Source organism: Phlebotomus papatasi, chromosome 2, assembly GCF_024763615.1.
Source record: "Phlebotomus papatasi isolate M1 chromosome 2, Ppap_2.1, whole genome shotgun sequence".
Taxonomy (NCBI): domain Eukaryota; kingdom Metazoa; phylum Arthropoda; class Insecta; order Diptera; family Psychodidae; genus Phlebotomus; species Phlebotomus papatasi.
The window spans coordinates 56,452,719-56,596,897 of NC_077223.1; the positions used below are offsets into that span (position 1 = coordinate 56,452,719).

The following is a 144,179-nucleotide window of genomic DNA, read 5'->3' on the forward strand; positions in this document are numbered from 1 at the left end:
GAAATAGCAGAATTGATAATCTATTAAATAACTGCATAAGAAAAGCTTCTCTTTTGCTTATAAAAAATTACTAGTTCTTTTTTTTTAATTTCTTGTTCAAGAACTAGTTTAACCCATTCAGTCAATGTACTAGAAATACTTGAGATAGAATTTTTATATTTTGGAACTAGTTTCTTACAGATTAATAAATTTATTTTTCAAATGAAAAAAAATTATCTACATATTATGGGGGCGCGGGGAGCCGCTGTCAAATACACATTTTAACGGTCACTGAATTTAAATTCTTTAGATTACAGTAGAGTCTCGCTATAGTCCATATTTGGTTCCAGATTTGACACTTGGGTCGCACTATAGTCCATGTCATTTTTAAAATTATCAACGACTTTTAGTATTGAAATTGCTCGACGGCTTCCACTATCTTTGCGATTGTGGTACTTGTCCTCGCTCTCTTCATTATGGATCACAATTATCACAACTACTCAATAAAGTTTGCCAAAAATATTAAAATAGTTAAGACAACATTGCATGTCGCGTACTAAAAAAACATAACCCAACTTAAAATCAGTCTTTTGAAATCAACGATCGATAAATTGTGGACTATAGAGCGATGGCCTATAGCGGGACTCTACTGTAATTTATTACAAACTCTTTTGATTTAGGTAGAGTAACTATCCAAGAAAACACATTGGCAATCAGAATTCAATTCAGGAAAGAGAATGAAGGCGAATATTAACGAATTCAACGGGATGTCGAATTTTGTATCTGCCATTTTGAGCAAAGATTTTGCATGACTTTCCGCGAAGCGAGAAAAAATCAACTAGATGCATTTCCAATTCTGTCGGGCTATTTTTCCTAAGTAATTGAAGGACTAATGTAACTAAAAATTTATTCCCAACAGAAATTCGAAAATCAGTTGCCCAGGAATAAATTATCTAATGTAGCAAGTCAAGCAAAGCATGTGGTAGAGCACTCGTCTAGTTAACGAAAGGTCTCCAGTTCGATTCTGCGTGAAGCGCACGAATTTTTCCTACCTCCACTGAGAAAAAACAGCATGATTTGAGTGTCACTTGGTCTGATTGACGATCCTTTGTACATAAATACAATTAACATTGAACAAAAAGTTTGTAAAATTCTTACAATAAATTATCTAAAATCGCTCAATTTGCGTATGATGTATAATCGTGCAGGAAATTGCCGTTCAGCTTCAGTGGAAATTTTCGGAGGAGCTCTGTCCGAACGCGACAACACAAGCTGTGTGCGCAGACTTCAACCCAAAAAAAAAAACTCGCTCTTCTCCAGGGCTTTCGAGACGCTAACGTAATTTTCTTACATTAAAATTACAAGGTGGACAAAGATTTTATAATTTTACAAATTTCCACACAAAGATCTCGGAGACACAGCACCAGACACTCTTCAATCATCAGGAGACAACTGAGGACCGGACTTTGTCTTTAATGTTTGTTAACCGATTTCAATGAACTTTTTTCTCTGGTTAGCTTTCCGTACCAAGACTATTTAAAATATAAAATGGCTAGTGATAAGCCCAGAAAGTTTATGGTAGCTGAGATTCTTTACAGGTGACCTAGAAATGCATCCAACACGAGATGTTTGCGATTCGGAATGCGTGAAAATTCGATTGTGAGTTGAATTTTGACACAATTTTACTCGCAGTCGAATTTTCAAGCATTCCGAGTTGCAAGTACCCCTAGTTACACGCATTTCAAGATCACAAGTAAAGAATCTCAACTACCATAAGCTTACAATGGACAATCGGCTTCTAGAGGGTTAATTGTTATGGAATTCTCGAATGGAATTTCATCATGTACTTTACCTAAAATTTTTGACGGCTATAAGACTCTATAAATCAGAGGTGTGCAAGAACCGTTTGAAACCGCACAAACGTCCAATGAAACTTGTCCGTCAATGGTCAAAACGCTACGCGAACAAACTTATTTTGACGTTTTTTCGGTTTCAACGGTTTTTTCACACCTCTGCTATAGATAGTATAGTTTGCAACCGAGTAGGGTCTCATGTTCAAGTTCGTTGGAAAATCCTGAAATTCCTAATTAATCTGAACGGTTTAAACTGGTTCCAACCTATTATGTCTCAATATTTAATTTTAATCTGTATTTAATTGTATTATTAATCTGAATGGTTTAAACTGGATCCAACCTATTATGTCTCAATATTTAATTTTTATCTGGTCAATTGTTTTTAGCCTATTTCGGTTAAATCTATGAATCAGTTTAAATCGGTTGTAAAAACAAATAGGGGAAACTGGGGCACCATCAAACACGGGGTACCACCAAACACGGGGTACCACCAACCACTGCGAATTTTTAATCGGATATTGGATATTAGAGGACAAGACCGATAGGAATTTATAGGCACTATAGAGATGCTTGTCCTCTGAAGGAATGGTCGAGATAGTCTAAGTAGTTTAGAAATGAAAATTACTGCACTCTTAGAAAAAATTAGTTCGTACAAGCTCATATGCAGTTATTAGAACTATAAAATATAGTAAATATAGACCCAACTATATATTTAGTTTGGGTAACTAAATGAAAGAGTTGACCACAGTTAGTTAAAGTATCCTTTTCATTTAGTTATCACAACTAAATCAAAATAGTAATGGGTACTATAACATATCAGTTCCAATTACTAAATAAATGGGGTTGATACCCATCTTATTGGCTATAATAACTATATCATATTAGTTGTGGTTACTATATAGCATTCATTGTGATGCATATTTCTTATTAGTTGCTTAAAATTCGAAAGAGCTTCAACGCATTACTAAAATAAAAATCACTCTTTACTATTGGAAAAGTAGTCATAACTTTATGAAAATATAGGCCCATGTATTTACATTGGTTGTGAGAACTAAAAGGAATTAGTGACCAATATTAGTTGGGATAATGATTTCATTTAATTAACACAAGGAAATATACTTGTATGAAAGCATTATGAAATAATTGCCGCAACTTATCCACGTAAATATTGTCTTATATTCTCACTACTAATAAATTTATTATGAGTATAATGTTTTAAAAATATAAGAACCATTTTAAATAGATTTGATAATAATCTCCCGAACAACTAATTTTCATTAGTAATTACGTCTAAACTTTTCTAAGAGTGTGTTTGGTGGTACCCCGTGTTTGGTGGTGCCCCAGTTTCCCTTATAACGTAAATTGATTAGACTTTTATTTAAAGCAAACATACACAGCCCATTTCTTAGCAGCTCCCTAAATATTCTAACACCACAATTTCAAGTACGGCCCTGCGGTTTATCCCTGTGGGTGCGCCAGACACCCACGCATTATCATGACGTAAGCGGTGAACAAGCAGCCGACATCTATTGACTCTATGGTAAAATTTATATTCCATCCAGCCAGCAGCAGCCAGTCAGTCGCATTGAGCAAAGGGGTGGTATTTTTGTCAATTGAAAATCCACAACTGATATTTTGGCGTTATATTTGTCATTATTACCATTTCCACATTTTATATATACACATTACACCCATGCTCTGAAACGTCCACAAATTTTCATTGATGTGCGTTTTCCTACAAATTTATTACACATATCCTTCTTAATGCTACATATATCTGTTTCACTTTTTGGCTATTTCACCAGTGAACATTTCCATGGATGATGGGCAAAAGCTCTCCGGATCTTCTCTTACTGGTGGAAGATGACTCATGATGTGGATGAATTATGACAAGAAGAGGTAGGGGAAAGGCTGTCTTGTGTGAATTTTGATATTTGGCCCAGTATGATGAAGCCTTGGGCTAGTCTGAGGTGAAGGACAAGCCGTATTTAATATATGCAATATCATTACTTGGCGTTGTTTCTAGATTTCGTGAGCAGAACACGTGGGAGAATCTTCTGGAACCCACTCCTAGGGATTTATTGGAGAGATAGACTTTAGGAGATAGCGGAAGTCCAAAATATTTCCCCCTTCTACTCAATATTGTCATAATATTTAATACAATGCAATGGTAAAAGCCTGATACATGCATTATGTAGTTATTTTAGGTATATTTTAATCCCTTCCGAGGATGTTTCAACCTTCATCCAATTTACCCATAGTGGTGTGAGCACGAAGTATACAGACAATGACGCGAGCTAGAAGAAGTCAAAAGAATGACAAAAAGAATCACCAAAAAGCTCTTTTTAAGTCTAGAGAAAGAGACGAATACAAAGAGTATAAAAAACGTGAGTGAACAACAAGCACTGGAATATTTACAATAAATATTTCATGAGGCAGGAAGTGAGATGAATATGTTTACATTTGGGAATTCTACCTGTTCCACCCATACTTCTCACACCGTATACATCCTATTAAGGTAAAAGTTGAAAATCTCCCTTTCAAAAAAAAAAAAAAAAAAACAACAACAATTTTCTCTCATTTCGCTATCGTATTTTTCTCTCTGCATTTTTTAATTTATTTATTTATTTTATTTGGATACACAAAATTATCGCACGATATTGATTTTCCCTGGTGAATTCCTTCATATAAGAAAAGGTTTGAACATGACGAAAGAAATTTCGAGCTTTCAATACTACAGTGGTGGTAATAAGTATAATTCCACCCCATTCTCAACAAAAAAAGAAGCCTCAAAAAAATCAAACGCAGATCATAACGTCCTTTCATACACTGAGAGAAATCCGAAAAAGCTAAAACAACATTCCGGAAATCTTAATTTTACCCTGCAGTATTGATCCGAAATCGGTGTAAATATTACCCTTTTTAGGTTATTGGGGGTTAAATTTACTCTTTTTCATGTTAATTTTACCCTTGAAAAGGTGTGAAATTAACATTAAAAAGTGTTGATATATTTTTACACGTAAAAAGTGTTAAAGTTATGAGGAAAAAAAGTTAATCGCACCCTCTTTTTTTTCTCAGTAGTGTACCAACATAAAAATTGACATTCTGATTTTTTATTCTAAACATTTTTAGAATTATAATAGAATTTTATTTTTTCCACTCAATAAATTTAGCGATAGCATACTTATTTTTGATGAATTTAAGGTTAATAAGTTGTAATAAATTTATTTTTAACTATAATTAATAAAATAACATCCATTTTATAAAATTCTATTATTTTTTGCTGAAATATCGTGGGAAAAATGTTGGACGAACAAAAATAAAGGAAAAATCAAAGTCTTGATGGCGATGGGTTTTAAGAACTAAAAAAAATGATTAGGTCCTATCAGGTAATTGTCAAATTTGTCAATATCTCCGCCATACATGTCTCCTAAGGTACTCCAAAAGGGTCGAAAGTCTTCTGTTGTTAGAGGCCAAAAGAACTTTTTGCCTCTAACAGTGTTGCTTTTCAGTGCACCGAGAAAAATGTGGATGGTAAAATTTACCATCCTCCATACAAAATTCTAATGGCCGGATAGTAAAAAAGTCACCCAGCAAACGCGATATTAAATTGGACTGTCAAAAATTGTAAAATCTATTGCATGGATAGTAAATTCTAATAGCCGGATGGTAAATTCTAATATCCCCGGATATTAGATTTTACTATCCGGATGGTAAATTTTACTGGCAGGATAGTAAATTTTACTAGCCGGATATTAGAATGAAAAATGTCGGAAAAATTTATTTTTCCTTATTTTCATTGATTTTTGGCCATTTTTTTAAGGGCTTGGGGCCCTTCCTGGATGACATTCTCTGTATTTCAAGCCATTTTGGTGCGTGAAAATCTTTTTCCAACATTGATGACTATGCCGAGATTTGAACACGCGACCTTTGTGATGACAGTCCAGCATCTTCCAGCTGCGCCACGAACTCCTATAATGTATTCAAAGCATATCGGGAACCGTTGCATCGGCACCCACGATATTCCAAAATGACATTCTAACAGCAGGATGGCAAATTTTATTGGCTTGGATAGTAATTTCAATCCAAATTACTATCCTCCGTTAAAATTTACTGTCTTCCAGTTAAATTTTAACATCAAATATGCGGCCAGTAAAATTTACTTCCCGGATATTAGAATCTAAGAGAGGTCAATGTAAAATCTAAAGGAGGATAGTAGATTTTACCATCCGGCTGTTAGAATTTACTATCCATAGGATAGTAAATTTTAAAATGTCAAGATGGTAGATTCTAAAGGAAAGTATTTATGGAGGATGGTATTTTCTACTATCTTTTGAGGCAGTAGAATTTAAAGACACGATTTGTAGAAAATACCATCCAAATTTTTCTCGGTGTGGAAAAAACTACTTTTGCGCCGAAATTTGATTGTAAAACTACGCTTGCTGTTTTAGTCTGGTTATGTCCTGATGATTTTGTCTCAAAATCGTATTCGTAAATGATAGTGGGTCATCGTCGCATGAAAACTAAAAATCACCTCAAAAAATGTTTATAACATCGAGATTGTAGCCCTGTCGCCATCTTGCGGTGTAAAAAGATGCTGGTAATTTAATATCGTGAACGATAAGCCCTTGCCCTCAAACAGCTTCTCCAGAGCTTCATCATCCGCGGTTGTTGTACCGTAGCCCCAGAAAATATTCTGACAGTTAAAGTCTCCGAGCGGACAGAAGATGTCGCGAAGTTACTCGGCTCCAAGAACTGAAAGTCCTCTCCCAAGGGCTTTTAAACGGATGTTACCGAGAAGGAATCAGTGAGTGCAACCGATTTGACGTCAATGTCCGATTTTATAAAAATGGCGCTACCATACTTCTCATGGACCGTCTCAATCACCAATCCTTGGTCGTTGTTGCATGGGGCCCCTTATGGGTCTCCTGAACACAAAGGACATCACATTTATATTTTACACAAACATCACAAAGAAGATCTTCTTTGCTCGTCGACACGCCCTCAATGTTCATTGAAATTATACTAAAAGTGCCGGATCTGAAAAGAACCTTTTTGTGTTGAGTGTAGTCATTACCTCAAAAAAATCCGCAAGTTTTTACTTGCTTTGTGGTTGAGGTATTCGCGTGTTCTTTCGACACCCAATTTAACCCTCGTGATGAAAGGATCAGTCAATCCCCGGGGACTATCCAGGAGCACCGATTTAGTTCTTATGAAAGCCCTAAATACTCGTCAAAGTTCCTTCCTTGCTCCCACAAATTTGATAATTATCTGATACAACTATTTTTTCTTAGTTCTTAAGATCCATCGCCATCAAGACTTTAATTTTTCCTTTACTTTTGTTTGTCAAATATTTTTCCCACGATATTTCATCAAAATAAAATTATTGAAAGATAAATTCGTCAATAATAAATATTCTATCACTAAATTTATTGAGTGGAATTATACTTATTTCCAGCCTAAAAAACAAAATGCTATTATAATTCTAAAAATGCTTAGAAAAAAAATCAAAATGTCGATTTTTTGTGCTGATGAAAGGATGTTATGGTCTATGTTTGAATTTTTTTTCGAGATTTCTTTTTTTGTTGAGTTTCTTTAAAGATAATGCGGTGGAATTATACTTATTTCCACTTTTGTATAATAGCTCATAGAATTATATGTATTTATTCAGTTTTTCTTATCGCTCCTTGGAAATTACAAGGGGCCAACTCAATCTGAGCCATTTTTCAGGAGACAGCATGAAAGATTCAACTTTGTATAAATAATTATCTCAATTAAGTATGTTAATAAAAACAATTTCATTCTTTTCTATTTGTATTAACATCGAAACATACATATTTTTACCTTTCAAAATATGTATTTTAATGAGTTAGCTCTTTGTCATTCTAAATGATGCGCAAATTTTCAGGAAATTAGAATGACACGGGATCAACTTGCTTGAGTTAGTCCCTTGTTTCACAAAAAATTGAACGATAAATCTATTTTGTGCCCCTTGACTTCAAACAAAACCGCGCAAGCAATCATAAAGAGTAAAATTTTGAAAAACTTTTCTAATAACGAATTTTATTGACTCATATCATCTGAAATTTTATTAAATTCTCTGTCTGAGTGCATTAAAACCTCAAAATCGCCAAAAAGTGAGTTGGCCCCTTGTAATTTCCAAGGAGTGTTATGTTATTTTTTTCTTTATGACTGCACTATAATTCCTATATTTCTTAATTACTATTGAATTTTTTAATATTAATTGATTAATTTTAAATTTTTGGAAGCAAAGCAGTAAGGGTTAAGTACCGATTTTTGAATAATTTTACATCCCATATTATTAAAATTCCCGAAAAACAAAGTTTTTCCAATTTTGCAAAAAATTGGCCCAAGCTTTTTCAATGGTTTTCGGACATGTTTTAGAGCTAGTCCAGGTGAACATTTTGCCCAAACATACCTATGACCGGAAAATTCGCCATTTTGAATTATTGAAGGTCAAAGTTCAATCACTTTGGAGGATCCGTTTTTCAACCGATTTGCTTAAATTTGGATTTTTTGGAAAGATATTGAAATTTTGAATCCGACTGCATCGGTCATAATCGGTAATGAACCGGTTAAGTACCGATTTTTGAATAATTTTACATCCCATATTATTAACATTCCCGAAAAACAAAGTTTTTTCCAATTTTGCAAAAAATTGGCCCAAGCTTTTTCAATGATTTTCGGATATGTTTTAGAGCTAGTTCAGGTGAACATTTCGCCCAAACATACCTATGACCGGAAAATACGCCATTTTGAATTATTGAAGGTCAAAGGTCAACTTCTTTGGAAGTCTCATTTTTCAACCGAATTGGTTAAATTTGGATTTTTTGGAAAGGTATTGAAATTCTGAATCCGACTGCATCGGTCATAATCGGTGATGGACTGGGAAAGTAACGGTAATAGCTCTGTTTTAAAAATTAATGATAAAAATTGTTTTTCGCACTTTTTTTAAAAAAGAAAGAATTTTTATCTATTATGGGGGTGCGGGGAGCCACTGTCAAAGACACGTCTTAACGGTCACTGAATTTAAATTCTTTACATTAATTCTTTGCAACCCAGCGAGCACCAAATGCTAAGCTTTTTCAAATCAGCTGAAAACATATATTTTTTCAGCTGAGCTCTACTGACCTCGAAGTTACACTAGCGATCGCAGCGGTGATTAGTCGCAGTTATTCTTTTTCCCCAATAATCGAGTGAGAGACTTTAATGCACTTGGTTTTTGTCTTTGCTGAATTTTGCCGGAATTGAGTAGAAGCTAAGGTTAACCCTTTCCATTATTACAATTTTATGATTCTTACAATAACCACATTTGACATTAAAAATAAAGCAAAAAATTTAAAATTCACAAAAATTTTAAAAAATCATATTTATAATATATTTTGAATAATATGTATTCTTAAACCTTTTCCGACCAATAAATTTAATTTTTTTGTCTAATTTTATCAAAAAATATTGTGAATTCATTTATAAAAAAATATAATACACCTAAATTAAAATTGCATTGCCAAGACTTCTTGTCCGCTGTGATTTTAGAAAATTAATAACCCAAGAAATTCTTGGAAATTCTCAAGATATTTTGATATTTAATGAATTCTAAATTCGAGAAATATTGAATAAACTTCGGAACCTCATGGACATACTAAGAAGATCAAGAACATATAGAATTTAGAGCCTCTATCATTTTTATTTAATGGTATACACAGTCTACTCAAAATTATTTGAAATTATTTCCAACAAATTAGCATATTTTCCTGACTTTAAAGTTATTTAAAAACTCTCTTCTAAAAAATATAAATGCATATCATTTTAATTTAAAAAATGAATCATCAAATTGAATAAATTTTTCATTTAAAAAAGAATACGTACAGTATTAAAAAACGATAATTGTTGGTTTGTTATTTTACCACGATAATAAAAGTGGTTTTTTGCGCAAAAATGCTCTTCAGAAAATTTATAATCGAAAATTTAGAAATAGAAAAATGCAGCATATACATTATGCATATGCATCGTGCACGGATCATACATTTATTTCACTTGTAAAATATAAAACATTTTGTAACATAAAAAATATATATTTTCCGCATTTGCTGCAGCAAACAAAAATGCTTTTATGTAAATTTTTCAACTTAAATTGTGATAAAACAATTATATTTTATTTTGTAGTATGCATAGAAATTTTTTTTGTAGTATTTTTAAAGACATCATTGAACTCATTAACTCTTTCGCCTCTTTTGGGAGTCTGAGTACCCAAAGCAGCATATGAATGTTCTATGAAAAACAATGTTTTTTAATTATTCAGAATTGATAAAAATCTGATTCTTGTGAATGATTACAAAATATAAGGATGTCCAAATGTAAGATATTTTTTGTAGGATCTCAATTAATTCCTGAGTTTAGATATTTTTGATTAAAAAATTGTGATATTGGTTTGCAGCATATGCTACGGTCCGGAAAGAGTTAACTCTTTCCGGACCGCAGCATATGCTGCAAGCCAATTTCACTTTTTTTTTAAGTCAAAAATATCTTGGCTCAGAAATTAATTGAGGTCCTACAAAAAATATTTTACATTTAGACATCCTTATAGTTTGTAATCATTCACAAGAATCGGATTTTTATCAGTTCTGAATAATTAAAAAAAAAAAAAAAACATTGTTTTCCACAGAGTATTCATATGCTGCTTTGAGTACTCAGAGTCCCAAAAGAGGCGAAAGAGTTAAGTGGGGGAGTCACAACTTTCAAAAAGATTTTTTAAATGCATCTGCAACTTTATTTACCATAAAAAAGTTAAAAAAGTAGAAAAATCCTGTTTCAAGATCAATTACAATAGTTGTGACCGACTGTGAGCATAATACATCAATGGCTGTTCCAGAAAGATGCCAATATTTAATTGCGAAAATTGAAGAAAATATGCTTTTTGCAAAAGAAAAAACATATAACCCCCGACTGAATATTTCCTCAGAAAAAAATATTTTTTTTCTCGGGAAAATAATGACGCAATTCACTAAAAAATGCAACATTTTTGGTCGGGAGTATGTTTAATACACCTATTAGACCATTCTCTATAGACAGCATACCGCAGCATAATTCCTATAATATTATAAGTAATCAAAATCGTGATTATAATATCCCCCAAGTTGATAAATAATTTCAGGGGAAATTCCAAGTCCATTTTGACATTTTGAGAGAAAAAGAAAAAAAATGAAAGAGAAAATTTTCTGCTAAATGCTTCCCGGCGCCATCTACCGGCAGTGTTTAGTTCTGCCATCATCCACTGCGAGCGCTAAACAGTGCCATTTTCATGTATTTGCTTAGCACTTTCTGTTCGAGAGCTGCTGATTAGCCAGCAGACCGATTCAGCAAAAAAATGCTGAAAATCCTATTTTATTCTGCTAACTGTGCTCGCTGGGAAACTCCATTGATTTAGATAGAGTAACTATCCAAGAACACAAATTGGCAACCGGAATTCAAATTAGGAAAGAGACTGAAGGCCAATTTGAACAAATTCGACGGGATGCCAAATTTTTCATCCGCCATTTTGTGCAAAAATTTTGCATGACTTTCCACAAAGCGAGAAAAGAACAACAAAATGTATTTCCAATTAATTGAAGGACTAAAGTAACTAAAAATTCATTCCCTACAGCTATTCAGATAACAATTACCCAAGAATAAATCATCTAAAATCACTCAGTTTGCGAATGATGTATAATACCATGGTAAGGAATGGGTTAAATAATTTCTTAATGGCTTTCTCATTGTCTATAAACACGATTAAATCTTCAGTAACCCTATGTGCGTACAAAAAATATGCTAACGAAGAGGACTTTCTCGTGAGTTCGAGCATTTCGCAAAGCTGGGACGCTTTGCCATCTTTTCAGACTACGTTACATTTAGTTAAGATTTTTAATTCGGGCAGCAAAGTGAAAAGGTTTATTAAAATTTTTAAATTCGATTATAAATTGAGCAAATACACTCATATTAATTATAGCTTAATTGTGTTGAAATTTTTCCGAGGAAATACTCAGTTTCAGAAATTTCAAATTTCAAAAATTGATATATTTTTTTCTCTAATTTATCGTAAATGTATAAGGATGATTATATAAATTCGTGGGACTTTTTCGCGAATGTCGTTAAGGGGTATCCCATAGGTTACTTTCACTATTTTTCTTTGTTTATCTTGGTTTTTGGCCCATTCGGGAATTTGACTTTCGGGATTTTGGCTTTCGGGATTTTGACCGGGACCCCTTTTTACATATACTGGAAAGATTTTTGTGTCTTACATCGCTAGAATAGTGTCTTAGATCATGCCAAAAGTATTATTCAAAAAAGTCGATTTGTGCTTTTAAGGACTTTTACCAAATGAAGAATGAAGAGATGCGTTTGTAATATTTTATATTAGACTAACTTTGGAAAGGTCTAATAATATTACGCTATTTAGAAAAATTTGGATGTGTTTAAATGCTCGTTACGTGGGTGCCACATTCTTTAACTTCAAGGAATAAGGGGAACTTTATAAATGTGGCCATTTTTTCTCCTAATAAGGTACCAGCGAACGTCAGTGTTCCTCGAATCGAGAGGCTATCCCACGTATTGGAATCCCGAAATAAAATGCATTTTTTGGAAAATTATGCGCTGCATTTTAGCAATGATTTTTAACTAAATGCATAATGTTGGTTCATATTTGTGGAGCTCAGAATGAAAAATGAACATATGCTTTGGTATTATTATTAGTCGTATCGAGATATTTATTATAAAGTAATCATTTTTACAATGTCATATCCCGTGTTGGAAGAATCTGCTAAGTCCATTGTTGTCCGCTCAGCCAGGAGCGCCTTCCTGTAGTGTGGTGAATGCTACTTCCATGTTCCCTGCCGGAGTTGTTGGGCGCTATGCTATCCTATGCTATGGTTAAAGCATAGGATATGTTCATTTTTCATTCTGAGCTCCACATTTAATCTACAGAACCAATTTTTTCTTTCAGTTTCTAAGAAAATTGTCATTATTTGCCTCATTTATTAAACCACTTTATCAGAGTCCTTTAGCCAGAAATACGCCAATCATCACTTTCTTAAAATTTCACATGAGAATTTGTGAGAATATGAGAAATTATGTTTGATTAAAATGATTTACAAAACTGTGTTAATATAAAAAATTAATACTCAGTGATTCTAATAACACTATCAGTGCATGCACCTTTTTTTATTTATGTCGACAATAACAATGGAAAATAAATTATTACTTGTTCGCAAAATTATTTTAAAAAAAAATATTTTTTGCGAACAAGTATGTTTTATTCCATTTGATCTTTGTATCGGTACACATATTTTCGTGGAAAATTGCGCTCAGCTGTCATCTTCACGGCCATTATTGGATATTTTTGTTGTGATAGAACTATTTACCTGTGAGAATTTCATATGGTTAAACAATTTTAGAAGTTTTCTCGTATGAATACACAGTACACAGTGTAAAAGTGACGTTGCTCACCCCGTTCCGATCTGTAGAACACACTGAATCCTTGCATTTAAATTTTAACGGATATATTAGGAATTTCCGTAAATGACAAAAGTGTAAATACACGGAAATAGTTAAATGGATCACCGATGTATCAACTGGCATACGAAAAACTACCAAATAGTATTTTGGGTCTCATATTTTCAGCTAAATATTGAGCATGTCTTTTAACATTCCAATCCGTGGTACACCTCCCTTATGTTACGATGAAGAACCTTTTCTGGATCGATTGTCGACAGGTGATGAGAAATTGATCTAATACAACAATAGAGAAAAAGATCCAGAAAAGATAGCTAAGCTTGTTACAAAAATTGATTAGTAAATCATCAAAAACTCTTCCTTTTAATTTTAGAGGATTTTTTTGAAATCAGAGAGAGAATCAAACTTAATAAAAAGTGAAGATATACACCTGAAGTGCTAAATATGTTGTTGCACTCGTACTTTTAGACTCTTCCAGACTTTTCAGCACAGTTTCAATACAGACACAGATTCTATTTTCCAAAAGTAACTTCATTAGTCTCTTGGGAAAATTCAAAATATGTTGATATCTCTTCATAGACCCCTTCATCTGGAGCTAGAAAATCAAAATATAAGAAAACTTAAAAACAAAAATGTGTAAAAATTAATTTCTTGAGATTTTTAAAAGATTTCCTAATTAGATTGTTCATCAGATTAAAGGGACAGATAATCCTAACCGGCTTATGTAGGTGAGATTCTTAACGTGAGCTAACTCGGAGTGCATGCAAATTCGATTTGGTGCTGAAGTAGGGAGACGCCATTCAGTTATCTTGAATCAAATTCGTGAAATTATACAAGTTTTGTATTTGAACCAAAATGTCAAGGATTTGGATGAACTGACAGAAAAGTGATATATGGGTGAAATGTAGACCAGAATGTTCTCTATAATTTTGCCGTAGAACTTGAACTCATCGATTACTCAGAAGCCAAGATAAGCGAGGTTTTTTGTTTCTTAACTCGTTTTTTCATCCAGAGTGCCCCAAGTGTTCATTTGTTGAACTTCAACTAAATCAAAGAATTGTTGTATTTTGCGGGACTTTCCATTTAAAACCCTATTTTAAGTGTCTTGGTGGAGTAGAGGCGGCAGTCAAATTGGCATCTGAGTGATTTCAAAGCGTTATTATGGGAAAAATCAATTTTTTCACACTTAAACGGCAAAATCGGAGTGATAGCGTAGTCTGAGTGGAAAATGATGTATGGACGAAATGTAGAGATAAATGTCCTCTACAATTATGTTGAAGTAATCATCAAAATCGGTTCAGCGACAGTCGAGATAATTGAGGTTATGTGATATTGAAATTGGTTTTTCGACTGTGGCGCCCCTGGTGTTGGTCCCACGAAGTTCAAATATTCTACAAAGTTGTAGCATTTGGTGAGATCTTTCGTTTAAGCCCTCATTCATCAAAATCGGTCAAATAGAACCGGAGATATGATTTTTTGAATTTTGTGAACTTTGACCCCTCATATCTCCGGTTCTGTTTTAACCACAGCGCGCATTTGCACCATTTTGGAAACGTCCTAGACTGGACTACAACATACTAAAATTTCATTAACTTGCACAATGCCGTTTTTGAGAAAAGTGACTTTGAATTTCGATGAATTTTGACGCTATCACAGCGCCACCTGTGGTGACTTTTTGAACTTCCATCTGAAAGTGCTCATCGAGACGAAACCAAAAAGGTAAAATTTATACTGCTATGTTAGTTAGAACCGGAGATAGAGGCCGGTCAATGTTCGAACTTTGACCCCTTATAGCTCGGGTCAGGGGTTATGGATCGACTTAAGGTTTTTTTTGTTTGATAGGTATAATCAACGGCTACAACATACTAAAATTTCAGCCCGATGCACAATGGAATTTTTGAGTTATTTAACTTATAAGATTTAAAAATTTTCTTTTTAATAATAGCGCCCCTAGCGGTGGTTTTATGAACTTGCGATGTTAGAAGGAGAAGTGGCATTTCACGAGAGCTTTCCAAAAAGCCCTCACTTTTTAAGTTCTGACAATTATAACCGGAGTTATGGCCATTTTAAGAAATTTTTTTGGACCCTTATAGCTCGGGTCAGGGGGGTCGGGGGACCTTAAGTTTGGTATTGATGGAAAGCCCTAAGGCCCAGCTATAACATACTAAAATTTGAGCCCGCTCGATGCCATAGGGGCTGAGCTATTGAGAAAACAAAAAAAGGGGGGTCTTCAAAATGGCGGAAGGAGGGGTGGGGAGTGGGGGGTCTATGCACCAAGTTGCAATTTTCACCCGATATATAACCTTTGCCGAAAACCGCAAGTCGATATCTTTTTTAGTTTAGGAGCTATTAAGCTCCAAAGAGCGGCCGGCCGGCCGGCCAGCCGGCCGGCCGGGAACGTAAAATAGCCACATATATATTCGTGATCAGGAAGTGGCGAAACACATTTTGGCCAAGTTTGAGGTCGATCGGACGACATGAAATTTTGTTAGGATTATAGTAGGTGAGATTGTTAAGAATCTCACCTAATAAATTACTGATTTCTAAGTATGAGAAGTGCATGAAGTGCAGGGAGTGCTGGAAGTATTGCCACATTTTTGAGAGTGTTGCGTAGTTTTGGAAGTGCGAAGGCCTCTTCCATACAAAACGTGGAAGTGCCTGGAAGTGGTGTACACATTTTTACCAAATTTTCTCCCCCTTGCTCTCCTAATGCCCTAGACACACTTAAGACTTAAGCCAAGAGACGACTTAGTGGAAAATAACGGAAATGTAGTTTGACATTTATTTCTAATATAATTATGCTAAGCCGTCTCTCGGCTAATCCTCAGATCTGTCAAGGCCCTAAGATTCAAACCCAATTTGTCATATGGCATTTCCAGAGCGTTACAGAATTCCCCTCTTGGACAGTCCCCGGGGACTAACTAATACTTACACCACGAGGCAAAAATTTAAAAGAACACACAAATAGGGGAATCCTCATAATTTTGGACAGTTTATAAATTTAGACACTATTAGGATAAAATTGAACACTAAAAATAAATTGATTAAAAGTATGGATTTTTATTCGAACATTATTTGATGAATAATGAATTATATGTAAATATTTGTTCTTTTTGGAAGATTTTAACACTAAATACGTTAAATTTTGAATATGATTTGAGTTAAAATTACTTTGTTGAAAATTCAGTGTGAGCAATTGCTTAGGGGGAAGTGGGGCACCTTTGAAAGTGGGGCACTTTTGAAATTGGAATTTTTATCCTATTTTTAAATTGAATATAGACATATCATAACGTAATTTACCTTCTCAATCTGTTTGAATAGCTAAATTATATCACGATAAGGCTCAATTTTATTTGAAAATAGGTGAAAATTCCCAATTTCAAAGGTACCCCACTTTCAACGGTGCCCCACTTCCCCCTACGAGAAATATGACAGAACTTCGTGTTTGCTTCAGTCTTATTTAGCTGTGGTGAACTACTAACAATCTTTTCTCGCTGTTTTTCAGTGATATTATTAAATATTAATCGAATATTGTGTTGATTCACATTAATGGTGATTTGTAAATTTGGCCTGAAGTGAGATTTGCCTATTTGCCTTGTGAATTAGGGTTTTCGTGTGAAAAATGGGCAATTTTCTAATATATTCACCAGTGAGGTGATAGTTCTTATTTTGGATAGATGTTTTTTCTTCGAAATTTCGTGAAATTTTAGCTTTTGTGATGACTAGATTGTATAAATGCCTAGAGAAACAAAGAAGTATCATCTTTATGAACGAGATGTAGTGAGAAAAGCATTAAAAGGCTCCCAGAATGGCCATGTATTATTGAGCGCATCCGCGAGTACTTTGGATTACCGAAGTCAACTCACTTAAGTAAAAGTAAATCCTCTATTTTCCGTTAGCCAATGCTTGTATGAATGTTTCATTACTTTTACAATTATAAATGTAAAACTGCTCAAAATTTTTTTTTTTCATTTTTCGTGTATTTACACTGTCCCATAATAAAAGAAATAAGTGTTTATGTCTCGTACACTTACATTGTCGCATTTTTTAACAGTGAAAAATTTTCAAAATCATTTTGTGAATAGTACTATTTAAAGGAATTCAAAAAACAATTAAATTGTTCACTCGTAATTACTGAGGGGCATTTTTCAATATTATTTTTGGAAAAAAAGATTACAGAAAACATTAAAATATAATCTTGGTAAGAACTGTGCGAATTATTTCAGCAATTGCTTACAGTGTAAAGTTACATAGAGAACCCTAGAAATTAGTATAACTTATCCAATAAAAGCTTAGATTTTCATTAAATAAAGTATGTTATAGCTTACTATAATTATCATAGATACTGATTTATTTTTTAATTATGTATTGTTGTAAACCTTTATTTATGCGATTTTTATGGATATTCACGAAGATACAAATAAAACATTTTCCTGTCCTAATAAAATTTTCTACTAGAATATTTGATTCTCTATGAAATTACAAAGCATAACGTCTGTGGGAGGCTCTAACGACCCCCATTGAACTTGACGCCTATGCTCACTGCCCGGAAGCATCGGCTAGAAATTATTTGCAGATATGTAGGAGGAAGTGGAATAAATCTGCGGCATCCACCTCCTCATATTTTTAGCAATTTTGTATGAAAACTAGAGATTTATAACAAGTTTAAAATCAAGTTTTGAATTATCAAGCCTTAATGAGCTAATGGTAGGTGTGATACTTTCAGTCCTATATTTCAACCGTATGTCGATACGATTAATAATATCTGGTTTTTATCTGAGATTCTTTACAATGTCAGCTTCTGTGGTCTTAGGTGAAATCTGACCTCGTTAGATCTGGCTCAAATTTTGGATTTACACTTTTTGTCACTCATAGATTATGAATATCATATGCGCTAAAAATCGGTTTTCGTAGACGTCCCGTCCATCATGTCCGGAGTAAAAACGCTTCCGCAGAAAGAACGGAAATCGACAAGATATTTTCAACAAAAGGTTAAATGTCGATAGTTGGCTAAAATTTGGGGATGTCAGACCCTTCCTTCCGCCATTTTGGAATAATATTTTTTGGCTAAAAATCGATTTTTCATGGATGGACGTCCCCTGCGTCCGTCGCGTCGTATAACCACTTCTGGAGAGAGAATGGGAAGAGATATCGACAAGGGGTTTTCGGCAAAAGTTAAATGACAATCGGTAGTTAGAAGTGAGTGATACTAGAAACCCCCTTCCACGTCCCCTCTACCATTTTCAAACACTCTCAAATCAATCTCAAATAACATATCGATCTCAAATTTTAGTATGTTAGGGTTGGCCCCAGAGCTTTCGATTAAAAAAAGTTAAGCCCCCTAACCCCCTGACCCGAGCTATAAGGGGTCAAAAATTAAATATTCAAATGGCCATATCTCCGGTTCTAATTATTAAAATTTCAGAAATTTTGGTGTTTTGGAAATCACTCGTGGAATACTATAACCCGTATTAACACCCCAACTTCATTTGATTTAATCAAAGGTCCAGTTAATCGAAAAATCGAATTTCAAAAAATTCAATTTCGAATATTTCGAAAACTAGACCATGCTTTTTCTTTAAATCCAGTTGAACCAGACTGTAGTATCTCGCAGTGCCAATCAGAGGTCTGGCATGAGAAGGAAGGGAGTTGAAAAGAATCACCCCATCAACAAATATTGTCCGCGAAAGCTGATTCGAGCGAGCCCTCGGCACCAAAAATCCCCTTACCCTGGCCGAGGCCCCTAGTAAAATGGTAAAATATAGTAAAATATCTTGAAAATTTCCAAAATCTCATGAAATTTTCATAAATTTTTTCTTGACATTTGAAGTGGATTTGTTGTTTGTTAGTTTTCGGATAAGATAAGTGGAACAGGAAAATCCAAAATTTCATAAATTTTTTTAAAATACATATTGAATATGTTTTTTGGCCTTTTCGAATTATTTGAGCAATTTGGTAAAATGTCATAAAAATTGTATGAAATTTTTCTTGGTATTTAAAATTGATTTTAATTTTCAGTATTCATTTATTCTAGGCTTTATGAGTTCCCAGGGTTCCCTTAAAGAATACATAACTTTCCGCGTGAGTTTCCTGAATATTCTATGAGTTCCTCGGGTTCTCTGAGAGTTCCCGAGTTCTCAGAAAAATGTATGAATTTCCTAAAAAAAAATGTTTAGGTTTCCCGAGTTCCCAGAAAAATGTATGAGTTACCTAAAAAAAAATGTAAGTTTAACCGGAGAACCCATACATTTTTTTAGGGAACTCATACATTTTTCTGGGAACTCTTCAGAAAACCCGGGGAACCAGTAAAATTTTCAGGGAACTCTCAGCTGAGAGTTCTCTGAAAAATATATGGGTTCCCAGAGTTTCCCATGTGTTCCCTGGAGTTTCTCATGAGTTCCCTGGGTTCCCCGTGAGTTCTCCGGGTTCCCCGTGAGTTCCATGGGTTCCTCGAGGGTTCCTTGCTCAGACGAAATGAGTTACCCCTTGTGGGAGATATTATGCAGCAATTTTAAATTAACGGACAATGGGCAAAAATGCTTGGGAATTAGTCTGTGTGGCGTCCACAGATGGAACTATAGGCAGGTGCATTTTATAAGTAATGATATAGGATGAAAATCTCGGAACCAAAATGTATTTGTAATGTTCAATCTAACGAAAAATATTATATTATATATGAATATATTATACATTCTATTCACAAGAGTTTTGCTGAAAAAAATGGAAATGATATTAAAAAAAAATAACGAAATTCAATTATCAATGCGATATTTTAAAAATTCCTCACTTTTGAACTTAAATATTTTTAGAACTAATAGGGCCAATCCATCTCAAGACGACCATAGGGGTACCCTTCATGGTCTTAGATGTTTCTGAATTTTACATATATTAAAGTACACGATAAAATAGTATACCCCTATTTTTTTTTTCGTCCGAAAAAAAATCCTGGCCGGAGATACATGGCGTCAAAGATGGCGCCTCGCGCTTCATTCCTCAATTGCGATTTTTAGCAAATATTTTAAAATGCTCTATTTCGGGAACGGGTTGAGATTTCTTCTTACTCTTTTTTTTATTTGAAAGATAATTTTATACTCTTTAAAACGATATACTTGATTTTGCATTATCTGCTTAAGTTTTTTTGTAACGGTATTTTAAAAAAAAATTTGAAAAAATTTAAAAATTAATTTTTCTCAAAAACCCCATTCTCAAAAATTTTGATTTTTTTACTGTTGATCAGTAACATTGAGTACTATATTCCCTGAAAAGGCGAGCTTCCACTTTTGCACTTACTTTTTTTTAAAAATATTTGAAAAATCACCATATTTTCAAAATTAAAAATAACCAGTTAAACTCAAAATTTTGAGTTCAACTTTTCAGGGAATATAGTACTCCACAATACTTATAAACAGCCAAAAAATCAAAATTTTTCGAAATCAAGTTTTTGAAAAAAAAATTTTTTTTTGAGTTTTAAATAAAACTGTCTTTTATTGACAAAAATAAGCCTTTAAATCATATTAAACACATGTACTAATTATGTTTTTTTGCTTTCTTTAAGTTTTTCAAAAAAAAAATTTGGAAATTTTTTTGGATTATTTTTGAAAAAATTAAAAAAAAATTTTTTTTGAAATTCCGTTTAAAAAAAATCTACATATTGACACATGTGTCAAATGTATCTTAAAGTTTGATTTTTGTCAATAAAAGACATTTTTATTTAAAACTCAAAAAAAAAATTTTTTTTCAAAAACTTGATTTCGAAAAATTTTGATTTTTTGGCTGTTTACAAGTATTGTGGAGTACTATATTCCCTGAAAAGTTGAACTCAAAATTTTGAGTTTAACTGGTTATTTTTAATTTTGAAAATATGGTAATTTTTCAAATATTTTTAAAAAAAAGTAAGTGCAAAAGTGGAAGCTCGCCTTTTCAGGGAATATAGTACTCAATGTTACTGATCAACAGTAAAAAAATCAAAATTTTTGAGAATGGGGTTTTTGAGAAAAATTAATTTTTAAATTTTTTCAAATTTTTTTTAAAATACCGTTACAAAAAAACTTAAGCAGATAATGCAAAATCAAGTATATCGTTTTAAAGAGTATAAAATTATCTTTCAAATAAAAAAAAGAGTAAGAAGAAATCTCAACCCGTTCCCGAAATAGAGCATTTTAAAATATTTGCTAAAAATCGCAATTGAGGAATGAAGCGCGAGGCGCCATCTTTGACGCCATGTATCTCCGGCCAGGAATTTTTTTCAGACGAAAAAAAAATAGGGGTATATTATTTTATCGTGTACTTTAACATATGTAAAATTCAAAAACATCTAAGACCATGACCCCTCGATTTGCGATTTTTTCGGTCGTTTTGAGATGGATTGGCCCAATAGCAAAGAGTTGGAGATTTGCAAAAAAATATTCTAGATTTCTGGAGCCTTTCATTTTACGATTACATACAAATATTAGACAGAAATAACTTTAGGTAGTCAGAAAAAAAATTATTTTCTATATGAGTCTTATTGTCCTTATGCCCTGGACGCACTTACGACTAAAGTCCAGAGACGACTAAGCTCATTTATAGCCAAGTCAGTTCCTGACACATTACAAAGGAGACTTAGCATTCACTGATATCCACAAAACATAGCTTTTGTGGATTTTTATGCAGATATTTGTACTGAAAGGTACTAATACTCATTTGAAAATGAAACTACTTGTAAATTTATTTCAGAATTCACTTATAACAACAAGAATTATTCACTTGAATCGCCGAAATTGAACTGAGATATAAATTTACAAATAGTTTCATTTTAAATAGAGTACATGTACATTGCAATAAAAATATCTGCATAAAAACGCACAAAAGCTATGTTTTGTGGGGGTCCCGGTCAAAATCCCGAAAGCCAAAATCCCGAAAGCCAAAATCCCGAAAGCCAAAATCCCGAAAGCCAAAATCCCGAATAGGCCAAAATCCCGAAAGCCAAAATCCCGAATTTTTAAAAGTGTCATAGCTACTCCCACGATTATACCCGCGCATGCTGGAGGCAAAGGGAAATCTTCTGTGTCTTGGAAATTTATTCTAAACATTTTCCTCCATATAATTTCATCCCTTTCAGGATTTTAAAAATTCGGGATTTTGGCTTTCGGGATTTTGGCTTTCGGGATTTTGGCCTTTTCGGGATTTTGGCGTTCGGGATTTTGGCTTTCGGGATTTTGGCTTTCGAGATTTTGGCTGCCACCGGTTTTGTGGATACCATTGAATGCTAAGTCTCCTTTGTAGTGTGTCACGAACTGACTTGGCTATGAACATGCTTAGTCGTCTCTGGACTTTAGCCGTAAATGTGTCCAGGGCATTAGCCCTCTAAGAACGAGAGGGTAAAAAATTACGGGTCAGAAAAAATCATTTTTCTGCCTTTAGGTGACTGTAGGAAAATATCATTTTTGGGGTCACCGGTGACCCAATCGTTCTTAAAGGGTTAATATGTTAATGTAGTTCTACTCTTTCTTACATCCGTTCCTCTCTTTCACATTCTTTCCACAAATTTTTCCACATTTCAAATACATATATCGTCGGTTCCGAAGAAGACTATTGTAAGTCCAAAATGTAAACTTTACAGGAAAGAGGTTTCAAGTTTGACAGCTAAAATTTATTTTCATTAATTTCACTGCAATTAGTATACTTTCAGCTTTTGAAACTATTTTATCATACTTACGCATTGAATATATTCTAGTTAACACTACTTTTAAATTAATTATAGCAAAATTGTGGGCAAAAAACTCAATAATTGGGCACGCTGATTTTAAGTTTTTTTCTTGTAACTTTTGCAGGAATATCTTAATCAACATAAAATTTTGTCGGGATATAGATCTAAGGTTTCTGCATCCTATGATTCCATCTTTTTATACTACTGTAAATAGACTTACAATAGTCTTCTTCGGAACCGACGATATGGAATAAGATCCTTTATATACCCTTGTTATATAGTACATAAATATACGACAAATTGGTAGAGAGCTTTCTGCACGAACAAGATTAGTAATCACCGGGTTTGGGTTAGAAGGGTTAGAACCAGTAGAGATATTGTTGAAGATTCTACAAAAAATCAAATTCTAAATCTCACCATTTTGCCAACCATTCATTTTCCTTCACTTCAGCATATACTTCAGCTCATTGAAGATATTCTACGGCGATACTGCCATACTCGAGACTGTGCGTTGTTCCTCCAAATGGTGAAAATGCGCACCACGATGAAAAGTTGGCCAAATCTATTTTTAGCCTCACCTTCAACCACTATTTCAACGACGTCGTCGTCGACACCAACACTTTCTTCGTCTCATACCATCCGCCCGGGCGACCACCCCACAGAGCATCTATATCTATATGTATGCGTATCCAGTCATCATATACGAAAGCCATTGCGTATACACCCTCGCACTGACATGGCTTGGCCACCCGGGAGTGTGAGAGAGATGATGTGGAAAGAAAGCTAAAATTGTGCGTGCGTGTGTAGAGGAAAAGCTTCGTTCATTCATAAGCACTCTGTATCCGTAACCTCCCTCATAATGACAGGGTTATATTCTTCCGAGTTCTCTGCTGTAGAAATGGGTATGTGGAAAATGTGCTTACACATTGATAAAACCTTCCTTTAACCATCTCTCTCCACGATATATGCATAAATAAATAAATATAAAATATTTATCCACCTGTTGGGATATTCGATGACTTATTTAATATTTAAAATACAGGCAACCACATTTGCGTGATAAGTGGCGCAAAGTGCTAAATCACGGGACCCTTAACTGAATGAATCACAAACATTGATACAAGTTCCACACTCTACGTAAATTGATACGCAAAAATTGCGTCAATTGGAGTTAAAGTAAGGTTGAACATTACCAAAAATTGTCAACAAAAACATATACCCAAAACCACAAAACCCTATTAGATCGATATGTAAAGATACAAAATTTAGATGTGATTCTTACATAAGCACACCTATTGTAATGAGCAATTTGGTCGGCTTCTTCTGATCGGTCTCAAATTCCCAAGGGAGTTCTTTGGAGCATATCCTATAATAAAAATAATAAAGCATATAAGTACAGTGGCGACAAGATAAATACCACACCTTCAACGATTTTCCTATTTTGATGTTTTATGATAGAATATCAATTTTTATATCTGTTCATGCTTTATTTTTTAGAAAATATAATACCCATCGACAGTTCCATTCCATACTATGCTATCTCAGAATGACAACATTTCAGGAAAGCCATTTGAAGTTGGCAATTTCCTATGCTGCCCGTGTAATTCTTTTTCGAAAGTCTCAATTATCTTGTTACCCGAACATCGGATGACCACCAAATTTTCACCAGTTGTAGATCTCGGTCTCAGGAACAACATATCTCCCGGAGTAATATAAAGCTAAGTCGACTTAGCATAGTATGGAATGGAGCCGTCACCATTATAAATAAAAATGACAATTATTTAATATTCGTATGTGTTAAAACCATGTGTTTTTGTCATTTTATGAGTTTAGGTATAATTCGTACAGACAATATAAGTAGCACACTTTCATTTTCTTTGAAAATATTGCCTGAAATTTATTTTTTTTTTTTAAATTCATTATATTTCTGTATTTTTTGATCATTTATAGGCATTAATACCACAAATTTTCATAAAATAAGTTTATCATAACTGAAAAATCAATGTAAATTAGTGTTAGAGACCACACGGTCTGCCACTCCTATGATTGCAGGGAACCTGGTGGGGGAACTTGTGGGTCTTCTTGCATGAAAATTCAGAGGGTCAAAGAGTTTAAGTATCTTGGGGTCTGGCTGGACTTCAGACTGAGCTGGAAAAGTCACATCAGTCACCTTTCTCATGATTTAAGGAATCTTCTAAGATACTGTTACATGATTCGCAAATTGGGAACTGATGGGATTATGTTGTCGTACTACTATGCCATGATCGAATCCAGATTGAGATACGGCGCTCCTTTTTGGGGATGTTGTTGTTCAAACGTTTTAAACCCAATTGTAGTACTACAGAAGAAAATAATGCGCATTATCTCCAGAGTGGGTAGGTACAACCATACTGCGCCACTGTTCCGTAGATGGGGTATTCTGACTCTTTATGCCTTGATTGTCATTTCCTTATTCAGGGTTTTTGTGAAAGGAAACTTCCCTGTACGCGATTGCCCTAGGGATCTTCATGCTGTCCTAGTCCCGTGGCCTAGGTATGAGTGGTTCAAAAGGTCAATTAATTATAAATGTCCTACGGTGGTTAATAATTTAATCCAGGAGCGTGTTCCGTTATCTGGAGCGGCGGTTATGGGTTATCTCCTTGCTCGTTCTAGTGTGGATCAGATTAAACTTCTATATTCCCGTTATGATGCTCGTAGACCATAACCTCTTGCACTGCAATGCTTATTTTTTTTATTCTTGGCCTATTCTAAATATTCTATTCTATTCTATTCTAAAGATCCTTTCCCCTTTTAGCAGTTTCCGAGTTTTTTTTTCAGCTCTTCCGATTTTTTATTTTTTTCTTTTCTTTCTTTTTTATATGTATATATATATATCATTCCTGCCTTAAACTTCAAATCCGCTATTAAAATTAATGCAATTTCACATTTTTTTCTATCCTGCCTTAAACTTGCAATGAGCTCTGCTTCCTCTGGGACAGATTGTTTCTCGTCTCTGGTGTGGGGGTGCCCTTTTCTGGCTGCGGCCTGGCGTCGCTCTTGATTGTCCCTTGTTCATCTTTAGGGGCCACCTTATGTACGATCATCCAAGTCCCAGGCAAATTCGTTCTCACCTTTTGCGGGTCTGCTCTTTGGGGTTCTCTCTCCTGGCTTCACTGGGCTCTCTTCCCCGATTTTGTGAAATTTATGTACAGGGCGGACCTGCAATTTTTGGGGGGAGGAGCTTGAGGTGGTCGGGGTGTTTTTCCCTATAGGTGCTGGGTGTCGTTGGGCCTGGGGCGCCATTCCGCGGCCTGTTCTGACGGTTACCTCGTTCCGCCCCTGATTCGTGGAGCACTTTTCCGGACTCCATGAGCTCTCAGATTAATTTAAACTTAATTTAAACTTATACTATATCCTTAATTTTAAGTTTCATTGCACTACTTTAATTTGCATTCCTATATACTATAAGCTAATTTTAATTTTTCTTTGTTTTTTGGGGTGTTGCACCCCCAAGAGGACGCAAACAGCCATTGGCTACGCGCTCCCTCTTTAAATTTCATTTCGTATCCCTGTGCCTTTACGTCAGTCTGAAATCAATCACTTTGTTAAAATGAGATTGTATGTAGTAATATGTAACGAATGCTTATACAGCCAGTGAAGAAGCATTTCCGCCGTTTGGCTTCGGAGGCTGGTCACCAACGCTGAGACGGCGGCGGACGCATGGTACGGGGGGTTATACGAAGTTGAATAAATTATTATTATTATTATTATAAATAAAGTCTTTGGTGCAGATATGTACAGTCTTTACGTAAAAAAGTTTAGGATCACTTAGAATTTTTTTTATAAATTGTATTGTTCTAGGAAGAGAAGCAATAGTTCAATAATTTTTTTATGATCGAACTTAAAAATCACGGAAACTACTTGAAAATTTCGTGAGAGAATAACTATTTCTAGAGAATATTCTGCCATTGTTCGTGTAGTAAGATTGAATTGTTTTGCTGCCGCACCGAAAATAAAGGAACAAATTGAATAAAATTTGAAAAAGTAACTCCATGTGAGCATTATTGAATGTCAATTATGTAAAAATACCCGGTTTATAAGTGTTGCCAGATGTACAGAGTTAGTAAATATTTCGAAAGAATTTGTTTAAAACTGTCCGTGAAAAACAAAAACGTTATTGTTTTGAAAGACTTATTTCAGAAAAGTTACGTTATATTCTTAATGGAAAAATTATGTTAGGAAAACAAACTTTACATTGGTCAATTACATGATTCTTCTTCTTCTTCAATTTTCCTTCAGCAACTGAAATTGCATATCTAGGGGAAAAAGAGTGGAAAATAATATTAAGCAATAAATCCAAGCTATCTTTTACTATTTCGCTTCTTACTTACATGTATGTGTAATAAATAAAAATAATCAAATCTATTAAATTTGAATTATAGTTTTTCAGAATTAGTAAAAATTTTAGCATCTTCACATACTGGTCAATCACCTTTGATTACCTAATTATGCTCCCCTTTAAGTCTCAATCATATTCCAATTATAGTTCTTCAATAACATACAGTGATCGTTTATAAAGTATATAAAGTGTTTATTAAGATGAAGCTTTAATTTTATTTCTATAATTTCATCATATAGTCAATGTACTTCAATAATCTATTCTACTACACAAAACATATTTCCATTACCCATCTGAACCAATAATTGAATGCTTTCTTCTGCGTCCGGCCCCGGTGAAAGCTTTTGGCTTTGTGACGTATCCACATTGAATGACGCTTTTAGGTAGGAAAATTTGATACACCTTAGGATTTTGATTACTTCTTGGGACTGAAGGGCGGGTTTTACGTCTGGAATTGGCCTTGGAGCTTTTACAATGATTTGGTAAGACAGAAAATACTCTTTATAATACTTATTCGGATACTTCCAAGTACATTTTTTCTAAAAGTATAATATGTGCCGATAAAGTAATATGAAGTACAATAAAATAAATTTGAAACATTGAATTCAAAAAGACCAATCAGAGAAATGTGTATTAAATCGGTATATTCAATGGATTATATAATATTATTATTAATATTGTGGGTTCAAAACTAGTCAAAGAATGGCTAGTAATTTCTGAAATACTATTTTGAATGAAAAGCAAGTGATAAGCCTAGATCTTATTGTAGGTGAGATTCTTGACGTGAGAAATCAAATCGAATGCAAATTCGATTTGGAGCTGAAATTGAGTGATTTTATACAGTAATTTTAAATGAAATCTCCAAAATAAATGAAAATTTTGTATTTAAAACCAAAATATCTAGGATTTGGATTAAGTAAAAGTAAAATGATATAGGGTGAATTGTGGAAAGGGAGACACTTAAGAAAAAGTTCAATTTCAAATGCATTTTTATTTTTTCATTTAATTTATATCATGAGATTCCTTGTGAAATATTCTAACAGAATCTTAACAATTTTAATTAGAATCTTCAACCAATTAATTAGAATATTCAATGACATTAGAAAACAACACATTTTGAAAAGATTGATAAAATTTTGGAAAGTGGGACAAAAACTTTTGGAAAGATGAACATAGTGATATTAATGACAAAATATTATACGAAATATGTAGAAAATCAATTGTTGAGGGTTTTCTGCGTATACTTGAAACAAAGCTTATGGAAGACTCTTTAACTAGCATACCACCCCCCAACACCCACCTATCTGATAGTTCCAATATAGAAAGAATTCCTTCGCACAAATTGTTATTAATCCACTGAATTGCAAATTTATACAACTTCTGTAGACAATAAATTGAGAAGCATATTCAAAAACTTGATTACAATATCAAAAAAATCACAACTAATGCCAATTAGATTATACAGTGAGGATATGTTTCTTTTTTCACGTACCAAAAGATCTTAATGAGGCGAAAAATGAAATATAAAAAATCACAAAAATGATTGTTAACATTATTACTTATTCAATTTTTTCATTCAATCAAGCTCGATCAAAAAATTCTTCGTGGGGATTGTTGAAAATACCTTTTCTCAGAAAGGAGTTATAAAGTAAATTGCTTTCATTTTGTATGGGGGCTATCAGAATGGAGGATGGGGGAAGGGTGTGGTATACATAGATAATAAGTTTAAGTCATACACTGACTCTATACCGAATTTCATCAAGATCGCTTTAGTCGTTCTTGCGTAATTTGTTGTCAAAATAGGGATTTATCGGAAGGATAGAGGCTTTTTACAAGGACTCTCAGCGTTTATCGTCCTGAGTTCCGGAAATTTTTTTAATCTTATACCAGTATCTGCAAACCAGTATCTTATACCAGTATGCGCCTACTCTCGTCTCTAGATAAAGATGAACCGGTGTCCATATATTACTTTTGACCATTCTTCCCTCTAAAAAATAGTTTTTATGCTCTAGAACTTTTCCTCCATGGTTTAGAACATTGGTTCCAGAACAAAAGTTCTTACTTATACCAATGTCTATCCATTGCCATAGGTCCCGTTCGTGGCGATTCCGGGACCGGATTTGACCATTCTCCTTTAGGTCAAAATGTTAATTAGAATCGAACATAGAAGCAAGTCAATCAATCAATCAAACAAAAAAACCTTATAGCTCGGGTCAGAGGTTATCCATCGACTTAAGTGTTTTTTGTTTGATAGGTATAATATGCGGCTACAACGTACTTGAATTTGAGCCCGATGCGCAAAGAAGTTTTTAAGTTATTTAATTTAATTTTATGAACTTGCGATGTTACAAGGAGAAGTGGAATTTCACGAGAGCTTTACAAAATGTCCTCATTTTTCAAATTCTGTCAATTAGAACAGGAATTATGACCATTTAAGAAATTATTTTGTACCTATATAGATCGAGTCAGGCAGGAGTTCATGGGACCTTATGTTTGGTACTGATCGAAAGCTCTAAGGGCCAGCTATAACATATTAAAATTTAAGCCCGATCAATGTCGTATGGGCGGAGCTATTGAGAAAACAAAAAAAGGGGGGTATTCAAAATGGCGGAAGGAGGGAGGGGGGTAGGGGGGTCAATGCATCAAGTTGCAATTTTCATACGATAAACCGCAAATCATATCTTTGCCGATAAACTTCGCCGAAAACCGCATATCGATATCTCTCTTAGTTTAGGATATTTTAAGCTGTTTGGAGAAATATTATTTGGAGCGGCCTGACGGACGGGAACGGTTTTTAGCCATCCATATATTCGTGATTAGAGAGTGGCCAAGCACATTTTTTCAAAGTTTGGGGCCAATCGGAGGACATAAGATTTTGTTAGGATTATAGGGTAAAGTGATATAATTTGGAATTAGTGTTATAAGTTGGACAATTCACCGGTACAAATTAGACATGGCTTTTTTCTTGATAAATACAGTACAAAACTTGTTTTTAAGCACAAGAAACCAAATTATAAAAATAAAGCATTAAAAATATACAAATAAAAATGAAGTACTAAATTTATCAAGACAAAAAGCCCTGTCCAAATTGTACCATTGTCCAACTTGTACCACTGTTTAACTTTACCCTAGTAGGTGAGATTGTTAAGAATCTCATCTAATATGTATTTTGAATGATAACTTTGCAAATATAAAGTCGCGCAGGGATAATGGAAATATTTCTCTCATGTCATATTATTCGTATTATAAAAATATAAATCTTCTATGTAATTCTGATATTTGGGTCATGATTTTGACACCCACGCGTAATTTTCTTAAACATCGAACAACATGCAAACATCTGTAAGAAGAGAAGAAAGAATACATGATTTTTGGAATGATAAAAAACGAGGAAGACGAGAAACGCCATATTATACTCTCTAGTTCTATTACACAGAAACTTTGTCCTTCTCTCTATTCAGTTAGAATATTTATACAAAAACTGTTACTGGAAAATATTTGCTCAATATCAGAGATTTTTCATATTTGAAGGCAAGAGGTTGACCTTAGTAAATCAGTATCCCTCTGTCACTGAAGTCAAATCGCACGATTGCGGATTGTATGAGAAAACAATTTGCACTATTCCTAATTTATGGAAATTAGAAAAGTCATACGATGATTTTTAGACGGTAATATATGAGGTTTTGTTACCTCATTTTAGCTGAGATTCTATACAATCTCAAGTTTTGTGGTCACAGGTGAAATCCAAACTCGTGAGATCTGACCCAAACTCAGGGTTTGCACGCTTTGACACTTCTAAATCACGAGTAACATAAGCCCTAAAAACAGATTTTTCGTGACCGTCTCGTCCGTTTGTCTTGTAAGCACTTCTGGAGAGAGAACGGAGAGAGATATCGACAAGCGATTTTCGGCAAAGGTTAAATATCAATGGGCGGCTAGAAGTAGGTGATGTCAGATGCAACTCTCCATCCCCTCCTTCCGCCATTTTGAAACATTCCTAAATTTTGTTTTCTCAATAACTCAGCCCCTATGGCATCAATCGATCTCTATATTATAGCTGGGCCTAAGAGCTTTCGATTGAAAAAAAATTTAAGACCCCCCTGACCCGAGCTAGAAGGGGTCAAAAATTCAATTTTCAAATGGCCATATCTCCGGTTCTATTTATCGGAATTTGAAAGATTTTGATGTTTTGGAAAGCCTTCGTAGAGTACTACAACCTCTATGACATCATGTGATTTCGATGAAATTTTAATATATATATTGTATATGAGATCGAGATCGTTCTAATGATGGGTCCCATCCCATCCGTCTCTACACCAATCCACTGTACCCCGATCCTTACTATATCCATATGGACCGGACTCTATCACTTATATTTATTAGCCGATTTCAATGAATTTTTTTGTTGGTATTCACCACTAAGACTGTTTAAAATAGAAAATGACCAGTGATAAGCTCTTAGAATCCAATCAAATTTCTATTTTAACAGAGAAAAATGTCCAATTGGATATTGGTAAACATAAATTAATGAAAGTTCCACAGATTCAGCAACACAAAATTATTTAGTGGGAAACCCATTTTTCCTAATCCAAATGGTTTTGTTTGGAGCATAAAGGGTTAAAATGATTTTTGTGTCGATTTTTAACGTTTGAAGGATGAATCGTATATTAAAATATATATTAAACAATTGTGGATTAAAGAATCCTATTTTTTGCTATTGTCGTCCATTATTTTCTGTAGTTAGGTACGGAGAATCTTTCTCAAAGTAAATCTTTTTAGTACTATTAGATATAATTCAATAAAAAAAATGGCTCACTCTTGTTTGAAGCATTCGTGGGCGATGGACATACTCAATGAAATCCAAAGTGAGTTTATCACCAAATTCGATACCTACATTTTTATGACTTCATTGGACTATTCGATGTTTTAAATGGTCCCACTTTCTTTCTGTGTTGCCCCAATCATATAAATAACAATCAATTTTTTATTATCTCAATAAAATCTACCTCTTCAGTCATAAAACATGTGAATTGGGATAAAAAAAATCTAATTTGGTCAATATATATATTCGTTATTTATAAATATCTCTCTGCAATTTTAGCTTTATGCACCCAGTGAGTTTTGTTGTCTTCCGGTTCCATTGGCTTGCAATACATTAAAATCATAAAATTATGTAGAAATATAAATGCTCACAAAATTTAACACAAGAAATACTTTAATTCAAAAAAATCCCCAATTTCTATTGTACAAGATTACAATTATCGCAACTGAAAAAAAATTATCTCATCGAGAAATTAGATTGTAAATTGTAGGGGAAAGTGCCCATGCTTCATAGTGTAAAATGATCATCAAAGTTTTGTGATTTCTTTCTGATTAACTCTTTCGCGTCCCACTTTTATTCAGCAGATGAATTCATGTAAAATTGAGTTTTTCCTAATGCTTTATGATCAAATATAATAGTTCAGAGAGGAAAAAAATTTTCCATTGCGTGAAAACTCGGAAAAACCCCGGGTCATATATGACCCTGTTGTCCTCAAGGGAAGTGTACATACCATTTTCAAAATCTATATTACGGGCTTTCTGAGAGTTTTTTTGCTTGAAGTTGTTAATTTGGCCAAAACCATGGCAAACTGGATTGCTTTGATGAACACTGTACTCCTGGTGTTCAAGGAATCTTCCTGGAAATCCCTTGAACAGTCACTGTCACAATATTTTGAGTGGTATTTGGCAAAAATAAACTTATCTACATATTTATTCACTCACAATACAATTGCACAATATGAGACGCTTGCAGAATACTCAAAAATATTGCAAAATATGTTATAATTCATCAGATATAAGATGAAATGTCCAGGAGCAAGATGTCCCACCTGCATTTCACAAAGAAAAACAATGTCCCAACTACATTTCGCTATAGCTTTGGGACGAAAACACTGTTACCCTTGGCGACCACAGGGTCATATATGACCCGGAAAATTCTACACGCTTTTCTGGAAAATTGAGAGTAGTTTATTATATCAAAATATGCAATATACAATCTTTGGATATTCTATTTTGTGTTTCTAAAGAACTTTTTGCTGAAAAAACTAAATAAATATAAAAAATTTTGAAAAAGAAAAGTCATTTCACAAAGTTCGAAATTAGTGATTTTTGATCTCAAATATTTTCTTTTCCTGAAAATCTGGAGTCTTGAGAAAATTAGCCAAGAATCTTACATCCTTCTATTATGATGTCGTGCACAAACCGATAGATTTCAATTAATGTAAATAGTCAAAAGAAATCGTTTTTTCCCCGGGTCATATATGACCCTAATGACGCGAAAGAGTTAACTCATTCAGTCAATGGTCATTGCACTAGAAAGGGACAGATAATCCTAACCGGCTTATGTAGGTGAGATTCTTAACGTGAGCTAACTCGGAGTGCATGCAAATTCGATTTAGAGCTGAAATTGTGAGTCGCCATTCAGTTATCTTGAATCAAATTCGTGAAATCATACAAATTTTGTATTTAAACCAAAATATCAAGGATTTGGATGGACTGACAGAAAAGTGATATATGGGTGAAATGTAGACCAGAATGTTCTCTATAATTTTGCTGAAGAACTTGATGACATTGATTAATTAGAAGCCGAGATAATCGAGGTAGTTAAGGCAAATGCATGGATTTTTGACCTGGTTCAGATTTATTCGATTATATTCGCATAGGACGTTTCTGGGACGATTGGACCCTTATGATTGGACCCTTATAGCTTGGATCAGGAGGGTCAGGTCAGGAGAATTTAAGTTTGGTACTGATTGAAAACCCTTAGGCCCAGCTATAACATACGAAAATTTGAGATCTATCCATCCCATAGGGGCTCAGTTATTGAGAAAACAAAACAGGTGGGTATTCAAAATGGTGGAAGGAGGAGTGGGGGTCAATGCACCAAGTTGCAATTTTTACACGATAATAACCTTTGCCGAATACCGCAAGTTCTCAGTTTGGGAGCTATTAAGCTCCAAAGAGCAGCCGGACGGACGGACGGGAACGGTTTTTAGCTATCCATATGTTCGTGATCAGGAATTGGCCAAACACATTCTGGCAAAGTTTGGGGCCGATCGGAGGACATGAGATTGTTAAGAATCTCACTTAATATATTAACCCTTCAACGACGTGACACTTTTTGCGGACTGAAAATCAACAACAAAAAATAAACTGAGAAACATAATCAATGATAAGTTTTACATCTAACCTTGAAAAGTCCAACGCAGTCTGATTCGGTGTATTTTGTGTTTCCATGAACGATAGGGACAAAAATAGCTCAAAAATTTAAGTAATTTTTCTGACAATACCAATGAATAATATTTTTCACTTTAATGAAAAATATTACGTATGAGTATTGTAGATTTTATTGCCAAAAGGCTTTTGCTTAAAAAAATTGAAAGTGTAAAAAAATAAAATCAATTATGAATTTGAGAATTTAAAAATTCGCCATTTTTGAGCTTAAATATTTACTACATAGCAAATAGCTAGAGACTTGCAAAAAATATTCTAGATTCCTTCAACCTTCTACTTTACAATTATGTACAGACATAAGAAAAAAATAACTTTAGGTAGTCAGGAAAAATTATTTTCTTTATGGAACACTGGTACCGGTGTTCCAATCGTCCTTAAAGGGTTAAAGAGTAAATTTATCATACATGCAATTTTTCATTGTATCGTTTTTCAACATTTCCAATCCTTATTGGTTTTATAGGTGTACAAAATGAATTGAAACATTTCCTCTTTAAAAGTTATGAAAATTCTTATACAACACTGGGTGATGGAAGCGTCAATGTATTAATAGATTTACGTAGCCAGTGACTTTAATTTTAGCTAAAATCTCACCAACATTTTCTCGCTTCATCCACCGAATGAGATTCCTCACAATCTTAGTCACCCAAGCTGTTCCGAAACAAAACTATGGCATTGGTGCGATTGGTGCACATGGTGCCTTATAATTAATTTCTGTGCTGGAAAAGTATTCTTACTTGGTTTTCACACTTTCGTGTTACAACATTATGCTTCTTTCCTGAAGGATTAAAAGTGATTCCGTGAAACCTCCTGTGTTTATAGTGATTATACTTTTCCATTTGAATCTGTGACAGTGGAAGACCAAAACAGAGCGCCTGGATTGATTTTCGTCTAAATATAAATCGTAATATCAATCATATCTGTGGATAATCTTTAAGATTACTGCTTCAAATAGAATTTCAGCAAGGATATGCCGATTTCCGGACCAATTACGGTACGAACCACACCAGTTATATAATGTGACTTAAATGCGTGTCATCATTTTCATGCATTTTGTAGCTGATTATTAAAAGATACTCTACCTCCTTTTTGAACTCATGCCAAATATACCATGATTTTATTCTAGAAACAAGGCTCCATTAAGAGGCAGGGTTCTGCCAAACGTCGTGGATCATGTATTGGGGGTTCTCAACAACAAACCCCCAAGGAGGTACCTTGGGATCTCTTTGATCGTCTTCTGATACCCTTAATCAGTTGCCACGGGGCTGCAATTATTCTCTCCACAATCCTAAATGTTCTCCATATTTCACAAGTCTCAACATTCGCACTGTTCATTTGGTTCTCCCTCTCCACAACTGGAGCCGTTATGTTTTACCACTTGCTAAAGGTGAGTATGAAAATATCAAAAGGTGTCTAATAAGAATAATAATTATATATTTGAATTATGATCAATAAATTAGTCATATGAGTATAACTTGGGGAGATCAGGGAAATTTAAGACGCTTTTTCGTGTTTTGACTTTTAGGCATTATTCCAAAGAGCCAAAAAACTTGTTTTAGAATTGTTATAGCCAATAGGTAATTGACTTTAATAAAAAGATTCTATTGAGCTTATAATATGCATGGGCTTTCATGGAGAATACAAATGTTTAATATATCGTTCTGTCCCCAACATCCGGGGAACCGTGAACCAAAAAGGGATAGTTGGGGATGTGGTCTTCCCTGAGATAATTCGATGTTTTTAAACTAATAGGAGCTACACTTCTGCTTTATGTAACATCTCAGGAACAAATCTCATGCGTGGAATACACTCTAAATCCCTATGCAGCTGTTTTCCCAGAGACGTTTAGGTGAGATTCCTAACAATATCTCCTACTCCTAACAAAATCTCAGGTCCTGCGATCGCTCCCAAACTTTGACAAAATGTGTTTGGCCACTTCCTGATCACGAATATATGGATGGCAAAAAAACGTTTCCGTCCGTCCAGCCGCTCATTGGAGCTGAATAGGGTGGATTGTGGAAAGGGAGACACTTAAGAAAAAGTTCAATTTCAAATGCATTTTTAAGCCGATTAAATATTTTTTTTTTTCATTTTCTTTGCATCATGAGACTGCTTGTGAAATATTCCAACAGAATTTTAACAGTTTTTATTAGAATTTTCAATCAATTAATTAAAATATTCAATGAAATTAGTAAACAACACATTTTGAAAAGATGGATAAAATTTTGGAAAGTTGGACAAAAACTTTTGGAAAGTTGGACATAGTGATATTAATGACAAAATCTCATACGAAATATGTAGAAAAACAAATGTTGAGGGTTTTCTCTGTATACTTGCACATTTGATGGTTATTCTAATCACTCCTTTATGTCCGGGTAATAGTTGAGGAACGCTAATTACCAAGAACTTCCTGGATGTCCAACCAAAAAGAGATTCTGTAAATTTCACAGACGCCTCGCGCTGTCCAGCAGTTATAGCTTTAAAACGGATGCAATTTTTAGCACATTTCAATTCCCCATCCGCTCAAGTCCTTTTTTACTTGCTTTGGGAGTTCTGTAGAGGCTCCTATTTGTTTTTCTCCAGGTGTTTTTGCGATATTTACCTCTGTCAGAAAAAGTAGTCTTCGGAATCTGGAAATCCTTGCAGCTTTTTCCAGGAGATTTTCTTCTTATCAGCTGCTAACTGCTGTTGCAACTATTTCTCCGGATACTTAAGGATCTTTGTCGTTCTTGTTAACATGATTTCACTGCACAAAACCACCAAATTCATTCACAAAATCAACTTGTCCAAGATTTCAAAAAACTTGTTTTTAAAGCAACACGAAATTAAATCACTTTTCTCTCCATTTTAAATGCAATATTTCACAAATATTTTGTATTCACCTTTTAAATGGATGTGATGGATGTGTGATGGATGAGAGAAAATGACAACTACCGTGTCAAGGTTATGAATATCACGCATAAAATACATTTTTTAAATTCTTCTTACAAGTCACCCTTTGATTATTTTATCACAATTTTTGCATTTTTAACTTCTAAAATAATCATAAAATTAGGTTTGATAATCTTTTTATCGAAAATTGAAATATTTAATTGAATTATTATCAAGTTTTTAAGGAGGTGTCTCACATTCCACACTGCTTTGTCCAACTTTCCAAACTGTCTCGCTTTATGCAAATCACCCTATTTCCTAAACTAAGAGAGATATCGACTTGCGATTTTCGGAAAAGATTATATATCGGGTGATAATTGTAACTTGGTGCATTAACCCCCCACCCCCTCATCCCTTCTTCCGCCATTTTGAATACTTTTTTTGTTTTTTTAATAGCTTCGCCCCTATGGTATCGATCAGCCTATAGTTTTAGTATATTATAGCTGGTCTTTAGAGCTTTCTGACTTATTAAAATCAACTGCTTTTGGACAAAGGGTCTTGAAACAGACCTTAAATATATACGTATTATCATAAAGTCAGAAAGCGTTAAATTGTGCCCACCGGCGTCTTAGCGTGTTTTCTTTTTAAAGCATAAATAGACCAAAGGAGGAGTCAATAGTATGGAGAGAAAGTGTGGGCAGGAGGCGAAGTGGTTCATCTCTTCCACTGATTGTCCCATCTCTACCGGAATGACTCTATCTTAATGCTCGGTGGCAGCCAAAATCCCGAAAGCCAAAATCCCGAATGTTCAAAATCCTCAAAGGGATGTAATTATGTGGAGGAAAATGTTTAGAATAATTTTCCAAGACACAGAAGATTTTCCTTTGCCTCCAGCAAGCGCGGGTGCAATCGTGGGAGTAGCTATGACACTTTTAAGAATTCGGGATTTTGGCCCATTCGGGATTTTGGCTTTCGGGATTTTGGCGTTCGGGATTTTGGTTTTCGGCATTCTTAATGCTGCCTACGAATGTACTGCTTTAATTCGATTTATTGTGATAATTAATAAAAAAAAACCAACTTGTCCCACACTGCTCGTGTTCCAAAACTCACCGCTTTCCCTTATTTAATTCAACTCACAGATTTATGCTTTTGTTGAGAACACGAATCATATTTCACATTAACTCGTCTAAACATAATTTTAAAAAAAAAAACCAAAAACTCTTTTGTTTTTTCAAAGAAAAAACATATAAATTGTTACCTGGGTTTTACGTATACAGCTGAAGCCAAATATAATATAAGGTTAATCCTGCAATTACAGTATCATTTTCAGACATGAAAATAAATAAACAAAATGTAATCTCTGTAAGATGTGCATTTGCGGTGAACCAACTCCTTCGAAAACATTAATAAGTGTCTCATAGCACTAGAAGGAGAATTTACGGTGTAAGATTTCCGCCCCGTTTCATCTTGCGCTTGAGCACTGTTAATGATACCACGATTTCAGGGGAAAAGTAATGTAATCAAATCTTACCTAAAGATATAGCATTTTATTATATAGCAGAATTTCTAACGATATCATTAATAAGACTGTCTTACAATTTCTCAACAAATTAGTCTACTAAATAGATTTTTTACTTACCTAATTAATTATAATTCTGAGTTAGTCACAGCAATATTATTGGGTGTATAAAAAAGTTCTCGCTGTGCACCGATAGTTGATGCTGTCAAAGTCTGTACGTACTGGCGGTATTTGTAACCAACGTCATAATGATTCTTAATCAATAGTTTATAATTGGTAGTACATTAGAGTCTCTCAAATCGGAATCTCTCAAATTCAAAATGTCAATAAAATAAAATGAAAAGTGCACAATGCAATTGGTTAAAGGTCGTGTACCAAGTCAAGCAGAGCATGTGGCCTCTAAAATAGCTCAGTTGGTAGAGTACTCGTCTAGTTAACGAGAGGTCTCCAGATCGATTCTGGGTGGAGGCAAGAATTTTTCCTACCTCCACTGAGAAAAAATTGGATGATTTGAGTGTCACTTGCTCTGACTGACGATTTCTCTGTACATAAATACAATTAACATTGAACTAAAGTTCGTAAAAATTCTCACAAAATGAAAAAAAATGTTCGTTACAACAAAGATTTGTAAGAAAGTACGGGCAGTTGATTAAAAGTTTAATTTTTAGTTTAATTAATTAAGTTTAATTAAGTTTAAAAGGTGTACAAAAAATGGCCGAAAATTAGTTGGTCCCTTGTAATTTCCAAGGAGCGATATATAATATGGACAATATATCGAATTTTCTCATTTTCTTTAAAACAAACAAATTTAATTATCACAAAAAACATCGAGAGCTTTTTTTGTACACCTAATATGATTTAATTTTAATAAAAAATGTAACAATTGACAAAGTAAGAAAAACAATAAACACTGAACAGTTAACCCTCTAACGGTCTTTTCTTTAATATGCGAAAAAAAAGTTCTAAAACAATGTTTTCTGGGTTAATTATTATCCAATAAAGTCGAAAAAACCATCCATTCTTCATTATCTTTTTTAGTTTAGGCGCTAGGTGAGAAAATATAAAATTTTTTTGAAACTCTTTTTGCTTCTAAAATTCACATTTTCAGTTTTTTCAAATTTTTTAAATAAAATGTAGAATGACATATCTTTCAGTAAAAAATAAATTTATTTTAGTCAGATAACTTTAAATCGGTATTTTTATGGAAATTGGAAATGAGTTTTTTTGCACAAATATTTTCTGTTGCTTTTTCTCTGACCTGTCACACAAAACTGGGAATAGCAACAAAACGAAGAGTGAAAATGAGTTCAAACATTCAAGAGATGTTTATAAGACTATTACCGAGGACACTATAGCACTTTTAAGTAAATAAAACCTTTATTGTCGCTGTAAATGTGATGGAGACGGTCTTACCCGTTAGAGGGTTAAAGAATATTTCTTTTTTTTTGTGCCCTCCTCCACCCACAGGTCCTCAGCTCTATGAACTGATTTTGGACCGAAAAAATATTTCATGGTGCACATGTTTTCTTGGTGAAATATATGAAAAAAATGTATATTCATTTAAATTATAGGAAAAATCCTATTCCACAACGCATAAAAGTAATTATTCAGAATGTTCATGGCTGAGGTCAAGAATATCTATGTGTAATGAATCTGTGAATTGTATTTTGTGGTGAAACACGTTCTTGCCATAATTTGAAAATTCAACGTAAACATGTTTACATACTCTTGTAGCGAAAATGTCACAAATCATCCTTTTATCAGTGAGACAGCCTGCTTATTCTTCAGGGGGTTATGCAATATACAGCACTCGTTATATACATTTGAAATAATAGTTGTATGGTTAAAAATTTCTAACCACATTTCACTTCACTCTGATATTTTTAATTCTTAACCCTCTATAACGGTGTTTTCTTTAATATCCAAAAAAAGTAGTTAAATAATTCTGTCTAGGGTAATTCATGGTCCACTGAACTCAAAGATGCCATCCATTCTTCATTATCTCTTTCCGTTTGGGCGCCAGGTGACAAAAGGTAAAGACCGTCTCCAGGCGGTCATATCCGTTTAAGGCATAAAAAGACTGAAATATTTTAATTGAAAAATAGTGAACAAATAGTAAAATAAATGAATTTTAAACGTTTTTTATGGATGAATGTTGTATGATTATCTAAGAAATGATAATTTTTAGGAAAAAAACGTTTATAACTTTTATAATTAGACGTTAATGAAGCTCAAGGTGTTTCAATGAGACTGATTTGAAACTAATAGGTTGCAGGCTAGGTATGAAAACGTCATCTTCTTGTATAATTTAAAGGTCCTTTGAAATACATTGCTCATCTTCTGGTTCTTTTTCACGATCTGGGGCATTAAAGGACGAATTAGGGAACTCATCATCACTGTTGAAGTCTGCTTTTTTATCAATTTCGCTTAATTCGCAGAAATCGACCATTTCACTCATTCTGGGTAATCTACGTTTAATCTGAATTGTTTTCCATGATTAACATATTACAAAATAATAATATACTCCCTCCGTTCCGAAATAAGTCGTACGTTTGGCGAAAAATTAGGGATTAAGGAATGGTTTCAGAGAATGTTTTTGTTATTTGCAAATATCTTGTGTATGAACTATCCTCCATGTTCAGAGATAATATGGGAATCCTATCACGATGGTAAGTTGAGGAATCGATATGTTGAAGTTGTCCATTTTTCGCGTTTTTTTCAAAGAGCTCCGGTAGATAGTTAATTACTACAAGATGGGCTGTGATTAACATTACAGACTAGAATTTATTCTAAATCTTTATTATGCATAAGTAGAACTCAACAGTTATTAACGATATGACATTTTTTATATCTCAAATTTTGCAGAATGAGCAATAAAAAGAACATCCTTTTTTATGTATTCGAATATCTGGATGCAAAATGGTGAGAGATAGGGACTTGGGACCTTCAGCGGACCCCCCATAAGCTGACCCTGGGACCATATATGTTTCTCTAAAACATATCCAGAATTGAAAAAAAAAATCGCACGACGTGTTTTCGAGCAATCCTAAATACATGATTTTGGAGGGGAAGGGGAGGGGTGGGGGCAAAATAAAGGACATATTAATGGTCCCAGGGTCAACTTATGGGGGGGTTCCCCGAAGGTCCCAAGTCTGTATCTCTCACCATTCTGCACCTATTTTAGATTGAAAATAAAACGCCAAAAATAAGACATTTTTAAGACATTCGTTCTTCAACTTACCATGAAGACTGTACCACAATTTTAGTGCTGAACATTAACAATAGTTCTTTACAAGAGATAATTGTTGATACACAAAACATTTATCAACAAACTTTCCCTTAATCCCAATTTTTCTCAAACGTATGACTTATTTCGGAACAAGAATTTTTCCCAAACGTACGACTTATTTCGGAACGGAGGGAGTATTTTATTAGAGCAACCAAAACAATTAAATAAAAAAATCGGTAATTTTTGAAAATTTTACCCTTGAACCGATAAGACCGCCCACAGGCGGTCTTCCTTTTTTTTATTCTTAAACTCATACTCTTAGTTTTTTCAAACTTATCAATTGAAATATACAAACTCGAATAGCATATCTTTCAGAAAGTAACACTCTTACTACAGTTAGATTACTTTAAAACAATCTTTTTTGCACTTGAAAACGCAAAATGTCGCGAGCGACATTTTGTTGTTTTTTCTCTGACCTGTCACATAAAACTAAAGATTATAAGCAAACGAAAGGTCAAAATGAGTTCAGCTTCAGAAAATAAGTTAGTAAGACTATAACTGAGGACACTGTACATATTTCAACTTCAAATAAGTAATATTATCGCAGTAAATGCGATTTATAGAATGACCGCCTGGAGGCGGTCTTACCCGTTAGAGGGTTAAGGTCTAACTAAACATTGTCGCAAACCTAAATAACGGATGACAAAGCAACCCAGTCTTTGCGAAGTGTTCAACACACGTGACTTGGATGCTATACCTCACAAGTACTTTCGCATAATTTTATTGAACAGAGGACAGTTTGTCTTATTTGCTTATTTGTGTAGCTCAGAGGCAAAATGGCGCATATCCTATGCTTTAGCCATAGGATATGTGCCATTTTGCCTCTGAGCTCCACATTTAATAAATTGAATTGAAATTGAAATTGAATTGAACTTACCGTTTCCCGGTTTTCAATCAATTGGAATAGATTTATATATCTATCACTCAAAAGATACGCTAAAATAGTTTTAAAAATAATAGAATTGCTTTTCGGATAAAAATTAGTTATCGGTTCAGTTTTATGAGAAATTCCAAGACCTTTCCAACCAGCCTAAACATGATACCATTCGGTTTAGAAATATGCTTCTAAAGTGCCTTTTAATGTTTTTTTTGTTCCAAGTCTTGGCGAGGTAATAGCCAGACGCGAAGGACAAACAGTGTGACTTTAAGAAATCGAAACTTCAGATTTCCAAAATTTTATCAAAAGCTAGTGATAAGCCTAATTTAGCTTATTGTAGGTGAAACTCTTAACGTAATCTAACTCGGAATGCATGCAAATTCGATTTAGAGCTGAAGTTGGGAGACATCATTCAGTTATATCTTGAATCAAATTCCTGAAATTATATAAATTTTGTATTTAAACCAAAATATCAAGGATTTGGATGGGATTTACAGATAAAAAATATATGAGTAAAATGTAGACCAGAATGTTCTCTATAATTTTGCCGAAGAACTTAATCTCATCGATTACTTAGAAGCCAAGATAATCGAGGTTGTTTGTTTCCGAACTCGGTTTTTTCGACCAGAACGCCATTAAAAGCATTTAAAGGCCCTATTCCAATGTTTTCAAAAATCAGAAGATCTGATAAACAACAATGAATAATGCAATCTGTATACAGAAAATTAATGAATTGTATACATATGTAACATTAAAGCTCTTTACCTAATGTAGTATAGGCATATTTGAATGTTTTATTTCAACCTCCAGTATGATTTTGCATTTCCGATTTCACCTTTGCCCTTTACGCCTTTGCATTGTTCACGTAAAAATTCATCAATCAAAAGTTAAAAACTTCAACAGCGGCTTCTCTCAATATAAAATGATAATTAGTGATTGCTTGAAAAAGTTTTTCCGATGCAAATTATATGAATATAAATATGGAGATAATGCTATTTTTGTGGGTGAGATGATAATCCAAAAAAACCATAGTAATTACCGAGGACTGAGAGGTTATTTTTTTTTTTCAAATGAATCACAATCGGTTAATTAATACACTTTTCAGAGATTTATTTATTAGCATTTTAACATTTTTTTAACATTACCATCAACATAATTGGTATGCGAGGAAAAAAACTAGTGATAAGCCTAGATCAGCTTATTGTAGGTGAGATTCCTAACGTGATCTAACTCGGAATGCATGCAAATTCGATTTAGAGCTGAAGTTGGAGGATGCCATTCAGTTATCTTGAATCAAATTAGTGAAATTATACAAATTTTGTATTTAAACCAAAATATCAAAGATTTGGATGGAGTGACAGAAAAGTGATATAAGGGTGAAATGTAGACCAAAATGTTCTCTACAATTTTGCCATAGAACTTGATCTCATCGATTACTCAAAAGCTGAGATAATCGAAGTTGTTTGTTCCTGAACTCGTTTTTTCACCCCGAGCGCCCCAAGTGTTCATTTGATGAACTTCAATTATATCAAAGAATTGTTGTATTTTGTGAGACTTTCCATTTAAAATCCTTTTTTAAGTGTCTTGGTCTAGTATAAGTAGTCAAATTGACATCTGAGTGATTTCAAAGCGTTATTATGGGAAAATCATTTTTTTTTTACAGATGGCACTGTCTAAGCGGAAAACGATATTTGGACGAAATATAAATATAAATGTTCTCTACAATTATGTCGAAGTACTCATCAAGATTGGTTAAGCACGTGTCGATTTAATTGAGGTTGAAAAGTTGGAAAAAAAAAAGTTAGAAAGTTGGATCTGACATCACCTACTTCTAGCCACCTATAGGCATTTAACCTTTGCCGAAAACCGCTTGTCGTTATCTCTTTCCATTCTCTCTCCAGACGCGGTTATGCGACGGACGGCCGGGATGGACGGAACGGACGGGACGTACTAGGACGGACCGTTCACGAAAATCGATTGGGGGTGGGGAATTGATTTGGCATTACCTACTACTAGGGACCCAAATCACAAAAGCTGGGATTGTAAAGAATCTTAGCTAACTCAGCAAATTGGCAAATTGGCTCTTTATTTACTATTCATTTCGAGTTTGCTTGATAATATAGGAACGCCTAAAAAGGAATAGATTTAAAACTTGCATAATAATTTCTACTACTTGCGTTACTATAACTTAAAATATTTATTATTATTTTCGCGTTTTTCAGCTCAATTCATAAGTGCGTTTAAAGAATACTTTCCCGATCTACTTTACGTGAAAATCAACCAACCCAGTAAAATCCTCATTCGTGCTCAGAATTTATCTGGAATTCTTAACAATCTTTCACGACTAATATGGTTAATATAGTTCAAAACTTCCTTAGGATATCAACAATATTTTTTTTTCCTTCTCTCATACTTTCTCTCGTCTTTCCTTTCTCAATTCTGGGGACTGAAATAATATTCAAAAATGCGTAAATTTTACCTATTGTATTGTGGAAAATTGCTATATCCCCAAAAGCAGCGTTCATATGCAAAGCAAAAGCAAAGATGAAAAAAAGGTCTATTATAGTCTTTAGGAGATATAAAACATTATACTGTAGAATATTCTGGGTAAAAGGCGAGATAAACTTTGCTAAAAATAGATCCTCGCGCGCAATGGATGAAACTGCCGAAGAAGGAGAAGAAGAACTTCAGGAAAAAATGAGAATGTATGTAAGGTGAAGCTTCGGAGAATGGCAAAGTGGAAAATGGAAAATTGGTTCCTGTCAAGGAGGAAATGTGTGACGAATGCACAAACATAAAATTTCGTTTTTTTTTTTCTTCTTAATATTAAAACCAACGATAAGCCCAAATAATCCTGTGGTAGCTGGACTCTATAAGAGATACCAAAGTTTTTGCAACTCAAAATACTTGAAAATTCGATTGTGAATTAATTTTGGGGATAAAGAAATGCGTCGACCAACTGCTCTCGGAGACAGAAACGGATGACATTGGATCGACGCGATTCTTTACCCCCAAAAATTCAATTAAAAATCGAATTTTCAATTATAAGATTCCTCAGACAAGCTATGCAAGCCATTGTGAGTTGTCGTCGACTTTGAGATAAACCTAGGATAAGGTGACTGAATCAAATTCAAAATCTTGCTTCAGTTTTTGAGCGCCTTTTCAATTTTTCAATTTTCTAATTTAAATAAGTCAAAAATTCCTTTGTGCATCGGGCTGAAATTTTAGTATGTTGTAACCGCAGATTATACCTATCAAACCTAGCCCCCGGCGAAGTGTTTTTTTTTCATATGGAGCTGTTTGAAGCCAACTCACAAATAGATCAGAAACTCAGCTTACACTTCTCAGAACAAGACCGTATTTAGACAAATATTTTAGTATATTTATCCCTCTTTACAAGGGTCTGAGTCTTGTACACAAGGCTCACCTCAATTTTGACATATATCGTGTAACGGTCACGAGTGCAGAAAAATTCCCATACACATTTGTATGTGAAAGTAAGAAATTGGCTATGAGGGCTATGAGGTTTCCAAAAAGTGGGGTGGGTTCGCTGTGGTTATATCAGAACCGGAGATATGAGGGGCCAAAGTTCACGAAATTTTAAAAATCATATCTCTGGTTCTATTTGACCGATTTTGATGAGTGAGGGCTCAAACGAAAGATCCCACCAAATGCTACAGCTTTTTAGAACATTTGAACTTCATTGGACTAACACCAGGAGCGCCACAGTCGAAAAACGAATTTTAATATCATATAACCTCAATTATCTCGACTTTCGCTGAACCGATTTTGATAATTACTTTTACATAATTGTAGAGGACATTTGTGTATACATTTCTTCTATACATTATTTTCCACTTAGACTACGCTATTGACTGTGAAAAAATTGACTTTTCCCATAATAACGCTTTGAAACCACTCAGATGCCAATTTGACTTCTTCTACTCGACCAAGACACTTAAAACAGGGATTTAAATGAAAGTCTCACAAAAGCAATTTAGGCGTTCTGGTCAAAAAACCAGTTCAAAAACAAATAACCTTATTTATCTTGTCTTCTGAGCAACTAATAACATCAAGTTCTTCTGTAAAATTATAAAGAACATTCAGGTCTACATTTCATCTATTATATTATATTATTTATATTTTTTTATATTATATTATATTATATTATATTTATTATATATACATTACACTTTTCTGTTAGTCCATCCAAATCCTTGATATTTTGGTTTTAATACAAAATTTGTAAAATTTCACGAATTTCATTCAAGATAACTGAATGGCGTCCCCCAAACCTCAGCTCAAAATCGAATTTGTATGCATTCCGTTCACGTTAAGAATCTCACCTACATAAGCCGGTTAGGATTATCTGTCCTTTTACATTGAAGAAATGCTGATTTTTATGGTTTTCCAGTGTATCATTAGGATCATTACAATTAGGTCACTTCTCAATAGTCACATTTTTTTCGATATATATTTTTTTCACAAATTATTAGGTGAGATTCTTAATAATCTCACCTACTATAATCCTAACAAAATTTCATGTCGTCCGATCGACCTCAAACTTGGCCAAAATGTATTTTATTACTTCCTGATTATGAATATATGGGTGGCTAAGTTACGTTCACGGCCGCTCTTTGGAGCTTAATAGTTCCCAAACTAAGAGAGATATCGACTTGCGGTTTTCGGCAAAGGTTATATATCGGATAAAAATTGCAACTTGGTGTATGGACCCCCTACCCCTTCATCACTCCATCCGCCATTTTGAATAGCCCGCTTTTTTTATTTTCTCAATAGCTCTGCCCCTATATGGCATCGATCGGGCTCAGATTTAAGTATGTTATAGTTGAGCATTAGAGCTTTCGATCAAACCCCTGACCTGAGGGGTCAAAAATACAATTTTCAATTTTCACTCATTCCGAGTTGCAAGCGCCCCCCGAATTACACGCATTTCCAGGTCACCTGTAAAGAATCTCAGCTACCACAAGCTTATCTGGGCTTATCACTGGTTTTTTCTTTGTGGTATTATATGAAAGAAACGTCCCTTGATATACTTATACTTTGAATGTAGTGTCTTTAGCTCTCGCGTGTATGTTCCTACCTACCCTACCTTTTCACGTTGTACTGAATAACGGTAACGACAATAACCCCGATGGATGCTTGAATGTAAATTGGAGTGGCGAATGATGATGACATTTTGCATATAGGAAAAATTTTCGAATTATATTCACGTCTTTTGAACGTGACAATTTCAATTTTTCTCACCCACAATAATTGCACTCAATTTGTGATGTGGCTCCCTCACTCACTATTAAATCAAAATTGTACACTAGCTTTTTTATCTTTCACATATATCTCACCATGGTGTCACATATAGGATTAATATTAATATAGTATAGTATAGGAGCAAAACCAAGAACAGATTCTTGATCAGGAGACTCAACTCTACCAAACGTACCATGTGAGATCTGTGTGCCAAAAACTAGTCCCCGGTGAGTGGCCTTCAAAGTTGAAGCCAATTTCTTACTTTCACATACAAATGCGTATGGGAATTTTTCTGCACTCGTGATCGTTATGCTAAATATTTAAAAAGTGAGAAGTTTTTTCCGTATTATAAGATACCTTTCCGTATAGAGGGATAAATATACAAAATTTTTGTTTAAATAAATTTTGTCCTTGGAGCACTGTGAGCTGAGTCCGAGATCAATTTAGGAATTGGCTTCAAATAGCTCCATATAAAAAGGCCAACTTACCAGGCGCTTGGCCAAAAATCGTGTTGCATAGTGTTGAGCAGTGGTGGATAAAAAACGTTATTTTGATAGAATTGTAGCCAATGTTTTCCAGTACAGTGATACCTTCTATATTAAGAAAATTATACTAATGCCCAACGCACAATAACTTTTGTTTTGTAAACATGTTTTTGACATTTCAATGAGAGCGATTGAGATCTAGATCTAGTCATCTCTTTCACTCTCATAGACAATTTAGAAAACATAATTACAAACAAAAATTATTATGCGCTGGTCATAATTCTCACGATTCAGGCTATAACAATATCAATCTACAATTTCTTCAATTAAGGTGACAATCTTTTTCACATCAAAGATAATCCTATCAATCGCACAACTTCATTAAATAGATGAAATTAATGTGTATGAAAAAAGATCAACAGATTATATTACACTCTCTATAGTGTTCAATAAATAAAATGAAGAGATGGATAAAAATCGAAAATTATAGTATTTTCTAGTATTATTGTGCAGTATCGCAACAAGTTGCCGATATTCTCTGCGGTATGAAAGATTGACAGAAGTTTCGTTGATTTATTGAATCAAAGGAATACAATTTTTCTTTCATATTATGGTGACAGTAAATACTGCGAAATGTGCTATATCGAATTATATGTTTTACAATAATGTCCCTCTACTGTGCAATATATCTTCGTTCTTCGTTCCCGAACAACAGAAAATTGAAATATAAATTTCCCTATGAGTTTATACATTTTGCATTCATAGCTCCTGTTGACAAGTTGAAGCCTTTTTTTGCCAAGAGATAGATGACTTGAATATTTGTGAGAAAAGTAATAATAAACCATGGGTAGGGTGTTGTGTTCAGTTGCGTCGCGATAAGAAATAAACAATAAAACATGAATTGATAAGTGTCGGTGACGTCAATGGTTTTTTTTTCTTGCTTCTCCATTTCCATCTTTTCTCGCCATCTCATCCAAGCATTTTCTTCTCAAAGTAAAGGCTCTCCCCAAACAGGCAAATTTTCATCGCATAGTTATACACATGTACATACCATATTATATGACCAAGAATTGCTCTACCCCAGAGTTTGTTGAGTGGAATTCTGATTCACACTCTCTCAAGAAGAGCAAATCTTATTTTGATAGAAGAGGAAAAGAAGTTACAGAGATGGAATTTGTTCGATATTTTCTTCATTCAATAAGGAATAAGGTAGAAAAGAGGCAATTTAGAAAGTTGAGATCTTTAACATTCAAAATCGTTTTTCTATCGATCATTTTTATGTCAAACCTAACAAAATACATTTCAAATTTCCATCAAAAAATATATGTGAAAAGCAAAATCCATATTACGGTAAATTTCAATTTGAAACACTAATTTCTCTGTGGTTAACCTTTAACCTCTTGCAAGATTGCACTGAAAGTGTGGGCGAAGTGTTCAAAATGTGGTGTGAAAATCTTCACATTTGACGATAGAACATTTTTATCGCTTGCACTTGAGGCTGGGTAATTGAGGTCATCTTAAGGTGTAAAAAGAATTATTTCGCTCACCATCGGAGCCAAGGCAATTTTCTCTCAAGCATTACAACTTTATATTGCTCTGCTTTAAAAGTGCCACCCACAGACGTTGCCCATCAAATTCCCAGTCTCAGTATTGGATATTCTGTAATAGCAGTGAACATTTATGGAAAATTACTTTTAATATTTGTTTTTTTTTTGCCCTCTCTAAGGTATCAGCTTCTGGAAAAGGAGTTCTAGTGACTGGATGCGAGTCACCATTGGTGTGGCATTTGGCACGCCACCTGGACGACATGGGATTCACTGTTTTTGCAGGATTCACGCACCTGTCCGAATCTGAGGAGGCAACCATCCTCAAAGATGAAAGCTCTGGGAGAATGAAGGTCCTCCAGCTTGATATTACGTCTGAGACTCAGGTTAAAGCTTTTACTTACAAGAAATTTCAGTTTTTAGTACTATGAGCTTTATATCCTTTAGATGTTGGAAGCTTCGCTATTCATAAGTGAAAACCTTCCAGATGGCGCACGTGGGCTGTGGGCGGTACTTCACTGTGCAGCTTGGGTGGCTCTTGGAGAATTCGAATGGATCCCTTTCAACGTACTCCGGAAATCCATAGATGTCAATTTATTAGGTAAAATTTTCACCATATAGAGGTGTGAGAGCTTTTAGATATACTCATACTCACTTGATTTTTCCTAAAACTTAGAATCTTTCGTATAGGGTAAGTGTGCCAAATTCCGGCCAGCTTGAAATTCTGGCCACCTTTTTTGTTTCTCGAATTTCCATGATTTTTTAGTTTTTACATACTCCAGCTACAATGCCAAAGAATAACAAAAAATGTAGCTTCGACAAACGAGATGACATGAAAGAGACATTGGAGGAATTCCCGAAGGGCAAGGAACTATGAGAATGAAGGTGGCCGAAATAGAGCACCGAAGCTATGTCTATATTTTTATTCATTTTAAAATGTATTAAGAATCATTTTAAAGTAAATAAAGACGATAAACTGACGGATAAACTGTCTACAAGGTTCTAATCAACACTCCTAAATTAGAAGGAATGAAAAAAAATCAATTTCTATTAAAGATATTACATTTTAAACTTGAGACTTTGGCGCTTGCATGCAACTATGCCGAAATTTGGCACACTTACCCTATGTAAAATTTTTCTCGAAGTTGTTAATCCAAAATTTTATTTAAAAATTCTCAATCTTGAAAACTTATGATGGCTATGATAAGAAATTTGTAGCATTGGTATCTGTTATCTTGAAAGACATCAGAGGAGCAATTCACGAAATATCCAGAAAAACTGACGGGACGGCAAATATGGCGCCCAATAAGCAGAACTTGGTCAAATCGACGAAATTAAATCGAAATCTCTGAGTCTGTCGAGCATATTTCGACAATATTTTGTCAAATTTTCGAATTGGTCAGAAAATGCTCTTTGGGCGGAGACATATTTGGTGTGGCGAAAAGTGAAATAACACTAAATAACGCATTTTCAGTCCTTTTTTATTCACCGAAATTCTAAACACAATTTTCAGGAATACGGTTGAAAATGACGATGGTGATACAATTTCAATATTAGAAGTAGTGATTCCAACAACGGTTAGCCGGTTTCGAAAAACCGGTTAACCGCCCTATTTTGGAGAAGGTTTTAAAACCGGTTTTTAGAGATGAAACCGGTTTAAAACCGTCTCCTTCCAAAAATTTTAAAATTTCTCTTAAGCTTTAGTTTATTTCTTGAAAATCAAGATACACTGCAAAATATTTCTTTGAATTAGAAGGTAACCTGAAGTGCACTATGATTCTAAGTGGAACCTGTAGTATGGCAGTATATATGTTAATAAATATGAAGGATAGTAGTAATGGGTTTCCTGTACGTTTCGTCCACTCTCGAAAAGAATTATTGGCTTAAAGGTTATCGGAAATTTTTTCAGGATTTCTTCACTTGAAAATACATTATCTTTTAAACATTAATTAAATATTTACAAGACTAAAAAATCAATTGTATACTGAGAAAAAAATTGTAAACGATTTAGTCAGGGGCCGCTCAACATTTCATTTTTCCATACGTTTTTGCATAGAGGCACTGAAGACTATTGGCAAATTTTTTCCTAAAGAGAATTGATTTATCAGTCTGATATATTTCGAAAATGTGCATTAAAAGCTATCTAAAAATACATATTTCATAATACTCGCCGAAATAATACAAGAACTGCGAGCAAATTTGTTTAAGTCGCGGTGCAATATCTTTTTAGTACAATCTTGCAAAATATTGCTTGATGTGGAAAAGTAACAAGACGTTTCCTTTCCCTGTCTTCATAAAGATTTTTATTGAATCTTGCTATATTTTAATTTAACTACATATCTTATTAGACTCAAATTCACCAAGAATGTTACACAAGATTCTTGTAAATTTTTTGTCAAAATCTGGTTTTTATTAGTTTCTCAACCAATGGAGTAAAAACCAAAAAAGGTTTCCTTTTATTTTATTTCTTTTTTTTTCAAAGTGCGTATGGAATTTTTTCTATCAAATTATTTGTGAATTTTGTGTAAATTATTATAATGATTTTCATAATTACCAAAAATTATGCATCGGTGTGTTATTTATAGAGAATAATCTAAAAAATTGACTTTAGAAACCATTCCTGATCGAAAAATCTGGATTTTTTTTGAAAGAAGAATAATTTTGACAATACTTTTAAAAGCCTTTACAAAAAAAAACTTTATAGCGAATATAATGTAGCGATTAATCTTCGTACAATCGTTCCAATATTCTTTCTCTATGTTTTTGCGAATTTTATTTTTCTTCCACGATTTAAATTTTCTAAACTTAAATTTAATAAAATTTAACTATAGGTAGGATTATAAAATAAAAAGGAAAACTATTTCGATTTCTTCATTAAAACGTTTTCTATATTTTTTTTCATTTTCCAAGATCTATAATAAATTTCCAAAATGACAACTTTTATAACCAATTTATTTTAAGAAAAATAAATTGTACTTAAAAATGGTTATTTTTACGGAAATCTACATTGCATTAGCTTTTCCACCGCACAATATTATTGAAAAAACTCGCAGTAATTTTTCTTCACTCTGAAATTTTCTGAACTATTTTAAATACAAAATAATGACCAGCGCCCGATAACTTTTGTTTGTAAACATGTTTTCAAAATTTCCCATGAGAATGAGCGAGATGACTAGATTTAGATCTCACTCACTCTCATTGAAATGTCAAAAACATGTTTACTAAACAAAAGTTATTGTGCGTTGGGCATAAAGCAATAAAACAAATAAGTTCTGAACTGAGAAAAAATATATTTATGTGTTAAATATTATATTACATCAAAGTTAAAGTTCTGAAAAATTGCTCAAAATTTCATAATATAAATCCTAAATTTGAAACCGGCTTAAAACCGGTTAACCGGTTTCAGAGCCATCCAAAACCGGTTAACCGTCTATTCGAAAAACCCGGAGTTATTTGGAATCACTAATTAGAAGGTTATAAAATTATTTGGGTTTGAATCAAAATGCCTTCATATTAATATTTTCTGAGAATTACAATGAATGTTGTAAGTCTGTAAAGACCAATTACCTCTCAGAAATAGCATCGAAAAAATTGCATTTATTCTAATAATAAATATTTTATTCATTTTGGTAAATGTTATTTCAAACGCTGAAAATACGTTATTTTTTATGAGTGCATTGATTCACAAATGGTGGTCTTTAGAGAGGGTTAATTTGATATTAAAAATAATTTTGTATAGATCATTGAAAAAGTCTTAGCTTGGCGAAAATTTTGATCCGAAATAAATCCTATGTAAATTTTAACAACAAAAAATTCTGAAAGTTATAATCCTCAATAATAATTTCTTCCCTAAACTTACCTAAAACCTATTTATTCAGAACGCAGAGAAAATTTTTATAAAATTTTAAAACCCCAATTTCTTATAATTTTTACGCCTGGGCATCTTTATTTAAATAAAATAATGTAAATAAATAATTATTTCACAAGATTTTTGGTAAAAAAAATCGTATTCTCCGATCTCGAGCTGGAGGGTAAAATTGTCTGGATACATCCCGAAATCCCAGCAGTTGCAAGACCTTGTACACCCTCCAGGTACAAGGTACAAGCAGGTATAAGCACTGTGAAAAAAGAGGGTGTGATTAACTTTTTTCCTCAGAATTTTAACACTTTTTAGGTGTAAAAATATATCAACATTTTTTAATGTTAATTTTACACCTTTTTAAGGGTAAAATTAACATGAAAATGGGTACCTTTAACCCCTAATGCACCTAAAAAGGGTAATATTTACACCGATTTAGGATCAATACTGCAGGGTAAAATTAACATTTCCGGAATATTATTTTAACTTTTTCGGATTTCTCTCACTCAGTGAGAATACCAAACCTTGTACACCCTCCATTTTTAGCAAGGAGACGCACCTTTTAAGGGGGGATGGCGAAATTCGCTTCCAAATTTTCACTGGCAGTAACCAGTCAAAATTTTGTCTGGATACTTTCGTGAATTGCCCTTGAGATTTTGAGAATTTCGACTTTCTATGCTGCATACAAATTTCATACTTTACGCCTTATATAATGTTCTTCTTGTAGGTACAGCCCGTTTAACACAAATTATGTTACCACTTGTGAGACGGGCAAATGGCCGGCTGGTATTTCTCTCTTCTGCCCTGGCCAAAATACCATCTCCCGTCCGAGGTATTCAGAGTGCCACCCAGGCCGGAATAGAAGGCCTAGCCACGTGTTTGAGGGAAGAATTGCGCCCCAGGGGAGTTGATGTCTCGGTTGTAGCTGCTGGGGAATATGTAGCAGGTACATCGTGGCTCAACGACAAACTACTAATGGAACAGGTGAAGGGTGATATGTGAATAAGTGATGTATGGTTGATGAGAAATGCGCAATGTGTGTACGTAACATTGTCCCCAAATGGAAATTGATGGTCTTTCCACTGCGGAGCCGACATCAATATCTCTTCCACAAATTCAGAGCCGCAGACTAAAATAAATGTCAAGGACAGAGACACTGAAATTCCATTTACAGTCACAAGGTGACATCATTAATCCGGTCCCACTCCAAATGACTTCACATAAAAAAATATATCTCAACCCCTAAAATGAGTAACACCTTGTTAGATAAATTTGTAACTCAATGTTCACTCGTTGAAAATCCCATTTTTCACCTGGATTTGGTGGTATGAGAAGAAATTTGTCTTAATTGTGATTCAGTTTCAACAAGAAAATAATTCTGAGAAGTTGAACAATAAAAAGTTATGCGGAAAATTAAAGGCAAAATAGAAGTGTTTCACAAATTATGGTTTCTCATATATGATGAATTGTTGAATAGAAGTATCTCTTAAATGTGTAGAAAGAAAATTGGAATCATGATTACATTTTTTACAAGTTTTGATTCTTTTCAAGCATACATCTTGCATAAGGCACTTATAATATATAAACTTTCCAATAAACTGTTATAATTTTTGAGTAGTTAAATTTAAATCCCAAATAAAGTACCCGTCTGACACAGGGTAAGGGGGACCCAGCGCTGAGCCATTAATTAATACCCAGCTTTAGGAACTATTTTAGCCCTCATCGGCAAGATCCGAGTGGTAGGCCCCAATTAAGGACTGGATTTTGCCAAGTACATCAATGGCGGTGGAATGAAACTGTCAATTTCACATCCTGATTTCACCTTCAAATTTAATACAGACGATAGAAGCTACAAAGATAGGCATATGTTTTATTTAACCAGGATGAACGATTTAACACTTTAGAAAAGCAAAAACTATTCTGAAAAAAATTGTCTCCTAAAAAATACCCCCGAAAGGAAATAAAAACACGTATTTCAACATAGGAAATTTGTTTATAGTTACCACGACACTTTTCTCTACACGAAACGCACTCACGTACATTTATTATTATTAAAAAAAAACACTAAAAACACTGAGAATCTTTGTGAGAATTTTAAAAACAAATAAAATGTTTTGGAAAACATTCCATCTTGTCACTGACAGCCGAGCAACACGGCCGGCAACATAATTTTCGTAGTTCCGCTCTTCACCACCATGAACGCAAAACAGTGTGTCCTTCACATATATTTAGTAAGGGGTATTTTGTATGGGAGCTTCTTAAAAGTAAGGTATGAAAGATAGGGGTTAATTGAGGCTATAATCCACACTTAGCTGGTCAGACGGGTACCGTCGTTGCGGGTGACTGCACGTTTTTTCGCTGGTAAATACTGAAAAATCAACAATTTCTGTTAATAAACGACAATGAAGATCTTTACATCTAAGGTTAAGATGCACGAGATCTACAAGATAACGTGGTCGCCATCTTAATTTGACGTTTCTGTCCGCCATTTTGAATAACTGTCAAAACCTAAAACTGCTCCGATTGGGTTGAAATTTTAGTATGTTGTAGCTGATGTCAAAACCTTTTCAGAACGTATCTATGTTCCAGTCTATGTCAAGCACGTACATGATACAAGCAAGGGGCTTGTATCATGTATCATGGCTTAGTTTAAAATTTCGAAATATTCATATTTTGGCGATCTTTATTTTCTAATCCTGAATTTTAAAACCTAAACGAAATGCCTCAGTAACCATTGAAAATGGTTGACGCTTTTATTTTATATTTTTTTTTAATCTTACATAATTTAAAAAATAAATGAAAATTGCATTTATTTATTTATTTATTTTTATTTTTTATCTTTGCAAAAACAGTTTTATAGATACTCAAATAATATGCTGTTATAAATAAAAACATTACTTTTATTTTTGTTCGTTAGATCTCATCGCCTAACGATAGCGCTGCCTTTTTTGTGATGGTTTTGATAAAAGAAGCTTCTCGTAGTTCTGTTTTCATGAAAGTGTCAAAATTTTGAACTTGGAGCCCCTGTATCCAAACAACCGCATGACCTAGGTAGGATTTTATATATGTTCTGAAAAGGCCTCAACATCAGCTAGCACATACTAAAATTTCAGCTCAATAGGATGAGATTTTTGGTTTGACAATTATTCAAAATGGCGGACAGAAACGTCAAATCAAGATGGCGACCACACCATCTTGTAGATTTCGGTCAGTTTATCTTAAGTTTCCAAGAAACTGGATAATTTTTAGCCAAATACTTCTATAATAAAGCTTTGGAAAGACTATTATATGCAATTTTATAACATAAATCATGCGTTCTTAGGAAGAGAATAACAAAAAAAAAGTATTTTAACAAAAATAATGAACAAAATCGAAGTGGATTATTCTAGCCAGATAAATTTAGAATGAATTTAGGTAATTTACTACTCTGAAATCGATTTTGGAATTGCACCTTATTCAGATAACTTTTTCACGGAGCCGATTTTTGACAAAATACCTATATTTGCATTTCATTGACTATTACTGAGACTACAAGTATCTAACTAACTTTTTCTGGGCTTCCGGGGCCTCTCCCAGCTGGCGGATGAGTGGCTCGTCAGACTGAGCAAACTTGAGGGCCAGCTTAAGAGCAGTCGTGGTCGTTAGCACCTCAAGCCTGGGAACTCCGAGTCCCCCATCCGTCGTGAAAGAGAGTCTCCCTGCTTCACCTCTCATCTTAGGCACACCCTAATGTCCTTACCTTCGTGCGTGATAGTGGTAATTACACTGAAAAAAATATGGGCACCCTCCCGGGTAATATGGTTATACCAGCTAAAAGTTCCCATACATTAGTGGGACATATTATTTTGAGCGACATTCAATTCACTCCAAAAGACTAAATTTTTACTGTATCTGACAAAATCTAAAAATTTTCTACTTGTGAAACATATAACCCCAGCCGATAAAGTAATTTTAAATTTCCTGGTATATTAAATTGACTCGAAACGCGAAAAAATGTAAATTTAGTTTTACCGGTAATATAGTTTTCCTATCTAGGTGAACTATTTAACCACATGGGTCTTTTATGCGTTTAGGGTATAATGTTGTACTTCCTGGGTAATGTGTTTGACTCTAAAAGGAAAATATGTATGGTTCTCTCTTTCACACAAAACGAATAACTGTTGTCTCTTTCATTTTTTCACGGTCATGAGATGCGCTATTTATGTGGCGTCAGTTTTAATTTGACATGTGATTTGTCCGTAAAGAGTTTTGTGAAAATGGATTTTCTGACCAATTTGCTCGGGAAATTGCAATTCTTGGAGTTTTATGACGCTTTTAAAGGTAAGTTACTATCCCATTTATACAATCTATTAGTGAAAATTCCACAGAATTCATGTGAATCCGACTAAAAAAAACTATTAATTTTTTTTGTTTTTCTTGTCTTTTTAGGAGATGAATACACTTCCCAAGAAGTTTCCAGTGGATTATCTACGACGGATTGAAAACAGTGAAAGGGAAAAGCGGTCACAGAGACGTATTCTGGGCAAAGCTACAGGCTCTGAAGAAGGTAAAAAAAATGCTTTCCGGAAAGGGTCACATAACCCCAAAACACCAAAACACTGTGCACTTGATTTCCTTGACCTGCAAGCCTGATGGCAGGGAGTGCTTTATATTCGCAGTTTTTCTTGGTTAGTGATCACCAGTGTATACAGGAAACTAAGGGTGTAGTAAGGATTTTTGTAAAAGGGGGGCCAAGTTCAAAATTATTTAAGGAAAATATTTTGTGGAGCCAACTCGTAATTCTAGGGCAAGTAACCAAGTGTTTTCTTGAAAAAAAAAATGAAATATCCATTTTAATGCAATTTTTATGAATTTCAACTATTTAAAAAATGAATAAAATCCCTTAGTGGGACTTTTCGAAAGTTGTTGTTCCTGACAACTTGAGATGTAAAAAACATAAGTGAAATAGATTAATAATATTAGCTATGTGATTTAGTTTACTACGACAAATATGTGCAAATTAATTTATGTGATGAAATAAAATAATATTTTCTGTTTAATCATTGTTTTATTTTGGTAAAATATTGTACTGACAACGTGTATCGCATTGCGTCTATAAGGTAAATCAGTATACCAGGAAGAAATAATAGGTTTAACAAATGCAGTTATTCAGATTACTGGTGCCAACAAAGTATTGTTTGCACCAGGTATAACATAATACCAAAAAATACTTCCTCGGTTAAAATAATTTACCAAGAACGTCAAATGATATATTAAAATATTTTCTCCCAGTGGTATAATCATTTTACTATTGCCGGCTAACTGTTATACAAGGACTAAAAGCGTTATTCATAATACCGCAGCAGACTGAATTTTAGTCACGCTCGGTTATATTTTTTTTCAGTGTATGTCAGCGTAAGAAGACTCTACAAGGCGCACAACCGTGCCCTGGAGGCATAGAGCCTCCAAAGCAAGGCGGATGGCACGGTGTCGAACGTTTGGATTTACGTAACTGGATCTATAATCTATAACTTTAATATCCTTGTTATCAGAAAGCACTAATAAAACTGATGACGTGAATGTAGGAAAAACAATTTTTTACAATTTTCTACATGATCTTATCGGAAATTTATTGAACCAAACAGACCTAATTGAAAAACCATTAAATAGCTCATAAATTAGTCGATTGGTAATGACAGGGCATGAGATGAAAAATTTTTGAGGACGTTTTTTGCGTCATTTGGCCAAAATGATAAATGGACCATTAACGTCGTACAAATATTCCACCTGCTGAGGATAGCAGCACAATATCGCAAAAGTTTTACCACTTTGTTCTCATCATTGCCAGAAAGTATTTCATCATATTAAGGATGAAAGGATTTAATGAGGTTCCAGATATACAACGTGTATAATACTAATAAAAATTAATTATATATGGTATCTTAAAATTCAATCACCTAAAATTGAAGTCATGCTGTGGCACACTGTTCAAGGATAAGGTGAAGAAAATTATGGGGTGGAAGCATTGTCTGGCCCAGGAGAGTGCATATGTGTATCATGAATACCTGAGAAAGTTTATGCATTAATAATGGATTTTTTCTCTTACCTTGGTATTTTGCAGGCATCTCAGATGTGGGCCCGGTTAAGTGATGAACAGAGGCGAGTTTATGGGAAGGAGTACTTTGAACATGCCATCAGATCCCTCGAGAAATATACTAAAGTGGTAAGTTTTCTCCTCCAAGTTCTAAAAAACAAACACTAGGATCCACAGCCCATGAAGATGTCACCGTAATATAATAAATTTTCACCAAGTATCAATATTCAACTTATAAGTATCTTCCTTTTAGTTTATAATTTGTACAATCACGCAAATTTTCAAAGCTACTTCAAGTGAAGCTTTAAATGATAAACGTAACATTCAGAAACTAAAATTTTATATAGGGGAGACTGGGGCTAAAAATAACAAAACGGATATTTTATTTTTTTACAAGCTACTCGAGCGCTTCAGAAATTTCTAATTGCGCAGTTTTATAGGGAATTTAGCGCTCTACAATTTTGTGAAAGTAATTTTCCTCTATTTTGTAAGGAAATACGTTTATCGAGCCGATTTCTAAAAAATCGTAATGACGTTTCTTTTCGCCGTGAGACATATAAATCAGAAATTGCTTCGCTTCTTGTTACTTTTTGCTCTTTACCTTTTGTTACTTTTTACCCCAAGTGGCCATTTTTAATAAAAAAAAAAGGAGAAAAGAACCTTTGTGAAATTCTAAAATAGATAGCGGATTCGTATTCAAAGAATCCAAATTAGTTAAGAAAAATTCACCAGTGTATCAATTTTGAAAAATAAGTAGGTAATAATTGTTATCTTCTGCAAGGAAAATATTTCAAAAATAGGGCTAAAAATTTCGATATTTTTTTATTATCTAAATTCCTCGTTCGAATTCTAAGAAACTTACGACATTGAAGAAGGTCTATGGAGGCTATCTATAGAAAAAAATTTGAGCCGCTATCTTTTTTACCTCGGAAGATATTGAATTTTGAAGTTTTCGATTTGTGACTTTTTACCCCAGTCTCTCCTACTGTATTAAAAAGTTATTCTTTTAAATAACCCAATAGGAAAAAGAGGTTTCCTACCTTTATAAGAAAAATGAAAGAATCATCCTTCTTTCCCAGTGACATTTCTACATAAACACGTTTGATAACGGAAATAAATATCGTGGACAAATACTCTTTGAAATAATCGGATGTTTTTTAATAAAAAAAGGAGTGACTAAACCAGCTTTTGCAAAATGCTCGTACGGCCTATTTCTACGGTACAAATGATTTAGTTAGATAGATAAACCCCACTAGTATAAGCTGTATTAATAAAGTTCTTAAAAATTTGAAATAATGAAACTCGTGTTCCCAAATTCGAGTATTTCACATTTTTTCAACGTGTAATTATTTTAATAATCTTCGATTCATGACCGAATTATAATCGATTCATTATAGGTTAAAACCGTTTCAAACTTCTTAATTATTCCAAGACCGTTTTAGCGACCTTAAAATTGCCAAAACCGATTAGAAAATACATTAGAGCTTTTTTGACCTTTTCGACATAGGAAAATTATTATTAGGAATAGAAATGATTCTAGGGTGCTACGAAATGTCTGCCTATGCAATATCTCAAATATATCCGAAAATTAGGGAAAAACGTGAACCGAGTGTTCGAAATATTTCAATACATGTTCTTTTTGTTATTATGTATTATTAATCATATCGGAATACTTTATTATGCATTCCGTGATAGAAAAATTCGCCAAGTCCATGTGTAGACCGCCCATGAGCGCCTTCCCCGCAGTGTGGATGGCTGTTCCATGCTCCCAGTTTTTTTTGGGCACAGGCGGTGCATTTTATAACGTTTTATTACAGTAACAATGTCTTATCCTGACATTCGGTTGCTTGCACCGGGCGGGACTCGAACTAGCAACTTTGCGAGTCGAGTTGGAGATCTCGTCCGCCCAAGACCAAACGGTGAAAAATAAATTTTATGAAAAAATACGTATTTTTATGGTAATCTACATTCCATTAGCTTTTTTTTCCACGGAATAATTTTATTGGAAAAACTCCCAGTAATTTTCTTGCACTCTGAAATTTTCTAAACTATTTTAAATATAAAATATTGCAATAAAATAAATAATTTCTAAACTAACTAAGAAAAAGAATATATTTATGTGTTAAATATTACATCAAAGTTCAAGTTCCGAAAAATTGCTCAAAATTCCATAATCTAATCCTAAATTTGAAACCGGTTTAAAACTGTTTAACCCTTGAAGAACGATTGGAACACCGGTGTTCCATAAAGAAAATAATTTTTCCTGACTACCTAAAATTATTTTTTCTTATGTCTTACATAATTGTAAAGTAGAAGGTTGAAGGAATCTAGAATATTTTTGCAAGTCTCTGTAGTAAATATAGAGTAAATATTTAAGCCCAAAATTGGTGAATTTTTAAATTCTCAAATTCATAATTGATTTTATTTATTTTTTATACTTTTATTTTTTTAAGCAAAACACTTTTAGCAATGAAAACTAGAACACTCATACGTAATATTATTCATTAAAGCGAAAAATAATATTCATTGGTATTGTCAGAAAAATTACTTAAATTTTTGGGCAATTTTTGTCCCGATCGTTCATAGAAGCCAAAATACACCGAATCAGACTCTGTTGGACTTTCCAAGGTTAGATGTAAGACTTATCATTGATTATGTTTCTCAGTTTAATTTTTATTGTTGATTTTTAGTCCGTAAAAAGTGTCTCGTCGTTAAAGGTTTAACCGGTTTCAGACCCTTCCAAAACCAGTTAAGCGTCTATTCGAAAAACCCGGTTATTTGGAATCACTAAGCTTGATCGATTCGCGACGTTAATTCGATGTGACACCTACCATCACTCGTAAATAACACCCCGAGATACTTGAACTTCTCCACCTGTGTCAATGCTTTTCTATTAACATGTAGGGTGCATTGCACAGGCTGTAGAGAAATCACCATTACCTCCGACTTTTTGTCGTTCACTTTCATACCTGTTTCGGCACAAACATTTTCGTACCTCAACTATATTTTTGTTTTTTTCTTTTGTTTTTCAGACTGTAGACTTCACACCAGCCATACGATCTCTGGTTGACGCTACTATAAGGACGTTTCCACTTGCTCGCTACACACCAGTCACTCGTTCTGAAAAACTCCAAACAATCATTGCACAACACCTACCAAAGTCTATTTACGACACTATCTATCACAAATAGTGTGTATATATGCGGTTCCGTTCTCCACTAGTCTGTCTCAGAAATATAACAATTCAGAAGAACCATTTGGAGTCTATCAAAATTTGTGAGCAGCATATGAAAATTATAACTAAAAATAAAACATTTAGAGTCCACCAAATATGTACCAGTTGATGAAAACTTTTCTAATTCGATTTGCTTATAGAATGATCTGAAATGAAGCAGTCTTTATATACAACGAGATTTCATTAAAAAAAATAAAAACAAGTTGTTGAACTGTAAATTCAGTTGGATTTTTACTTAAATTTATTTTTAATCCACACAAAAAAAAAACATTTTTTATGGAAATATACCTGGCACGTACCAATATATTCAACAATAATTCAAATCAAATATCCTATTTAACTTTTTTCCTATATATTACTAAAAACTTTATTAAAATGAGTAGTATAGGTATTCTGTTTTTGGGGAATCTCAGAACTCTAGTGTGAGAAACTAGTGATAAGCCTAGATCAGCTTATTGTAGGTGAGATTCTTAACGTGAGCAAGCTCGGATTGCATGCAAATTCGATTTAGAATTTAATGGTTCCGGCACACCTTTTAGATCAGGAAAATTTCATGAAGTTGAAATTCGGATCCCTTTCTTTCTCGCATGTTTGGCATATGTCTATCTCATTCTCTTGCACTCTTCTTCTTCTCTTAAACATCACTCCAAATTCAATTTAGCTCAATCGAATTTGGTATGTGAAAGAATGAGATAGTCATATGCAAAATATGTGAGAAAGAAAGGGTTTCGAATTTCGACTTCATGAAATTTTCCTGATCTAAAAGGTGTGCCCGAGCCATAAGATAAGAAATTATAGAGCAATTTGGAATTGAATTTTTGAAAAATTACAAACCTTTGAAAGGTAGATTATTGTGGAATATAGACCAGAATCCCGTCTATAATTTTGCCCAAAAACAATCTTAAGGGTTGCTCGATAGCCGACGACTATCAAAGAATTATTGAATTTTGTAAGGATTTTCTTTTAAAATAACGTAGTTGAGTAAATGTGATCTTATCAGCATTTGCGCATTTTTTCAGCGTTATTGTGGGAAAAGATACCCAAAGAGCATTTTCTGACCAATTCGAAAATTTGACAAAATATTGTCGAAATACGCTCGACAGACTCAGAGATTTCGATTTAATTTCGTCGATTTGGCCAAGTTTTGCTTACACTAAAACCACAAAATCGCACTTATGGCATAATCTGACCAAAAAAAATTATGTTTGAATAAATGTAATATTGTCCTCTACAATTTTGCTGACATAATCATTAAGATCGGTTAAGCAAGAGTCGAGGTAATTGAGTTTGTAATATGAAAATTGGTTTCTCGACTGTGGCACCACTAATGTTGGTCCTACGAAGTTCAAATGTCCTAGAAAGTTGTAGCGCTTTACGAAGCCTTTAATTTGCGAAACCACCTGTCAAAATCGGTCAAATAGAACCGATATACGGCGGTTTGAATTTCGCCAACTTTGACCCCTCATATCACCGGTTCTATTTTAACCATAGCGAACCCACGCCACATTTTGGAAACTTCATAGCCCAGGCTACAACGCTCTAGAATTTGACTTGCACAATGACGTTTTTGAGAAAAATAAGTTTCAATTTTTGAACTTCCATCTGAAATTTATCATCTATAAATTTTATATGATATTTAGCAATAAATTGAATTGAGAGGGCCTTAAGTATTTCAGAGGACCCTAAGTTTGGTACTGATCGAAAGCTCTAGTATACTAAAATTTGAGCCCGATCGATGCCATAGGGATGGAGCTATTGAGAAAAAAATGAGGGTATTCAAAATAACGGAAGGAGGGGTGGGAGGTCATAGTGCACCAAGTTACAATTTTTACCAGATAACCTTTGCCGCCAACCGCAAGTTGATATCTTTCTTAATTCGCATATATTTGTGATCTGGAAGTGACGAAACATATTTTTGCAAAATTTAAGGCCCCTCCGATCGTAGGGCATGAAATTTTGGTAAGATGAGATTGTTAAGAATCTTTACAAATATTACAAATGATTACATAATGTATATTAGATTACTAAAAGAATATTATGTATTGTGAAACCCCAGATAATTGAGTGCGAATTTTTTAGTAAATATATAAATACTATGTGTTAAAAGATAGTAAAACACATTTTTTTTTAATTTTAGATTTGTTAAGAAAAAGTATGTATTTAATATGTCATCCTTCTTCAATCCCATTCAATCAACCCAGTTTATTCCAGTGTTATTGCGCAAGTCTGTCTACCCTTATATACTTAGGGCTACACTCTCTTGAATTTGAAAAAAAATATACCACACATGTATGTAAAATTCTACATAATTCCCCGTACATAGTGACTCTAATAACCTACATTACATAGGGCGGGTTTTGGCAAGATGAGATGAGGCAAATGCTTTTCTAAACCAAATCGAAATTAGCTGCGAAAATGCTAAAATCTATGTAGTGCTACCACCCACCATGCACTACATGGTACATATTCGGAGCATCCTCGTCTTCGGAACTATGTCGCCGGTAGGGGTGAATGAACTGCAACTTGCATAATCTTTGACGTCATCACGGAGAACAGTGAGCAAACGCATATTTCCAACTGATAAAATTTGTCATCATAGTGATGAGAAACTATTTTGAAAATAAATCCAATTTTATCAAACCCACTATAAATATATAATTTCACTTCACACCCCAAATAAAATCCCCCACTAGACTAAAACACAGATTTTCTGGTAAGAGGTTATGGTGATAATATTTGATCTTATTGGTTTTCTCATTTCCACCTGAGTAAATAAAATGTCAAAGAAATAAAAATTGATAGATAGTGACCTATGAAAATTATTAAATCATCGGTAGTGAACGTTAGGGTACCAAAAACTATCTGAATTCACAGTTAGCTCTAATTTTGTAAGATCGGGCAGTCTGCAAAGCGGAAACATTTTTTAAGTATTTTTTTTCGAAAAAACATATTTGGTCAGTAAATTAGCAAATTAGGTGAATAAAATTTAACAGTAGGGGAACTTGCCCATGCTTTACACGGTCCCAAGCTTTAAAATGACTAAATTTTTCGTATGTTTCTCAATAAATGAGAATCTCATCCATATTTTAAAAACTAGGTGAAAGTGTCTTGTATTTAAAATGGGTTCCGGTCAAAATCCCGAAAGCCAAAATCCGAATGGACCAAAATCCCGAATTCTTAAAAGTGTCATATCTACTCCCACGATTGCACCCGCGCTTGCTGGAGGCAAAGGGAAATCTTCTGTGTCTTGGGAAATTATTCTAAACATAGTCCTCCACATAATTTCATCCCTTTCAGGATTTTGAACATTCGGAATTTTGGCTTTCGGGATTTTGGCTTTCGAGATTTTGGCCTTTTCGGGATTTTGGCTGTCGGGATTTTGGCTACCACCGATAATAGGGATTCAGTTTCAACACATATGGGGTAAGTGTGCCAAATTTCGGCATAGTTGCATATAAGCACCGAAGTCCTAAGTTTGAAATGCAATAATTTTAATTCATATTGATATTTTTTGTTACTTCCTTTTCCTAAAATATTGAAAAATTAATAAAAAAAATATGGGTATTGCTTTGGGTAGTATTCCGGCCACTTTGAGTGAAATTCGGACCACTTTTTTCCGGCCACCTTTTGTAACGCAACGGATAGAAAATTTCAAAACGTCAAACAGAATGAGTTTAATATGTTTATATGACCCACAAGCCCTGAGATCTTTCGTGTAAATTGCCCTGAAGACCTGAAGAGTAGCATCTCAAATTTACACGCAGATTCCCGTAGCAATTTGCCCTTCCTGAACTCTTCCAAGGCTTTTTCCACATTATCTGCGATGGTTTTTTTCTCTGGACATTGTAGAACTAAGAAATTGAAAAAAAACATAAAATGAATAAGAAATTTAGGAAAGCAAAAGATGTTGCCGGAATAGGCAACACTACTTCACCGGAGAGACGCTCACAAAGTATATACTTTTTTACGCGAAATACAGGATCCAGCTGGGAAATTTCACCCGAAATTTAAAGATTGATTCACTATTAACAAAAACAGAAACAATCTTTAGTGAAAACTAATCAATTTTCATGAAAAACACCAAAGGAAACCTTTTTGCACTTCACCACAAATCGTTTGCACATTGAGTTTTTACAACGCAATTTAAATTCAAATTCTACCTAAAATTTAACGGTCTTTGTGTTAATACATCCTAAAATGAATAAATATTTAAAAGCAAAATGAATTAATTGACTATTCGAAGATAACATACATAATTTTAATTAATTTATTTGCATGGCCGAAATTACATTCAAAGTGGTCGAAATTAGAAGCTGGCCGAAATTTGGCACACTTCCCCTATAGGCCATCTTTAAAAAAATGGTGAAATGTCCGTGTAGATAACCTATAGAACATATCACAAAACACATGGTATTGGAGTGAAGTGAAAGAGAGGGGGTCAATGAAGGTCATATAAAGGATCCTCAGGCCAACTTATGAGGGATCTCTCAAAGACTCCAAGTTACTATCTCTCACGCTTTGGCACTTTAATCTACTGGGAAAAAAATGATTTTCAGACAACAATTACTTATCGTTTATCGGTTCATAATCAATGAGAATCGGTTCAGATTTGTCAAAAATTCCATGGCATGTTAATGATGGACGTGAATAATGCGGAGACCGACTTGTGGGTCCCCTGAAGATATCTCCAACCGTTTGACCAGTCGAAATGGTGACATACGGACGGATAGACGGACAAACAACGTAACGTCTAAAAACTCGAAACTTCAGATTTCCAAAATTCTACCAAAATATGACCAGTTAGGGGGTACCCAACAAGTAAAATAGCAGCTTTATAGAACCATGTTTTAGACAAGTTTTTAGACTTTTAGTCTTTTAGAAGACAAAGTGAGAATTTTCTGTTGAAGTTCCTATAGGAGCTCTTAAGATCCTTAAGAGTACGCCACTTTACTTATAGTAATCTCAGTGATGGAACCGATACCGTTTTAAGGATTTTAAGCAAATAAAAAGATTTTTGGTGCCATAATGCCTTACTTAGGGAATTCTGCAAGACTATATTAAAAAAAATTGCTTCTTAGGTAAGGATTCCTAATGAATATGTAACCAAAATCGGCGGGTTATAACACTGCTTTCTCTGTGCAGTTCGAGCAGTAAAAATTGAAATTATGCAAACCTTTTAATTTTTCTATTTTGTTTTAAGAAAAAATCAAATTCATTGCGCTGTCTGAGTGATTACAGCTTAAAAGAATTCAAAGTTATAGCTTAACAGAAAACGCTTTAATTTAATATTTTCTTGCATTAAATATTAAAATATAACACAACACGAGGGTCATATGCGTTATATAGCTATAAATTGATAAAGAAAAGTTTAAACATTCCTTTTCTGTTACCTTATCAATCACACAACTAAAATTATTACTACTTAATACTTTGATCAATTATTCGTTCGTTTCATCGAAACCATGCAGAATCAACACTAGGAGAAAATTCTGTGGATCCAGAGAGAATTCTTGGGTGTGGCATCAATTCCATTTCACCGTCTAGACTTTATTAACGTCCATATTTTACATCGCACGACCGACGTCAAAGTACCAGCAGGTGGTTTTATAGATTGTACATTTTATACATTTTATTCTTACCCCATGAAAAACAAGTTGATGGATAATTGAAGACCTAATCTTGAGATGAGAGCAAAAGTCTCTGAATCAAGCTGAAAGTTTTTCCTCTGATAAGATGGAAAATAAATATCATACATACATAAAAGAGAAGATTCTTTTAGCAAGCTGATTCGCCAATGAATAATAAGTATATATACTGGTAGGAATGTGTATCTTTCAATGCCCTTTGAGATCCTGTTGACAGATCTCTAATTGTACAGTACAATCCTTTGAAACTTTTTTTTTTTATCATTCTCCATTATCTTATCCAGATTCCTAAATACATTTGGTTCAACATCTATTTGACAGAGAGAGATAAATTCAGAAGTTCACAGCCGGTCAAAGGTCTGATTTTAAAATCAATATCACAAGCACATAGAGAACATTATGTACTATAGGAGAGATTATAGAGGGTTTATGTTGAGCTTTTTTCAACACCATCTACTATAAGGAAAGTACTTTTAAAATCTATCTAACAAATTTCGTCGCTATTGAAAGATTCTTTTGAAAAAAAAACAGTATATATAATATATAATAATGGCAAGTATTATGAAGTGAAAAAAATATATGCATACAGTTGAAGAATTCTAGACGTTTGGAAAATTTTGAGTTATTTATAAAATTACTTTTAATGAAATGAAATAAAATTTAAAGTCAAAACTAAACAATGACCTATATAACAAGCTTTAAAATAAAAAATATGATATGCTGTCTTCTTGGATGAAAAATATTTAAAAAGAAATTAAAATTTCATAAACAATATTTACAAAATAATACCATTAAAAATAAATTATATTGTGAAAGTTTGCAAGTGTCCTTCTTCGAAAATACAAATAATACTTTGCAATCATTTTGTATTAAAAACATAGAATATTACAATAAAAATAGGATTATAGTAGGTGAGATTATTAACAATTTCACCTAGTAAAACAAGTTTGCACAGTAACATTTTACCAAACTATCTTTTATTATTATAGTTGAAAATAATGCATTCATTTTATTTCACAGTTAAAGTTATTCAGTATCCAATTTTTGCCAACAAGAAAGTAATAATCTTAAGAAAGTGTTTGTGTGTCACTTCGTACATAAAACAAAATTGATAAAAAAGGAAAAACCAAGAAAACATCATGCAACAGAAAAAGACCAATGGTATAGTCCTTATGTTAAAGCTATCCTTTTCCCACATTATATACAAGGCACACTCACTAGCTCAAATATAATTTTGTACAAATTCTCATCATTCTTCGGTCTACTTTCAGGCGAAGAAGACGTGTTCTCTTGACGTTCGCTTGGTCATTGTCAAAACAAAGAAAATAAATTGTCAATAAGTTTGCATGGAAAATTCGCAATTACCAGTGTGTACAAATTAAACGATTAAAGTGAATTAATATATTTAATAGTTGTTTGCGGATTTCAAACAGTGCTTCACGAAAACCTCTTTGCACACAATTCACATTTTTTTCAATTTTATTCGCTGAATCAATGGATACTACGGAAACAATTCCAACTGTAGAGACTGATAATAGAAAACCATATAAGGTATAATACTTTGTTATTTTCACCTTTTTTCATTAGAAAATGTGGATATCCATTTCTTACTCATACGCAAAAAAAAATTCTAACAAAATACTAAAATAAATTAAAACTATGCAATTTATATATATTGTTCCATTCGAATAAACAAATCATTGGTATAGTAATGTAAACAAAAACGAAGTCATAAATTCAATGTAAAAGAGGAGAATTTGGAAAATAATATTAGAAATACATATTAGCAAGTGAACCCTCGAGTTCAAATTTGTTTAAGAAATTAATTATTTGTGTTATATTTTACAAAATAATTAAATGAATAATACATTATCACATAAAATATATGTGATAAAACATTTCACATCAACAGATCAGTCAAAAGATACTTAATATCCGTTGATTGAGTAAAACGATATTTTTTTACCTTATCTTTCTTGTAAAATGAAACCAGCAATTTGCTTTACTTATCCTCAGCTTTTGCCCTAGAACTTTCCTAAAATATCAAATACCAGAAAAATTGTTCTGATTTTTTACTATAAAAAAGAAAACTTTTGCCTTTATACTTATTTTTCTTCTTCGCTTTAAGCTTTTTAGGCCGGACGTACTGTCAACATCCACACACCCTACTTTTGTCGTTGCTCTTTCTTTATGTCTGTTACAACTAAATAACAAATTAAATCACTAAATAAATAAATTAAATCACTTTTTTACATGTCCTCTCACACAATAGACAAGATAATATTCTCGTTGCTATCGTTACTAACTATACGAAAAAGTCTATTTAAATTTGAGAAACACATAATTTTACAGCAGACAACAAATATTATTCTGAGATTTTCATTTTTTATATTAATCCTTATGCTTTTTCCATACATCTATAGCAATTTTTGGTGTTGTGTTTCGATTTTTTTTTTCAATTACACCCGCATCAAAGATAATTTTATTATACTGATGAAACGTACTGCGCATTAATATTAACTAATACCACTAATACTAAACTGCTCTGGGAAGTTTTAATGAGTCCCAGATTTTCTAATGACTAATAATAGTAAATTTACATTAAAAGACAAAATAATTATGTATTTTTCACAAATTTTTAAAAGTTGCGATAAAAGCTCACTTTTATATCTCTTAAAATATGACAGTGATTAAAATATGACTTCAGTTTTTTTTAATAGTTTACCTGCAAATGATTGATTGAAACATTTAATTTTTCAATTTGGTAAAATATTTATTCATTGTTACTTTTTTGAGAAAACTGAATTTAAAACATACAAATTACCGAGAAATTACTAACGCTCAAAGGGGAGATATTGGGGTGAAAATGTGTACACCACTTCTAGACACTTCCACAATTTGTATGGAAGAACCCTTTACTCTTCCAATATTTCAGCATACTCCCGAAAATGATGCAATACTTCCAGCACTTCTTAAACTTCATTCTCTTCTCGTATTTAGAAATCAGTAATTTATTTAATATTAGGAAAAATCTAATTAAGAAAACTTAAAAAAGTCTTAAGAAATTTATTTTTACGTATATATTTTTTTTATTTTGCTTATATTTTGAATTTCTAGCTGCAGATATTTTTGCATACTAAAAATCTGTGTTTTACGACTAACATAATTTCTTTTTATGGATTTTCTAATAAGAGACCAGTGAAGCTTATTTTGTAAACTGTGTTGGAAAGTCAGTAAGAGACCAAAAGTTCGACAACTAATTTAGCACTTCAGAAATACAGTATCGGCCAAAGAATTCTTGACTAAGTTATATTCGAGAAATCAGGTGGAAACAATGATAAAAAAAATTTTTAATTGTTTTTTTTTTCTATTTGAAAATGAGTTGCTTGTAATCCATGAATATTATTTATGCATTTGAAAAAAATATTTTATTTAATATCGTATCAAAAGTAATTGGTTTTCAATAGTTGATTATTTTTTATCAACCTAAAGTAATTTATTTTTACGTATATTTTTTTTATTTTGCTTATATTTTGAATTTCTAGCTGCAGATATTTTTGCATACTAAAAATCTGTGTTTTACGACTAACATAATTTCTTTTTAATGGATTTTCTAATAAGAGACCAGTGAAGCTTATTTTGTAAACTGTGTTGGAAAGTCAGTAAGAGACCAAAAGTTCGACAACTAATTTAGCACTTCAGAAATACAGTATCGGCCAAAGAATTCTTGACTAAGTTATATTCGAGAAATCAGGTGGAAACAATGATAAAAAAAATTTTTAATTGTTTTTTTTTTTCTATTTGAAAATGAGTTGCTTGTAATCCATGAATATTATTTATGCATTTGAAAAAAATATTTTATTTAATATCGTATCAAAAGTAATTGGTTTTCAATAGTTGATTATTTTTTATCAACCTAAAGTTTCTTGTTCCGTTTGAAAAATTACTTAAGTAACTCTGAAAAATAGATCATCCGACAGGATAGTGGTCAGATCAGTGAGATGTCTTTAAGGTTAAAACCCTATACTCAGCCACGCTCTTACTTCATTGCCGTTAATTCGAACCGTTCAACCACAGCACAAGATCCGGCAAATCCTGTACTCCGGAATTGGATAGATATGCCTTTTATTAAAAGGTTTCCCCCAAAAGTATCAGTAATACAGTAATGCAGTTCATAGAGTTCCTACAGTTCCCCTTATTCCTTTCAGTGAAAAGATGTGGCATCTATATATCGAAGTTTTAAACACATCCAAGCTTTTCTAAATAGCGAAATATTATCGAATTATTGTTTTCCTATTAACTTTTAGATAATAGTTACTAATTTCCATATCGAGATTCTCCAAACCACTTTTCAATCATTTAAACACGATCTAAATAAACCCCTAAAATGGTTTTTTGTGGAAGTCAATCACTTAGGCGTTTCCAAAATTCGACTAACATTAAATACTAATACAAAGGCACCTTTTTGTCTCTTACATAACTTTGAAACTCCTGTAAAAATGAAAGAAGATTATATTATAATGTAAAAGATACATTTTTCATAAATAATTAATATTGCGACTACAGTAAACTCTTGCTATCAAATGCTGAAATTTGCAATGATTTGTCTTAGTATTGATGTAGATTAGATTAGATTAGATTTCATTTTATTTCTTGCCTTTTGGATCCAACGATCCTTTCTTAAGACTATATGTACATTGCACATGTAATTTTGCATTATTAAGTGATTTTCATGAAATTTACAATATATATGAGTATGTAAACTCAATATGTGTATGCAGATGAATAAAAAATCGTTGCATTTCAAAAAGTTTGTCGCCCAAATCTCTCTCTAATTCGGGTGGCATTTTGGTCCTAAATGCCCGAATTTGAGAGAGTCTACTGGAAATTTATAACCTTCAACTGAATATTTCCTCGGAGAAATTACAACACTAAAATCTTGTAAAATGTCAACACACTTTTTTGCATTATACTGCCGCTCGAATTAAATCTGAACTAAAAGTAGCGTATACCCAAGAAGCAAAATAGCTGCCTTATAGAACCAAGTATTAAACAAGTCTTTTAGTGCACTTTTAAAAGACTTAAAGTGATCATTTTCTGTTGAAATTCCTATTGAAGTTCTTAATATCCTTAAGAGTGCATCACTTTACTTATAGTAATCTCAGCGATGGAACCAAGAGCGCTATAAGTAAATAAAAAGATTTTTGATTCTATAATGCCTTACTTAAGGAATTCTACAAGACCATATTAAGAAAAAATTGCTTCTTGGGTAGTCTGCAAAATTCGGAATTGGGCAGAGAAGACCTTTATTCGAACACTACCACTTCCAAAAACTTCCAAGCACTTCATTTTCAGCTGTACACCACTTCTAACACTAATATCTCCCGCTTGCTAACGCTTTTTTATGATGACGATAATGCTCTCTCCCTCAAATTTCCTTGACTAGCTGTTCTCAATTTGCGGTCACAGGTGAAATGTGACCTCGTCAGATCGGACCCAGAATTTCGGATTTACACGTTTTGATACTTATTGATCACGAATATCATATGCGCTAAAAATAGATTTTCGTGGACGATCCGTCCCGACCGTCCCGTCCGTCCGTCATATAACCACTTCTGGAGAGAGAACGGAAAGAGATATCGACAAGCGGTTTTCGGCAGAGGTTAAATGTCGATGGGTGGCTAGAAGTAGGTGATGTCAGATCCAACCGCCCACCCTCCCTTCCCCCATTTTGAACTACCACTAAATTTTGTTTTTTTCAATAACTCTGCCCTTATGGAATCGATCGATCTCAAATTTTAGTATGTTATAGCTGGGCCTAAGATCTTTCAATTAATACCAAACTTAAGGTACCCCGACCACCCTAACCCGAGCTAGAATGGGTCAAAAATTCAGTTTTCAAATGGCCATATCTCCGGTTCTAATTGTTAGAACTTGAAAAATTTTAGTGTTTTTTAAAGGTCTTGTGGTGTACTATAAGCCTTACAACACCCCAATTTCATTCGATTTAATCGAAGGTCCAATTAGATGGTTTTTCTTTAAATTTTAGTATATAGTAGCTAAGGTCGAGACCTTTCCAACGGTGGATCGCACTCTTCCCTCGATGTTCCCTGACCCGTGCTATAATCAAAAATGTCTTAACCTGACTGCATTTTCGGTGTTTATGATGCGATTTCGATGAAATTTTAGTATATATTGTAACTGAGATCGAGATCTTTCTAACAATGCGTCCCATCCGTTTCTACACCAACCTACTGTACCCGGACCCTTACTATATTCAAATGGACCAAACTCTATCTCTAATTTTTAACCGATTTCAATGAACTTTTTTTCTTTCGTTGGTCTTCTGCACTCAGACTATTTAAAATAGAAAATGACCAGTGATAAGCCCAGTTAGGCTTATAGTAACTGAGATTGTTTACAGGTGACCTCGAAATGCATGCAACTCGTGAAGAGGCGCTTCGAGGCAATTTAATCCATTTCGATGGCCGAGAACCGTTTGCTTGATGGGATTCTTTACCCCAAAATTCAATTCACTGTCGAATTTTCACGCATTCAAAGTTGCAAACACTACAAGTTGCACGCATTTCGAGGTCGCCTGTAAAGAATCTCAGCTACCATAAGCTTATCTGCGCTTATCACTGGTTTTATTCCGTTATCACATTACTGAAATAATTTTAACCATACAAAAAAGGATGAATAGTGTGAATATTTCAAAGGAAAATGTGAAAATGTAATCAGGCAATGGCTTGATGGGGGAAAGTAAATATATAGATGAAATATAATGGTCAAGAAGTGCCAGTCACGTATTTTCTGACCAAAAAACATGTTCAATATATTCGAAGTAGATATAATATCATGATTGTACTGGCTCAAAAGAGTCAAATATATAAATTTTAACGTACTTTTTCCTATTATTTGCCTGGATAAGGAGTACACTTCATATCTCTATAGATAATATGAATTGAATATGGTTTCTCTATGCCAAATACAATACATTGACCAATATTTTGGTTTTCTTTAAAATTGTATCATACAACAGGTGAAGGATGTCACTAGGAACATCAAAAAGGCTGTCGTGGCAGCTACTCTTGAGGAAGTGAAGACAAAGTCAGCAGAAAAGTTCGGGCGTTCTACGGAAGTACTTCCAACCATTCACCTCGACTCGGATGGAACGGAAATTGATGATGAGGAATATTTTCAAACACTAGAAGCTAATGCAGAGTTGATAGCTGTCTTCTCCGGAGAACAATGGATGGATGTAAGATTTTTATTATAAGAATTATATTTAGAAAAAAAGTAGTTAAGTTTGAAAAAAAACATTTCTACACGACATTACAAAATTCAATATATAAAAAAAATAGGATAGCACTTTAATACTTAAAATTAGAGAAAAGTGTCCTTTAGTTTTTATAAAAGCACACAAGGAACTTAATTAATAAAAATTAGGGAAAAAACATCCCTAAGTGAAATTAGACTTTCTCGCAAACGAGATACAGACAGACCTTAATTTTTACTTCTTCTTTTAATGATCTAAGGTTGTCAGCCTCATGCTCTGAAAATATAAGAATATAGAGTCTCTAAACTCGATGCAATTAAAATATATTTTAATTCCCTAAAATCTAGCACTAATTTATGAAATTCCTTACTCTCAACAAAAAATTCTCAGAATCAAATAGAACGATACAGGAAATAAATTCCAAAATCATATTGACTCAGTTTGAATCTTTAAATATCGCGGGGAGGGATGGGGCAAGAGAAGAAAAGTCCCACTTGAGAACTCCATTTTACTTTTCAGCCCACACATTATGTAACGATAACGACCCGTCGCGACTCTGCTGACAGTACGGACTGTGCAGACGTAGAGAGGGTGCATCTGAAGAAGTTGGTGGGACAGCTGAAGAATAATTTATGCAGCGTGTCTGTGCTGAGTGAGCCAGATCTGGAACTGCTGTCGAACATGGATCCCAATTCTCTAGCCGACATTACGGGCAAGGACTTCATAGAGCAGCTAAAAGAGGCATCAGGCAGGTTAGGGGGAGGGACCGGATGGAGTGGTGATCCTCCCCATCTTGACAGTCTCAATGTTTCTCTATCTATTACACCAACCCTCACATTTAATCCCCCAACTCATCCCACTCACCAGCATGCTAACAGAATTGTCATTTGCTTTGCCTGAGTAGATTAAAAACCAGTAATAAGCCCAGATAAGCTTATGGTAGCTGAGATTCTTTACAAGTTACCTCGAAAATCGTGCAACCCGGGGTGCTTGCAACTCGGAATTCGTGAAAATTCGATTGTTAGTTGAATTTTTGGGGTAAAGAATCGTGTCTGGAAATCTGTTCTGGAAAACTGGCGATCGGAGCGCATAAAATTGGCTCGACGCGATTCTTTATCCTCAAAATTAAATTCACAATCGAATTTACACGCATTCAGACTTGCAAACACCCCGAGTTGCACGCATTTCGAGGTAGGGGGAAGTGGGGCACCTTTCACATTAGGATTTTTCACCTATTTTTAAATAAAATTGTGCCTTAACGTGATATAAAATAGCTTCTCAATCTGTTTGTGCAGTAAATTATATCACGATAAGGCTCAATTTTGTTTAAAAATAGGTGAAAAATCCCAATTTCAAAGGTGCCCCACTTTCAAAGTTGCCCCACTTCCCCCTAACTTGTAAAGAATTTCAGGTAACATAAGCTTATTTGGGCATATTTTAGTCATTTTCTATTTTCAATAGCCTGAATGTTAAATACCAACAAAAGAAAAATAAGTTAACAGAAATCGGTTAATAAACCTTAGAGATAGAGTCTAGTCCATTTGAATATATAGTAATGGTATAGAGGTACATTGGGATGGAGTAGAGTAGGGACGGATGGGACCCATTGTTAGAAAAATCTCAATCTCAGATACAATATATACTAAAATTTAATCGAAAATGCATCATAAACACAGAAAATAAGTCAGTAGAGCGTTTCAACTAGGAAAAAATTTTTTTGGCACTATTCTCACGGTGCTGTATTTGATGAGACAAGAAAGTTTTTCTTCTACGACCATATGATCAGACGCTGTTCAGAGGTGGCTGAACGACCCTCTCTGTAGTGTAAAATCCGGTAAAATCAGAAATTTGTTCTACAGAGAGGGTCGTTCAGCCACCTCTAAACAGCGTCTGATCATATGGTCGTAGAAGAAAAACTTTCTTGTCTCATCAAATACAACACCGTGAGAATAGTGCCAAAAAAATTTTTTCCTAGTTGAAACACCCTAATAGTCAGGTCAAGACAATTTCCATTATAACTTAGCTCAGGGAACATCGAGGGAGGAGTGTGACCCACCATTGGAAAGGTCACAACCTCAGCCTTTAAAAAGGTCACAACGTCAGCCTTTAAGGTTACAACCCTTAAAAAATAAAGAAAAAGCATCATCTAGTTTTCGAACTATTCGACATCTATTAATCGAAAATCACCTTCTCGATTAATTCCCCCCGACCCCCCTGACCCAAGTTAGAAGCGGTAAAAAATTATATTTTTAAATGGTCATATATCTGGTTTTTATTGTCAGAATTTGAAAATTTTTGGAGTTTTGGAAAACTCTCGTGGAGTACTACAACCTTACTAATACACCGACTTCATCCCATTTAATCGAAGGTCCGATTAATTGAAAAAAATCGAGAAATTTCAATTACAAATATTTTGAGAACTAGACGACCCCTGTCCCGAACTAGAAGGGGTCAAAATTCTAATTATTCAAAAACAAAATGGTGTTTTGGAAAGGTCTCGTGGGATACTAGAACTTTTTTGACACCTCAATTTCATTCGATTTAATCGAGGGTTCGATTAATCGAAAAATCGCTTTTTGAAATTTAAATTTCAAATATTTTGAGAACTAAACGATGTTTTTTCTTTAACCCTTTAAGGACGATTGGAACACCGGTGTCCCATAAAGAAAATAAATTTTCCTGACTAACTAAAAGTTTTTTTTCATACGTTTTTTTTATACGTTTTTGCAAAGTAGAAGGTTAAAGGAATCTAGGATATTTTTTGCAAGTCTCCAGCTATTTGTTATATAGTAAATTTTGAAGCTCAAAAATGGCGAATTTTTAAATTCTCATAATGAAAAATAATTTAAATAATTTTTTATACTTCCAATTTTTTTTAAGCATGACCGTTTTGGAAAAAGAAACTACAATACTCAAACAAAATATTTTTCATTAGAGTGAAAATTATCATTCATTGATATTGTCAGAAAAATTACTTAAATTTTTAGGCTATTTTTGTTTCTTTTATCCGTTTAACGGATATTGTTTATCCGTTTCATTTTTATTGCTGATTTTCGATTCGCGAAAAATGCCTCATCGTTAGAGGGTTAAATTTTAATATGTTATAAGTGAGATCGTTACCTTTCCAACGATGGAGTTCTTCGTTCTCCAAAGATATTGCTCGACGTGAGCTATAACCAAAAATGTCTTGACGGGACCATATTTTCGGTGTCTATTAAGCGATTTCAATGAAATTTCGATGAAAGGTCTGAGATCGAGATGTTTAGAATAGTGGTTCCCATCCGTCCTTAATCCAACCTACTGTACCCTGACCCTTATTATATCTAAATAGGCCAGACTATATCTCGGAAGTTTATTAACCGATTTCAATGAAATTTTTTTTGCTAGCCTTTCGCACTCAAACTATTTAAAATAGAAAATGACCAATAATAAGCCCAGATAAGCTTATAGTAGCTGAGATTCTTTATAGGTGACCTCGAAATGCGTGCAACTCGGGGTGCTTGCAACTCGGAATGTGTGAAAAAGTACTTATATTTCTCCACAATATCCCCTCTATAAATAAGTTTCTAAAACACTGGCATCTAATTAAATTTTCCCACAGCTCTGTGTAAAAGATAATATGAAAGGATTTCTCAAACCTAGTACTATAAATTAATACCAGTCTGCTTTCATGAGGTTTTACACGCTTTTAGTACCTCACCATACTGTCCTCTTGGGGCCAAATAATAGCTCAAAAGAGTTAGTTTCTCGATAGTTACTGTAAAATGTGTTTCATTGTTCTACAGGAAATAAGTTGCAATAAATTATTCCTGGGGAAAACTTCAACCAATATTACATAAAATGTGCAATATTGTCTTGTTGAAGCGGAAATTGGAAGCATTTTAAAATGACTTTGCCAGTTCCTCAATACGAATTTAATTATGGAGTGTGCTTCCGTGGTATTCACTAAAATGGAGATGGTGATGTAAGGAAGCAAAATCAATGTGGTTGTCTTACTATTAAGTCATTCTGAAAAGGATACTTTCCAGGTCAAGAAGTACTCAAATCAGTAGAAAGTCAATTTAGCAAACGCAGTGATGTCTTTGAACACGAATAAAACAAAAATTTTATAATCATAAATGAGCACAAGTACAGAAATTGGTCCAAATTGAAATAGAAATCAAGTTCAATTGGATACAATAAATTGATTTTACCTTCCAATGTCTATTTTCAATCCCTGTCAATTATTTTAAATTGGAATATTCAAAAATGAATAATGTTTAATAAAATATCTGGGATACTGCTAAAAATAGATTTCGCGAGTGCAGTGAGTTTTCAATTGAAATTACATGCATTTTTAAAAGAAGCTACTGATAATATAGTTTTGAAAGCTCATGAAAGCTACGTATGTTTATTTTTTGTGAATTTCACTTTCGAGACATTTTCGTATAAGTCGAAATATTTAGGCTTAAACCAAATTTACGTATCATAAATTAGGCTCAATAATCCTAATATTTAGAATAAAATTGACAGCCGGATTCGATGTTGTGGTACGAGTACATTGCATTCCCTATAAACCTTAATGCGTCCACATAATCACCACTATCGCAATAATGATAAATAATCTGAAGCGATCAAGTGGGAAAAAGCAAGTGTTTTGAAACTTATGACTAATGCACAATAACTTTTGTTTGTAAACATGTTTTCAAAAGTTCCCATGAGAATGAGCGAGATGACTAGATCTAGATCTCACTCACTCTCACTGAAATGTAAAAAACATGATTACTAAACAAAAGTTATTGTGCGTTGGGCATTACAGTCGCACAGAATAAAACTTATTTTCAAACATAATTATTCCTTTTACAAGGAAGGTTAAATGAAGTTGCATATTTTTAGAACAAAGTAATAGAAAACTGTATACTTGCAATGTTCATGTTTCGGAATTTGGCTCCTAATAGATTATTAGATGATTATTTTGAAAAAAAACTATATATCTCTATGAAATATATTAATAATATAATAATAATTGTGGCACAACGTTCCATGGAGGAACTAGGCCTTCCCACATGGAGAGTATGGAATATCCATTATTATTTTTTCTTATAATATAATCTTATACAGTAGAGTCTCGCTATAGTCCATATTTAGTTTCAAATTTGACACTTGGGTCGCACTTATAGTCCATGTAATTTTCTAAAATTATCAACGATTTTTAGTATTGAAATTGCTCGACGGCTTCCACTTTCTTTGCGAATGTGGTACTTGTCCTCGCTTTCTTCATTGTGGATCACAATTATCACAACCACTTAATAAAGTTTGCCAAAAATATTAAAATAATTATGCATGTCGCGTACTAAAAAACATAACCTAACTTAAAATCAGTGTTTTGAAATCAACGGTCGATAAATTGTGGACTATAGAGCGATGGCCTATAGCGAGACTCTACTGTAATTCTTGCAAGATAATTTAAATAAAGTCCAAGTTTTAGCAAATAGTTTGAAAAATAGGCTTTTTAAAAGTGGGTTTATCTTTGATTTTCTAAAATTTGATATTGAAAGGTTTTTCGAAAATAGGTGTCCAAGGACAAAATATTCACCTTGACTACCTCCGAAACATATTCGAAAATGAAAAAAAAATAAGAGCCGTTTTTGAAAAAGAAACCAAAACATATGGTTTCAGATAGGAAAGAGGGGCTCTTAGACGGTGAGACCTCTGACTTGACACTCACAGTATTGTGAGTTCGAGTCCCGCCCGGTGCAATGATCTGAATATCGGATTTAGACAATTTTCACATATAATACTAACGTAATAGTATAATGCACCATCTTCGCCAAAAAAAAAACTCTGGAAGAAGCATCCACACTACAGGAAGGCGCTGTACATGTGGGGTCTACAATGGACTTAACAGATTCTTCCACTACGGGATATGACATTGTAAAATGTTTACCTTGTAATACAAATATCTCGATATTATTAAAAATAATAGTCATATATTTCAGAAGAGATACGTCAGATTTATCAAAATTATTTGGAAAAATCGAAGCCAAATTATGTGCGAAGTCTGAAAACATCTCTTACAGCGAAATCATTATTATTATTTAGTATTGTCAGAAAAGTTACTTAAATTTTTGGGCGATTTTTGTCCCTATCGCTCATAGAGGCAAAAAAATACACCGAATCAGACTCTGTTGGACCTTCCAAGGTTAGATGTAAGAGTTATCATTGATTATTTTTACCAGTTTCATTTTTATTGTTGATTTTCGGTCCTTAAAAAGTGTTTCGTCCTTAAAGGGTTACAGCCCCTTTTAGGCTTAAGATGTGCGAAATTCTGAAATAAATACTAATGGATTCTAATAAAAAGTAATGGACTAGAAATCTTCTAGATATCGATGGCTCAAAATATAAAACGAATAAGTCGCGAATGGATAACTTTACAGGAGAGTTATTTTAAACTGAGATTTTGCATGCTGACTATAGGATTTTAAACTTAGACCTTTCTTGATTTTTGCCGTTTTATTCTTCTACACCTAACCTTCTACCTAGTAGAAGAATAAAGCAGCAAAAATCAAGAAAGGTCTAAGTTTTTCCGTCCACTGCCGGCTACATCACATCAGACCGAAATTCTGTCCTCACAGTGATTATGTGAATTAAGACAGACCGGGGGAAATAATCACGTATGAAATTCTATAGTATGATGTTTTAATTTCCCATAGAAGGAATATTGAGAAAACTACGACTTATTCGAAATCGAACGCTTCCCTTTCATTCATTAAAATATTTATAAGCCTAATATAAGCAACAGCCATATCATTTCATTATTTACAAATTATACATTAATGAAAAAAAAATTGCTGGCTTATTCTGCCTCGGTCTCCCCTACACCTGAAAGGTTTATGTTCAAGAGGTAACTCATTCCCATTTTTACTGATAAAGTTTCTCGAGTTTCGTGATGCACAAAATTGGTTTCTCGGGCTTTACGGTGCAAAAATTGGGTTTCTCGAGTTTCCAATGCAATTCTTGCTTTTCTACACTCAGAAAAATAATCGAGTAAAACTTACTCGAATCGATGTTGCATTGACTCTTTTTCGTTGTGATTTTCGATTAACTATATTTTAGAGTTGATTTTACTTCATTTTAGGTGTAATATTCGGAAGAGTTGTTTTAACTTTTTCTCCCAAAAATTTACGTGACAAAAGAGTGTAAATAACTCTTTTTAAGACTGAAAATAACTCGTTTTAAGAGTTAAAATTACTCGTTCTAAGAGTTAAAACATCTTTTTTGGAGTTAAAATAACTCTTTTTCAAATCCCAAAATGGATAGATTTTGCAATTTTATGTTTTTTTATTTCATCATTTTCTTTATTAATATTTTCTTGATCTCAAATTCCCTATATTCCGAGCGAAATATCACGTATGATGCACGCACATATCTTCATGAAACACTGTTAGGCATGTTTCTAATTAATGTTCCATATGAACTTTGTCATACGAAAATCTTCTTGAGTGAAGTATATTTTTAAAACGAAAATACTTAAGCATACACTTCAGTCGAGATGAACTTTTACATCGAAAAAGAGTAATAATTACATCGATATACGACGAATTAAATCAACTCGAACGAAGAGTTGTTTCCACTCTTATTTACTAAATGTTACAACGAAAAAGAGTAACAATTACATCGATATTCGTAGAGTTAATTCAACTCTACCATAGAGTTGTTTTAACTTTTCAGGTTTTTTCTTAGTGTACACTGACTGAGAGAAATCCGAATAAGTTGAAATAACACTCCAAAAATGTTAATTTTATCCTGCATTATTGATCCGAAATCGGTGTAAATATTATGCTTTTTAGGTGTATTATCGGTTAAAGTTACCCTTTTTCATGTTGATTTTACACTTAAAAAGGTGTAAAATTAACATTAAAAATGTTGATATATTTTTACACCCAAAAAGTGTTAAAGTTACCAGGAAAAAGTTAATTGCACCCCCTTTTTTCTCAGTGTAGGGTTTCACGATGCAAACAGTGAATTTATCGGGTTTCGTAAAGCGTTTTTCGGAGAATTAACAAGAGTTTCTCAATATGAGTAACCCCTTGGGTATGTTGCAATTTTAGAATTATTAAAATTACTGTAATTCTGACAATCTCGTTTTTACTTGTCGACTAATGGGAGGGGAAGATTTCAAGTCGCTATTTCTAACCATTTAGCCTTTAGGTATAATGACATTTGGATGGATAGATAGACAGACGGACAAAAAAGCGTGACATCTTTTCTCCGAAATTAACAGACTCGCAAAGATATGTTGGGCTTCCCGTGGGGTAAAACACGGAAATTTCAAGAGATTATTTTCTGCTCGCTCCGGTGTCTCGGTATGGTTTGAACAATATAATATGTTTCCAAAGAAATTCACTTTCGCACTTCATAATATTGAACGACATTCATTCCATTAATTCATTATACTTTTTCACAAAATAAGTGGCAATACACTGAGAGAAATCCGAAAAAGTCTAAATAACATTCCGAAAATGTTTATTTTACCCTGCAGTATTGATCCAAAATCGGTGTAAATATTACCCTTTTTAGGTGTATTAGGGATTAAAGTTACTCTTTTTCATGTTAATTTTACCCTTAAAAAGGTGTAAAATTAACACTATAAAATGTTGATATATTTTTACACCTAAAGTGTTAAATTTATGAGGAAAAAAAGTTAATCGCTCCCTCTTTTTTCTCAGTGTATAAAATAAAAACTTTAATTCTAATTTGCTCTAAAATTTATTTACCCCTATTATTAAGTACAACTTAAATTAATAGAATTTATCTTTACAGACTCCTGCATGAAAAGCGACAGGCTTTTGACGCAATTGAGCTGCTAAGGATGCTGGCCAAGGAGCGCGGAATTACACTTGAGGTGCACCATGACATTAGTGATGCCATTATTGTTCGTGAACGCAATTCTAGTGGACCATCTCTTGAACATTCCACAAATTACGCTTCATGTAGTGAAACAAAAAGGGATGCACCACGATCAAAAAATTCCGAATCTTCGCCAGCAACTTGATACGTGTATTAATTCAATACACAATTAATGAAGAAACCCTGCAAGCCACATTAAAGCACACATTAACGACATATTAACTATTAATATGATTGCAAATGTTAAACACTAAACTTACATGTAAAATTTCAAAGGTAGACACCTTTAAAAGAAATAATCGCTACATGTAGTTGTTATTACCGATTAACAATAACACTTTCTGGTAGAACGGAGAAATAATAAAGCGCAGAGTCTATTGTTCAATGAGAAATGTTGCATATAAAATAATCTAAAATTATGAAAGCAAAAAAAAAATCAAATAGAATGGTAAAGTTGCGAAATATCCCACGTAAATTTATTTGTCGATGTGTTAGCCGAAAAAGGACAGACGAATTATATAGAGTCGTGGTGTTAAAGTACTTATAATTAAAGATAAAAGTAACATGATATTTTTGCGATATACAAGGAAGAAAGGCGATAAGAAAGATTATGATGACGAAGAAACTCGCCTACAGTGAGAATTATATTTAACAGAATTTTCAAAATTATTGGCAAAGCTTGCAAACATAACAATGAAAATTATTATCATATTAAAAAAAAAATTGCAAACTTTTATTCTGAAAATGTTCAACAATCTTCTTATATCACCGTTTGAGCACTGATTTTAACATTTTATTGTTGTCTAAAATAGAAGTTTATTGATATAACATTATTCTGCCATTTAACTGCAATGCAAATACAAACTTATTTTAAAAAAAAAGAAACGAATAATAATAATAGAAAACCCACAAAAAACATTTATGATAATTCAATTAAAAAAAAAAACCTAAATCGGAAAATTCCAAATTCAAATCCCTCATGGTTGAATTTCTCGAATAACATTACCTTTTCCGACATGGTAAAACCTTCCCAAGACTGATAGATTTACCCTCGAGATGACACGATAAAAATTTCGTACTTAGTTCTTTTACTCCAATTGTACTCGTAAGTTAACATGGCGTAAATTAAAAATGTGAAAATCAAAAGACATATAGTGTCTTTCAAATTGACAAATTCTTTGTCAACCTTATTAAGTCCTTAGAGAGAATACGAATAAACAAAAAAAATCTTACTTTTAAACCCAAAAATATACAGATGTATATTTAAAAAAATCAAAAGTTAGAAAAACAAATTCGGATTTGATCATAGTGTGCTGTTAAACCATACCGTTACCCAAGTGACCCCAAAAAAAGGTAAATTTTTGGAAAACTGTATTTATGAAAAAAAAAAACATTTTCTCATTCAATTTTTTTTGTAATGAATATCAAGTACATTTGAAACAAAAAGCATTTGAAAATTGTCAATGTCATCTATTTGACAACGAATTTGCACAGTCGAAACACTTCTTGAACAATGTAAAATGCAACATTAAATGTAACACGAACCAGAACCAGCATGTCAATAAATTCCTTGTAGAGAACAAAGTAAGAGCTTTTTACTTCTCTCGTTACTCATTGTATGGATGATAGAGAAAGCAAATAGCCCAAAACTTCAAATAATTTTACTCGCAATACCGACGACTGATAAATTTCGTTCTTATGAACAATATTATGTAATATTTAATGTAGTTTCTAGTGCCAAGAGATTTTTTTTAAAAATGGAAATATCATTGAAAATTCGTAACTTTTGAGGTTAATATTTACTATAGCAATTATTATGTAGTTGAAGATTTGCAAAAAAAAAATATTCTAGATCCTACAACCTTCAACTTTATGATTACGTACACTGAGAGAAATCCGAAAAAGTTAAAATAACATTCCGGAAATGTTTATTTTACCCTGGAGTATTAATCCTAAATCAGTGTAAATATTTTGCTTTTTAGGAGCATTAGGGCTTAATGTTACTCTTTTTCATGTTAATTTTACCATTAAAAAGGTGTAAAATTAACATTATAAAATGTTGATATATTTTTACACCCAAAAAGTGTTAAAGTTACGAGGAAAAAAAGTTAATTGCACCCCCTTTTTCTCAGTGTAGGGTTTCAAGATGCAAACAGTGAATTTATCGGGTTTCGTGAAGCGTTTCTCGGAGAATTAACAAGAGTTTCTCAATATGAGTAACCCCTTGGGTATGTTGCAATATTACAATTATTAAAATTACTGTTTTAGGTGTATTATGGGTTAAGTTACCCCTTTTCATGTTAATTTTACACTTAAAAAGGTGTAAAATTAACATTAAAAAATGTTGATATATTTTTACACCTAAAAAGTGTTAAAGTTCTGAGGAAAAAAATGTTAATCGCACCCTCTTTTTTTCTCAGTGTACAAATATTAGAAAAAAAATAGCTTTAGGTAGTTAGGAAAAGTATTTTCTTTATGGGTCACGAGTGACCCAATCGTCCTTAACCCTTTAATGACGAGACGCTTTTTACGGACTGAAAATCGACAATAACAATAACAAAGTCCAACAGAGTCTGATTCGGTAAGTTTTTTGCTTCTATAAACGATAAGGGACAAAAATTGCCCAAAAATTTAAGTAATTTTTCTGACAATACCAATGAATAATATTTTTCGCTTTAGTGAAAAATATTACGTATGAGTATTGTAGTTTTTATTGCCAAAAGGGTTTTTGCTTAAAAAAAAATTTGAAGTATAAAAAATAAATAAAATCAATTATGAATTTGAGAATTTAAAAATTCGCCATTTTTGAGCTTAAATATTTACTACATAGCAAATAGCTAGAGACTTGCAAAAATTATTCTAGATTCCTTCAACCTTCTACTTTACAATTATGTGCAGATATAAGAAAAAAGTAACTTTAGGTACTCAGAAAAATTTATTTTCTTTATGGGACACCGGTGTTCCAATCGTCCTTAAAGGGTTAAAGTAGTAATCTGTGAAAAGAAAACTTTCCATGAGATTTTGTCGAAATAAGGGAAGACCTTGCTCCTGGTGGTGACCAAAACTGGACGACGTGGATTCTCTCAATCGTTTGAGTAGCGGCGTAGTGCAATCGAGAGACAACAGGCGGCGATGGGGCTTCTGGGAGTATAACTTCCTTTATGACTGTGAGGTAATTCAAACTATACCACAATTCTGTATTTGTCCGTTTCCCCTGCTTCATGCGGAGAGTAGAGAACTCGATGTCGGCAAGTCCGCTTGCCATTGACGTCACTCGTTATTGGGCAAGACATGTGTAAATTTTATGCCTTGATACGACTAATATAAGAATCGCTATCCAAAACATGAATTTTAAAACTTGTCATAGTTTTTTTAAATCTGTGCTATTTCTGACATCCAGTCTGGGACTTTGCGGTGTAGTGGGAAAGTGGGACACATTTGTATTGGAGTAGGGTAAATTAAGCTAATTCAAAACCTGCTCCAAATGGAAATTTTTCGATACTCCAAATGGAGACGACATTATTTTCATGATAAATACAGTATTAAATTATTATATTTATAAATTTTCTATACCACAGTTTCATTAATTAGTTAATTTTGCTCCAAATAAAGCGAAAATTCATTCATATTCACGAATTTTAATTTGTTAATTTCTCAGAAAAATTAAAAGTGTACCTTTTCACCATCGAATTTTTTATCGATCGACCATGTTTTCCAATGAAAAACACAATGAGGTAATTGTAGTTTATTCGTTTTGTTTAATATTTATGTCATATTATTACTAATTTATGTCATATTTAACTAAAATTAGCTAGAAGCTAATTTTAGTTAAATTCAGTGCTAATCTTTCTTGTTAACGGTACGTGAAGTTTTCAAATGAAATAATTACCTACTTCGTGAACAAAAAGGATTTTTCTGAAGTGTCTGCAAATGCTTCAATAGGAAACTCCGGAAATATGATTTTTTGGAGAGATTTTCTTATTGTTTTAGATGGGAAAGGAGAAAAGGTCAGGAATAAGAACAAATCCTGCACTCAAGAGCAACTCAACAAGGTTTTGAAAGCCTTTCGTCGCGGTTTCACTTAATCTGTTTGTCTCCAATTAGAAACTTTCCCTTGTCTCCATTTGGATTAATTTGTTTCCAATAGAAGCATTTTACGCTCGCGTGTTTTTTTGTACATAAGAAGTTTTGAAATTATATCTAAAGAATTTTCACTAAACAGTAACATTCTAGAAGAGTCAAGGAGCAAATTTATGTAATTCTCTTCAGAAAAAAATATGAACTTAATGTGTTGAATCTTCTGTCGAAGTTAAAACGTATAGAAATGGTTTTGAACTAGGACATTTACCCTACTTTAAAAGAGATTTTTTTTGTCCTATTATTTTTCAAAGGAATTGCGGCTTATCATAATAATATGTATTTTGTCTTCATAATTTGTTTATCGAGCTAAATTATACCATGGTAAAGTCTAGATCCATTTGAAATTAGGAGAAAAAAGTCCTATTTTAAAGCTACCTCACTCCCCCTAATATTGTACAGTCGAATTCCTCAAATTTGAACGACGGTTGAGTTCAAAATGTAAAATTTGAGGTTGTGTGAAGAAAGTTTTGCATGGAGTCTGAATTACAGTAGACTCTCGCTAATTCGGCTCTTTTAAGATCGGGCTACTTTTTAATTCGGGCGGCAGTTAAATTCGAAAATAGTTTGTTGACATTTTTCAAGTTTGGTTATGATTATCAAATGAATCAAATATGCTCAAATTTGGCATGGTTTGTCTTAGCTTTGATGTGATTTTGCATTATTGAGGGATTTTCATGCAATTTACGTTATATATGAGTGTGTAAACTCAATATCTATATGCACATGAATAAAAAATCGTTGCATTTCAAAAAGTTTGTCGCCCGAATTTCTGTGGAATTCGGCTGACATTTCGGTCCCATATGCCCGAATTTGAGAGAGTCTACTGTAGAACCGTTTTTCTCTGGTGTTTCCTCAATATTATCGTATTATATTAACTTCTGCAGCAAATTCCATTTATTTCACAATAAATTACATTGATATATTCTCTAAAGTTATTAGGTGAGATTCTTAACAATCTCACCTACTATAATCCTAACAAAATTTCATGTCGTCCGATCGACCTCAAACTTGGCCAAAATGTGTTTCATCACTTCCTGATCACGAATATACAGTTCTGTCTCTTTATATGCACACTCTCTATATGCACAGCTTTTGTGTCGGTTGCATTCAAAATCAATTTGTTTACATTTTGACAAAGTAATAAAGAAAATTATTTTCTTGGTAACTAATTTTTCTCGTTTTTAATTATCTTAATTTTATTTTTTCTGTCTCATATCATAGTTAAAATAACACGGGGAATTCTAGAACAATAAAAAATAATAATGTTTTAAAAGAAAGAAAAAAACCGTTGGGAATTTCAAAAAAAGTTGTGCATATTCAGAGAGAGAACTGTCAAAAAAAGTACCCAAACTGTGCATATAGCGAGACAGCACTGTATGGGGGGCTAAGTTACGTTCCCGGCCGGCCGGCCGCTCTTTGGAGCTTAATAGCTCCTAAACTAAAAGATATATCGACTTGCGGTTTTCGGCAAAGGTTATATATCGTATGAAAATTGCAACTTGGTGCATTGACCCCCCACCCCCCACCCCTCCTTCCGCCATTTTGAAGACCCTCATTTTTTTGTTTTCTTAATGGCTCCGCCCCTATGGCATCGATCGGGCTCAAATTTAAGTATGTTATAGCTGGGCCTTAGGGCTTTCGATCACTTAAGGTCCCCCGACCCCCCTGACCCAAGCAATAAGGGTCCAAAAAACAATTATTAAAATGGCCATAACTCCGGTTCTAATTATCAGAATTTAAAAAGTGAGGGCGTTTTGGAAAGCTCTCGTGAAATTCCACTTCCCCTTCTAACATCACAATTTCATAAAACCACCGCTAGGGGCGCTATTTTTAAAAAGAAGATTTTTAAATTTTCTAAGTTAAATAACTCAGAAATACCTTTATACATCGGGCTGAAATTTTAGTATGTTGTAGCCGCTGATTATACCTACCAAACAAAAAAAAATACTTAAGTCGATCCATAACCCCTGACCCGAGCTATAAGGGGTCAAAGTTCGAATATTGACCGGCCTCTATCTCCGATTCTAATTAACGTATCGACCTAAATTTTAGTTTTTTGGTTTCGTCTCGATGAGCACTTTCAGATGGAAGTTCAAAAAGTCACCACAGGTGGCGCTGCGATGGCGTCAAAATTAATCGAAATTCAAACTAATTTTTCTCAAAAACGGCATTGTGCAAGTTAATGAAATTTTAGAGTGTTATGGTCCAGTCTAGGACGTTTCCAAAATGGGGCATATGTGCGCTGTCGTTACATAAGAACCGGAGATATGAGGGGTCAAAGTTCACGAAATTCAAAAAATCATATCTCCGGTTCTATGTGACCGATCTTAATGAGTGAGGGCTTAAACGAAAGATCTCACCAAATGCTACAACTTTCTAGAACATTTGAACTTCCTGGAACCAACACCAGGGGCGCTAGAGTCCAAAAACCAATTTCAATATCACATAACCTCAATTATCTCGACACGTGCTTAACCGATTTTGATGATTACTTCAACATAATTGTAGGGGACATCTGTCTCTATATTTCGTCCATACATCATTTTTCAATCAGATAATGCGATTTGTCCGATTTTGTCGTTTAAGTGTGAAAAAAATGATTTTTCCCATAATAACGCTTTGAAATCACTCAGATGCCAATTTGACTGCCTCTACTCCACCAAGACACTTAAAATAGGGTTTTAAATGGAAAGTCTCACAAAATACAACAATTCTTTCATATAGTTGAAATTCACCAAATGAACACTTGGGGCGCTCTGGTCGAAAAAACGAGTTCAGAAACAAACAACCTCGATTATCTCGGCTTCTGATTAATCGATGAGATCAAGTTCTACAGCAAAATTATAGAGAACATTCTGGTCTACATTTCACCCATATATCACTTTTCTGTCACTCCATCCAAATCTTTGATATTTTGGTTTAAATACAAAATTTGTATAATTTCACGAAATTGATTCAAGATAACTGAATGGCGTACCGCAACTTCAGCTCTAAATCGAATTTGCATGCATTCCGAGTTAGCTCACATTAAGAATCTCACGTACATAAGCCGGTTAGGATTATCTGTCCCTTTTTCCCAAAAGTTACTTAACTAAGTACTAATTATTCCAAATTTAATTTTCAAATAGAATTTGTAAGTTGTTAATTGCAGTAGAAGCCGAAAACTATCACTTCTTATAGGGTGTGCTATTTATAGTGTGAATATTGTGTAATATTTAATATAATTTGTTAAAATTTACATTTTTCTTGCCTAATTGAAACGCAAAACGAACCCTAACCATACGTTAATGAAAGAGGGAAATTACAAATATCTAAAACCATCACCACTTCTCTTAATTTAAGCTTTGCAAGTGGTTATAGTCCAGACTACATAATTCTTCTAGCAGTTCAAATAATATATAATGTCTCTGACGTCATGTCATTACATTGCATTATAAAACATTAATATTTGCGTTGCATAATAAACTGAAGCTTTATTAATTTTTTTCTTATATATAAAATCAGTTGTATTTCACATTATTAACTCTGTTGATAATAGAAATCTTACAAATATATCATCAATTGACTGTCTATAAGGCTTTGTTGGGAAAACTGTTTTACAAGTGTAAGCAATTCTGGATAGTTTTTGATGTATCTTTAAGATTTATCTTTAAGAATACTTTAGGTATACATCCAATGGCAATTTTTTTAAATCATTTTTCGATACCTTTTATAGCTTTTTTTTCTTATATGCCAAAATGTAAACCTGACATTTTAGCCCCAGGCTCAAGAGGACTATATACATAACCTTCCCCTTCAGTACGCATACATTTCCATTTGTGTTACTGAGATACGTCGCGACACATGTGTAAATGTATTTGTACAGCTCAATACTCCGTCGCCTCATCGTCACGACGTCCGCCCGACCCCGACTCCACCACCCTGCACGCCCCGACTCCGACTCAATCGCTCGCACCCCAAAACACACGACCCTCCACCCGTCAGTCGTCAACGAGGCGCGAGAGTAGTTTGGTGTGTTCCTCCGTCCGACCAGCAGCAGCAGTGTTCTGGGGTGCGCTCTCTAGACTTCTGGACGGGAGGTGTGCAATACACAGAGAGAGAGTGACTCTCTGTGGAAGGATTTTCGCGGTGCGCGGCCAGGACGAACGGCTTTACGTTCCAAACTCTTTTTCCTACTACACCAACACCCAATGTGAGTTTGTATGAGCACCTCATGCCCTTGTGTTTGTGATTCCTCTGGGTTCGTTCACTGGGGGCCAGGATTTTGAGAGTGAGAAAGAGACTTTTGGGGGTTGGTTAGGCACAGTGGAGATCGTTGAAAAAGCAACTTATAATTGCTTTTATTTTAATCAAGAAAAGAAAAATAATTTATAATACGGTAGTTAACTATAATTAAAAATCCATTTTCGTGAATACTGTGCATATATACACGGAAATTTTATAGCCATTGAAAAAAGATTGTAGTCTGAATATGTATAGCTACTAATTTAATTGGCAATACTAAAAAAAAAGTTCTCTTTCTTCATTGTATATAGTTTTTTATGTTGTTCGTGCAATTTTAAATTATGAGAATACTTTAGTGTACGGAGATGGTGAAATTTCAGAAATTTCACAGCAGTCGCCACCTACTTTACGCGGAAATTCATGAAATTTCTTGAAATTTTCCAAGTCTATGTACGGAGTGTGCGACTGTTTGAAATCATAGAGAAAATGTGATAAATTTTATTAATAAGTCAAGAAATGTTCATTTTACAATTTTTTGTCACCGTTCTGATTAAATATAATTAATTTTTAACCCTTTAAGGACGATTGGAACACCGGTGTCCCATAAAGAAAATAATTTTTCCTGACTACCTAAAGTTATTTTCTTCTTATGTTTGTACGTAATTGCAAAGTAGAAGGTTGAAGGAATCTAGGATATTTTTTGCAAGTCTCCAGCTATTTGCTATATAGTAAATTTTTATGCTAAAAAATGACGAATTTTTAAATTCTCATAATGAAAATTGATTTTAATTATTTTTTATGCTTCCAATTTTGTTTTTATACAAAACCGTTTTGGAAAAAGAAACTACAACACTCAAACATAATATTTTTCATTAGAATAAAAATTATCTGTCATTGGTTTCGTCAGAAAAGTTACTTACATTTTTGGGCTATTTTTGTCCCTATCGGTCATATAGACAAAAATACACCAAATCACACTCTGTTGGCTTTTCGAAGGTTAGATGTAAGACGTTTAACAAGTTTTGTTTATCGGTTTCATTTTTATTGCTCATTTTCGGTCAGCGAAAATTGTCTCGTCGTTAAAGGGTTAAACTATTTAAAATTCGACAAAACTGTTCTGATTATACCGAACATGTTTTATGAAATGTTGCAATTCTTTTGGTTGCAACTGTACTTTTTGTTGAGTAGTCAGAGGGTTGTGGTGCAGAGGGTGAGTCGAAATGACGACAAGAGGGTGCGGAACTTCTCTCATTGAATTTCTCTGATTCTCCACTCCCTCTCATTCTCTCGTACATACTCCCATTCTCTGTCTCATTCTTACACACTCTAAAAAACTGGTGTGAGTCATCAAAATGCTATGGTTGAGGGGTTGAAAGTCAGAGATATAGGAGAATCGAGCTTAAAATCCCTTGAGACATTTTTATCAAAAAATACTTTTATAGAAAAAAAATCACTTCTTGAACAGAATAAAAGTTCCCGGAAAAGTGTTTTGAACGTCAATATACGTGCAAAAAATTTCCATGAACAACCCCAACGACGACGGCAGAAAGTGAAGGTAATTTTGAGTGCTGAGGAATAAAGTCACCTCCAACCTCAACTAAAGCACCCCATTTGAACACTTTTTGTGAAAAAAAATTTATCAGCGGTGAGAGATGGCTGCCAGGATGGTAGTGTGTGAGGATATGATATTCACGAATGGGATTTACGTACATGATTGGTAAATGGTGCGTTTATGTATTGAATAGGACAGGACAGTAAATTGAGCAAGTAAAATGCCATATGAAATTCATTTCTGATTTGTCAGGTGTTAACATCCCATTCTTAAGATACTCCAAAAATTTTAGATATATACACTTATTGAAAAATGAAGAAATACCATACTTAAATTTGTATAAGGATAATTGATTATGTATTATGGGTATTTTGTTTTTGTTAAATAGTCTAAATTTCTAAGCAAGGTGTGATCTAAATTTAAATTTAAATAGAAAACTGTTTTTAACGATCCATAATGTCACAAATGTCATATTGACATTTCAGTTTATGTCATCATGGAAAATTAAATATAAACAATTTCACATGATTGTATTTCATATACATTCAAATACCTTGTTCAAAAACAAGAGACACACACGTTGAAACCGTACAATGTGAATTGTGTGATTGGGAGTTCGATCAACGACTCCTTCATATTACCATAGACGATAGGTAGAGGTTTGAATGTATTCGGTAGTCACTTTATAAAGCGTTTTTATTGGTGCGGCACTAGATCACGTTACTATCCCCTCTCTTTTTTACTGCTCGAACTCAAAGGGAGAGCACTTATGTAATCGACTTTTTTTCAACTTCTCACTGTTCTGGAGCTTAAACGGCAAGAGATATCGACTTCCGGTCTTCGGTGACCCTTCTTCAAATGACATTATCTTGTACCCAACCTCTTTAATTTCCCCCCTCCCATTTCATACGTTCCCTATCCCCCAAAAATAGGTCAAAATTGAGGTATTTCCAATTTTTTCTCAAAATTGGCTCAAGCTTTTTCAATGATTTTTGGATATGTTTTAGAGCTGGTCCTGGTGAACATTTCGGTAATGAATCGGTTAAGTAGGGTAAATTAAGCTAATTCAAAACCTGCTCCAATTGGAAATTTTTTGCTACTCCAAATGGAAACTTATTTTTTCCATAATAAATACTCTAATTATATTTTTATTCATATATTTTCTGTGCTATATTTTTATTATTTAGTTCCTTGTGGTTCAAATGAAGCGTAAATCCATTCATATAAATATGTTTTAACATTTAAAAGTCTCATTTCAATTGACAGTGTAACTTTTCACCGTCGAAAAAATTCATCGATCGACCATTTTTTCTTATGAAAAAGGCAAGTAAGCTGATTGTTGTTTATTAATTTTTTGACGTTTATGCACTGTATCTGGCAAATTTTAGTGAAATTAAGTCTTAAACTTTATTGTTAACCGTAAGTGAAGTGCTCAATTAAAATAATTACATATTTTCTGAACAAAAAGTACTTTTGTGAAATGTGCGCAAGTGCTTCAATGGGAAACACCGAAAATATGGGTTTATTGGAGCGATCTCCTTATTGTTTCAGATGGGAAAGGAAAATAAGACCAGGAAAAAGAACAAAACCTACACTTAAGAGCAACTCAACAAAGCTTTGGAAGCCTTTCGTCGTGGAAAATCACTAAAAGAGGTGTCTGTTTTGTTTCACGTTCCGAAATCAACACTTTATAATAAGCTTACTAGAAGATATCCGGAGGAATGCAGTGTGGGACGGCGCCCCACTTTACCAAAGGTCATGGAAGACGAGCTTGTTGAATGGATTTTGGAATGCGCTGACAAATGGCATCCCATAACTAAGGATCAAGTCCTCGACACTGTACAGCTCATGTGTAAGAAGTTCGAGATCACCAATGAGTTTGTAGATGGAAGGCCAGGATATGCTTGGTTCAGGAAGTTTTTGAAGAGACATCCAGAATTAAGCCATCGTAAACCAGAATCATATACCACCCAAAGAGCCTGTGTTACCTCTGAGAACATCACTGACTGGTTTGAGAAAACCCGTGAATACTTAGAATCGAAAGATCTTCTGGAATTCCCTCCTGATCGCATCTTTAATCTAGACGAAACTAGTGTTATGCTTTCTCCCAAAGGCGAAAAGGTGGTCCATTCTCCACTGAGCTTTAGCTCAGTGGAGAATGGAAAATGATGGAGACAGATTGAAACCAGGAAATCTTGCAAGGGTATTATCAAATGCATTGCCACTCTTAAATCTCGAAAATATAGCAAAAAGTGGATTTAGAGGATACGGCTTGTTACCATTTGATCGTAACGGTATAGACAATGCAAAGTTCTTAAACGGTTCAAAAGATGATCAAAAAGTAAAAGAGCAAAAAGGCGAGAATGAGGATACTAAAAATGCCATCTAAAAAAATGATTAAATAAACTATTTTCTTAATCACTTAGTGTTTGTCTCCAATTGGAAAATTTCCCTTGTCTCCATTTGGATTAAATTGTTTCCAATAGAAGCATTTTGCACTTGTGTGTTTTTCTTGTATTAAAGTAGTTTTCAAACTCAATTTAAAGAATTTGCACTAAATAGTAACATTCTAGAAGAGTCAAGGAGCAAATTTATGTAATTCTCTTCAGAAAAAATATGAACTTAATGTGTTGAATCTTCTGTCAAAGTTAAAGCGTCTGGAAATGGTCTTGAATTAGGACAGTTATCCTACCGATATTCTGCTTTTCAAATACTTTTATGATTTATGAATTAATTTGATCTCTAGTAGATCAGTGATTCCAAAAGATTATGCAAAGATTGATATTCATCTGAAATATGGAAATATGATAGAACAGGAAAAAAGAATAGAGAAACTACATTAGTAATATTTTTCTAATATATCCTCCAACTCAAAAAATACAATATTTCATATAGAAGAAGTACGGTTCTAGGCGGTCATTGCAGCATGAAGGCTCAGTTCCTTTCCAACATAGGAAAAAAATCACAATTTCAAAGCTGCCCCACATTCCAGGATGTCCCACTTACCCTAACTGAAACATAAATCTTTTTAAACAGAACGAAAAAACATCGTTCTTCTCCTTTCTCATCATTTCTCTCGTCTCTCTTATATCATCGACGCGTCGAGCGGGCAATCGGCAAAAGCCGTTGGGCTTCGAGATACCTATCGGCGACTTGTATGTATGAGTAAAATTTTCTACCTTTCGTCTATGATAATATGAAGGAGTCGTTGGTTCGATTTCCGAAGGATACGAAGAGAATGGCGCCGGCGGAATAGGTGGCCATATACATTCTCACATTTACCCATACTCTAGCAATTCATTGAAATCCCCGAAAACGAGCGGATCTGTGAGAGGGTAGTCGCTTAATTCCCTCCAACTTCTTGTGTGTACTGCAATCATTAAAGTGTGTGTCCTCCTTCTTACAGTTCCATGGGGTCAATTGCGGTGCTACGCTCCATTTGTATTGATTTTTTTATCGTTCTGCTGACTTTTGAGCATCACGGAAGTGACGAAGAGTTCATATTATTTCGTTTAAAAAAAAATTCAAAGGAATATGAATATAAAATTTGTGAATAATTGATTTTATTTTAGAAGGAGAACAAGAAAGCACAGTTGAAGAGTGCAGGGTGGAAAATTTGTACGATGAAAAGTGCCTCAAAGTGAAATTTGCCAGAGAGACGTGTATATGTTGTATGTGTGTGTGTGTTGAATTTGCTGGTTGGGAAATATCAAAAGAAAAGTGAAAGTTACTCCCTACACGAGAACACCCCTTCTGCGCTCATCTACCCGCTGAGTGTGACTGGTTCCTCCAGTGACTTTCCAAACCCACACCTCCGACGACATATTCGTGGTACGTGAGGGATCCCCCACAAGACTTTCTGTTCAATGAACTGGTCACACACCAAGAACTCAAGTGGCCAAGAAGGACCCCCCCCCCAACCATTTCCTTGACTTTTACTCTATATAGGAGAAAATTCGCTGAATTAGTAAAATACACCCTCAACCCCATCTTTGAATAACCACAAAATGGTGGTACGAGTCTGGTGGAAAAGAGGCACTACGCAGACCAACGTTTTTCCATCCCCTAGGCATACTTACTCTCTCTCACTCACCACTGAATACAATGCACTCACTCTCACCCTTTTGTCATTCACTCCCTCTACTCTCAAATCCACTGCACAATTTTCAATTTCTGCTTTCAGTCAGGCACATTTTTCCAATCTACCCCTGGATTTTACCCTAAGTACGGCAGCGCTATGGAAATTCTCATTGCAGAAAAAAACCCCACTATCCGACCGATACTAGATTTTGAGGAAAAGAAATTCATAAGGATTGAGAAAAAAATTATAAATTTGAAATCGTATGAACTTAAAAAATAGTGAATGGGGGAAACTGGGGCACCACCAAACACGGGGTAGCACCAAACACTAATTTTTATTTCTAAACTACTGGTACTATCTCGACCATTTCTTCAGTGGACAAGCATCCCTATAATGCCTATAAATTTCTGTAAGACTTGTACTCTAAAGTCGAATATATGATTAAAAAATTACAGTGTTTGGTGGTGCTCCAATTTCCCCTATGCCTTTTTATTATTATTATTATTAATAAAAAAATATCATATGGTAATAAAAAAAAGAGATGGCAAAGCGTTCCAGCTTTGCGGAATGCTCGAACTCACGAGATAGAGCTCACCGTGAATTAGTTTTAATGCATGATCTTTTGGTATTACTGATCTACTAGAGATCAAATTGATTCATAAATCACAAAAGCATTTGAAAATCAAAAAATCGGTACTCAACCGACTCACTACCGATGAAGACCGATGCAGCCGAGTTTGAAATTTCAATACCATTCCAAAAAATTCAAATTTAACCTAGGTTGAAAAATTAACATTCCAAAGTGGTTGACCTTTGACCTTCAATAATTCCAAATGGCGAATTTTCCGGTCATAGGCAGGGGCATGACATTTCCTATGTTTCTCATATGTTTGTAGCGAGCCGAAAAAACTTTTGAGTTTATTAGCTGTTTTCTGTCATTGTAGAATGAATTAGCAAAAACACTAATACAAGATAAAAGCCAATTTAATAACGAAGAGGCAACCGAAAACCCTAAATTGGCAACCTGCGTAGTTTTGGAGATATCTCGTGAAATGTGTACGAAAACAGGGAAAAAATTACACTAAAACCGGTTGCATTTTTCAGAGCTAATGTCACGGTCATAGGTTTGTTTGGGCGAAATGTGCGTCTGGACTAGCTCTGAAACATATCCAAAAATCGTTGAAAAAGCTTGGGCCAATTTTGAGAAAAACCGAAAAAACATTTTTTAGGGGACTTTATTTATAGGGGATGAAAACCAGTGATAAGCCCAGATAAGCTTATGGTAGCTGAGATTGTTTACAAGCAACCTCAAAATGCGTGCAACTCGGGGTGCTTGCAACTCGGAAAATACATGAAAATTCGATTGTGGGTTGAATTTTGGGGGTAAAGAGTCGCGTCGAGTAAACTCTTTTTGTCAGTCAAAATGAATAAAATTGGCTCGACGCGATTCACTACTAAAATTCACCTCACAATCGAATTTTCACGTATTTTCCGAGTTGCAAGCACCCCGACTTGCACGCATTTCGAGGTCGCCTGTAAAGAGTCTCAGCTACCATAAGCTTATCTGGGCTTATCACTGGTCATTTTCTATTTTAAATGATCTAAGTGGGGAAGGCGAACAAAAGAAAAAAAAAGTTCATTGAAATCGGTTAATAAACATTGGAGATAGAGTCCGGTCCATATAGATATAGTAAGGGTCAGGGTACAGTGAGTTGGGGTAGAATCGGACGGAACTCATCGTTAGAAAGATCTTGATCTCAGATATAATATCGATTAAATAATTATCATTTTTATTTATAATGGTGACGGCTCCATTCCATACTATGCTAAGTCGACTAAGCTTTATATTACTCCGAGAGATATGTTGTTCCTGAGACCGAGATCTACAACTTCTGAAAATTTGGTGGTCATCCGATGCTCGGGTAACGAGATATTTGAGACTTTCGAAAAAAAATTACACGGACAGCATAGGAAATCGTTAACTTCAAATCTTAACTTAAAGCTCTCCTGAAAAGTTGTCATTCTGGAACCGTCGATATATACTAAAATTTTGTCAAAATCGCTTCAGAAAAACCAAAAATGCACTCCGGTCAAGACATTTTTGGTTATAGCTCGGGTCAGGGAACATCGAGGGAGGAGTACGACCCACCGTTGGAAAGGTCTCGACCTCAGCTATAACATATTAAAATTTAAAGAAAAAGTATCGTCTGATTTTCGAAATATTCGAGATCGATTAATTGAAAATCGATTTTTCGATTAATCGGATGAAATTGGGGTGTCACAATGGTTGTGGAAATTCTCGAGAGCTTTCCAAAATACCAAAATTTTTCGAATTCCGAAAATTAGAACCGGAGATATCGCCATTTGAAAATTCAATATTTGACCCCTTCTAACTCGGGTCAGAGGGGTCGGGGGACCTTAGGTTTGGTATTGATTGAAAGCTCTTAGGCCCAGCTATAACATACTACAATTTGAGATCGATCGATGCTATAAGGGCGGAGTTTTTGAAAAAACAAAATTTGGTGGTAGTTCAAAATGGTGGAGGGGGGGGGGGGCGAACGGATCCGACCCCTTACTAGTTCGGGACAGGGGGTTCGAAGGGAGCTATTTTTTCGATTGATCGAAACCTCTTCGGCCTAACTATAACATACTAAAATTTGAGAACGATCGATGCCATAGGGGTTGAATTATTGAAAAATCAAAATTTGGGGGTTTCAAAATGGCGGAAGGAGGGGGTGGGGGTGGATGTGACATCACCTACTTCTAGCCACCCATCGACATTTAACCTCTGCCGAAAACCGCTTGTCGATATCTCTTTCCGTTCTCTCTCCAGAAGAGGTTATACTACGGACGGACAGACGGACGGGACGTCCACGAAAATCGGTTTTTGGCACATATGATATTCGTGATCTATGAGTGTCAAAACGTGTAAATCCAAAATTTTGGGCCCGATCTGACGAGGTCGCATTTCACGTGTGACCACAAAAGCTGAGATTGTAAAGAATCTGAGCTAAAATTATTCAAAAATCGGCACTCAACCGGTTTATTACCGATGCAGCCGGGTTCGAAATTTCAATACCTTTCAAAAAAATCCAAATTTAACCAAATCGGCTGAAAAATGAGCCTTCCAAAGTGCTTCAATAATTCAAAATAGTGAATTTTCCGGTCATAGGTATGTTTGGGCGAAATGTGCGTCTGGACTAACAAGTCAAGTAAAAACAAATTCCGAAAAAATAATTAAAAATTGGTACTTAACCGGTTCATTACCGATGAAGACCAATACATGCTGGTTCAGAATTTCAATACCTTTCCAAAAATCCAAATATAACCAAATCGGTTGAAAAATGGGCCCTCCAAAGTAGTTGACCTTTGACCTTCAATAATTCAAAATGGCGAATTTTCCGGTCATAAGTATGTTTGATTGTATAAGTACTGACGTGAGAAATGGTATTGGAAATAGGAAGATAAAAACTTCCTCCGGTTGCGTCAGGGTTGTTTGTCCTTTCAGGACAAGAAAAACACGTAGATCTTTGCCAAAGCTTTCGACGCTAACAACGCGCTTACCTCAGTGGCGAAAATCGTGAACAATGTCTCTGAAAATTGTCGTATTTTAACTCCTCCGCTCCTAATGAGGAAACACCAGGGAAACACAGGATTCAGCCGGGAAAGCCGGCCAACCAGTTGGCCTGTGTTCAATGTCCGGAGAGGTGCTTTCCCGGCTGAATCCTGTGTTACCCTGGTGTTTCCTTATTAGGAGCGAAAGAGTTAAAATACGACAATTTTCAGAGATATTGTTCACGATTTTCACCACTGAGGAAGGCGCGTTGTTAGCGTCGAAAGCTTTGGCAAAGATCTACGTGTTTTTCTTGTCCTGAAAGGATAAACAACCCTGACGCAACCGGAGGAAGTTTTCATCTTCCTATTTCCAATAAGTATGTTTGGGTGAAATGTTCGCCTGGACTACCTCTAAAACATGTCCGAAAATCATTGAAAAAGCTTGGGCCAATTTTGAGAAAAACCGAAAAAACATGGGTTTGGAGGGGAAAAAACGTCGAGAGATATTGTTGTTTTATTGGAGGTCATCTAAGACTGGAAGTCGATATCTCTTACCGTTTAAGCTCCAGAACACTGAAAAATTGAAAAAAAGACGATTATATAACTGCTCTCTCTTTGAGTTCGAGCAGTAATAATATTGTGATTATGAAGGAATCACACCTAATTGCAGAAATGGTAATTAAAAGAGTAGGATTTTCGAGATTGAATGAAAATCCGAATAAAGCTTAGATTTAAAATTTAGTTAGGCCAGGCGATTGATTATGGGCACAGAGGCATGAGACGGACGGGGATGAGAGTGGTAGATGCTATTTCTGTGGATGTAAACGTCACAAAAATTTCCCGTATGCGCACCACCTCACCTGCCGGCGACCCCTCATTACGGCAACCTTCGCCGCAATTTGCACCTCCCTTCGGCAACATACCATCAAATTGATCATGCGATTTGCGGTAGCTAGAAGAATCACTTTTTCATGATATTGCGACAGGACGTCAATTGAAAATTAATCTACCTTTCTCTGTTAATTATTAAAGTAAACTTATTCCACATTCATCGAAAAGCACAAGGTCGTGAAGGACACGTGGGGTATTTTAAATAGGATTTTCCTTTGTAAATTAACTCGTATTACCGATTATTGTAAATTAAAACAGAATTTCATTTTTTTTTGTAGCTATATTCGTAATCTCAAGTCTGAATTTGTTGAATGATTTGGAGGAGGACAGCGTTGGACCTCGTTGAAGCAGTCTCTGATTAACAAGGAATACTAAAGAAGCATAAGAATGAATTTTTCTCCATTCGGAGGACACTTTCCAGGAACCATCCCAGGAATTCATCAATTTGCCGCATCCGGTGCTCTGGTATCCACTTCAGCTCCTGACAATGTAAACCGCTACCATTCCAGCAATGTCAACATTCCCCATTTCAACCAGCCACATGCGCCTATTCTGGGCAAATTTCGACCTGATGATGTGAACAACATGAATAAATACAATGGACACACAAACCAATATACAACACCCTACTCCCAGGACACACAATCGGTATCCGACAAACAACAACGCGGAGGCGCGTCATCAAGCGTTTCATCCTATCCGCAGACAACACTTTCTGGCTCCGTTGGTGGACAACAGCCTCCGGAAATACCTCAGGTAGAATCTTAATTAAATTTTCAACATGGTCAAATTGGAAAAGAATTGAAAATGCCAAATTCAATTGCTTTGCCATCCTCTTCCCCCCCTCTAATGCTAAGGACTTGTGCAATCTTCTTCAGCAACAAACTGACGCCAAACGAGTTCTTCAGAATGTCAATCCCAGCTGGCAATCCTTAACTCCGAGTTCCGCTGTCGCTGACTACCTATCTCACTTGCCAGCAAGTACACTACCTCTCAGTCTGCATCATTTCCTCAAGTATTCAGCCGAGAGCATCAAAAAGGAGACGCAGAATCCACTCAGTGTAAGTAGCAATCCATCCCCCAAATCAACCCTAGTAGATAATAATGTATTAGATACTTGGCCATAAAACAGTCGCAGAACCTCAATAATCTCGGTGCTGGTCTTTTGCCACCAAACAATGCCAACCTAAATCATCAGGCGGCCCAACAGCATCAGCAGCAAACACAGCATCAACAACAGACGCAACAGAGTCATCAGCAGACCAATACGAACACGAATGATCACAACCAACAACAAACAAATACTACAGCAACTACAAGTACCAAGAAAAAGAAGAAGAAGAAGGCTCCAAAACCACCGAAGGTTAGACAATTATCCTTATCATTTAATTTCTAATCAGTATTTTAGTTTAGTGACCAAAAACTAAATATAAATATTATCAGTCATTAGAGAAAATCCATAATTGGGAAGATAAATGTGGCGCGTTCCTATAATTTTATAGATGCTCCCAATTAAATAAGGATTTCGTTCATTCACAATTATTACAGAGACACAACTTTTACAAAATTGTAATAGTTGAGTAGAACCGCTTTAAAATTTATGTTCTTATTTTATTATTGTAATGGAAAAGAGTGCAAAAATTATTTTCTTATTTATTTTAATGTACCATCACTGAGAAATAAACAGGGATGCGATTAACTTTTTTCCTCATAGCTTTAACACTTTTTATGTGTAAAAATATATCAACATTTTTTTATGTTAATTTTACAATTTTTTAAGGGTAAAATTAACATGGAAAAGGGTGACTTTAACCCCTAATACACCTTAAAAGCATAATATTTACACCGATTTCGGATCAATACTGCAGGGTAAAATAAACATTTTCGGAATGTTATTTTAACATTTTCGGATTTCTCTCAGTAATAGGCTTTTATTGCCATTTTGTAAGGGAGACTGGGGCAAAAAGTCACAAATCGAAAAATTCAAAATTCAATATCTTTCAAATTAAAAAAGATAGCGGCTCAAATTTTTTTCTATAGATAGCCTCCATAGATCTTCTTCAATGTCGTAAGTTTCTGAGAATTCGAACAAGGAATTTAGAAAATAAAAAAAATCGAAATTTTTAGTCCTATTTTTGAAATATTTTCCTTGCAGAAAATAACAATTATTATCTAGGGGAAAGTCGTCTGCCTTTAAATGCAGCAGCCTTCAAATGTTGCGATTTTTTCGTTGTTCTCAAAAGCATAAATTATATTCTATTAACTATTAGGTAGCTATCCATCATCCTCACAAATCATCAAAAAATGGAGAGCCTAGCTCCTATTTCCTAGATGCTAGATCAAAAAAACTGAAAATGAGCTCTAAACTGTAATTTTGATGTTCCACAAATCATGTGATTTTTCATAGTAAAAATCATTTTACAAATAAATCTTCCATTGTGACACATAGAAGGTTAATCAGGCTTAATATTTCTGTTAATACATTTTGGTTCAGATGACACAATTTTTGTGGGTGGCAAAAATTTGCAAATATCACCCTGCAGCAGCCTTTAAATGCTAATGTCGTGTGCCTTTAAATCCTATCTTTCCATACATCAAAACATGTGAAATCGAACTCCTACTTTTCTCTGACGAACGTCATACAAATACTTATAACCTGCTATCTTGCTCCGGCCGGGATGTTTCAAGTTGACAATTTTCAACTTCAATGGCTTTTTCTTCCAAATTTTCATGTGCAAAACAGTGCTTCAGAAAAATGTGAAGAAAAGTTATTGTTTAATGTCTTTTGACTGCAGTGATGATTTTAGTGAGTGCGTTAGGCTTCAATCTAATCATTTATAGCCCATTTAGTTTTATTGATTCAATATTCTCAGTGAAAAAAAAAATTTAAAGGCAGCTGCCTCGCGTTTGAAAGCAGACTATGCCAGCTGCCTTCATACAAATCGACATCACTTTTTTAATTTCCTCAGAAGGAAAAACTGAGGACTTGCAAGTGCTAAATGAGGTAATCATATACGCCGAGTGAACAAGAGAATTTTTTGGTGTAGTAGAAAATAAAATCCATTTTGTGGATTCTTCAGAAAAAAATCTTAAATTTGGAACTCTATTTTTCGTTTGACGGCAGACGACTTTCCCCTACTTATTTTCCAAAATTGATGCACTGGTGAAATTTTCTAAATAATTTGGATTTTTTGAATACGAATCCGCTACCTATTTTAGAATTTCACAAAGGTTCTTTTCTCCGGAAATCCTTTTATTAAAAATGACAACTTGGGGTAAAAAGTAACAAAAGGTATAGAGCAAAAAGTAACAAAAAGCTAAGCAATTTCTGATGTAACACGGCGAAAAGAAACGTCATTATCATGTCTCGCCGCTTGTTGTTTGCATTGGTCAAACGATTTGCAGTCTTTTGTGTGTTTTCTTCTAAAATAGCTTGAAAAGCGCTTTTCCGTTTTCTCACTTTTCTCGCAGAGAAAATGGTGTTTTACAAAGGTGTAGATGAATAAATTTTCTATGAAAATATGTCCTCTAGGTATTTTTTCAAATTTACGGAAGCCTGTAATGAAGCGAATCAAAATATGATAATACCCAATGTCTGATACTATTTGCCCCATTTTTGGGAATGTTCACAAAATTACCTTTTAGAAAACAGCTCGATAAATGTATTTCCTTACAAAATAGAGGAATATTACTTTCACAAAGTTGTAGAGCGGTAAATTTCCTATAAAACTGTGCTAATTAGAAATTTTTGAAGCGATCGAATAGCTTGTAAAAAAATATCCGTTTTGTGACTTTTTGCCTCAGTCTCTCCTATATATTGTTCAATTTACAATTTTTATTCGGTTTTACAATGTGTATGAGAAGTATATCTCTTCAGACGCTTCACTCACAACTATGACAGTCGAGTCCACCACCATGGACCCCCCAATACAAAAAATTACTTTTTAAAATTTTTCTTTTTGCAAATTGGTTGCCCGTAGGTGAAATTGCCCAGACTGCACGGTCCCAAGCTTGATTATGACCAAATTTGTTCTATGTTTCTAAATAAATGTATAGTCCTCATTGTTAATTGTAAATTCCTTATTGTTGTGTTACGTAACCTGGGCATCAATCAATAAATTATTATTATTATTATTATTATTATTATTATTATTATTATGTCACTCCGCAATATATTTGAAAAAGGCCACTTTCCCCTAGTTTTTAAAATATGTGTGCGATGAGTCACATTTATTAAAAATTTAGTCATTATGAATCTTCGGACTGTTCAAAGTATGAGCACTTTCCCCTAATGCGTAGATTCTATTTTGTATTAGTATTTAAAAAAAGATAATTTATTTTATTTCATATAAAAAAAAATTGTTTGCTAGCTGATCATATTCACACGTCAAAAGTTTGTTACCTCATTTTGGAAAAGTAACTCAAAGTGGTCATATAAGGGAGTCCTGTTCAGAATTAGGCGGCAAATGAAATTTTTCATTGCGTATAATTTATAAGACAAATGTTTACAATAGGCTGATAAATATTTCAATGAATAAATAGGATGGGATATGTTTTCTTCGAATAAGTAATGGTTTCTTTCAATATTCCTTCTAAACAGGCTATAACATCCCACTGTTTAATACAATGCGTGGCTAATCTGCCCCGGTCTCCCCTACGCGCAAGAAAATATATTTCGGACAAGTTATTAGAGTTTGTAACTTGGCTCAGAGAAGACCAAGAGAGAATACAATCTATTATTTGAAAATTCAGAAGTCGCGGCTTTTAGTAACAGTGTACATGTCCTTCGATCGGGCCCATTATTTGCCCATAGTAGTGTATAGAGGCCATAAAGGAGGTTGTCCAAACAAAAATCATCTTTTGCTAAGATTATGCCATCTGTCCGATTTTGTCATTCTATTATGAAACAAAATTATTTTTTCCCATAATAACGCTGCGAAAGTACGCAAGTGCTGATATGACCACTTTTACTCAACTACTTTATTTTAAATAATGCTTAGAAGAAAATTCTTACAAAATTCAATGGGTCACATGGATAACATTCCCGCTGTGGTCAAAAAACGTGTTCCAAAACAAAAAAATATTGAATTATCTTGGCTACCGAGCATCCGATAAGATCAAATTTTGGAGTAAAATTATAGAGGAGATTCTAGTCTAAATTCCACTATCGTCTTTCTGTCAGCTCATATACATCCTAGATATTTTGATTTAAATAAAGTTTGCAATTTTTCAGAAATTGATTCCAAATTTGCTTTATAATTTCTCATTTTAAATTCTAAATCGAATTTGCATACAATCCGAGTTTGCTCATGTTAAGTATCTCACCTACAATAAGCTGATCTAGGCTTATCACTAGTTTTTTATTCAAAATTAAAATATTATGTTTTTTTCTTGTTTGGATCGCTAATAACGTAAAGATCCTGTAATCGGCTGATTCTTCAACTCGGCCAGCAATGGGGTTATTTATTCAATTTACTTAGATTTGCTATAATATGGTCTAACCGGTCTAACACTACAGTAGACTTTCTCTCAATCGGGAATATGGGGCAAAATGTCATCCGGTTTAGCGATAGAATTTAGCATCAAAGCCTTTGTAAATTCCACAAAAAGCGCTCAATTATAAAGAATCACGATAAATTAGGAAGAATTGCAGCGAATTTGAGCAAATTAGCTTCATAATTAAGCGTGAAAACTGTCAACAAAATTTGTCGCCCGATTGAAAGAGAGCCGATTGAGTGAGAGTCTACTGTATAAGGTTTTTTTTTTTAAATAAATTCAGTGTAACTCAGTGAATATTTCATAGAAATTGACTATAAAACGTTTATAAAATTAGTTAAATAATTCCATTGGCTGGGGTGAGGAACTGGCCGAATACAGAGCCTTTACCTTAAGCAGTTTAGTTTCCACTAAAATTTTCCTAATAACATTTAAATAATAAAATAGCATAAAAATGATATTACTATATTGCTTTGTGTGCTATATCGGGCAGCACTTTTTTTCGAAGTCTTTGCCGTTTTGGACCATTTGCAAGGATTTCTCTACAGCATCTCGTTCGTAAATCTAATGTTCTTTTCTACCTTAGGCATTATACAACTTCTAGAAATTAAAAAAGGAAACTAAAACAAAATGTATTTTTTAGGAACTAAAACCGCTAAAACAGTCCAATATTGCAAGCTGCCTGAAATTTGACGTAGTTTCCTTATACCGGCTTCAGACCTAAGGCTTAGCTATATGGCTTAGCTGCTCTAATTTCTTATCAATCCCCAATTTTTGGGAAAAAAAATAACTTAGAATTGGATTATTAAAGATAAATGACTTGTTAGGCTCTCAAAAAGCAATAAAATTGCACGCTATTTAGGATTTTGAGGCGTTCGGGAACTGGGCTAAACCTTTAGTCTGAAGACTGCTTTAGGGTAAGTGTACCAAATTCCGGCCAGCTTGCAATTCCGGCCACCTTTTTTATTCCTCGAATTTCCATGAGTTTATAGTTTTTACATACTCTGGAGATTATACAATGAAAAATAAAAACAGAAAATGTGGTTTCGACAAACGAGATGACGTGAAACAGGCATTGGAAGAAATCCCGAAGGGCAAGAAACTATGAGAATAAAGGTGGCCGAAATTGGGCACCAAAGCTCTGTCTACATTTTTATTCGTTTTAAAATGTATTAAGAATGATTTTAGAGAAAATAAAGACGATAAATTGTCAACAACTTTACAAGCAATACTCCTTAAGAAAAAGGAATAAAAAATCAATGTTTTGAGTGATAAATCGGTTCAAATCGATTGTGAACCGATAATAAACCGATAAGTAATTTTTCACTAAGAATCAGTTTTATTTCTTTAAACTGTATTGGGGGATCATTTGAGTGATTTTTAAATCGGTTCAAATCTGTTGATAACATTATAAAAATAATGATTATAAACATATCGTAAACAATATACACTTATATCGCAATAAACATACTATATATCATGGTCTGTATAACCGAATTTTGGGTATTTCCGTTATTAGGTGTGATTCCTTCTAATCACACCTATTGTAATCTTCGGATTTTCTCAAAGTGTTCAGATCGAGCTGAAATTCATAGGGTATATGTTTTGAACATCCCTAATGCCGAAAATCATAAGCCGCCATTTTCGGGTCCGGCCGTCCGTAGTACGCAATATCTCTGGTTTGGAAAGAGATATCTTCATAAATTTTTTTTAAATATATAGTAAAGAGAGGTAATCCGGATACTTTTCATTGAGTGCGACTTTAATGCTTGTTTTTGGACTGATGAAATATTTTTTTCGCCATTCCAAATCAATAGAATTATTCTTTGTTTAATTTAGAATCATAATAGAAATAGAATTTTAGCAATAATATTGATGAAAATTAATAAAATTACGATAATATTAATATATGCGCAAGAATGTTACTGCGATGCTTTTTTGTAACTCCGTTGAATTCGATGAAACTCGGATGCTCATTTTAAGGAAAAGTTTAATGCATAAAAATGAGAAGATATTATTTCAAAAACATTTTTTAGAGTTTTATTCCATCAATTCATTTCATTAATTTATTATTTAATTATATATATTTTTATTTATTTTAAGATTGCACTCAATTCTTTGATTTTTCCTCGGTTTTCTTGGCTGACTTTCTTCCACGTTTTTTCTTTTCAGTTTCAATTGGCATTTGAGCCTTTTCCTTTACCATGTGTTTCTCCTTTAGTGTTATCTCCTTTTCTTCTGCCCTTATATTTTTGTTCCTCTCTCTGGTCAACTTCCGTTCAGCAATTTCTTTCTTTTTTTGTAAATCCTGCCTCAATTTTTCCTCCTGTTCCGCGATAATTTCCTCAGAAGATACAATATACTGGTGTTTGACATTGCTGGCTTTGACCCTCTTCTTCTGACGACGTTTTGGAATTTCTCCTGGCCAGAAATAGCATTGTTTTAGTGTGTCGAAGATCGGTTGAGTCTCAGAAGTTGCAGAGAGTTGGTTTCCAGGGATGACTGGATCATTTGAAGGATTATTGTCGGTGGCCTGATCGTGCTGGTTATTGATAATGGACTCCTCTGAATGTTGGAAAACAATTTTCGGGAAATAAATACCAGCATAGAAAAGTGGCCCATCCATCCAGCCACTCTGTGGTGACGTTCCCATTTTCCATCCTTCTGCGTTGTGAATGGCAATTTTTGGAGTAATGTCAGTTTTATGAACAGCCATTGGAGGAGCAAGTTCGCCAGTAGCTGACACCCTGAGGAGTACTGTGATACATTGCTTCGGTCCTGAATTTTTAAGAGATGGAACTACACGTGAACCTCTCCTCGACAGGACATTTCCATCTTCCGGTGTCAAAAAGAAGGCACTTTCGTCGCAATTAAAAACACGGTCTGGTGAAATGCTCAGAAGGTTGTGTTCTGTGAAATATCCAAGACAATTCTGAAACCATTCCGTGAGGTCTTCAGCAGTGACAGTAGCTCTTTCCAATGAGAAGGATTTTGGCTTGCGCATGCTGAGCTCTGGATGACGCTTAAGAAAATTCCTGAACTAAACGTCTCCGGGTCTTCCAGCTGTAAAATGGTTTGGAATTTTGTAGACCTCACAGATGAGTTTAACGCTGTCCAGAACTTGTTCCTTCCCGATGGGATGCCAGCCATCCGCACATCCCAGGATCCATTTGACAAGCTCTTCTTCTTGTTCTTTTGTAAGCGTCGTTTGGCCTGCCATTGGGGCACTCTTCCGGGTATCTGCCAGTCAATTTGTTGTGCAGTGTTGTTCTTGGGACATTAAATGTTTTGGATGCATATGCTATGGTAGAACCATCTCGTACACACTGCAAGGCATTCCTAAGACCTTCCTTAGAGTAGGGCTTGTCCTTATAGGTCTTTTCTTTTGTTCCCTTTGGCATCTGAAACAGAAAAAGAGTCCTGAACAATGCAAATTCTGAACCAAAACATTGACTTTCACCGCATCCGACATGCATCGAAATGTAAACATTCACAAAAATCACTTATTTCTGTATGAATTATTTATATTATCAATAAACTCTTACTCACCTTGTAGATCAATAACTACACTAACTTTTATTAATAATTTTGATTGCAAATAATGTTTTATTATATAGAAAAAACACTAAACTTTTTCCAGCGACGAGCTGTCAACAGCAAAATTTTCTCAGAAATTAAATTTTTAGTACACAACCCAGCTGACCCGAGCTTAAAAAATATTTCTTTTACCCACTTATTAAACCGATAAAAATATAATTTTTGGTTTTTCTTAAAGTAGAATAGTTATAATATGATACTTCAGTAATTAATTACAGAAATAAAAATATAAATTATATTTTAAGTGGATGTATCGGAGTTAAATCGGTCGCGGCATCCGAGTTTTGCAATCGTCGGAGTTACATGGCCTTACTATATCTACTCGCGCGTACGACGATTTCTGTGCTATCAGTTTCTTGAAAAACCGGTTCTAAACCGGTTAAAAATCACGTTTTGTAGTTTATCTCGAAATCTTCGAATATTCGTCGAACAGTTCTCGAAATATTTCACTTTAAAGATTTCAATTTTAAGAAAATTTGCTAATAGCGTCAGGCGGGAAAAAAAGCGGGAGAAGCGGCATCGGACAAGCTTTTCCCATATATATAGCACGCTCTCACTCTCCCTTTCTCTCTCTCTCTCTCAATATAGTGAGCCTATATTCGAAGATTTGTAAGATGAAATATACAATTCGCGATCCGCGATTTGTTTGGCCGATCTTCACGGGTCGCGAATTTTTGCGGGGTGCGATTTTTTTCCGCGGATTTTCGCGGGTTGCGTATTTTTTCGAGGATTTTTGCGGGGCGCGTATTTTTCGTGGGTTATGAATATCTTCGCGGATTCTCATGGGTCGCTGACAGAGGTTCTAAACGGACGTAAAGTTTGTGGCCTCTATCTATCATAGTTTTCGAGATAATCGACTTTAAAGATTTTCAGACACTTTCATATATTTTTCATCCAATTTTCCTTATTAATAATGATAATATGTTACATACAGTTTAAGAATTATTAAACGAAATTTGCATTATTTATGTATAAATATCGTTCGAGTTTTCCACAATCCAAATTTGCAATGAAGGAATCTCACCTCTATAAGCTGATCTAGGCTTATCAATGACTTTTTTTCTTGGAACAGCAATTACTCCCTCCGTTCCAAAATAAGTCGTACGTTTGGAAGAAAATCTTTCAAGTTCATAATATAAAAAAAATCCTCATAATCTTCAAGTAATATTTTATAATTCGAACTCAATTTTCTAAAGATAACTTACATTATATTTTTATTTTAGGAAAAGAAACCACGTCCTAAGCCAGGTGAAATTCGTCTCACGACGGCTCTGGATGGCAGTACACTCTTTTGCTGTCCCGAGTGCCAGATGGCATATCCAGAGCGTGGATTGCTAGAACAGCATTTGGTTGGGCACAATCTGGAAAGACGGTAAGAGAAAAAAATATTTTTTTTGGCTTTACAAAGACTTATAGAATTCTTATTTTTCAGCTTCATCTGCGACATTTGCAATGCCGCTCTCAAGCGCAAAGACCATCTGACTCGTCATAAGCAGAGTCACAATCCTGAACGTCCTTTCGTATGCACTATTTGTCTCAAAGCATTCAAGCGCAAAGAGCAGCTCACGCTGCATTTTGTCATCCACTCGGGAGAAAAGAGGCACATTTGCAATGAATGTGGTAAAGGATTTTATCGCAAGGACCACTTGCGGAAGCACACTCGTTCGCACATTGCCAGACGTGTAAAAGCTGAGCTCAGTCAGCAAAATCAGCCGGCTGGAAGTGGTGGCCAGGGAGCTGTTGTACCCAACATGCAACAGCCCTATTCACTAGGCTCCAATCAAGCACCCAGTGGCCAGCAAACGCCTCAACAAGCCCCCCAGCCACCACCTTCGGGCCACCACAACGGACAGCCACAGAATGGTGGGCATCAGCAATCACCGTGTTTGTCCTAAAATTTACTCTTCCCAAATTTTTCCCCAATCTTCAATTACTTCTAGACTTTTGTGATCGTTTAACTGTTTGATCCATTTTTTTTCGCAAGAAATATAATAGATATTGTTTTATTTATGATTTTTTTTTCTTTATTTATTTCAAGAGTTTATGTATATTTTATTTTGAGTTGCAATTTCAAGTAGTGTCGAAATAGGGCACAGCCTCAAAGAAAATATATAGTGAGAATTGCTCAAAAATTCATATTTTAGTATTTCGGGAGATTATCCTGATCTTAAGAAAACATATAAACAAAAAAAAAAGAAAACATAAAAGATTTCTTATACTTTCCGAAATTATATCCTCTCACTTTTTTTAGAACTCATTGAAAAGAAATTAGGGTGAATGGTGGAAAGTGAGACACTTAAGAAAAAATTCAATTTCAAATGCATTTTTAAACTGAATAAGTAATTATTTTTTACCATTTTTTTTTGTATCATGGGATTCTTTGACAAATATTTTAACAGAATTTTAACAGTTGATATTAAATATTGCAACCGAATAATCGGAAAATTCACGGAAATTAAAAAATAACACAATTTGAAAAGATGGACAAAATTTTGGAAAGTTGGACAAAAACTTTTGGAAAGTTGGACATAGTGATATTAATGACAAAATCTCATACGAAATATGTAGAAAATCAAATGTTGAGGGTTTTCTCTGTATACTTGCACATTTAATGGTTATGCTAATCCCTCCTTTATGTCCGGGTAACAGTTGAGGAACACTAATTACCAAGAACTTTCTGGACGTCCAACCAAAAAGATGTTCTGTAAATTTAACAGACGCCTCGCGCTGTCCAGCAGTTATAGTTTTAAAGCGGATGCAATTTTAGCACATTTCAATTCCCCATCCGCCCAAATCCTTTTCCACTTGCTTTGGGAGTTCTGTAGAACTTTGTCTTTCTCCAGGTGTTTTTGCGATATTTACTATCCATTCGGTCAGAAAAAGTGCTCTTCGGAATCTGGAAATCCTTGCAGCCTTTTCCAGGAGATTTTGTCCTTATCAGCTGCTAACTGCTGTTGTAACTATTTCTCCGGATACTTAAGGATCTTTGTCGTTCTTGTTAACATGATTTCACTGCACAAAACTACCAAATTCATTCACAAAATCAACTTGTCCAAAATTTCAAAAAATTTGTTTTGAAAGCAACACGAAATTAAATCACTTTTCTATCCTTTTTAAATGTAATATTTCACAAATATTTTTTATTCACCTTTTAAATGGATGTATGTTCTTCGATTTTCACTGCGGACTTAATAATATTCCACAAATTATGCCGAAAAATCAAACAAAACACTTTGATATTTTCCTAGCAACTTCCATAAGAAACAGAGAAAATGACAACTACCGTGTCAAGGTTATGAATATCACGCATGCAATACATTTTTTAAATTCTTCCTGCAAATCACCCTTTGATTGTTTAATAACGATTTTTGCATTTTTAACTTCTCAAATAATTACAAAATTAAGTTTAATAATCTTTTTAACGAACATTTAAATATTTAATTGATTTATTATCAAGTTTTTAAGGAGGTGTCTCACATTCCACACTGCTTTGTTCAACTTTCCAAACTGTCTCGCTTTAGGCAAATGACCCTATATTATTTTGCATAAAATTTAAAATCGTGATTTTGTATTCAAGAAACTGTATGTTGTTTTTCTTTTGAACAATTCTCACTATTGATAAAAGTAAATAAATTGCAAAATGTTTAGTGCAGAAGTAAACAATAAATAAGTATGTATATTGTATGGAAGAAAAACCTGAAACATTTATGGATGAATAATAAAAATAGTAAAGTAATTTTATATGTATTGATGATGATAAAAAAAAGATGAAAAGTAAAAGAACATAGTACAAAAAATGACTCATGGTAAATTTCACATGCTAAAGAACAATTAGAAAATTGATTACAAAAAAAAAATTCCAAGAAAAAAGAGACAAGACATTTACAAAGAACACAATAAATAGATTGAAATAAAATTGAAACTAAAAACACTGCTTCAACATAATTATAAGATTGATATTGAACAAAAAAAAATATTTAAACAAAAAAGCGTAAATCTAAATTATTTATATATATATATATATATAATTAAAACAAAAAATATTGATATTGAAAGGAAACAACAATTGTATAACACGTAATGTTAATTAAGGACAACCGAAAAAGTGGAGAAGAAAAATGGTATTTAAAAACACACACACACACAAGAATAATGAAAGAAAACTATTTTATAAGGAACAAATATAATTTTTAAGTGAAAAATTTGCAAAAAAGAAAACCTTCCCTCTTCCCCTTTTGATGAATAAAAAATCCCATCATAAAAGATGAGAAAACTAACTAAATTTATATTTTAGCGACTGATTAGAAGACATCATTGTATGAATGACAATGTGCGTGACAACAAAGAATTTAATAAAAAGAAATGCATTAACCAATTAAATGTGTAGATGAAAAAGTATAAAGAAACAATACTGGACGCAGACATTTTTAAGAAAAATAAAAATGGTACAGCAGCAAAACAATTCATTATACATTTGCCCATCTCACCTTCATATTTTCCCTTGGAACTTGTAGTATTTTGTATAGTCACTTAGTAATGTTTTATACACATTCCGGGAAGATTCCGAGCAACTCCTTAAAATGAATTGACCATAGTTGGCATCACACATGGCAATCAACGAGTAGCATATATTGTTAATGTGCGTTTTGATCTAAAACAAAAACAAATAAATTACTAAAGAAAATCTTAAAAAGGAGTGACAAAGCATTCCAGGCTACGCGAAGTGCTCGAACTCGTGACTTAGGGTAAGTGTGCCAAATTCCGGCCGGCTTGCAATTTCGGCCACCTTTTTTGTTCCTCGAATTTCCATGAACTTTTAGATTTTAAATACTCTAGATAGAGATTATACAATGCAAAAGAATAACAAAAAATGTAGCTTCGACAAACGAGATGACGTGAAAAAGATATTGGAAGAATTCTCGCAGGACAAGGAACTATGAGAATGAAGGTGGCCGAAATAGGGCACCAAAGCTATGTCTATATTTTTATTAATTTTAAAATGTATTAAGAATGATTTTAGAGTAAATCAAGACGGTAAATTCTTTACAAGGTTCCAAGCAACACTCTTTCAGAAGAAAGACTTAAAAAAAATCAATTTGTATTTAAAATATTACATTTCAAACTTGAAACTTCGACGCTTGCATGCAACTACGCCGAAATTTGGCACACTTACCCTATATGCAATACCTAAAAAGTACTTTCGCATTATTTATCGTTTAAGGTGGAGCAACCACTTATGGCCATGTTTAGGAAAAACGGGAATTAATTTTATTATAACTTTTGAACTCTTATTTCAAGATAAGGTAAGAAAAGTATATATCGACCATGCACTTTGTATCGGCCAGCTTGCAGAAAATATTGACCACCAATTTAACTTAAAAATTACTAACTACGTTTTACCAATTATCTAATGAAAAATATATTGCATTTGTTCATATATAATTATCTGAATTAAGTTTTTCGTCGACTTTTTAAGAAAATATAATTATTCATCTAATTTATTGAATCACTGTGTCAGAGTCTTAATCAAAAAGTAGCCATTTCTCAAATTCTTATGATTTTATACTAGAATTTCAGTGACACAAAATAAGAAATTATACCTAATTTAAATTATTTATGAATCTGTCTGAATGAAAAAAAAATACTACTCAATTATTCTACTTTTAGTATCAGAACACTTTCTAATTGTCTCGCTACGCATAGTTACAATTAATTTGTTAATTGAGAAGAAGTACATTTTGTTCCAAGTACAGATCTGATCGACCATTTCTCATCGCATTTCGATGTCATTTTCGTGAGCAGTAGAGGTTATGTCGGTTATGTTTTTGTTGTGAAAAAGAATTTCCCCAGTGTGAATTTTGTATTTTATCAATGTTAAACATCTTGAAGGATGTCTTAGAAACTGCAATATCAGAGGAAGGATTGAAAAATGTGTTGGATGCCATGACGGCACGAGAATCTTCTTGAAAACGACTGCAAAGTATGGAGTGTCCAGAATAACCCTGAATGATAAACTTTCCGGAAGACATTTAAAAAGAAAATCACTGGTAATCTTGTACTACGTAGGAAAAAGAATAATTTAACTCTTTAAGGACGATTGGGTCACCCGTGACCCAAAAATGAAATGTTTCCTACGGCCTTCTAATGCTGTATTTTGCTCTAAAAAGTTAGAAAAATGATTTTTTCTGATCCTCGATTTTTGACCTTCTCGTCCTTAAAGGGTTAAACTTGTGAACTGGAGGATCGTGAATCAAGCCCAAAACTGAATTTCTTGTGCTTAAGTTCGAGCTCCAAGATTGCATCAAAAATATGGTGAAAAATGAGAGGATGCAGACACCATTCACCAAAAATCTCCCTGGAAAGTGGTAAAAACTGGTGCTGATGGTTGGATTATGGTAAGGGGTGGATGTCAGAGAGTGTTTCTTCGATTACCACGTAATCAATTAGAAAAATATTCAAATTTATAATATTTTTAAAGGGTTTTATTTTTCGACCGATACCTGCTCCACTCGCGGCCGATATCTTCCTCATCTGCTTTCATATGGCCGAAGCAATATGCACAGTGCATGATTGCAATTTTACCATTTTTTTTAACTAATTTCTCTAAATATTAAGAAATCAAATGTAGGTATATAAATAAATGAAAGGGATAGATAATCCTAACCGGCTTATGTAGGTGAGATTCTTAACGTGAGCTAACTCGGAGTGCATACAAATTCGATTTGGAGCTGAAGTTGGGAGACGCCATTCAGTTAACTTGAATCAAATTCGTGAAATTATACAAATTTTGTATTTAAACCAAAATATCAAGGATTTGGATGAACTGACAGAAAAGTGTTATATGGGTGAAATGTAGACCAGAATGTTCTCTATAATTTTCCCATAGAACATGATCTCATCGATTACTCAGAAGTCAAGATAAGCGAGGTTTTTTGTTTCTTAACTCGTTTTTTCATCCAGAGTTCCCCAAGTAGTCATTTGTTGAACTTCAACTATATCAAAGAATTGTTGTCTTTTGTGAGACTCTTCGTTTAAAACCCTATTTTAAGTGTCTTGGTGGAGTAGAGGCAGTCAAATTGGCATCTGAGCGATTTCAAATCGTTATTATGGGAAAAATCAATTTTTTCACACTTAAACGGCAAAATCGGAGTGATAGCGTAGTCTGAGTGGAAAATGATGTATGGACGAAATGTAGAGACAAATGTGCTCTACAATTATGTCGAAGTAATCATCAAAATCGGTTCAGCGACTCAGCGAATTTTTGAGTTATTTAACTTTTAAGATTTAAAAATTTTCTTTTTAATAATAGCGCCCCTAGCGGTGGTTTTATGAACTTGCGATGTTAGAAGGGGAAGTGGCATTTCACGAGAGCTTTCCAAAAAGCCCTCACTTTTTAAATTCTGACGATTAGAACCGGAGTTATGGCCATTTTAAGAAATTTTTTTTGGACCCTTATAGCTCGGGTCAGGGGGGTCGGGGGACCTTAAGTTTGGTATTGATGGAAAGCTCTAAGGCCCAGATATAACATACTAAAAGTTGAGCCCGCTCGATGCCATAGGGGCGGAGCTATTGAGAAAACAAAAAAAGGGGGGTCTTCAAAATGGCGGACGGAGGGGTGGGGGGGTGGGGGGTCAATGCACCAAGTTGCAATTTTCACCCGATATATAACCTTTGTCGAAAACCGCAAGTCGATATCTTTTTTAGTTTAGGAGCTATTAAGCTCCAAAGAGCGGCCGGCCGGCCGGCCGGGAACGTAAAATAGCCACATATATATTCGTGATCAGGAAGTGGCGAAACACATTTTGGCCAAGTTTGAGGTCGATCGGACGACATGAAATTTTGTTAGGATTATAGTAGGTGAGATTGTTAAGAATCTCACCTAATACTAGGGTTCCAATTGGCATATTTTAAAATGTCAAAAATTAGTTTAGAGCATTTATTTTAAGCAAATTATGGAGCATTTTTCTTAACTGGCCGATACATACTTCCCTTAGGGTGGAATCACCAGTTCTCGCCAGTGCCCCACTTCTCGCCACTTACATTGAAATCGCTATTTTTCGCAATTTATGAAATAAATGAGTCGCATTTTTTTTGTATTGTTTCTGCTTCTACACATAGAATCGAAAAATAATAATTATTCGTTTTGGATTCACGATTTTGATCACTTTTTAGAGCAATATTTTAAGCAAGTGCATCGAATCCAACATCTCTTACCAAATGTACTAAGTGTCGTCAAATTTTCATCAGGCCAAAAATACCTATTTGGGTAAATAATTTGTCTATTGAATATTTAATTGCACTTGTGGAATACATAAAATTTGTATTTAGTCAATTAATATTTCATTTTATATTAGTTTTGTATAAAAATGAGGCATGGCGAGAAGTGGTAATATTCTGGAATTGATTTTACCACCTGTCGCCATATCTTTTCAATAGGCGACGCTAATTTCACTTCGTACATTGTCAGTTGTCAAATCTGCATTGTTTACTTTCTGCAAAAGCCCCATAATTTGATTTCTCAAATAAAAGTGAAGAAAAAGCATTTAAAGAGAGTAATAATAAAGTGATCACAAGGAAAGAGAAATGGTGAATGTATTCTTTTCATAGCATTGCCTAAAATAACCGAGTGTGGTTCTTTTCAAGTGGGTGGCGAGAAGTGGTTACAAATTTTACAAAACTGGCGAAAAGTGGTAAAAAGTGGCGACGAAATGGTTATTTTTGCATTATTAATAAAAATCAGTTTTTTAAGTAGTCCAGCGTTATGTTCTAGGATTATTGCTTTCACATATCTAGAGCCAATACATCTAAGTAACTTTGTGTCAAATGTGACTTATCTTGTAACAAGGATTCAAAAGTTATGATTAAATGAATTTAATTTTTTCCTAAACATGGCGATAGCCGGTTATTCCACCCTGCCTTAACTCTAATTATAACTAATTTGACACAAAGTTACTTAGATGTATTGGCTGCAGATTCGTAAAAACAATAGTCCTCCAATTTAACCCTGGACTACTTAAAAAACTGATTTTTATTAACAATGCAAAAATAACCACTTCGTCGCCACTTTTTACCACTTTTAGCCAGTTCTGTAACCACTTCTCGCCACTCACTTGAAAAAGTTCAAACTCTATTATTTTGGGAAATACTATGCAAAGAATACATTCAGTATTTTTCTTTCCTCATGATCACCCTATCATTATGCCCAATGCACAATAACTTTTGTTTAGTAAACATGTTTTTGACATTTCAATGAGAGTGAGTGAGATCTAGATCTAGTCACCTCGTTCATTCTCATGGGAAATTTTGAAAACATGTTTACAAACAAAAGTTATTGTGCGCTGGTTATTACTAACTTTAAATGATTTTTCTCCGCTTTTATTTGAGAAATCAAACTATTGGATTAATGTAGAAAGTAAACAATGCAGATTTGACAACTGAGAATCTACGAAGTGAAATTAGCGTCGCCTAGAGATGGCGACAGATGGTAAAATTATACCAAAATATTACCACTTTTCGCCATGCCTAATTTTTATATAAAATAATATAAAATGAAATATTAATTATCTAAATACAAATTTTATCTATTCCACAAGTGTAATTAAATATTCAATAGACAAATTATTTATACAAAAAGGTAAATTTTGATTAATGAACATTTGATGACACTTAGTATATTTGGCAATAAATATTGGATTCGATGCACTTGCTTAAAATATTGCTCTAAAAAATGCTGAAAATCGTAAATCCAAAATGAATAATTTTTATTTTTCTACTCTATAAGGTAAAGTATCCTCGAGTCGACCGCCTCTCGACTCGACCACCCGGAAAAGTATATAAAAGCAGCTCTATTTTTTCACCCCCCCCCCCCCCCCCCCCCCCCGAAATTTCCACCGTCCAGCCCCCGGCCCGGAGACCAATTTTCTTAACAAATCTTCACATTTCAGACGATTTCTGAGAAATTTCGTCACGCTATTTGTCCGTCTGTCCGTCCGGCTGTCGCCAGCTCTAGAGGCCAAACGGTAAGAGATAGCGACTTGGAATCTTCGGAGGACCACCCCATAATAATAATAATGGTGGCAACATTTCATAGAGGAACTTAGGCCTTCCCGCAAGAGGACTTCGGAACATCCATTATTGTTTTTTTTTCTTATACAAGGGCAGATAAATCTGTACGCAACTCGGCTATGGTAAGCCTCAGTACAGGATCTCAGCAGAAGATTCACTAGGAATCTCTCTGAAAGCCGACTCTAAATTGTCACTGGAGGCAATTGGATCTGGGCCGCTGATTATATGGGCACGCACGCAAGTGCCGCTGATCAGATAGGCCCTGGATCTTGAGAAGAAAGCCCTGCAAAGACAATTTTAAGTCTTCAATAGTTCGTAAACTATTGATTAATTTACAATTTTGATTTAGCAAATATAATTTTGAATAGTTCAAAAATAGTTTGCTAATGATTAAAATTCCATTTTACATTTCTAAATACCTTAAATTTGAGTTTAAAAATGTGCAATTTTGCTATTGTTCTTTACTGATGAAGAAAAACACTTCATCTTTTTTCTCCAATATTAAGAAAACTATAAACTAAATTTGGATTCTATGAATGAATCCTTGGAATTAAGTATCCTGAAAGTAGTTTGGTGTAAATTTGATCCCAGGATTCATTCTAGAAGTCCTTGAAATTCCAATTTAAATATTGATGAATTTTTAGTTTTCAAGAACAAAATTGTACAAAGTAATTTTGGTTTATTGAGAAAATTAGAGGTCCTTAAAGGACTAGAGCTTATTGGCCTATTAGTTAAGGACCTAGAAAATATGTTGGGACTAGTTTCGTCCCTTTAGTCTTTGTGGTAAGGGAGATAGCATACCCCATCCTTGGGAATTGCAATCACTAATCAGTCATCAATGCTTATGGGTTTTAACGATTTTAATGTGTTAATTTTTAGCATCCTACGAGGAAGTTCAAACTAAAGGTTGTACTCTAAGCCTAAAGGACTTGTTTTTCTCATAGGATGTTTAAGGATTTAACAATAAAATAAATAAATAAATTTAAATTGAATAATAATTTTACCTACACCATAAGTGCTTGAAGTGAGGTTTTACTTACATAAATAGTTCAATCAAATACACTCGACTCTTCGTTATCCGGCTGACTGGGGGACAAAATGACATTTAGGTTTTTTGAATGATCAACGGTTTTTATATTTTGTGCTGTGTGAATTTATTTTCTGTCTGTCAAATAACAAGAGAATTTTCTTCATGGTGTGCTTATGTTTCATTTTTTATCACAATTATGTATTAAAACTTCGATACAATGATAATAATTCTTTAATTCACACTGAAGAAACTTCATGTTTAGTAAAAATAATTTTGAATACACCAACCGCCAGTGTTTGGCAGCTGTCACCCGGATAACGAAGTGCCGGATAACGAAGTGCCGGATAACGAAGAGCCGTGTGTATTCTTAATTATTCCGTACTCATGTTCATCCTGAACAGCAACAAATGCTGATACAAATTAAATGCACTTAGGACAGTTTCATTTTGAGGAGAGGAATTGCAAACGACAATACATTTTTTTAGAGACTCTATTTTCCAAAAGTAGCTTCACTGGTCTCTTAGGAAAATTCAAAATATGTTGATACCCCTTCGCAAAACAAAGATAATATTAAATTACTGAAAGTATGCAAGAATATCTGTCGCTAGAAATTCAAAATATAAGCAAAATGTTAGAAATATACGGAATAATTAATTTCTTGAGATATTTTTTAATGTTTTCATAATTAGATTTATCATAAGATTAAATAAATTATAGATTAGTAAGTGTAAGAAGTGCATGAAGTGCAGGAAGTGCTGGAAGTATTGCAGCATTTTCGAGAGTGTTGCGAAATTTTGGAAGTGCGCAGGGCTATTCCATACAAATTGTGGAAGTGCCTGGAAGTGGTGTACACATTTTCACCCTAATATCTCCCTCTTGGCTCTACCACTTGACCCATTGAGTGCCCAGGACCACCCCAATGATCGTTAACATGGCCCTCATTTTTTCCCCACCCTTTTCCTTACCCTCCAAAATCATGTTTTTTGGCATTGCTCGAAAATACGAAAATACCGTTGAAACATTCCTCGGTCTAAGGTTAAAAAGGCACAAGAGAGCGTATTATTTATTATCCGAATGGTATCATGTTTGGGCTCGTTGGAAAGGTCTTGAAATTACCTATAAAACTAAAGTGGTTCCAATCGGTTTTGAATTGGTAATGAATCGGTTGATAACCGAGAAATAATTTTTATACGAAATTAAATTAAATTACTCCTGAGGTGTACTTTGGGAAATATTTTGAATGATTTATAAATCGGTTCAAATCGATTGTGAACCGGTAATAAACCGGTTATTTACCGATAAGTAATCTTTGTTTGAATATAATTTTTATTACTCCTTCAAACTATTTTGTGGATCTATTGAGTGATTTATGAACCGGTGCAAATCGGTTGACAACCGGTAAATAGTAAATAAACTCTTGTAGTACAGTATCTAAATCACAAGTTTGAGAATTTCGCAAAGCCTAGGACTAGTCCCCGGCGAGTGCCCTTCAAAGTTGAAGCCAATTTCTTACTTTCACATACAAATGCGTATGGGAATTTTTCTGCACTCGTGATCGTTATGCTAAATATTTAAAAAGTGAGAAGTTTTTCCGTATTATAAGATACCTTTCCGTATGGAGGGATAAGTATACTAAATTTTTGTTTAAATAATTTTTTTCCTTGGAGCACTGCGAGCTGAGTCCGAGATCAATTTAAGAATTGGCTTCAAATAGCTCCATATAAAAAGGCCAACTTTCCAGGCGCTTGGCCTAGGACGCTTTGCCAACCCTTTTTTAATGCATTGCAAAGAATTACAGTAGACTCTCACTCAAACGGCTCTTTTTCAATCGGACGACAAATTTTGTTGACAATTTTCACGTTTAATTATGAAGCTAATTCGATCAAATTTGCTATAGTTCTTCCTATTTTATCGCGATTCTTTATAATTGAGCGCATTTTGTGGAATTTACAAAAGCTTAGACGCCCAAATCTATCGATAAACCGGATGACATTTTGCCCCATATTCCCGATTGAGAGAGAGTATACTGTATAAAAAATATAAAATAACTTACACTGGGATAGACGCTTGTAGAGTTCTGATTGTAGATCATTTCGTTAATAACAAATATCAGCATGAAAGGAGCGACTCTCTTGGATTTTTTATTCTTAGAAGCCATAAATGCAATCATCCTGAAAGCCACCCATTTGAAATTTGATTAGATTAATAACTTATAAATAATAAAAAAATATATAGGGTAAGGGCTCATAATTTTGACCAGTCTTCTTATAAGCATCGATGTTCCAAGTTTGAACTGCGATATTTTCAATATTAATTGACTTTTCTTGATACTCTCTTTTCAGAAGGGTTGTTTAGAAACTTGGCAAGCTATTTATCGTCTTATTTTTACTAAAATTAGTTTTAATACGTTTAAAACTGAATTGATATGTGGAGGTGAATTTGACTCTTATTTTGGACAACTTGGTTATTAATTTGGACAACTTGGCTGTAAATTTGGATAGCTAATCCGCCTCAAGAGGATGCCCATTGTTCTTCATTTCATGAACCAATCATACCAAGTCCTCTTCCTGTTCATGTAAGGGAAATGTAGAATGTCACAAGAAGCCCGGAAACTTTCCATATCATTCATTAAAATGAATTGACTTCGGTACTCCAAGTACGCTCGGATTTGCTCTTTCCCTGGACTTTCCTGGAGCCTTTCAAGGCTTTTCTAGCTACATCTCTTTCGTAGAGATGACGCTCCTTTGATTCTCCAGGCATTTGTCCTACCTAGTCATCACAAAAGCTAAAATTTCACGAAATTTCGTGAGAAAAACACCTGTCCAAAATAAGGAGTATCACCTCACTGGTAAATGTCTTTAAAAAATTTCCCATTTTTCACACGAAAAATCTAATTCACAAGGCAAATCTCACTTCAGGTCAAATGTGCGAATTACCACTAACGTGAATCAACAAAATTTCCAATGAATATTCAATACGATCACTCAAAAAAAAAAGCGAAGAAACATTGCTTTCTATCTAACCACATCTAAATAAAACTGAAGTACACGAAGTTCTGTCATATTTCTCGTAAGCAATTGCTCACACTGAATTTTCAACAATAGCAATTTCAACTCAAATCATATTTTAAATTTAACGTATTTAGTATTAAAATCTTTCAAAAAGAACAAGTATTTAGATAGAATTCATTATTCATCAAATATTGGATTAAAAATCCATCATTTTAATCAATTTATTTTTAGTGTCCAATTTTATCCTCAAAGTGTCCAAAATAAGAAACTGGACAAAATTATGAGCCTTTCCCCTATATATCAAAACTTACAATTCAAGTTTGTGAGCCAATTGGGTGAGAATGTCAATTTCTTCCTGATCCAGTTTCTCATTTTTGCTCCTGTCACTTCGATATCCACAGATTCCATGGATGAGATCCTTGAAAATGTACACAAACTGTGGCATGGTAAATCTCAAACATGATGACCTGTGTTGATTTACAGCATGACAAAACTCAGTCATTTGCAAATGAAGTCGCGAGAAGTCCTTAATATTCAGCTTAAGTTGCTTCAAGTTGATTTCCACGAGAAAAGTCAGAATGTTGTGGAAAAAAGAGTTTGGCAGTGGGATTTTCGTGTTTTTTACGTAAATTGTGTGCGACTTAAGAATGTCCAAAATTAATTCCATTGATTCTCCTTTGGAAAATGTTGAGCATACGTCCGATATGATCCCTATAATATCTTTGTAAAATGTTGAAAAAATTTTTGCTTGCTCTTCATTCATATTGCAAAGACCAAAACTCTGCAGGATTTGACAAGTGTGGAGAGCATTTTCCGTTTTAATCTCATCCTTCAAGATCCTCAGTACATTGGCAAATTCCTCAGGTTTGGAGAGAGTCAGGATTATGTTTGCAATTTCTGAATTTTTTGATGTTATCTCTTTTGTCTGTCTCATCTGTTGCCAGAAATCCATTACAGTCAACATGAGGATTTCATGTGAAATACCCAATAATTCCCTATTATCGACAACAATCTTCAAGAGATCCCCTAACTGACTCTTGCGAATGGAGTGATTGATAAATTTTAAACTGATCTTTCCCAGATCCTCGTGGGTTTTTGATAAATTTTCTTTACCAGTGAAAAATATCCTGAGGGTTGCTACAAAGGCAGAAAGGTATCCATCAATGTTCTCAACATTTTTAAAGGACTTCAGAGCTAGAAGACTTAGCTTCGACCGAAGGTTAATGGTCTCTTTTTCGAATTTGTGAAATTTTCTGTATTTTGAAAAATTTTCCACTGCTATCATGGATAAATGTCTGTTCAGAGGAGAATCACCAATCTCCAAAATAGTCACTAGTTCAGTAAAACTCTTTATATTATCTTCACTTTGCCATTTTATTGCTGCGGCAAAAAGAATATCATACAATTTTCTCTGTTTCTCAACATTCGGGAACATTTCTATGACTTTACCGACTGAAATGTATCCAAAAATACTAATTTCATTGCCCAATTCCGTGAGATTTACCAAGATGTCCAGTAAAGATTTTTCCAAGTCCACAAAATCTATTAAAGTGTGTTGTAATAGCAAGAGAAAGAATATACACTTATTCTTTTCTTCTTTGCAGAGAAATCCAATTGGAACATTTTTCAATTTATCAAGTGCATCTTTGAGATCCTCCTGATCATGAGATAATTTCCCTTTCAAATTCACCGGCTTCACTTGAGTGAGAATTTCTTTGGGGATATCATCAAAAGTATCTCCAGACATTAATTCAGAGAAGTTTATCTTGCAGAATGGGGATTTTTTTGCATTGATTTTTTGAGAAATCACTTGAAAAGTGACAAGAAGAAAAACTATTAGGAATTCTTCATCTTCAAAAATGTCCAAAATCTTTGGATAATACAAAGTATCCAATTTTTCAACTATCATTTGGGCTAGTGTGATTTTGCCTTTTCTGGACAGTGACTTTGTAATCCAGAAGTAATCTTTCAAGTTCACTGCCATTCTCCTAAAAATAGTTACATCTTGGAGAATTCCTGGCAAATTCTCTAAAGCCTTTTCTTGATGCTTATTTTCAATAGTCCTCAATTTTAACCGTTTCAATTGGAGAGAACAAAACAGATCCCTAATATCTGTATCATCAATCATTTTGTTCTGATTATCAATCCAAGTATTCACCTTTAAATAATCTACTTTTCCAAGATTGCCCGAATGATTCTCATGTACAAAATCTGGCCGATAAACCACCAGGGCCATATCAAAGTCCAAAATTCCAGAGTAAAGTTCCAAGAATGATTTAAGTGGTCTCAAATTACCTTCCTGTGCATCGAGAATTTCGAGGAATTTATTTAATAAATCATTCATTAAAATTCGTCTTTCGTCAATTTTTTTCAAAATATTATCAGGCTTCTCCAAAAGCCGAGACCCTTGAAAGTATGCACAGAGCATTTTGCATGTGAATTCTAAATAGAATAGAGAATTCTCATCAAATTGGCGATCTTTTGCACAATCCAATGCATTTAGAACACTGTATATAAGGCTCTTCCAGACAATTAAACTGGCATTTGGCATCAAAGATAGAATTATCCTGGAGAATCTTCGAGATATCTCCTCAGACCATGCAAATGAAATCTCTGACCAAGCCTCACTCTCACTTTTGCCAATCTTCTTGTGCTTCACGCAATCTTTTTCCGTGAGAATTTCCAAAAAAGCACCGTTTTCGTTGATTTTTTGCCTTTTGGTAGAAGGCTCAGGCTTTTTGAGCTTCCTCTTTAATTTCTTCGGAAATTCCATTGTAATTACAGCAGAATGAATGGCCTCAAGCAATTTACTGAGACTCTTATCAAAACGACTCAATTTGTGAAATGTTTCCAGACAAAAAGCAAAAAACTCACTAAAAATCTGCATGATTTCATCATTTTTTGGCAAGAAAAGAAATTTAAGGATTAGAAAAGGGAGATGATCGATAAAAATCAATGGATTCAGCTGCATAGTTCGCAAAACAAGTATTAAACAATCTCCTGTGTTATTCTCTGCAAATTCCTCAACAATTTTCAGGAGAATCTCACGAATCTTTTGATAAAAATCCCCATGTCCAGAAGATAACTTGATATTGTAAGTCTTGAGTAGCATCAAGGTATGATTGATTCCCAACACAAGATCTGTAAATTCCATTTTTCCCGGAACAAAAACATCTCGGAAGAGGTAGTCAACGAAGATGGTGCACAGACCATTATTCCCATGGAAAGTAAATAAAAATCCTTCAATATTCATCAGTGAGACATGTAAACAGTCATCCTTGAACATTAGATAATTTTCAGGAACATCCAACACTTTGTCAGAAGTCTCAAAATGCGTTTTGTACCATTTTACTGAGTCATCACTGAAAAATATTTCCCGGATTACTCCAAAAAGGAATCTTTTGCAATCAATCTGAGACCTCATGAGAAAAATGACCAATTCTGTGAGTGGCTGATGAATGTGTTCAAGATAAATCTTCCTGAAAGCCAAATTATTGGCTTGAAATTGTGCAAAAGTCTTAAGATTGTTCAGTAAATCATCAGTGATTCCTTTCTGTGACTCTTTCGTGGGGCATTTGCCTTCTAAAATGAGCCTCCAGGAAATCAAATACCTACGCATTAGCTTCCCATAAACCAAAACATTGCTGCTGAAGAAGCTTCCAAAGGAAGTATTCTCTGTGGTAGCCTTTAAAACCGACAATACCTTTATATCCAATTTTACTAAATTTTCCACAAGTGCCTCTATCAATTGAGATTTTGTCTCTGATGTCACAGCCCCAATAGGGTGCTCAAGCTCTATAAACTCCCGAATTGTCTCCCACAAATTTACAAAATCCTCAGTATCCGGACTCAGATTCTCTCCCAAGTGACATAAATCTGGCAATTTACTACAGAAATACCTGACTAATATCTCGTGCTTTGATAGATTTGGGTAGTCTATGGAATTCCAGACTTTAATGGATAACTTTAGCCGCCCCAAGTCATCCAAATGTGGTCTACTAAGCCAAGAGATTAGATCTGTAAATATGATTGAGGTTATATGTTTTTATATTGGACAGGACTTATGAAAAAACAAATAGATTCTCACCTGCTTGTCCTTTCATTTTAGCCATTTATTGATTCACACATGAGGTACTTTTTTCATAATTTCAATATAATTTAACAATATTTTGTTCGGAATTCTTATCAAAAACAAACGCGCTAGCAAAAAGAAAAACACATGTGAAGTCAACAATAAAACACGCACACTAATGCCTAGTGCCACCTAGTGGAAAACACAATATTTTTTGAATATTCGCCATCGTCGATTGCCAATTTCGCTCTTATTGCTGAATTTAGCCTTTTAGAATTTAAAACTCGGATAAAATAACGATATTTCGTCAGTTAAATCAGCATTTATCGTAACTTCATTTTTGCAATTTTGAGATATATATTTCGAATCGGCATAATTTTGTTTATTAAATCTACTTGAGAAAAAGGAACCTTTATAAGCCCAAGCCCATTAAAAATTATTTTAAACAAAAATTATCGTAAGTGCCCTTAATTAAGAAAAATTTATCAGAATTTGTCGCAACTTCCATTTTTGGGGAAGTTACGACAAATTTCCATACAAAATTTTCTCTAATCAGCATTTGCCGTAACTTCTTTTGTTCGTTTGCGTGGCTTGTAATTTGCAGCAAAAATGTAAAATATAAATCGTTAATAAACTTTTCCAAATATCCAAAGACAGTGCTAATCATGCGATATTAAATCATTTTAATTCAATATTTGTAAGAAAAAATTGGTATATGTTCCCTGTCCGTCTGTCTAATTCAAAACAAAACAAGCGATGCGGCGCACAAAATTTATTAAATAAAATTTATGAAATAAAAGCTTTTAGGGACATGGACCACAGTTTAATTGACTAATTTAGTAAAATAAAGGCACTCATTATCACTAGAGTAATTAAAATTGATATTATATAATGTGTTTTTGAAAATTGTCGTATCTCCATACATTAGAAGTTACGGCTTTATAAACGATGCAAGTTACGATAAAATATTATTGTGTTTCTTCTAAAACTAACATCTCAATATCTCAGCTTTTAACTCTTTCGCGTCATTAGGGTCATATATGACCCGCTGAAAAAACAATTTCTTTTGACTATTTACATTAATAGAAATCTATCGGTTTGTGCACGACATCATAATAGAAGGATGTAAGATTCTTGGCTAATTTTCTCAAGACTCCAGATATTCAGGAAAAGAAAATATTTGAGATCAAAAATCACGAATTTCGAACTTTGTGAAATGACTTTTCTTTTTCAAAATTTTTTATATTCATTTATTTTTTTCAGCAAAAAGTTCTTTAGAAATACAAAATAGAATATCCAAAGATTGTATATTGCATATTTTGATATAATAAATTACTCTCAATTTTCCAGAAAAGCGCGTAGAATTTTCCGGGTCATATATGACCCTATAGTCCCCAAGGGTAACAGTGTTTTCGTCCCAAACCTGCAGCGAAATGTAGTTGGGACATTGTTTTTCTTTGTGAAATGCAGGTGGGACATCTTGCTCCTGGACATTTCATCTTATATCTGATGAATTATAACATATTTTGCAATATTTTAGAGTATTCTGCAAGCGTCTCATATTGTGTGTGAATAAATATGTGGATAAGTTTATTTTTGCCAAATACCACTCAAAATATTGTGACAGTGACTGTTCAAGGGATTACCAGGAAGATTCCTTGAACACCAGGAGTACAGTGTTCATCAAGACAATCCAGTTTGCCATGGTTTTGGCCAAATTAGTAACTTCAAGCAAAAAAAAAACTCTTAAAAAGCCCGTGATATAGATTTTGAAAATGGTAAATACACTTCCCTTGAGGACAACAGGGTCATATATGACCCGGGGTTTTTCCGAGTTTTCACGCAATGGAAAATTTTTTTCCTCTCTGAACTATTATATTTAATCATAAAGCATTAGGAAAAACTCAATTTTGCATGAATTCATCTGCTGAATAAAAGTGGGACGCGAAAGAGTTAACTCTTTCGCGTCACACTTTTATTCAGCGAGTGAATTCATGTAAAATTGAGTTTTTCCTAATGCTTTATGATCAAATATAATAGTTCTGAGAGGAATAAAAATTCCATTGCGTGAAAACTCGGAAAAACTCTGGGTCATATATGACCCTATTGTCGGCAAGGGAAGTATACATACTATTTTCAAAATCTATATCACAGGCTTTCTAAAAGTTTTTTTTTTGCTTGAAATTATTAATTTGGCCAAAACCATGGGAACTGGATTGTCTTGATGAACACTGTACTCCTGGCGTTCAAGGAATCTTCCTGGTAATCCCTTGAACAGTCACTGTCACAATATTTTGAGTGGTATTTGGCAAAAAATAAACTTATCCACATATTTATTCACACACAATACAATTGCACAATATGAAACGCTAGCAGAGTACTCTAAAATATTGCAAAATATGTTATAATTCATCAGATATAAGATGAAATGTCCAGGAGCAAGATATTTTCCTTCTGGATTTCACAAAGAAAAACAATGTCCCAACTGTCCCAACTACATTGTTGGCACGAAAACACTTTCATAAACTTTTCCCTTGCCGACAATAGGATCATATGTGGAACTCAGAGGCAAAATGACACATATCCTATGGCTAAACCATAGGATACGTGTCATTTTGCCTCTGAGCTCCACGCTCCACCTATATGACCCGGAAAATTCTACGCGCTTTTCTGGAAAATTGAGAGTAGTTTATTATATCAAAATATGCAATATACAACCTTTGGATATACCATTTTGTGTTTCTAAAGAACTTTTTGCTGAAAGAAATAAATGAATATAAAAAATTTTGAAAAAGAAAAGTCATTTCACAAAGTTCGAAATTCGTGACTTTGATCTCAAATATTTTCTTTTCCTGAATATCTAGAGTCTTGAGAAAATTCGCCAAGAATCTTACATCCTTTTATTATGATGTCGTGCACAAACAGATAGATTTCAATTAATGTAAATAGTCAAAAAAAAATTTCCCCAGGTCATATGTGACCCTAATGACGTGAAAGAGTTAAATCATTTTATAAAGATTTTCTCAAATTAACTTACAGTTTATTAGTGCCACTTTTATTATTTTAATTCAAAAGTATCGCATTCGGGGCTAATTTTTAAGAAAAATAATGCTGAACTGAAAATTTCGTCTCCTGAAAAGTTGTCAAAAGTAAGTTACGACAAATGCTGATTTAACTGACGACATGATTCCTTGTTCTAGTTGTGCTTCCTCGATACCAGCCGCATTTCCTTATATTTCCTTGTTTCCAGCCATGTTTCTCACGAAAGAGTCCAGATCCAGAAAGACGTTGTGTGTTATGTCCGAGAGGTCTGAGATGTAACTTAAAACAGCATTGGAAGAAGTTCTGCTCTGAAGACAAAACAATGTTTACAAAACCATAAATGTTTTGTGGAGAATTTTCCGACGATTGATTCACGTATACTCAGTCCCGGCATTAAGTCCTTATTAAGTCCGGGATTATGCACCTGACGGAATTATGCACATACAATTATGCAAGTTTGCCTGCCATTGGGAGTTAATTTATGAAATCATTTTTGAAATACGCCTGAATGTATACTAAGTTGCGACGCGGGAATTTTGAAAACAGTGTGCTTCTTTTCAGAATAAAACTTTAATTTCTTTTATTAATAAAAGAAATTACAGTTTTATTCTGAAAAAGTAACAAAATATTTTCAAATTTCCTGCGTCGCTAAATAGTATACATTTAGGCGTATTTCAAAAATGATTTCATAAATTTACTCCCAAGGATAGACAAATTTGCATAATGTATGTGCATAATTCCGTCAGGTGCATAATCCCAAAGGACTTAATGCCGTGACTGAGTGTAGTGAGCATAACAAGCGCTAAACAAAATTTCAAAATAATTTTCTGAGCATAAAAAGTCCAACATGACGGCTTTCTCCTATCATAATCACAGAATTTGAGAAATGTCTTTAATCCATTTGAATTTAAATTAAAAACAAGAATTATTCAGCATTTCAGGTTTTATTATGTACGAAAAATTATGCTCTAGGTTAAAATGATAAATAGTCATTACATAAAGTTACCATATTTTGTACAAATGAAAAAAAATAATAACTTTTCAAAAGTGTATCCCAATAATAAAAAGGTAAGTATACCAATTCTTGATATAGTATAATGATTTTGTAATAATATAATATATTTCTTTTTCTTATCTTTTGTATGTGCAATTTCTACGAGATATTTTCATCATTGTTTTTTTTTTGTTAAAAATATTGTTGTCTGTTGCAGAGTGTCTTTTTCTCAATGATCTGTTGCAAGAAATATACCTCAATTTTGTTTTACTTCTCTCTATTTTAATATTAATATTTAAAAGTAATATCTAATCTTTTTTATTTGTAAAAAAGAACCTATATATGACTTAAAAAATTTCTTCATTCAGTCTATACAGCAATTTATCATGTTTTACATCTAAAAATTCTACCAATGTGGACTAAAATATATTTTTGCAATTTGATTTCTTTTGGTTTAGAGACAATTTTTCTTTGTCTTAAAAAATGGAATCGCAAATTTCATATGCCAAAATAGTGTGACAGTAAGATTATAATGTCAAATATACCACAATAATTTCTTCTCATTTCTAATTAATTTGTAGGCTCTCTTAAATATTTTTATTCCTTCTGTTGATACTCTTTCAAAAATTGCAACTATTTTTACAAATTGTGTGATTTATTAAAATCTATTTTACACTTATTCCATTTAATAATAATAATTAGCTGATTTCTGTATTGGATAAAAATAATTATGCTACATGCAATGGATATTCACTTAAAAAAAAAGAAAAAAAGAAAGAAAATTGGAATTTATCAAAGATTCACATTTTGTTTTTAATTGCTCATGAAAATTTGATTTTTTTTATTATAAATATTGGCAGTTTATTGATTGAAAACTTTTTTCTTGATATTTTCCATGTTAAAATTTATACTCGGATATCTAATGTGTTCTATTTTTCTTTTAATAAAAGTGAGGTAGATGATTTTACTTGAAAGATATATAATCCAATTTTTTCTCATAAAAATCGCATTATTTCTCTCGGAGGGTTCTTTATACATTTGAAGTTAGAGAATATTTAAATAAAAAAAGTGCTTAAGGGGCAGTGAATCACCTTTGAAATAGGACATCTATAAAATTGAAGCTTTTAATGTTCGATCTCAACTTCCAACTTATTATATTATAGAAAAAAAAGATTTTGTAAAATTGTTCGTAAATGTTTGTGAAATTCTATGGCAGACTTATGAAATGCTCGTGAATCGTATAACCCACAAACACGTTCGTAAAATGTTGTACTTTTTTCACAAATATTGTTGGTAAAATGATCGTTTGACGAACATTTTTTATACTTTTACAAACATTTGTTCGTAAATGTTCGTAAACACACAAAAAATGTTCGTAAAACTTTGTCATTTGTTTGTATTTGTTCGTAAATTTTCGTTTGTCTGGCAAAAATTTACGAACAAATGACTAAATTTTACGAACATTTTTTTGTGTGTTTACGAACATTTACGAACAAATGTTTGTAAAAGTACAAAAAATGTTCGTCAAACGATCATTTTACCAACAATGTTTGTGAAAAAAGTACAAAATTTTACAAACTTGTTTGTGGGTTATACAATTCACGAGCATTTCGTAACTCCCCCATAGGATTTCACAAACATTTACGAACAATTTTACAAAATATTTTTTTCTGTGTATAATATTATATGTAGTCACAATTCCATTTAAAAATTTTGTAGGTACCTCAATTCAAAGGTGTCGCACTTCCTCCTATGCGACACAAAATGTGAATTCTAAAATAATTTACATAGGGGAAGTGCTTATAATTTTGGACAGTCTGCATATAAGCATCGATATCCTAAGTTTGAAGTGCCATATTTTCAATACTAATTGACTTTTCTTGTTACTCTCTTTTCAGAAGGATTGTTTAGAAACTTGGCAAGCTATTTATCATCTCATTTTTACTAAAATTAGTTTTAATACGTTTAAAAATGAATTGATATGTAGAGGTGAATTTGACTCTTATTTTGGACAACTTGGTTATTAATTTTTACAACTTGTCTGTAAATTTGGACAGATAATCCGCCTCAACAGGATGCCCATTGTTCTTCATTTTATGAACCAATCTTACCAAGTCCTCTTCCTGGTCATGTATGGGAAACGTGGAATGTCACAAGAAGCCCAGAAACTTTCCATATCATTCATTAAAGTGAGTTGACTTCGGTACTCCAAGTACGTGCGGATTCGCTCATTCCCTGCCCTTTCCGGGAGCCTTTCAAGGCATTTCTCGCTACATCTCTTTCGTAGAGATGATGCTCCTTTGTTTCTCCAGGCATTTGTCCAACCTAGTCATCAGAAAAGCTAAAACTTCACGAAATTTCGTGAGAAAAACACCTGTCCAAAATAAGAATCATCACCTCACTGGTGAATGTCTTAAAAAATTTCCCATTTTTCACACGAAAAATATAATTCACAAGGCAAATCTCACTTCAGGTCAAATGTACAAATCATCAGTAACGTGAATCAACACAATATTCAATGAATATTCAATAATATCACTCAAAAACAGCGAACAAACTTTGTTAGTACTTCACCAAAACTAAATAAGACTGAAGTAAGCCACGAAGTTCTGTCATATTTCTCGTAAGCAATTGCTCACACTGAATTTTCAACAAAGCAATTTCAACTCAAATCATATTCAAATTTTAACGTATTTAGTGTTAAAATATTCCAAAAAGAACAAATATTTAGATAGAATTCATTATTCATCAAATATTGGAATAAAAATCCATCATTTTAATCAATTTATTTTTAGTGTCCAATGTTATCCTCAAAGTGTCCAAAATAAGAAACTGGACAAAATTAGAAGCATTTCCCCTAGACATCAGTTTTTTTTTTAATATTCCAATTCGTTGATAAAGAAAGAATAAATGTCCTGACTTTCACCATATAGTAAAGCGAGGTAATTCCGATGCTTTTCATAGAGTGTGACTTTAACGCTTGTTTTTGGACTGATGAAATATTTTTTCCCCATTCCAAATCAACAGAATTGTTCTTTGTTTCATTTAGAATCATGATAGAAAAAGAATTTTAGCAATAATATCGAAGAAAATTAATAAAATTACGATAATATTAATATATGCGCAAGAACCTTACTGCGATGCTTTTTTCTAACTCCGTTGAATTGGATCAAACTCGGATGCTCATTTTAAGGAAAAGTTTATTGCATAACAATGAGAAGATATTATGTCAAAAACATTTTTTTAAAGTTTTATTTCATCAATTCACATTCCTGACTTTGACCCTCTTCTTCTGGCGCCGTTTTGGAATTTCTCCTGGCCAAATATGATGAATTATTATTATATCATTAATATACTTTTACTCACCTTGTAGATCAGTAACTACATTAATTTTTATTAATAATTTTGATTAAAAATAATATTTCATAATAAATAAAAACCAATGAACGTTTTCCACCGAAGAGCTGTCAATAGCAAAATTTTCTCATAAATGAAATTTTTAGTACACAACCCAGCTGACCCGAGTTTGAAAAATATTTGTTTCACTCACTTATTATACCGATAAAAATATAATTTTTGGTTTTTCTTAAAGTAGAATAGTTATATTATGTTACTGCAGTGATCAATTATGGAAATAAAAATATAAATTATATTTTAAGTGGATTTAACGGAGTTAAATCTTTCGCGGCATCCGAGTTTTGCAATCGTCGGAGTTACATGACCTTACTATATAACCTATTAAAATTGACCGTTCTCGTAATATTTTTCTTGTTTCTTCGTTTTTTTTCATAAGATCGTGTGACTATTCATAATTACCGAGTTAATTATTGAAAAATGATTGATAATTTTGATATAATTGGGGTATTTCTCGAAAAAACTTCTAAAAACTAAATTTGATGTTTTTTTAGTTTTTTTCTGTGACTACACACTAGAAGCAATTTTCGTCAAAAATTGCCTTTTTTAAAAAAAAAAAAAACTCTGACGTTTCTGCCTACAAGGATAGGGGAAATTTTCTTTAAAAAGGATTTTTTTTTCTTCAAAGAAATCACTTCTAGTGTGTAGAAGCCTTTAAAGACAAAAGGAAAACATCTCATTTTTATCTTTAATTTGGGAATATTTTTTAAGTAGGTTAGGTTCAAATACTCCAAATGGTTATTATTTTTCTTTTCGCTTGAAATTTCTCAAAGACAAAGGTCAAACCTATAGAGTAAGTGAACCAAAATTCAGCATAGTTGCATGCAAGCGTCAAAGGCTCAAGTTTAAAATGTAATATTTTAAATTCAAATTGATTTTTTTATTCTTTCTTCTGAAAGAGTGTTGCTTGGAACCTTGTGAAGAGTTTACCGTCTTTATTTACTCTAAAATCATTCTTAATACATTTTAAAATGAATAAAAATATAGACATAGCTTTGGTGCCCTATTTCGGACACCTTTATTCTCATAGTTTCTTGTCCTTCGGGATTTCTTCCAATGTCTGTTTCACGTCATCTCGTTTGTCGAAGCTACATTTTTTGTTATTCTTTTGCATTGTATAATCTCTCGAGTACGTAAAATCTAAAAGTTCATGGAAATTCGAGGAATAGAAAAGGTGGCCGAAATTGCAAGCTGGCCGGAATTTGGCACACTTACCCTAAATAAATTGATTTATCAATAATTTTTTTTGTGATCAAAAGTGAACTCATACAAATTGAAATTTTATAATTTAAAAAGAAAAACTGTAAAATGATTTCAACCGATAAAATGAATCGTTAATTACACACCAATCGTTAACTTCTGTGCTTAAAAATAAAATTTCATAACCGGGTTTTGTATGAATTTTGCTAAATTGAATAGTTCCTTGCAGGTAAACTTTTTACTATTAGGGGAAGTGTGTTAAATTTCTGCCAGCTTCTAACTGAGGCCACTTTGAGTGTAATTTCGGCCATGCAAATAAATTAATTAAAATTATGTATGTAATCTTCGAATAGTCAATGAATTCATTTTGCTTTTAAATATTTATTCATAGAAGGTTGAAGGAATCTAGAATATTTTTTGCAAGTCTCTAGCTATTTGCTATTTAATAAATATTTAAGCTCAAATATGGCGAATTTTTAAATTCTCAAATTCATAATTGATTTTATTTATTTTTTATACTTCCAATTTTTTTTAAGCAAAACCCTTTTGGCAATAAAAACTACAATACTCTTACGTAATATTTTTTATTAAAGCGAAAAATATTATTCATTGGTATTGTCAGAAAAATTAATCAATTTTTTGGGCTATTTTTGTCCCTATCGTCCATAAAAACACAAAATACATCGAATAAGACTGTCGGACTTTTCAAGGTTAGATGTAAGATTTATCATTGATTATGTTCACCAAATTAATTTTTATTGATGATTTTCAGTCCGTAAAGTGTCTCGTCGGTAAAGGGTTAAAGGGTTACCACAAAGACCGTTAAATTTTAAGTATAATTTGAATTTAAATTGCGTTGTAAAAACTCAGTGTGGAAAGAGTCTTACAAAGTGACAGATCGATTATGTTTCTAGCAGTCTTGTGATCTGTGATGAAGTGCAGAAGGTTTTCCTTCAGTGTTTTTCATGAAAATTGATTAGTTTTCATTAAAGATTGTTTCTGTTTATGTTAATAGTGAATCAATCTTTAAATTTCGGGTGAAATTTCCCAGCTGGATCCTGTATTTCGCGTAAAAAAGTAGATACTTTGTGAGCGTCTCTCCGGCGAGGTAGTGTTGCCTATTCCGGCAACATCTTTTGCTTTCCTAAATTTCTTATTCATTTTATGTTTTTTTTTTTCAATTTCTGAGTTCTACAATGTTCAGAGAAAAAAAACCATCGCTTCTATGAAAATGATGATGTGGAAAAGGCCTTGGAAGAGTTCAGGAAGGGCAAATTGCTACGGGAATCTGCGCGTAAATTTGAGATGCTACTCTTCAGGTCTTCAGGACAAATTACACGGAAGATCTCAGGGCTTGTGGGTCATATAAATGTATTAAACTATATACATTTATATGACCCCAATTTGAGGAACTCTACTGTATTAAAGTCGTTCTGTTTGACGTTTTTAACCTATTTCTTACCATGGTATTATACATCATACGCAAATTGAGTGATTTTAGATGATTTATTCCTGGGCAATTTTTATCCGAATTGCTGTCGGGAAAGCATTTTTAGTAACTTTAGTTCTTCAATTACTTGGGAAAAATAGTCCGACAGAGATGAAAATACATTTTCTTTTCTTGCTTGGCGGAAGGTCATGCAAAATTTATGCTCAAAATGGCGGACGGAAAATTCGACAACCCGTCGAATTTGTTAAAATTGGCCTCTTTCCTCTTTCCTGATTTGAATTCTAGTTGCCAATTGGTTTTCTTGGATAGTCACTCTATCTAAACCAATAGAGTTTGTAATGAATTATTAATGAACGGAATTTAAATTCAGTGATCGTTAAGACGTGTGTTTGAGAGAGGCTCCCCGCGCCACCATAATAGATAAAAATCATCTATTAATCTGTAGGAAACTAATCCCAAAATATGAACAATCTATCTCAAGTATTTCTGGTACATTGACTGAATGGGTTAAATTTTCTATCCGTTGCGTCACAAAAGGTGGTCAGAAAAGAGGTGGCCGGTATTTCACTCAAAGTGGCCGGAATTACCACCCAAAGCAATGTCCATATTTTTATTAATTTTTCAATATTTTAGCAAGTGATTTAAAGAAAAAAAAATGATAAACTAGTCTTCAAGGTTCCACACAACCCTCCCAAAAAGGAAGTAACAAAAAATATCTATATGAATTAAAAATATTGCATTTCAAACTTGGGACTTCGGTGCTTATATGCAACTATGCCGAAATTTGGCACACTACCCTATGTTAAATTAGTTTAAAAAAATTATAAGCAATCGGAATTAAGAAACTGGAAGCCCGAAATTAAACTTTGAATTTTTCAGACACATAAACTGGATCAGGAAGATCCATTGGAAGATGCATTTAAAAATCTTGTGCAATAATAAATATAAAAAAAATATATCCAATACAGTAATCATCTCAAGTGCTCGATTACAACTCTCTAATTACATTTTTTTTTTTTGGAGAGGGTACAAAAGGGGACTAAACGTATATGAAAGAAAAAAGAAATATTCTTACTTTTAACATTATAAATCTCGCTCAATGTCTTCATAATCAGGCAATGTCCATAAGAAATCTGGACAAGCATACGCCAACCCCCCCGCGCGTTCAATCTTTTACCTCTCACTTACAATGAATCTCAATTTCTACATGAATAACATTTCAGCTTACCACCTCAATCCTCATTACTGACATTCGCCAAGGTCTTTTTGATCCTGAGAGCTGTAAGTCGGGCAGCTGGATTCTGATACCAACATTCCTTCATCACCTTGGCGATACTGTGAAGGACTCCATTGGTATGCCATCTGTTGGGTACATTGGGCCTCTGTTTGTCCACACAAACAACTTTTCGCATCTCCTCAATGGTCGGATCCGGTTGCACGAGATCGTAATAGGGTAGTTGGTATTCATCATAAATTCCACCAACATTGCACCTCCTGGCAATTTCCCATAAAATCAACCCAAAGGCATAGACATCGGCACGTTTAAAGGAATCAAATTGGGTGGGATTTATTGTGTCTTCTAGCACTTCGGGAGCCATGTAACGTTTTGTTCCAACACGATGCGTAGCCGGGATATCGACTGTATCGTTTTTAACATCATGCCTTACGGCCAGACCCAAGTCTCCAATAGCACAGCTGAGGTTAGCTTTAACCAGAATATTCTTAGTTTTGAGATCTCGATGGGCAATTGCTGGTTTCCCCTTAGTCCCGACAATGTCCATGTGCAAATGTGCCAAACCTGTGGCAATTGACAGAGACATCACCAACATCGTTCGTGTGTCAACTGTACTCAGGGTGAGGAAGTCAAAGAGTGATCCATTCTCATGGTAATCTGTTACTAGCCATAATTGTGTCCATGTACCATTGTCCTTGTTGTCCGCTGCAATGAAGCCCAAGATGTTCTCATGTCGCAACATCACTGTTTGGTAGATTTCAGCCTCACGGAACCATGAACATTCTTCACGTGATGAGAAAATCTTCACAGCCACATTCTCACCTCTCCATCTACCCTGATACACCTCCCCAAATCTTCCCTTACCAATAATCTCAATCAGCTGAATCTGTCGAGCAATTGAGCGTTGCACGAGAAGCGGAAGACCCGCTGAACCCGATCCCGAAGTTGTCAGTTCAATCATGTCCTGAATTGTGTGTCCATGGAGGATTCTGTCGCATTCTGAATCATCAATTACGAAAGATCTTACACCATTGCACCTCTTTCGGCGCCAACACATGTAATACATTCCACATAGCACGGAACATATGACAAAGGTGAAGGCCACAAAATAGAATACAATGTCCCAATTGACAACTTCCTGATCCTCAAGTACCTGCTTCCGCAAAATCGTTACCCAAATGTCATTGTTGCAGAAATCCGTATCACAGCATTTCACATTGTATTCCTTGAGCTTCTCCTTGGACGTCAAGCACTGTATTGGCAGGCGATCGTGCAGGATATTGGCATCCGTTAGGCATCTATACGATACAATTTCCCTGCCGCGCTTAAGCTCAACAGACGTAAAACAGAGGGCTTCGGTTTCACAAACAAAATTCGTCTCCGCGCACAAATCACAGTGACACTTTAACTTTGGCTTTGGCGTAGAAAATTCCTCCGTGGATGTATTTCGGTAGGTATCGACAGCCCTGGAACTGCCGGATGTTACAGACTTTTCAGTTTCTTGCAACCTTTCCGATGTGTCATCCGTGACTTCCACTTCACTGACGTAGTGTGTCTCTACGGATCTGAATGCTGAGGCCGCAAGGACACTATTTACAATATTTAAAATGGTCAACAAGA

General features: G+C 33.9%; 5 protein-coding genes across 7 annotated transcripts in view; 3 read left to right on the forward strand and 2 right to left on the reverse strand.

Moving 5' to 3' along the window:
- Positions 1-35,279: 35,279 nt before the first annotated feature.
- On the forward strand, positions 35,280-63,916 carry LOC129801820 (D-beta-hydroxybutyrate dehydrogenase, mitochondrial). The gene is made up of 7 exons (XM_055847172.1): positions 35,280-35,675; positions 35,808-36,068; positions 50,714-50,917; positions 50,979-51,132; positions 55,118-55,374; positions 60,491-60,592; positions 63,496-63,916. The coding sequence occupies exons 1-7, from the start codon at positions 35,652-35,654 to the stop codon at positions 63,652-63,654; spliced, it is 1,161 nt and encodes a 386-aa protein (XP_055703147.1). The 5' UTR covers positions 35,280-35,651; the 3' UTR covers positions 63,655-63,916.
- Positions 63,917-70,591: 6,675 nt separating this feature from the next.
- Positions 70,592-87,095, forward strand: LOC129801822 (DNA fragmentation factor subunit alpha). Its single transcript, XM_055847174.1, has 4 exons — positions 70,592-70,894; positions 76,386-76,604; positions 77,142-77,374; positions 85,425-87,095. Exons 1-4 carry the CDS (start codon positions 70,838-70,840, stop codon positions 85,654-85,656), a joined length of 741 nt encoding a protein of 246 aa, XP_055703149.1. The 5' UTR covers positions 70,592-70,837; the 3' UTR covers positions 85,657-87,095.
- Positions 87,096-93,238: 6,143 nt separating this feature from the next.
- On the forward strand, positions 93,239-116,948 carry LOC129801819 (zinc finger protein 1-like). Of its 3 annotated transcripts, none has more exons than XM_055847169.1 (6): positions 93,239-93,843; positions 104,233-104,710; positions 104,812-105,015; positions 105,087-105,317; positions 114,271-114,419; positions 114,480-116,948. In XM_055847169.1, exons 2-6 carry the CDS (start codon positions 104,342-104,344, stop codon positions 114,940-114,942), a joined length of 1,416 nt encoding a protein of 471 aa, XP_055703144.1. In that variant the 5' UTR covers positions 93,239-93,843; positions 104,233-104,341; the 3' UTR covers positions 114,943-116,948. The 3 variants fall into 3 exon arrangements, with proteins under 3 accessions (XP_055703144.1, XP_055703146.1, XP_055703145.1); XM_055847171.1 differs by having other exon boundaries at positions 104,833-105,015; XM_055847170.1 differs by lacking the exon at positions 93,239-93,843 and adding an exon at positions 98,838-99,258.
- LOC129801813 (uncharacterized) lies at positions 114,199-131,402 on the reverse strand. The gene is made up of 5 exons (XM_055847156.1): positions 131,241-131,402; positions 127,465-131,170; positions 126,196-126,313; positions 117,535-117,698; positions 114,199-114,408 (listed from the first exon to the last, which is right to left on the reverse strand). Exons 1-4 carry the CDS (start codon positions 131,263-131,265, stop codon positions 117,537-117,539), a joined length of 4,011 nt encoding a protein of 1,336 aa, XP_055703131.1. The 5' UTR covers positions 131,266-131,402; the 3' UTR covers positions 114,199-114,408; positions 117,535-117,536.
- A 10,862-nt stretch (positions 131,403-142,264) lies between these two features.
- Positions 142,265-144,179, reverse strand: part of LOC129801824 (TGF-beta receptor type-1) — a 2,659-nt gene continuing 744 nt past the window's right edge. The window contains exon 2 of the mRNA XM_055847177.1: positions 142,265-144,179. This exon is cut by the window's right edge and continues 182 nt beyond it. Within this exon, the coding sequence (XP_055703152.1) occupies positions 142,558-144,179 (1,622 nt within the window). The 3' untranslated portion in view covers positions 142,265-142,557.

Bases quoted from the DNA above. Each gene is read 5' to 3' on its own strand.
- LOC129801820 (XM_055847172.1), top strand. From the start codon at position 35,652: ATGCCGATTTCCGGACCAATTACG. The intron at 36,069-50,713 runs GTGAGTATGAAA...GCCCTCTCTAAG, and splicing joins TGTTTTACCACTTGCTAAAG to GTATCAGCTTCTGGAAAAGG. The intron at 51,133-55,117 runs GTAAAATTTTCA...TTCTTCTTGTAG, and splicing joins CATAGATGTCAATTTATTAG to GTACAGCCCGTTTAACACAA.
- LOC129801822 (XM_055847174.1), top strand. From the start codon at position 70,838: ATGGATACTACGGAAACAATTCCAACTGTAGAGACTGATAATAGAAAA. The intron at 70,895-76,385 runs GTATAATACTTT...ATCATACAACAG, and splicing joins ATAATAGAAAACCATATAAG to GTGAAGGATGTCACTAGGAA. The intron at 77,375-85,424 runs GTTAGGGGGAGG...TTATCTTTACAG, and splicing joins CTAAAAGAGGCATCAGGCAG to ACTCCTGCATGAAAAGCGAC.
- LOC129801819 (XM_055847169.1), top strand. From the start codon at position 104,342: ATGAATTTTTCTCCATTCGGAGGACACTTTCCAGGAACCATCCCAGGA. The intron at 104,711-104,811 runs GTAGAATCTTAA...TCTAATGCTAAG, and splicing joins AGCCTCCGGAAATACCTCAG to GACTTGTGCAATCTTCTTCA. The intron at 114,420-114,479 runs GTAAGAGAAAAA...CTTATTTTTCAG, and splicing joins GGGCACAATCTGGAAAGACG to CTTCATCTGCGACATTTGCA.
- LOC129801813 (XM_055847156.1), bottom strand. From the start codon at position 131,265: ATGGCTAAAATGAAAGGACAAGCAG. The intron at 131,171-131,240 runs GTGAGAATCTAT...TCATATTTACAG, and splicing joins TAAAATGAAAGGACAAGCAG to ATCTAATCTCTTGGCTTAGT. The intron at 117,699-126,195 runs GTAAGTTATTTT...TTTTTGTTTTAG, and splicing joins CTACAAGCGTCTATCCCAGT to ATCAAAACGCACATTAACAA.